This window comes from Mytilus californianus, unplaced genomic scaffold (genome assembly GCF_021869535.1).
Source record: "Mytilus californianus isolate M0D057914Y unplaced genomic scaffold, xbMytCali1.0.p SCAF_1, whole genome shotgun sequence".
Lineage (NCBI taxonomy): Eukaryota > Metazoa > Mollusca > Bivalvia > Mytilida > Mytilidae > Mytilus > Mytilus californianus.
In genome coordinates this window covers 92,193,981-92,307,896 of record NW_026262581.1, presented here as the reverse complement: position 1 = coordinate 92,307,896, position 113,916 = coordinate 92,193,981, and the positions used below count along the sequence as shown (strand labels likewise).

The 113,916-nt window shown below is 32.6% G+C and overlaps 3 protein-coding genes and 4 long non-coding RNA genes across 9 annotated transcripts; 6 read left to right on the top strand and 1 right to left on the bottom strand.

Moving 5' to 3' along the window:
• The first annotated feature begins 217 nt into the window (after window positions 1-217).
• On the top strand, window positions 218-6,848 carry LOC127726168 (uncharacterized). The gene is made up of 2 exons (XR_007993352.1): window positions 218-396; window positions 6,024-6,848. It is a non-coding gene; the product is annotated as an uncharacterized LOC127726168 (long non-coding RNA).
• A 15,959-nt stretch (window positions 6,849-22,807) lies between these two features.
• Window positions 22,808-24,220, top strand: LOC127738366 (uncharacterized protein K02A2.6-like). Its single transcript, XM_052249576.1, has one exon. The coding sequence runs from the start codon at window positions 22,808-22,810 to the stop codon at window positions 24,218-24,220; it is 1,413 nt and encodes a 470-aa protein (XP_052105536.1).
• A 25,397-nt stretch (window positions 24,221-49,617) lies between these two features.
• Window positions 49,618-51,183, bottom strand: LOC127714348 (uncharacterized). The gene is made up of 2 exons (XR_007987695.1): window positions 50,796-51,183; window positions 49,618-49,883 (listed from the first exon to the last, which is right to left on the bottom strand). It is a non-coding gene; the product is annotated as an uncharacterized LOC127714348 (long non-coding RNA).
• A 3,210-nt stretch (window positions 51,184-54,393) lies between these two features.
• On the top strand, window positions 54,394-56,846 carry LOC127726152 (E3 ubiquitin-protein ligase TRIM56-like). Its single transcript, XM_052233446.1, has one exon. It carries the CDS (start codon window positions 54,411-54,413, stop codon window positions 56,364-56,366), a length of 1,956 nt encoding a protein of 651 aa, XP_052089406.1. The 5' UTR covers window positions 54,394-54,410; the 3' UTR covers window positions 56,367-56,846.
• A 6,107-nt stretch (window positions 56,847-62,953) lies between these two features.
• LOC127714344 (uncharacterized) lies at window positions 62,954-64,811 on the top strand. Its single transcript, XR_007987694.1, has 3 exons — window positions 62,954-63,028; window positions 63,742-63,939; window positions 64,684-64,811. It is a non-coding gene; the product is annotated as an uncharacterized LOC127714344 (long non-coding RNA).
• A 1,812-nt stretch (window positions 64,812-66,623) lies between these two features.
• Window positions 66,624-69,470, top strand: LOC127714335 (uncharacterized). Its single transcript, XR_007987692.1, has 3 exons — window positions 66,624-66,746; window positions 68,130-68,252; window positions 69,370-69,470. It is a non-coding gene; the product is annotated as an uncharacterized LOC127714335 (long non-coding RNA).
• A 4,644-nt stretch (window positions 69,471-74,114) lies between these two features.
• LOC127726119 (uncharacterized) lies at window positions 74,115-108,681 on the top strand. Of its 3 annotated transcripts, none has more exons than XM_052233445.1 (19): window positions 74,115-74,233; window positions 75,517-75,681; window positions 76,487-76,753; window positions 80,203-80,318; window positions 82,332-82,371; window positions 82,783-82,880; window positions 83,654-83,759; window positions 84,582-84,733; window positions 85,109-85,222; window positions 86,445-86,525; window positions 86,952-87,075; window positions 88,420-88,599; window positions 92,081-92,184; window positions 93,374-93,440; window positions 95,356-95,589; window positions 96,033-96,266; window positions 97,442-97,678; window positions 107,355-107,429; window positions 108,315-108,681. In XM_052233445.1, exons 1-19 carry the CDS (start codon window positions 74,200-74,202, stop codon window positions 108,461-108,463), a joined length of 2,577 nt encoding a protein of 858 aa, XP_052089405.1. In that variant the 5' UTR covers window positions 74,115-74,199; the 3' UTR covers window positions 108,464-108,681. The 3 variants fall into 3 exon arrangements, with proteins under 3 accessions (XP_052089405.1, XP_052089404.1, XP_052089403.1); XM_052233444.1 differs by lacking the exon at window positions 107,355-107,429 and adding an exon at window positions 99,069-99,143; XM_052233443.1 differs by lacking the exons at window positions 107,355-107,429; window positions 108,315-108,681 and adding exons at window positions 99,069-99,143; window positions 100,029-100,395.
• Window positions 108,682-113,916: the final 5,235 nt, after the last annotated feature.

Below are 113,916 nucleotides of genomic sequence, written 5' to 3'. Positions count from 1 at the left end.
AGTCTATTAAAAATTTATTATGAATGTAAATAAACATTGCACATTTACTACATTTCATTTTTATAAACTACATGACATTTTACGTATGATTGCAAATAGAATTTTCCATCAAATTTTATAAATACTTTTTTTTTTGCACCAATACAAGAATTTAAATGTATGTTTTTTAAACAAGCTAATTCAAAAATATAAATTACTTTCGGTAACCATTCATAAATGGAATGACGAAGAGCATTCAACCGTTCATATTGAATTTAAAATACGCATAAAGCATAACACCTATAAGTTAGATCATCGGACGGATATAAAGTTATCTCATCATAAATTCAATTGTTACGGGCTGAAGTCAACAATTACATGTATGGTACAATAGCTGCAAGTTTCAATAATTTAGAGGTAGGATTTTTCATACTATTGAAACACCCTTAGAAAAACGTAAACATTGAACGGGTGTAGCCCATTCACAGAACTCCGAAAATTAAAGCACTCAATAACTGGGAGTTTTGTGTCTAGTTGACACAACACTGACTCTATGACTAAGTAGAATTTTCTTACTTTTCTTTGCAATGAAACTTTCACTGTCATATATTGTGCTGTTAACGTAAGATTTTCATTCATCGCTATACTATCTAAAAAGGTCGTTAGACTTAAAAATTTTAATTTATTATAAAGCTGTTCACATCGTTAATACCGATTTTCACTAGAAAGGTAGACATTTCATACTAGTACATTGTATCTGTTAAGAGCAATCCATCTTAAAAATTGTCTTTTAATTTTCTTATTTAACGACCTTCTCTGGACTCTTGGTGGTTATTTACATTAAATGCTGCATGTCATGAACAAAAGGCACAAGGTTTTCATGATTTTTACATTATATGCTGTATTGTAATTGTCAGAAGGCCTCAAGTTTTCATGATTTTTTTACATTAAATGATGTACATTAACAGAAGGCCTCAAGTTTTCATGATTTTCAAATTAAATGCTGTACTGTCATTAACATAGGGCACCAAGTTTTCATGATTTTCACATTAAATGCTGTACTGTCATTAACAGAAGGCACCAAGTTTATATAATTTTTACATTATATGCTGTACTGTCTTTAACATAGGACACCAAGTTTTAGTTAAAAACAAGGAAGTATAATCTAGTCAAGAAATAACTGACGCGTTTTTGTATCAAATTACGGGAAGATTTTATTAATATTTTTATTTCGAAACATGAACTTTGATTTAAATCTTTGTCTTTTAACCATTGTTACGTGTGTACTTGAATAAAGTAAGGTTATGTATAAAGAAACCTAGATGTGTATTAATTATTGATCATCCAAGTATTCTAAAAGGAAATGTAAAATTGCGATCAATATAAGAATTGAATACAAAGAATTTATACATATAGGAATAAACATTGAATGAAACAGAGAGAGGGATGGCTTGGAATTTTATTAATATCCGTCTTTCAAATGCATGACCGTAAATATATATTAAACCGTAATTCGAAACTTGTTTTGTAAATGAAACATAGTGTCACGACATGCTATAATTTCATTGAACATAGCTACAATTCTATCATTAAAATACAATTCAGCTTAAAAACTGTGAAATTGTATAGGTTAAATTTGCTAATAAAACCTAGTCACGCTCATGACTACATAGAAATAAGTGATAACTATTAAATGATATTAGACTGGATCATCTGCGGGAATCTACATAGTCATTTTCTGTATCACTTTATAAAGGTATGTGCTTTGATTTTTTTCAATAAAATTCAGAAGCCCATTTTTATTACTAAATCAATAATTTGTTGTTAACAATATTTCATGCAAAACAGGATTTGATAGAAATGAATTGGCGGTGTGTGAACAATGGTGAGCGCAGTTGTATTGTTGCCTGATAGCGTACAAAACTGAAATTTCGATTACACTTAGTAGTATATATTTATGGTGTTTTTTTCATTGTCATGGTGTTCTGTCTTTCTTCGATTTTGATTTCTTTCATTGTCCCCCTCCCTTGATATCTTTTTTGTCTGTCCGTCGGTTTCTGATATTTGATTGCCTCCTTGGTATATCCTATTTTAAAATTATATGTCATTGTTAAAAAAAGATATATAATAACCCATGTTTGTCTGTTGATAATTAGTTGGCATTCACTAGGTTCCTGATCACAATTATATTGATTTTGAAATTATAAATTCCCCCACCTAACCAGCAATATATCAACTTCACCTGCATACGGGATGTATGCATTTCCCAACTCATTCGGTATTCATGAGCTTGCAGCTGCTACTCTTATAAAACGTCACCAAATGTCTGAGCAGTAAGTTGATTCACCAGGGTTATGTCAAAGAACGTCCTTTCCTTTTTTCTAAAAAATGTTCATTGGAATATAATAAGACCTTGTTGATGAATATTCCGTATCAACTTTACAAATAATACATGATGGTCTTGAAGTATAGATTTACAGTACTAACATTGTTTATCATCTTAGTAACGTGTTAATGTTTTTATTTGTCTTTGTATATTTTTTTGACGTTTACTGTTTAGTCCATTTTTGGTTATATCCTTTTGGCGTGGCTCGGTATTTATACATCCCGCCATTGTGTTATTGTGCTATGGTCATTTTTTGTATTCTTGTCTTTCATTTTTGCTTTTATGCTTTTGTTTTTCCTTGTTGACAAAGTTGTTTGTTTTATATATATAGTGATTAAGATTATAACACAATGTTGGCTGCTGTACCCCAATTTTTGATATTTTTACCTATTATGTCTGTTTGAGACAAAAGAGGACAGCGCCCAAAATATGAACAGTATTTTCTCTCCGCGTAATTTGGTAGCGATGGATAAAGGAAATTCCCAGACAGGAAAACGTTAATATAATCTAATTTAATGCATTCAAACATATGCTATCGATTTCTGACAATAGTTTGTATTATAATTTATTTGTCAAAATTACGGAATGTTAGCCACATAACATTCTCGTATATTATTGTCGCACAATCTTTTTTTAGGCCAGGCCTCGGTTCACATCAAAATATTTATGAAAAGATCTCAAAATGTGAAAGATTTTTGCAGTTTTGAATTATATTCAATAAAAGTCTGCAAATCAGCAAAATGTTTCATTCATGTCCAGTGTACAAAGAAGTACCGATATTGTCGACATCGCAAAGTAGGCAATGTCGACACAATATTGTACAACGTTGTCGACATCGTTTCATACTCTAATCTACATCGTTGACATTGACGATATCGCGAAGTAGACAATGTCGACACGATATTGTACAACGTTGTCGATATCGTTTCATACTCTTGTCTACATCGTTGACTTTGACGATATCGCGAAGTAGACAATGTCGACACGATGTTGTACAACGTTGTCGATATCGTTTCATACTCTTGTCAACATCGTTGACATTGCCGATATCGCTAACACATTACTCGTGTTTACATTGTTAATTTTGAATACAACGATGTCGACATTGTGCTGTACTACTTTGTTGATATCCTTAAGTCATCTTGTCTCTGCATGGTTGGCATTGCCGACATCGCGAAAAAGACTATGTCAAAACACTGTATTACAACGTAATCTATTATGTCAACATCGCAAAGATGTTGAGGAGGAGGAGGAGGAGGAGGACGAGGAGGATAGAGATTTGCAAACATTAAAAAACTGTCCAAATAAGTTCTACTATTAAGAACATCGACACAGGCGTAATATTAATACATTATTTGAAATTGAAATTGATAAACTAAACACTTCTTTATTTTAAAAAAAACGATGAAGGCGATGTCAACGATGTAGACAGAAAATGGGGACGATGTAGACGATGTCGTCACAATGTTGTTAACATCGCGATATTGGCGATGTCAACGATGTAGACAGCAAGAAAAACGATGTAGACGATGTCGTCACGATGTTGTCAACATCACGATGTCGGCGATGTCAACGATGTAGACAGGAAAGGGGGACGATGTAAAGGATGTCGTCACGATGTTGTCAACATCACGATGTCGGCGATATCAACGATGTAGACAGGAAAGGGGGACGATGTAGACGATGTCGTCACGATGTTGTCAACATCACGATGTCGACAATGTCAACGATGTAGACAGGAAAGGGGACGATGTAGACAGCAAGAAGAACGATGTCGGCGATATCAACGATGTAGACAACAAGTAAGACAACAAGTAAGACAATGTTGCGAGCAGGTATAAATCATGATCGAAGTTGACAATATCGGCGATATCGTCACTACATGTGCACTGGACATACCTCAAATGTTTAGGAATAATTCAAAAATATAAAAAGTGCTATCTTACAGATTAATTAATGTCTATTGAACATCTGAATAATGCTGTTTGGTAGATTAATTGTATTTTTTTACTTTAAAATTTAAGGGCCGAAAGTACCTTCTCCGTTATTCACAACTTAACTAGACCCAAGTCTAATAAGGATAGATAACAAGGAGCTTGACAAATTGTATACAATCATGTGTCATGCTGAAAAGGGGTATTTGCCAAAAATACCGGGTTCGACTTTGTCATTGGTTACGTCATTTCATTTGTCACACAAAAAATCATTATGTCATACAATAGAAATTTGCTACTAGCTTATTTACAGTTAAGTTTAGAAACAGAATTATTGGACAGTGAGTAACAGCTGAATGCCATTACATATACAAAAATTTTACAATCAAGCAGAAACTCCATAGGATACCTGATTACAATACAAATTCTGACGTCAAGATGGATACAAATAGCATTCGGTGGAATTAAAACAATTATATCATGCTTACAAGGGGTATATGCCAAAAATACCGGTTTCGAGGTAAACAACGGCTCTGAAAATTTGTTAACCTCTCAACCGGTATTTTTGGCAAATAACAGTGACTTCAGGATGAAGAACAACAATAAAAGTTGTATTCCTTTGGTATGTGTTACTAGATATCCTGTATATCAGTAGATTGCGTTATAACATATCGTATTGTCTCTTGTACATTTATTCCATAACATTTTGTTTTTTCATACATGTATAAGTCAATCATAATTTTCTTTCCATGTTTTTTGAGTAAATTCATGATGAAAAAAGACAAAAAGTCTAGAGGTCTTCGGAAGTCGAGTTAGTTTTAGACAAGATATTTCCCATCTGCCGTGGTATTTACTAGCAAATACCCCGGCACATGGAATTCCCTAATGACAAATACACCGGCAGAGAAAAGAAAATCTCAATATATAGAAAATTGGTGAAAAATACCATTTCTCGCATCCAATCAAAATACAGCATTATTACATTAGATGGAATTATAAATATAATACCATGATTAAGACCGTGTATTTGTCCGGCTATCTTGACCATGCATGTATTTTTGTTATCCTTTTATGTATTAAGGACTTTTAAAATATCTACACAAAAGGGGGTCCAGGTTAAGCCACTGTTTAATACTGTTTTACATTTGGCCGTATTTATCTCGTCTGAAATACCGATATAATTCAATAAAGGAAATTGACTTTAAAAAACTCTATCATTCGTAATGGTACGATTTGGTTTGACATTATCGAACTTGTTTATCATGTGAATGATATATTACGTTCCTGATGAAGGTAAAACCAGAAAAGCGCTTCGAACGCATGAAATTTATAACGTGTTGTTTTCAATGTTTACAGCACTGGGTCGATACCTCTGCTAGTGGACTATCTGTCCCCGAGGGTATCATCAGCCAAGAAGTCAGTACTTCGGTACTGACATGATTTATAACAAACCTTGCTTAAATTGTCCGTTAATAAACTTTGAAATTATTAGAAACTAAGGTTTCAACTCCCCCAGGCAAAGTTGACCTTAGATGGATTTGACTATTTTTTTATGTCCTTTTTGGTAAAATAGCTCTTCAACTGTTTCGGTTCTTATATATCCTTGGCTTTCAAATATTCGGCTTTGAGCGTTCCTGATGAAGGTAAATCCAGGAAAGTGCTTCGGACGCACGAAATTTATAACGTGTTCTTCAAATTTTTTTTAATATGCTTTTCTATTACAGGTAAATTCATCACCATGTCAAATCAGCGCGCTGATCATCACCATGACTCACGACAAATGGTTCCACAATCGGCTCGAAGTAAATCATCGTCAAATAGTTCAACACATAAAGGTTTCACCTTTGACCCAATGAAAAACATGCATTTGTGGACAATGTGGAGAATAGGAAACACAGAAAAAATTGTGAATTTCACAAAACACAGAGAATCTGAAGTTTATTTACAAAACGAATTTCAACACGGAATCTTTTCTGGAGTACCGTATGGAAGTCCTACTTTACTTGTACCACCTCTTGCCAGCAATATATCCGTTACCGAAGCAACAAAACGGAAAGCAACTGAGATGATGCATTCAAATACAAATGAAGGAGGGAGTGAATTGAAAGCAGGACAATTTATTTATTTTGGACTACCACGAGTTGCTCTGAAAAATGGTAAATCTCAAATGTCACCGTAATTCGATTTTGAACGAAACAGATTAATATGTTACCTTCAAATTGTTATTTTAAATGATGCAAATTGTTACTTAAAATGACGCATATTGTTACTTTTTAATGATGAAAATTGTAATTACTATATTTTGTGTTACTCACAGATTAAACTGTAATTATTATCATTTGTTGCATGAAATCGTCATTCTTAATCCTTATACATAATACATGGTATATTAACTTCTTTCTACATAGATATAAAAATGTATTAGAAATATATAATAACTTATATCATATCTTTTATCTTGGTAAAAATGCTGAAATGGATAAGTGTTTTTGTTTCATTTCTTTTGATCTCATTTCATCGAGTTTGTAATAAAGACATTGCTCATACGACACTCATTTTTAGGCCAGAAGGCAATTAAAAACAAAAAATTAAAAACAAAAAATATAGTTTCCATGTTATACGATTTGTGTTGTATTATTAGCTTAAACATTTGCCACATGTTCACTTTACAAAATCGAATTAAATTGGAAACCATGTTGAAGCGCGTGTCATTATCGATTCAAAGTAAACAGCACGGGTAAATCTGCTGTTAGTTATTGTAGTTAAATCAATTCCGTTGGTTCATTATTATCACTATTCTGTAATGTTTATTGGTTACTGCATTAATTTAATGTTGTTGTCAATAAAGAATTAGATGCATAAGTTGTAAATTTAAGAGATGAAAAATCAAGTGACTTGGACCACTTTTGATAAACCTTTCAAGGAGCAGACATATACCTCATCATATACCTTTTACTTCATGATTTTTACATCGCGATGACCTTGAGGTCATCCCGATGTATTGCTATCGCCTAGATTTCCATTATGTAAATTAGTTTTGGGTTTGTAACCGATCTATAAACATGAAAAATACGCGCACATAAACGAGTGCAAAATAACATTCCTTATCGTTTGATATAAATACATCTCTTCAATGAATACTGATAAAAATATTTTTGTTTACAACATAAATTAATAATATGAAAATGTTTTGTAGTTAGATATATATATATATAAGTAAAAAATCATTGATAATATCAATGCACACGTACCGAAAAATTGTGTTTAAGCATGCGGAAGAATATCTCAAAGAACGTTTTGTGAAAATACCGTCAAGGACCGGTAACTCTGTAATTGATTTTGCGGGAAAATATGAATGCCTACTCGTATCCAATCTTAGAAAAATCGAATTTTTACAGAAAAGTGTCCACCATGCACTTGCATTGCACTATTTTTAGAATAGTAGAATAGAATGATATACAAATGGACTCAAATCATATATATATGTAACTGTTATTTTAATATAATATAAACAACAACTCAGTGTATACTGATTTGTATCACTACAATATAATAGTTATTACGGTGAAGTTGAATTTCCTGTCATTTATTCATCATCCACGCACGAACTTGTCTCAGAAAAAAATATATCTCTGTACATTAACCTCAGTTTTAGGTAAAGAGATAGTTGTTTTATTTCTGAGACAAGTGCTTTTGACCATCCTCAAGAACTTGTGGTCATCCGATGTTCAGTACTTCAGTACTTTGATTTAATGACAGCACTATTTTGATAGACATTTTAATCCTCGGTCATCCTAGATTAATAATATTTGATTCGTGAGATGTTTTGTACTTTTGTGTATGCAAAATTCATTCATGTAACATTATAGATATTGAGAAACATGTTTCGTCTAATAAACGACTTCAATTTTTGTTCCCAGCCATACATGTTTTTCATGTAATGTGAAAGCAACACTATGTGATTAACTCAAGCAGAGAGTTTTGATTTGAGACTATCCAAAACTGCTCGAAAGCCTTAAAATACCGTATTTATATACTTATTATATTTTGTTTTGAAGAATGTTTTAATATTTTGGAAAAAAAAGATTTTCGACGACTTTTTCTTAAATTCATAATATGTAACCATAAACTTCCAGTTGAACTTGGACGAAGATTTAATATTGAAAAAAGTAAAATAACAAAAATAGAACGGGAAAAGAAAGCGTAATTTATGTAATCTAGACATTGGGGAAGAATTTCATTACATTAAATACTGTTCACATTTAACAAAAGAAAGAATTACATATATGAAATAAAGTTTCATTAGAAGGTCAAATATTATAGTCTTTAATGAAATTACGTCTTCAATAAACAGTACAGATCTCATAAATGTATGCACGTAAATATATAAAAAAAGCGACTGTGCCCTCCTGAATAAATTGAAATTTGTGTTGTTGTTGTAAATATATTGTATTTATATTTATGTATAAAGACTTATTTTATTAAATTAAGTTGTATATTTATATCTTATTATACTGTAGCTGTTAAAGCTTTACATCATGTATTCTGGTGATATTATAAGGAAACACTTATTTCAAACATGTTAAAATAAAAAATTAAAATTAAAAAAAACATGACTAAATAAATAATACATGTTCTTTCTATATATTTGGCCTTTTTGCACAAAGAAAAATTGAGTAACACGACCAAAGAAAATGAAAATTGAGCAACACTTTAACTAAGGTGCTAAAGATGGTTTTAAGCAGCTACTGATCCATTGGTGGAATCCGTCTTGATATTCATAAGTCTCATTCGGTAATGTTATAAACGAGTCATGGGTGCGATATTATTGCTATACAAATGAATCCGTGGTCAGCTGTGATATTATTATTCAATAACGGCCAACCGACATTGCGCCCGTATAACTTTCGAAGAGATAACTTCAACTTTAAAATAAAAAAAGTATTGGTTTATTAGCCTCCGTACATATAAGCAGTAACCGACCTTTATGTCAAACAAAATCATGAAATGAAACATAAGGAGTGGAATATCGTATCTATAAACTCATCATAGGTACAAGGAATTGAGAGACAGTTGCTGAAAGTTTACTGTTAAAAATTGAAGTAATCTCTGACATTTTATTTAGGTAAACCAGAGCCAATCTTAAACGAAAATTTGGAGTGCGAACTTAAGGTATACCATATTTCATGAGATATCAGATGAAATCATTATTTTGAGTAAAAATAGTTATTTACATGTTAACCATTAATTTTTTTTGGCAATTTTTAGGGGAATGTTTACAATCAAAGTGTCCTTTGCGGGAACGTTTAACAAACAAAAACAAAAAACAAAGTCTTTATACGAATAAAGGGAGATGTGGTGTATGCGACAATGAGACAGCAATCCAACACAAAGAACCAAAAGACTAACAGAGGTCAACATACAGTCATCAATACTAGACCCGTGTCTTCATGGCAAGCTGTATATCGGCCCAACTGTAAAAAGTTAACATTAGATTATACAGGAACTATTGAAATATCAAAAATCTTACCATTAAGGATGACTAGGCTATAGAAATATGGTCATCTTGGTCTTCATTACGACATTAATACCATTGCTAAAGTTTGGTGTCCTTTTGGATGTGCGGGATGTATAATTTCGTAGCCATTTTGGGTCAGAATAGGGACGTTAAATCCAATTCCTTGTGTTGAGGGAATGCCAAACTCTTTGTTCCCTAAATAACTCTTGCAAAAACTCTCCGAGGGGTTCGTAGGTGGCATTGTTGTCCCTATCCAACATATCATTATATCAGTAACAGCCCAAATTTCCAGCCCTGCATCCCTGTTGTCATATCTTGCAGAACCAATCTATTGTAATAATCATTAATAGTTTATCGTAATGAATATACATGAAATAGTTGCCGCTGGACGTTAAGCAAACAATAATGAACCAATCAATCACAAATCTGCCATCAACACTATATTCTCCTTATAATCATATTAAAGTATGAAATGACAAGCATTAAATATTCTTCAGTATAGAATGATTAAAGAGATAAGAAATTTATCAATTGCTGCAGTTTGTAGATCCACAAGTGGATTGTCTCTTTATAACGAAATTTTCGATTGTGTATGCCACTTCAAAACGGAAAGTCCCTTAACAAAATAAGAACATGTTTTCTTGAATTTAAGGCTATTTTTAGGCGTTGCCAATTTTCCATGGGTATTGTTTACTGATAATGAGAATGGTAAATACATACATGTTGTCTCTTTGACACATTCCCCATTTCCATACTCAATTTTATGTAGATATAAGAAGATGTGGTATGAGTGCCCATGAGACAACTCTCCATCCAAGTCAAAATTTATAAAATTAAACCATTATAGGTCAAAGTACGGTCTTCAACACGGAGCCTGTGTATTTATTTTTCAAAAGAAAAAGAATTTCATTTATATAAAGTTGATGTTTTCCATAGCTGTAACTGGGCGTAACTATATATTTCTTTCTCATATTTATAAAACATTCATGTCTTGGTTAGTTTTGAAATATTTCAAACTCTACAGTCTATAGTTTAATTTTAGTATCTAACATACAGAAATTTTCAGTTTGATTTATATATTTATACAATTCTGTTAGTAGATTTTAATTTGTGTTAAGTAAAATTAATACCTCTTTTTATAATTTAATATTTAAATTTATCAAATTCTATATAAACAAATAAAGAAAGAAATCGAAGCAAATACAATTCAAGTAAATTTTAAAATGAAATATGAAATACACATATTTATAAACGTAGGGTGAATTTCATTATTCTTTCTGTAATTTTAATATATGTATGGTTAGCAGTGTGTATACAAAGTTTAACAGAAACTGGTTTCTGTACCTTGTACCTATTTAGTTTAATATAGCCTACTACGACATGTCAAGACATATATGCTCCAGAAAGCCACCAAAACTGATGCATAAACGGATGATACACCAAACATGTTTAACCCCGCCACATTCTGTATGTGCCTGTCCCAAGTCAGGAGCCTGTAATTCAGTGGTTGTCGTTTGTTGCTGTGTAACATATTTGTTTTTCGTTCATTTTTTTTGTACATAAATTAGGTCGTTAGTTATCACGTTAGAATTGTTTTACATTTGTCATTTCGGGGCCTTTTATAGCTGATTATGCGGTATGGGGTTTGCTCATTGTTGAAGGCCGTACAGTGACCTATAGTTGTTAATTTCTGTGTTATTTGGTCTCTTGTGGAGAGTTGTCTCATTAGCAATCATACCACATCTTCTTTTTTATATCCATACTTGTAAGCCAATGCCAGAGTATTCAGTCAGGAGTAGAACATCAAACCACCCTGATTGGAGCCTTTAAGATTTTCTAATTTACTGGTAAGCCAAAGAAAACATTCCACGTACTACCTATTTTGGATTACTTCTTGATCTTGCAAAGTCCCTTGGTTTGATTATCTTTACTCACTGCAGAAAGATGAACGTTTTAATTATACCAGCCAGCGTATCATGCAGGAGATGTTGCAGAGATTCAATCAACAGATAGTCACAGTCAATGCAGCAGAGCACCTCATGTTAATAGAGAAAATAACAAGAATATAGAATGATAGCTTAACTGTGTAAACAAGAGACAGAAGATACCAAATTAACATTAAAAACTCATGTCGAGATAAACTGACAACGCTTTGGCAAAAAACGACAGACGACAAAAAGACAAACCTGTCTACACTAATATATATGTACATTTATAAATGTATATATATATTCCAATTGTCGTAACCACATTGCCGTTCTCGTTTCCTTGATTGTAACCATTCTGAATCTGTGCTTACCAAGAATAAAGACAACAGTAGCTACCGCTGTTCAACAGTCATAATTCGATTAAGCAAAAACAAATCCGGGTAACAAACTAAAATCGAGCGAAACACATTAACTATAAGAGGAAAACAACGGAACAACAGAAATACTGAACTACAACAAAAGCAAACGCCAACATACATAGAAACGGACTGTCTGATAACAACTGCCATATTCCTGACTTGGTACAGGAAATTTTAAGAAAACAAACGGTGGATTGAACCTGGTTTTATGGCTAGCCAATCATCCCGCTGATATGGCAACATGATGTGGTCTTCTCTGACATAGATATCCCATAAAGGTCTACCAACTCGTGGAGACGTCTGTAAAACTTCCATAGGGTATATTTCAAATTAATCACTTTGAACCTTCGGCTCAATAGCTTTTTGGTATGCAACAACCTTGTAGGACATCTCAAAACATGTGAAGTTGTCTCATAATACAAATACGTAAGTGTAAATTTTCGGACAGGCCATATATATGATTTATCTAAATTTTTACATTTTCTTTGCAAGTTTTTGGAATTCTGGTTGGTAGACCGTTTATTGTTTTTTGTTGGGTTGACTAGCGGACGGTAAAGTGTCATCTGTGTGGAGGATTTACCACGATGAAGTCAACTGAAGTCTTTTGGAAGATCTTTGCGAGTGTAGTCTGTTGAGATGTGGCAGGACACCACCAAGCATGACGAGAGTACAAAAAGGAAGGACTCTTGATTAAAGTTTTAAGACCTGCTGCATTGACGTCATTACGTTTTGATGCTTCACTTTCAAGACTGACAATGAATAAACTTATCATCGATACCCGGATTAAAAAGAATCATAAGGGTCGCTCGTATAAAAAAAAGGCCAAATAAAGTACGAAGAACATTGAGGACTAAAAATTCCAAAAAGTTTTCGCCAAATACAGCGAAGGTAATCTATTCCTGGGGTAGAAAATCCTTAGTATTTTGAAAAATTCAAAGTTAATTTAAAATTATGATCATATCAAAGATAATTTATGTCAACACAGAAGTGCTGACTACTTGGCTAGTGGTACACTCGGGGAGAAAACCTCCACAAGTAGTGGCATCGACCCAGTGGTTGTAAATAAACTCATCATAGATACCAGGATTAAGGTTAAAACTATATGATGGTAGGCATTGGTTAACAGCTCGGAATGCGGTTTCATGCATGTGACAACCAACAAGTTCTAGTATCACCAACCTCTTTCAGTTTGGACGACAGGGTCACACAGAAATATATACAACAAGTTGCTTTCTTTAAAAAAAGAAATGCAATCGTAAACCCAAATGCTTGTTTGGCATTAGATATGTAAAGATAATTGTTTAAAAAAAAAAGATTTATTGTTTTATATCATTTTTGTTATATAAGAATTAGAAACTGACAGTGACTGTTTTCTTAAAGTAAATACTGTTCAATGTGGGGTGAAATATTCTTGTTAAAGGAATATTTTTTTCTCTCCTCTCACCCGAAAGACATAATGTTAAGTCACCCACTTGATGTTCCATTCTAAGATGCTGGTTTTTGTTTTTAAATTAGAGTTAGTTTTTAGGCTAAAGTTCAAATGCAAATGTGAAGAAATTTAATCAATTAATGATTATATGTGTTGAAGAAATGCAATACGTGAACCTGTAAAATAGCCGTTTCTGTTGGAATTTGAGATATGTTCATGGTTATTTGAACAATGGCTTGATATTGATCATTATTAAGATCCTTACACCTGCTCTGCAAGGTTTTTTATGCTTAGGGTAGCAAGCATTGGCAATTTTAAGTTCTGTGCTTTGTGTATGCTCTTAAAAGTTTTAGACGACAAACCTCTTTTGTTAAAAACAAACACTTTTAAAACCTTTAACTCGCTTTGAAGATATTTTCCGGATGTCCCTTTTTATTTTGATGTTTTCTTATATTTTGAATTATGGGTCATGAAAAAAGGCCTGCAAGTTTAATTGTAAATATATACAATTTGAATCGCACTGTATCCTCTTCACCTTGATGACCGAAACCAATTCATTAAAAAGATATTTATAGCCTAGACAAAACAGCTTACACCTTGTACTTATAAACAAACAAACAAAATTGAAAACAACAAAAAAACTAACATGGTCAAACCTGAAATTACCATTGATCAGTATACCCATCACCTAAATATGAGTTTGTTTAAAGGTCACATTTATGAACTGTTGTAAGGTGTTCCTTTTTGTCGAGCCTTCGACTTTAGTTGAAAAAGCGAGACAAAGCGATTCTACATTCCGTCGGTGTCGTCGGCGGTGGCGTCCATAAATATTCACTCTGTGGTTAAAGTTTTTGAAATTTTAATAACTTTCTTAAACTATTCTGGATTTGTAACAAACTTGGACAGAAGCTTGTTTATGATCATAAGATAATATCCAGAAGTAAATTTTGAAAGAATTAAATTCCATTTTTCTGTATTTTACTTATAAATGGACTTAGTTTTTTTCTGCTGGGAAACAATACATTCACTCTGTGGTTAAAGTTTTTTTAAATTCTAATAACTTTCTTAAACTATCCTGGATTTGTACCAAACTTTGACAGAAGCTTGTTTATGATCATAAGATAGTATCAAGAAGTAAATTTTGTAAAAATGAAATTCCATTTTTTCCGTATTTTACTTATAAATGGACTTAGTTTTCTGCTGGGATACAAACATTCACTCCGAGGTTAAAGTTTTTTTTAAATTTTAATAACTTTCTTATACTATCCTGGATTTGTACCAAACTTGGACAGAAGCTTGTTTATGATTAAAAGCTAGTATCTAGAAGGAAATTTTTGACAAAATTTTGTACCTGTTTATCTGTATTTTTCTTATAAATGGACATAGTTTTTCTTCCAGTTAACATTATATACAGTCTGAAGTTAAATTTTTTAGATTTATAAACTATCCTGGATTTTTACAAAACTTGGACAGAAGCTTCTTAAAATAAAAAAAAAAATAGTATTGAGAGGAATATTTTTATTGATGTTTTTCCTCATTTTTGTTGAGCCTGCGATTTACAGCAAAAGTAGGCGAGACACTGGGTTCCGCGGAACCCTCACGATTTTTTTTATCTGAACACGATTTTTTCATTAAATATTAAAGGGTGTCTTTTACATGGTAAAATTACACTACTGTCTTATGGTATGTATGTAAATTCTTTTAAACTAGGTATATTCATAAGCACATATCCTAAGTCCGAAGCATGTTGTTTAGTGGTTGTCTTTTTTTGGTGCAGTTCATTCCTTCTTTTTGTTTCTGGTTTGAAGTTAAATTAGATCTGTTTGTTTTTTTCCTGTTTAAATTGTTTTATAACAGTGTTTTGGGGTCCTCGGTAGGATGCTGTCCAATGTGAGCCAAGCTTTTGTGTTGAAGGCTGAATTATAACCTATAATTGCTAATTTTGACTACACTGTGTTTTGATGGAGAGTTGTCTTCCTACCACATTTAAAAAGATATTCCCTGACATTTGACAAATCCATTAGAATAATCGAAATATTGAAATTGAACTGAAGTTGCATAGTAGGTTTCTTACATTGACCCGGCTATCCTTTTTCTCTCTTGCTGGATAGTTTTATACTGGTCATTTGGGGGCACTGTGTAGCCTACTGATCAGTCATGAGATGGCTCAAAATCTTCTTACACTATTTTACATTTTCGTACTTAATATATTAAAACTGAAAATTCATCATCTGATCGTCTTTATGAAATAATAATTATTCATTTTTATTTTGACGAACATTTTGAAGAGCATTAATTACTACAGGCCGAACATAAAGTTAGATAATCTGTTCCCTGACCAAGATAACTATAAATAGAAATTATTTTTTCTTATCTCTGCCTGCATCTGTCATCACTCGGTGTCTATTAATTAATAGACATTTGATAAGGAAATAACGTTGCAATATTTAAACACAGAAAATTGCAATTTTAAAGAAAATAAAAACTATTCAAGGACGTATATCAATTTAGATTATATACGTCCTTGGTCTATCCTAGACGTAAAATTTCAATAAAGTGCAAGAAAGACTTCATTTTAATTTCAGTATTGTCCTTTAGTTAGTCCCACAAGGACGTTGAGGTATGAAAATTATGAAATAGCCTGCTTCGTACATTATGTACATTTTCCCTAGACTCGGAATCTTAAGTGAAATGCTAGAAATACTTCTTTTATAGATTTTAGTTTTAACAAATCTCGTTTCGAATATAAATCTCATTGTTTACGTGAAATCTTATCTCATATCTAAACACAGCTGGTTTCAACGTTTGACTCTAATTAGAATAACTACGCGTATATGTAAGGTAAATATTAGCAGCTTGTAATTGCGTGCAAGGAAGTATTCAAATGCTTATAAAAGTAGCTTGCGTCATAATAAATTTCGCATCATATGTAACATATCTCTATAGCAACTTTAAGATGCTAATGATTCAACAGGTCAAATAATAAGCTATTGCGCATGTATATGAAAGGTGGCCATAGAAAGAAACAGATGTATTCCGAATAACATCCGATGTTCCGAAAGACTACGGACATCGTCCAATATATACTGCGTAAACACTCAGGGGTTTACGCAAAAAGAAAAATGAATACGTTAGATGTCATTTATTGATAACGATGTAAGATATAGGTTTGAAAAATATTAATTATAATGTTTGTGGCATTGTATTGTAAGGCTTTTTAATTATTTTTTTTATAACAGGTTGACTCACTCTATAAAAAGTGCATCTATGTAATTCTATCAAAAATCTATGTCACACCATTTCCAAGTACTGAAAATACACAATAATATAACAGCACTACACATTTTACGATTAATGGGATGTAATAACATAAATATTGTGGTGTTACAAAATGAGTCAATTTTTCACAATATATAGATTTTAAACAAGCTCTATTTTATTATATTTTGGGAAATAACAGAATATGATGTCGGTTAAGTATCAAAACACTTTGTCATTTTTATACCCCTACTACCCTACCTTTTAAAAATTTCAGTGAATAGTTATTATTTCCAAAATACATTAATGATGCTGGGATTCATTGCATGAAATCTTGTGAAATAATAAAAATATATTCGTTTGAGGAGGAAGACACATGGGAGATAAATCAAGGTGCAATTTAAACCTGAGAAGAAAAGATTAAGATAATACTAATATAAGTAATAATGATCCATCATACCAAGTCTGGACTATGACAGTTGTTTTCCATTCGTTTGATGTGTTTGACCTTTTGTTTTGCCATTTTATAAAGGACTTTCCGTTTTGAATTTTTATTTTGAGTTCGGTATTTTTGTTATTTTACTTTTCACTGGCAACAAAATATAGGTTGACAACATTAAACTGTTTTACATTTTTTTTATAGGCCTGCAATCAACTACAAAGTATGTGATGACGAAAATCACTGTACCATCAAAGAAGATTTCTCAAAAGTGTTGACGAACTTGTTTCCAACCTCAATAGAATGGTAAAATATAAAAGAAATTCAAAGTACATTGTTTATAACTTGATGCAAAAATATTGAGTTTGATCATGAGGAACAAATGTAAAATCTGATAATTCCTGATCACTGTAGAATAACCAATCACATGCGTAACGGAAGCAACATGCAAACTAACTTCTCAACAATTAAATGGTGAAGGTGTGTCATATACTATATCCACAACATCAGATGGAACCTGCCCCTTAAATATATTGAAACGTGAAATAGAATTGTAATTGCCTGTAACATGTCGCCATTATTACGATTTGTCGTATGGACGAAAAAGGAAGTTAGATAATGAAAAAATACAAAATTCAAAACCATTAAAACTAAATGAAAATATACTTAAAATTGACAAGACAGAAACAAAATCTGAATCAAAAGAAAAGAGGTAAACTGAGACGACGAGAAAGAACAATGCAATGACAATACACGTGATAAATGTGTAAACTCAATGAGGAAGAACATGTTGATATGCAAATTAATTTTTTGATTTAATATCTAAGTAAAGGTGCTCCTGAGGATTTCAAGGTCCTTAGAATCTCAGCTATCAAATTCAAAGACTGAGCTTGAAAAGAGACATATAAGGTGGGATTCTAAAGTCACCAGCATATGTTTATCGTTGTACTGTAGATCTCTCCAAGTCTAACAGGATTCAAACAAATCTAGCATGCTTATCTTGCCTTCAAAGTGACTCCTACAATACCAGAAAAACTTAGCGCAACAGGCACCTGGACTTGTAGAGATGAATTTGCAATAAATAACACAGAGACAGAAAAGAAATATGCCCAGGGACATAGCAGGCATGGAGGCATATGAAATGCCAAGATGACCTTCAGATCCTTAAGACTCGAGATACTTGGTCTATTGTTGGAAATGTTGATATGGGCAAATTAACCAAACTAGCCAAATTGATACCATTATCAATAATGCACATAAGGTTTCAATGGTCACACACTGTTTACAGTATGCGTTTTATGGTTTCACGGGATTTCGGTGGCCAGTCGCATATTATCGGTCTGAAACTGAATGACCTTTTCAAATATGCAATACATGTCCTGAAAAAAGTACGAAATAACATGTCTAGTCGTGATGAAAACATATATGAACCGGGCCGCTTTCTAATAACAAATTCCATCCAAGTAATATGAAAACACTGGGAAGAGGCATTTAAATGCAAAATACATGACGGGTTTCCTATTCATAAGAGTCTGATAGAGGAGCATTTTTGTGTAACTCCAGTTTCAAAAATGAAAAATAAATCAGCTTTAGAAATACTCACCAGTGGAAAGCGGTACTTGATGAAATGTTTCCAAAGTACTTTGGAAAATCCTGCTAGATGGGCATCCATTATTGAACTCTTTGAGAACTCTCTAATACTTGTTGACAAAAGACCAATGACAAACCTCCAAGACAACCGATTTAAAAAATTGATGGATGTGCTCACCTTCTTTAACCAGTGGGAAATCGAAATAACTGAATGTCAAATTTACAATTCTGTCAAAAACATTATGAAATCCGAAACCAGAGAAGATTTAGTATTCAGAATTTATATTACTGTGTGAATTATCAATTATTCATAATAGCTGCATAAACCCTGGTTATCGGAACTCTGACTTGATAGAGAACAATGTCTGTCAATAAAGAGGGATTAAAAAGTAAGCCCACACTAGCCCATCCAGTTCAGATAGCCAAATGTCTTGGAAAAAATCTCTGTCATCGAAATGTAACTCTGTTTGTTGATTTTGACTGTTTATCATTAACTGTGTACATGCATTTCGGGTGAAACACAATAACGGGGACTTTTACAATTGGTTTTTGTTATGTAAGCTCTACAGCTGACTTACACTTAGAAGGAAGCCAGTTTCCTGTTTTTAATATTTGAAATTGAATTCTTTAGTTTAACCCAAAACTTTGAGATTCTATCTTGGTAATTTTCAGACGTTATATGGTTGCATTTAGAAATTTACATTATTTTTACCTTTAGAAGCTTTTAAACAATACTCGCAAGGAAAATAATCTGCAAGATATTTTAAGGAACAGTTATCTTTTTTCTTCAACGCAAAAAAGTAAAAAAAAAAAGAAGCCAAAATACCGCCAATATTCAAATGTTTTAACAGATAGTTTGAAAACAGTTGTCTGTTTAGAGAAAGGAATGGTTGAAGGCCGTACTTTGACATATAATTGTTAACTTTTTATGTGACTAGGATGGAGAGTTGTCTCATTGGCAATCATGCCACATCTTATTTATATTTATAATTGAACACAAATCCGAAAACATAGATAGTTTTATGAAAACGCTTACTGAAATAGAAAGGATCGTAAATGAAATAAGCTTACGGAATACAAAAACAGAGAACAGTGTGTAAGGTTTGAGTTCTGTATATATTTTCCGACCTAGACTATCAAAGTGAAGAAAAAATTGAGGAAAAAGCTAGAAGTTTTTTGTATTATGAACTTAAAATTGATAAAAAAAAAAAAGAATTCGGAAATAGTCACAGATTTAAAAAACCAGAACTAAATGGCACACGACCGATCGTAGTAAACTTTGTTTATTGGAAAGATCTCGGAACAGTCCTTAATAGAGCATACATCTAAAAGGGAAACCATTCGGTATCAAGGAGCAATTCCCAGGCAAAGTCGAGGCAAGACGCACGAAATTACGGGGTATATCCAGTTATGAAGAAGGCAGGACAAGACAGGAAACAAGCGAACCTTGTTATAGATAAATTAGCCATCGACGGAAAGGAGTTCATTGCCGAACCGGAAAAAAAGCTGTATTAAGCGTCAGTGACATTATTAACAAACACATTCAAAGTCCACCTACACCACCAATATTAGAAAAAAGCGCAAGAAGAGACTCAAATGACCATAACTCTCTTAAAAACTATCATGTCATTTAACAATCTTTCTATCAAAATTGGAAACATTCCCAGAAGCACTGGGGGAAGGAAGTAGGACAGGTCAACAAAAGTAGTCAACTATCGGGTTGTAAATATTCATTATATAAAATTGTGTTGTCTAAATGTTTGTGGGATCAAGCCAAAATTACTATTTCAAGATTTTGAAGTTTTAATAACATCACATGATATCTTAATTTTATTTAGAAACAAAACTAGATGTATTTAGATATATTAAACTTTGCAAGTGGCTATAATTATATTTTTAAATGTAGAAATAAGTTTCGTAAAATGTCTGTGGTATAACTGAAGTTGATGAACCAAGTTTATGGCAAAGAATGTCTCGTCCTTTTTCTAAAAAAAGTTCATCGGAAGATACCAATACCTTATTGATAAATATTCTGCATCAACTTCACAAATAGTACATGATGGTCTTGAAGTATAGATTCTAGATACTGACTTTGTTTATAATCTTAATTACGTGTTATAGTGGTCTTTTTATTTGTAACCTTTACTGTTTAGGCAATTTTTGTTTATATCCTTTTGGCGTGGCTCGGTATTTATACATACCGCCATTGTGTTATTGTGCTATGGTCATTTTTTTGTATTCTTGTCTTTCATTTTTGTCTATGTGCTTTGTCATAAGAGTGTCTACATGTCATTTTGTATTTTCTTTGTTGACATAGTTGTTTGTTTTATAGTGATTAAGATTATATTACACTGTTGACTGCTGTACCCCAATTTTTGACATTTTTACCTATTATGTCTGTTTGTTTTATTCACAAATTGTTATCAATATAATGGAATTTGATGAGACTGTCATACAAGTGAGAAGTTTAGCTAGCTATAAAACCAGGTTTAATCAACACTTTCTACATAAGGAAACGCCTTTATCAAGTCGGGAATATGACAGTTGTTTTCCTTCGTTTGATGTGTTTGAGCTTTTGATTTTGCCATTTGTTAATGGACTTTCCGTTTTGAATTTTCCTTGGAGTTAGGTATTTTTGTTATTTTACTTTTTAAAAGAGTTTGAAAACTGTTTAAATTTCCTAAAACAGATTCTGAAAATGTACAATGGGTTAAATTTTTTTGAGATCTTTTAGAAGATGAGTTTTGTTATGGTGTGTATATATATCTTCAGATAATTCAAAGTATTCATCCGTAGATGACTTTTCTGATGTAAAAAATGGATTTATTTCTTTGTTGGATAGTGATAACAGATAAGCACTGGTTGGTGATTTTCATGCTAGACTTTTGTAGTCCTAATGATAACTTTTTACAGATTATGCACATTAATAGTGACGAAAAAAATTGGAAATTTTTTCATGACCATAATAATCATGTTAAAACCGGAATATCAGTGCACAGTGTAGATTTAGACATTACACTTTCGGACATAGACTTTTGGAACTTTATAAGAAAAATAATTGATAAATTGAAAACTCTGGAGTAGATAGTGACAACTATATAGAAAATGTTACTTTTAATGATACAAGTGTGTAGTATATTAAGTATTGTCTGATATTCTATAATGATACGTTCTGAGTAGTGCTGTGGCTGTTCTGTACGATCTGTGACTGTATGAAAAGTACCCGTTGGGTACCAGGGATTCTGATTGTAAACGATGCTGAATAAACATGTCTTCTCTAATGTATTTCGTTAAATCGGCCTGATACATATAAAACATGAGCCATCAACACTACAATTGGCGACGAGGATAAAGAAGAAACATTGAACTTTAATGTGGTAAGCTGATTTTTGTGAAATGGCAGCTAAAATCGATTTAAATCCAGTTGGAAATTTCGATGTCAGTGGAGATAGACTCGGACAATCATGGACTCGGTGGCTGAGAAGTTTTGAACTTTATGCAACAGGAAAAGGTGTATCCGACAAGAAACAAAAGAAAGCATTATTATTACACTGTGCAGGACTCGATGTACAAGATATATACTTCACATTAACGGAGGAAGATGGTGACGACGATTTTGATAAAACGATCAAAACATTGAAGAAACATTTTGATGCCAAGGTAAATTTTTCAGTAGAACGTTATAATTTTAGAAGTATCAAACAAAATGAAACAGAAACAATAGATCAATACATCACAAGATTGAAACAACAAGTAGTATTGTGTGATCATGCAGACCCCGACGCACAAGTAAGGGACCAGGTCATAGAAAAATGTCGTTCTAATAAATTACGTACTCGACTTCTTGAAAAGGGACCAGGTTTGACTTTAGATGATGTAAGAACAATTGCAAGAACTTTAGAAATGGCTGAAAAGCATTCTCGCGAAATGGAGGGTGCAAATGGTTATGGCAACAACCCATCAAGTAGTCACGGAAGTGTCAATAGAGTCAATCAAAGAAAACCAACACAATATGGACAGAACAAAACGAAAACAAAATCAGGATTAAAATGTTATCGGTGTGGGAGAGAGGGACACTTCGGTAAAGATCTATCTTGCCCAGCACAAGGTAAAACATGCAATAAATGTGGGAAAAGTGGTCATTTTGGAATCGTGTGTAAAACGAAACAAGGAGGGCAACAAAATCAAAGAAGATATGGTAAATATGGTCATAAAAGTGCAAAAGGTATTGTCAACTATGTGGAATCAGATGATGATGAATATGCATTTATTGTGAAACATCAAAGTGATAAAAATGATGAAATTGAAATTAATGCTGGTGGCATAAATATGAAATGTGTAATTGATAGCGGTGCATCAGTAAATATAATTTCAAGTGCATTGTGGGAAAAATTGAAAATTCAGAAAATTGTGTGTAAATCTGAAAAATCAGAAAAGAAATTATATGCTTATGGTAGTGAAACACCACTAGAGGTGTTAGGAAAATTCACATGTAAATTAAATGTCAAAGGTCAATCTGAAAGTGTAGAAGCTGAATTTTATGTTGTTAAAGGAAAAAGTGTATCATTGCTAGGTAAAGCAACAGCTATACAATTAGGTGTTTTGAAATTAGGAATATATTCAATAAATGAAGATATTAGAGGAAAATATAGTGATTGCTTTAAAGGAGTAGGCAAATTGGAAAATTTCAAATTAAAGTTGCACATAAATTCAAAAGTTGAGCCAGTTGCGCAAAGAATGTACAGGATACCGTTCACATTGAGGGAAAAAGTGGATAAAAAACTTGATGAATTAGAATCACAAGACATCATTGAGAGAGTAAATGACCAGACACCGTGGGTCAGTCCAGTTATTGTAGTTCCTAAACCTAATGGCGATATAAGGTTATGTGTTGACATGAGGGCAGCAAACAAGGCGATAGTACGCGAACGGCACCCGATACCAACTGTGGACGAAATATTGTACAAAATGAATGGCGGAGAATGGTTTAGTAAAATGGATTTGCGATATGGATTTCATCAATTGGAGCTTGAAGAAGGTTCACGTGAGATAACGACTTTTGTCACACACAGGGGACTTTACCGTTATAAACGTTTAATGTTCGGGATAAATGCCGCACCTGAGAAATACCAACAAGTTATATCTCAAGTATTTCATGATATTGAAGGTGTCCAGAACATATCAGATGACATTGTTGTATTTGGTCGCACAAAAGAAGAACATGACGAAAGACTTAATCTAGTTTTAGACAGAATCCGTCAGAAAAAGTTGACTCTAAATGGTGACAAATGTGAATTTGCTATGGACAAAAATAACATTTATGGGTCATATCTTATCTAAAAATGGAATAGGACCGACACAAGAAAGGGTAAAGGATATGCTAAACGCAACAGAGCCGACAAATGGATCGGAAGTTAAGAGCTTTTTAGGTTTAGTTAACTATAGTGCAAGGTACATACCTAATCTTGCAACCATATCCGAACCACTTAGAAAATTGACAAAGAAGAATGAGGCCTTCCGATGGGGCAAAGAGCAACAAGAAAGTTTTGAAAAACTAAAATATTCACTCAGTGAAGGAGAAACTCTAGGATACTATAGACTAGATGCAGATAAAACTCAACTAATAACAGACGCAAGTAATGTAGGACTTGGTGCTGTGTTAGTGCAAGAGAATAAAGGAATGTCTCGAGTTATAAGTTATGCTAGTAGGGCGCTGTCTGAAACAGAAAAGAGATATTCAACAACAGAAAAAGAAGGATTAGCCGTTGTTTGGGCTTTTGAAAAGTATCACTTGTATTTGTACGGAATAGATTTTGAAATTATTACAGACCACAAAGCGCTAGAAAGTTTATATAACACAAAATGTATGAAAACTACTCAAAATGCAAGAATCCAACGATGGATGCTGAAACTTATGTCGTATAATTATCAAATAAAATATTTACCCGGAAAACAAAATATTGCAGATGCGCTGTCACGGATGGTGGCAATTAACAAAACTGAATTCAAAGAAAGGAATGTCGCTGAAGAATTTGTAAGATTTTGCGCACAGGAAGGGACACCTAAAGCGTTAACAACCCAAGAGATCGAAAAGGAAGCAAAAGTGGACACAGAATTATCAGAAGTTAGAAATTGTCTTCAACAAGCTAAATGGAACCAGTCTGTTATGAGTGCTTATTACCCCGTAAAGAACGAACTGAGTGTAATAGGATATTTAGTAATGCGTGGAAGAAGAATTGTAATTCCAAAAACACTACAAGCTAAATGCTTGCAATTAGCTCATGAAGGACACTTAGGAATTGTAGGAACTAAACAGATGCTAAGAAGTAAGGTCTGGTGGCCGAACATGGATAAGGATGTAGAGAAATATGTTAAATCATGTCATGGATGTCAGATAACATCTCAATTTTCACATCCAGAACCGCTGGAACCGACAAAGTTGCCTACAGGACCGTGGCAATACTTGGCTATTGATTTGCTAGGGCCGCTACCATCTGGACATTTTGTGTTTGTTGTAATAGACTATTACAGTCGCTATTATGAGATTGACATTACAAAAGACACTTCAAGCGAGAAAATGATAGATTCGCTTGAAAACATGTTTTTGCGTCATGGTTTACCACTGTCTATCCGTTCTGACAATGGACCGCAATTTACGTCAAAACTATTTAAGCAATACTTGGAGGATATTGATGTGAAACATGTTAGAAACACACCATTATACCCAGCCGCGAACGGTGAAGTGGAACGTCAGAATAGATCTTTAATGAAAAGGATAAGGATCGCTCAGGCAGATGCAATGGACTGGAAACGAGAACTAAGAAAGTATATAATGGCGTACAGGACAAAACCGCATAGTGTGACTGGAGTTTCACCGTCTGAACTCTTATTCAAACGTAAGATAAGGACAAAGTTACCCGAACATTATTGCGAAGAAGATGTCACGACACTTGACGAAGAAATGAGAGACAGAGACATGTACGCGAAACACAAGAACAAAATGTACATTGACGAGAAAAGAAACGCACATGAAAGTGACTTGAAAACTGGAGACAGTGTTTTAGTTAAACAACAATATACGAACAAAATGACAACTCCGTTTATTTCAACACCTTACAAACTTGTTGAGAAAATTGGTAATCAATGTGTTGTACAATCACCCGAAGGTGTACAATACCGTCGAAACACGACTCATGTAAAGAAATACAATGATCGAACTGTGTCAAATGAAAAGGACAATGACTGTGTTATGTTAGATGATCCGATCGAAACACCCAAACCGATTTCAGACGAAGCTGGTGATGTAACAAGACGTCCAGTGAGAGAGAGAAAAATGCCATCAAAATTTAATGACTATATTGTTTCATAATTTAGTTACATGTAGGATAGTATGATTTGATATAGACAGTTAAAGTTTTAGATTAGTAGGATTTGATATAGACAGTAAAAGTTTTAGATTAGTGATTGTAAGTTTTGAAAAGATAATAATTCTAATAAGAATTTTCATTTTTGTTTTTTGATATTTTTTAAAGTAGTTATTCTAGTCAGAGATAAAGAATATTCAGTCAGTTTTATTTTCTAGTCAGTTAATAGTTATTTTCATTCTAAAGAAAGAGAAGAGTGTAGTATATTAAGTATTGTCTGATATTCTATAATGATACGTTCTGAGTAGTGCTGTGGCTGTTCTGTACGATCTGTGACTGTATGAAAAGTACCCGTTGGGTACCAGGGATTCTGATTGTAAACGATGCTGAATAAACATGTCTTCTCTAATGTATTTCGTTAAATCGGCCTGATACATATAAAACATGAGCCATCAACACTACAAAGTGCTGTGAATTACTTGCTTTTATCCTCTAATATGTTAAAAGTAGAGGATTGTAATCCCCTGTATTCAGACGTTCGTGGTCATTAAACATTCTTAATATAGGAAATTTAATAACAAACCTTGGTATAATACATTATATGCATGTAAAAGACTAACCATAAAGGCTTCTTGAAATATTAAACAATATTAACAAATCTATTCATAATGACAAGGTTACGTTGGATACTTTTTATGAATATATTTAAAATTAAAATAAGAAGTTGATGGGGATAAAGAACTTAATATTCATTTTGATAAAATTCTTCCAGAGAATATTGAAAATATTCAAAATTCGTCAATTACCAAGGACAAAATTCTGGGTGTTGTGGAAAATATCAAAATCAATAAAGCCTCTTGGTACGATGATATTGTAGACGAACATATTAAAGATTCTGTTCATTTTATGATGCCAATATACTGTAAACTGTTTAATATAATTAAATTTCGTGAAAATACCAAACTCGTGGTCAGAATGTATTAATTATCCTACAAATTTTTAAAAATAAAGGTAACATTATATATGAACTACATCAATGTCTTGTGTGGTAAGATTTTAACTGCTATCTTGAATGAAAGACTTAGCAAATCGTCAGATGAGATAGGATTAATAACAGAATCTCAAAGAGGTTTTAGAAAAGGCTATATCACAACTGATAATATTTTCTCATTGTATTCTTTAATTTCTATCTTCCTGTCACTTGGCAGAACATTACACTAAAATTGAGAATGGAAATGGGGAATGTGTCAAAGAGACAACAACCCGACCACAGAACAGACAACAGCAGAAGGCCACCAACAGGTCTTCAATGCAGCGAGAAATTCCCGCACCCGGAGGCGTCCTTCAGCTGGCCCCTAAACAAATATATATACTAGTTCAGTGATAATGAACGCCATACTAAACTCCAAATTGTACACAAGAAACTAAAATTAAAAATAATACAAGACTAACAAAGGCTAGAGGCTCCTGACTTGGGACAGGCGCAAAAATGCGGCGGGGTTAAACATGTTTATGAGATCTCAACCCTCCCCCTATACCTCTAGCCAATGTAGAAAAGTAAACGCATAACAATACGCACATTAAAATTCAGTTCAAGAGAAGTCCGAGTCTGATGTCAGAAGATGTAACCAAAGAAAATAAACAAAATGACAATAATACATAAATAACAACAGACTACTAGCAGTTAACTGACATGCCAGCTCCAGACTTCAATTAAACTGATTGAAAGATTATGTCTTCATCATATGAATATCAGGCACAATCCTTCCCGTTAGGGGTTTAGTATCATACCATCATAACATATATGAGAAGAACATAACCCGTGTCATGCCAACAACTGGTTTTTAAATAAATGTGTTTAGTGCAGATGCAAAGACCCTATAAGTGAATCAATATCAACGCCAAAATATGCAATCTTTAATGACCTGACAACAGTATCGTAACTATATCCCTTCTTAATAAGTCTATTTAAAGGTTTTGTTAGTTTCAGAGGTGAATACTGACATTTTTGTGCTTTATAAAGAATATTTCCATAAAAAATTGGATGTGAAATACCTGAACGTATAAGAAGTCTGCATGTTGAGCTATATTTACGAATGATGTCCTTATACCGATGATAAAATTTAGTAAATGTTTTGACTAGTTTGTGATATCGAAAACCCTGGTGTAATAATTTTTCAGTAATACATACATTTCTCTCGTTAAAATCTAAAACATTGTTACATACACGAGCGAATCGTACAAGTTGAGATACATAAACACCGTAAGATGGTGACAAGGGAACGTCACCATCTAAAAATGGATAATTAACGATAGGAAATGAAAAATCATCTCTTTTATCATATATTTTAGTATTAAGCTTTCCGTTAATGATATAGATATCAAGATCGAGGAAAGGGCAGTGGTCATTGTTAGTATTAGCTTTATTTAAAGTAAGTTCAACAGGATAAATTTCTTTAGTATACATACTGAAGTCGTCATTATTGAGAGCCAAAATATCATCCAAATATCTAAAAGTATTATTAAATTTGTGTATCAGATGTTGTTTCGATGGGTCTTTACTGATTTTTGTCATAAATTGTAACTCATAGCAATACAAAAAAAGGTCCGCAATAAGTGGTGCACAGTTAGTCCCCATTGGAATTCCGATAACCTGACGATATACTGCATTCTTTAGGTGTGACATAGGAGTAAGACAAAGAGAGAACTTTATTTAAATGACATAGAAGATTTCTTTATTCAAACGATAATTATAGTTTAGAAAAAGTTGAAAGTCTATGTTTTGATAATCTTCGTGTTTATGCCAAAATATTTGCATTGCTTTATGCTGATGAAAACCATAATTCTGGCAGAATCTCCGGAGGTATTTACAAAACGCTTTGGATAGTTTTGAAGCCTAATGTACGAAATTGAATTTGAAAGTGAACTTAAATAAAACGAAAATTCTTATTTTTTGTAAGAGAAAATCCAAACATCACCCAATCTTTTAACTTTTTGACCATGATTTAGACATAGAAGATTATCACTCTTATTTAGGAGGAACTTTAAGCTACAATGGTTCTTTTGTTGAAACCAAGAAAAGAATAGTCGAACAAGTGCAAAAAACACTATTAAGTCTCTATTGGAAGATACGTAATACAACACCTGTTGACTTGCAAATTAGTTTAGTCGGTAACCTTATACTTTCCGTCCTGACGTATTGTTGTGAGGTGTGGGAGGTTAGAAAACGTTCAGATGGTAAAAAAACACAAAAATATTATCACGGTTTATTAGTAAACTCACCGTTATCTTGATATTATTTTCTTTAAATAAATTAAATATTAACAGCAATAACTGTCCTTTTCTATATTTAGATATTTCAGTTTTACACGAGAAAATTTACGACAAAAGGGACGATTTTTCTTTCCTTATTGTTAATTTTCCTTTTGTGGACGGTGATGTTCCTTTGGCACCGTCTTACGGTGTTTATATATCCCAACTCATTCGCTATCCCCGTGTCTGTAGTGACGTTTTGGATTTCAATGAGCGTAATCTATGTATTACTGGTGAACAATTTAGTCAGGGATTTCGTTACCACAAATTACTTAAACCATTACCAAATTTTTCCATAAATACAAAAGTTTGGTTATACCTGTAGAAAAATCATTTCAACTGAAATAGCACATCCTAATTTTTTTACGAATGTTGTTTACCGAGCACGGAAATTTAGATACGATTAAAGTAAACATATCAAACCTTAAAAATAAACTTATTCTTGACCGTTACCAATTCAGCACTTTAATTAGATCTTTGAATATTGTTTTAATTGGTATTAATTTTGATATTGTTAACAGTAAATTAAAACCATACTAAATATTGTTGTTATGCACATATGCATATTCACGGTACTACAATCTGTCGATACCTATGGTTTTGCATTGCACAAGGTCATGTTTTTCTGTGTCTGTTTATAACGTCTTTACATTAAATCCATTTGATGTTTGATGTGGACTTATTGATATTTGAGTCTTAGATACACATGTTTTTTTATTAGTTGTTATTGGCTTTGAATTAGCTGTCAGGAACTGCGAGTACTCTCAGATCTTTACTTAGTGTAGTGCCTTTGTTTTTGTGGGATATATAGATACGCTGACCCGTCCGGTCTGTGTTTCCGTTAGATGTTTTCTGTGTTGTATCGATCTGATTAGTTAAGCCATTTTCAACTGATATTTTTAGTTTGTTCTTATGTTGTACTGTTACACCACTGTCCATGGTTAGGGAGAGGGTTTAACCCCACCACATTCTGTATGTGGTATGTGCCTGATATGTGTAAAAATCATCTGAAAAGGGCTTAACTCATTAGATCGATACAAAGCAGAAAAAAACAAGAGACAAAAACACACAGAACGGATGTGGCAGGGTGTTGATCTATGATGTTTGCTTTGCTGTATCTTCACTACTATAAAACAGTTTGATTATAATTTAGAAAAAAAAGGATGAAAAAAGTTAACTGCTAAAAAATTATGAGCCGAAAGTAATCGTTAATGTGCTTATCAGAAACCGGAAAATCTTTTTTTTAGTTGACATCAGTTTGTTATTTTAGACCCCAAGTGTTCCCTTTATTGTGCTTTACCCGATTTGTATGCGTGCACTATATTCAAATATACACACAAATATTACTGACCATAGGTCGAAATTGATGATTTAACAAGTGTATGAATATGTAAGCAAAATGGGTCAAAGTCTCAAATGACCGGGTTGCTTTACTTTATATGATATTTTTTTCTAATTATTTATGGAAAACAATTTAAGTGACTGTGGTAGTTTCTACTTAATTGATCGACCCAGATGAAGGAAGAGGAATTTAGTTGACACTAAAAAAAAAAAGTGTTTCGGATAGGAGCAGAATAATTGCATTGAACTAGTTCATTTACACATTTAACATCTAGAAAGCGTTAATCTCTCCCACACGAAACATAGGCTTTGACGTCCACATTCTGACCGAACGAGGCTGCGTATTTATAGATCCCGCATAACAAAACGGACGTTCGATATGGCCTTTTCTGTCGGGCGGGAGGAGTGCAGGTGTTCATATTGGCTATCATAGTGTCTAAATCTGTTTTATTGGTGCCAAGGAGCAGGTGTCCCCATGTTTATCCAAATGACTAAATGTAATGACCTCTTGCTAAGAAGTATCCATGATATCCTCCTTATCAGTCAACTCTCGCATAACAAATGTAGGCTTTGGTAGTTCCTACTTCGTCAATTTTCTTTATTGTTATTTTTTAGAAAGATATAGTACTAAATTAGTCAAATTGAAAATAATTTAATACAAATGCATTGAATGTTAATGACCGAGAGGAATTTGACTATAATTACATAGCATGTAAATAGCATTGATGTATAAAACATTTTTGGGGTATAGAACTAGTCTCAGGTTTTCCATGAAAGGACTAAGATACATCCGAAAGCGCCTACGTCTGGCTAAGCGGGATGTAAAAATGCGAAGCCACGTGTGGTCGGATTTAGGACCTTGAATCCAAAGACGCACAAATCCGATAAAAAAACCCTCTTTTTTCAAACGGTACACTGTAGCATTTGATTTGTGTGTTCCATGGAACATCATACGGGATACCCCTGATTTGACTCATGTACAGCCAGTAGTTTATTATTACTTTGACAATTCTGATACTTTTCAAAAATTAAAACCATTTACTTTTAATATTTTCGACTGTTTGAATACACCCGCTACTAGTGAATCAACTATCATTTCTTCTTGTAAACATAAAAAGGAAAGAAGAGCACATATAAGACATATTAGATGTTAATCACTTCTCCAGATTTCACTAATAACTTAACAGTAAACACTTATTATTTAAAATCTTTTGAGCCTCTGGACTGTTCCACGGACAATGTCGTTTACGGAATTGAATGTACTATGTGTAGGCTACTTTATTTTGATGAAATTCGACACAATTTGCGTAAAAGGATTAATCAACACCGGTCTGATAATAAAGATCCGCAATTCAGGTTTCTTTAAAACTATTGTAATCAACCGGACCATGATCCTTCTTTATCATTGAAAGTATGCATCATCAAAAAAAGTTATCACCACACCAATAGGCTTATACTAAGTACTCCTTCCCGAAAATATAGAACATTTCTGGGAAAGGAAACTAGGTACTCCAATGTCATACGGTTGCAATTATTACATCAAAGGAGTAGAAAATTTGTCACGTCCAGCATGTAGTAGCGTATATGTAATAAGCTTATTTGATACTAACTTAAGACCCATTGTAGTCATGGGCAAAAACATTACCATCGGCCCAATGTAAAAAATTCTTCCAAATCTAGATCGCCCTCTGAGAGCTTTGATGACCTTCTTTCGTATCTTCATCATCCGCTATGATTACATTACGTTAGAACTATTCTTAAACCAGTAAGATCGCAACCATTACATGATGAAAATAGAAAATTCCTTCCAGTTATGTTTTCTAGTAAAGGAATCGATGCTATCAACGTCAGCAACGTTCTTTATCTCAAAGAGGTAACATCTATAATTCCACTTTATTTTCAAAATCTGTCTGTTCCTATTGTATCCTTCAGTTACACCAAAACCGAAGAATGCACCAAAACCGAAGGATGCACCAAAACCATTGCAACTAAAGTATTTAACTATAAGCAAGCATTGCAGGGCCTTGATTTAGAAGAATACAACAACAAACATGTGACTATTCCCACTCGCCTTATATTTACAGCCCCTATGGCCATGTTATTACTGGGGATCTAAATATAATTCAACATGAATATTTCCGAAAGGTGATATCACATGGTCCTAAGTTCATAGAAGCCCCAGCACATCAATTAGAACCATAACATAACTTCAAAATAATTAATGATTCCATTGAGGACAATGCTAGACCATGGGCTAAACGAGAAGAAGTTGAACTGGACACTTTGTCAGAATGGGTCAAAGCTATCAGGTCTCCGATAAAACGTCGAATCAAAAAGTTGAAAAAACTGTGTGAATGATCGACCGAAGTCCGTATTCAAACGCAGCATACTAGAATTCAACATCCACATTCTGACCGAACGTGGCTTTGTTTTTATGCATCCCGTATAACTAAACGGGTTTTAGAATTGGTCTTTACTGGCTTGCGGGAGAAGTGCAGATGTACATATTTCAATTGTCTACCCCTGTGTCTGAATCAGTCTTATTAGCGCCATGGAGGTTTCCCCCGTGTTTATTCAAATGACTAAATGGAATGAACACTTCAACTGAAATGTATCCATGCTAATGCTTGAGTCACTGTCATTTATACTTTTCATCAGTCAATTCTGAATATTATTTTGTCGGTCTCTTATATACATTTTCTCTATAGGCTTCGGCAGTTCCTACTTTGCCAATTTTCCTTAGACAGTATTATGTATCAAACATCTTGGGGTATAGAAGTCAGTCTCAGTTTCACCATGAAATTACTATGACACATCCGAGGAGAATACGTTTTACTGTGTGGGATGCATAAATACGAAGCCACGTCTGATAAGCATTAAGACCTTAAATCCGAAGACTTTTATGCGTTAAAAAACCCACCTTGTAACAACTCTGTGAGGGGTCCGTAAGTGGACGTTTCTAAGTAAATCATTTTGGTATCCGAAAATCCGTCATATTCCAGTGCATAATTCCTATGCTTCAACCTACTTTACAGAACATACCCATTGACTGTATTGTTAATCAATTCTCGTCCTGAATGGGCATGATGTATTTACCATTGGAGATTAATCAAACTGTGAAACACCATTCAATTAATCACTCTATCTATAATTGCATTGGCAACTTGTACCAGAGCAAATCCATGGGAAGTCCTTCTCCGTTCTCCTTTCGTACAATGATGCCAGCGATAGTTTATATAGTTGAAGTTTTAGGTATGGACGTAACTAGGGTATAAGTATTTCATTATAACAATTACGTCAAATAACGACAACATTGTTGGCTCCTTTCTCAACGGGTACAAACACAACGTTTTTCGATATTATTTAATTTGTGTCAAGTCTAATTTTACAGTTAGTTTTTTTTTGCTTTTGAGAGCTGTCTACATATTCCATAATATTAATTGGTAACTTGTGGAGAGTTGTCTCATTGGCAATCATACCACATCTTCTTATTTTTCTAAGTATCGTTTTAGTGGATTGATTTTGTAAAAAATAAAAAAAAATCTACTTTCTAAATGTTTATTCTACACCCAACATCATGACAGTGGTTACAAAGCTGATTGTCAATTTCAACTTTAATTTTAATTAGGATTAAACAATCTGATTATGTAGTAGCCCCTTTTGTTGTCTATACAACATTGTCATTTATTCATGACAATGTCATTCGATGTGTTTAAGCATCACCGCTATTTAACACTTTGTACATTGGATACCAATGACAATTTGTCCCGCCTTCTTAAATTGATTGACAACTGTATTTTTAACGTCATATCGGAACACTTTACATGGATTCAAAATAAATCTATAAATTAGGAATAATTTTCAGTAGAAAATCCAAATAAACTACTTTTTCCATTCTATTTCAAAACAAGCAATGCATTTTTCAAGACATTTAGTCAAACATTTTATTTTTTTAAAAATGCATCCTCTTCTAAAAAAGGAAAAAAAAATCGTTGCATAAGAAAGAAAATTTCAGCATGATATATTTAGTACCGATGTTTCAAATACTAATCAACTGTAAAAGATATTTCGGAGTAGTAAATTTTACGTGATCCATTGATTTCATTTAAATATGAAAACAGGAGTGATCAGGAGTTGAATAAATATAAGATTACATTGTACTTGCTTGAAAATAGTGCGTATAAAGGGAAAGTTCTCTTTTGCAATAAAGGTCTGGAAAAAGGTGCCTCTCTTTGTCAATTGAAATTTATACATTTTCGCTACGTGCGTGAATATACATTTTGTACTTTTGTAAAAGAGGCAATGCATTTCACACACTAGTCTTAAATGTTAATTTTTACTAAAAACTCACGATGTCTTTTATGAACTAAAATGTGATAGATAAAAAAAATACCGCTTTCGTCGGATATTCTTCGGTGCAAAAAGATACGGACAATTTCCCCTGTATTTTTTTTAACTTGCAAGCTAAAATTTTGCATCGCTAACCAAATTTAATTAGTTTGAACCCGAAAGATATTATACTATAAACCGTCTTTATCATGGTGAATTGGTAATAATTATGTATTTTCGAAGTTATTCTTTGGATAAAGAGAGTCTGTGGTGTAATTTACAATGCACAAAAATATGTTTGACTCGCATTATTTATGTGCCTGTCCCAAATCAGAAGATTGCAATTTAGTGGTTGTCGTTCGTTGCTGTGTATCATATACTGACGGACTTTAGAAACGCAACACACATTTTTGTGTTTTTTTTTCTTTCAAATTCATGATTGATCATCATAGAACTACTATTCTTGCTTACCATACTTCTTTATGTTAAGAAAAGTTCAACACCTGACTTATCTGAGATGATTGAAAACACCGGATTATTGAAGTCGCACGAATTTCTTTGAGCGAAATTTGAAACCCATAATTGATTGTTTTAAGGTTTTTTTCCGTGAAACAATTCTTTCGATACATTCCCACACTTGAATCATCAAAAAAATGTTGCATCTCTATATTGTCGAAACTGAGCAATGAATATCTTAATCAAACTATAAGAATATTGAAGGTTGCAATACGTGAACGTGATGTTTCCAAACAATTTCACATCAGAAACTCGCCTTACTGTCCTTACAACAATGGTACAGGCAGACGAGATTTGTTGACGACCATCCATGACCAGATCAACATGTAGTGACAACGCCACGTCAATAAAATTATATTATGCAACGTCATTTGCGAGACATGTTTACGGCCACAACGGCAACTGCTAATCTTGTCGCCGAATGCCATGGCAGACAGATTCATGCCAAAAATATTTCCTATATACAGAACTGTCTGCATAAAAAAATTTAAAGCCCAAAAGTTTAAACCGTTTTATTGCCAAAACACACTGTAATACATGGGACAGAGGAAAATCAGAAGGTACAAAAAAGAACTCAAAATATGCCCAACAGACTTGTTTGACCTTTCTGACAATCATTTTGGCGTTGGTTACAGGCAGTCATTGCCCTCGACGGTGACATATCTATTGATAAGGGGAAAACCAGCGTTTCTGTGCATACCACATGATTTGAACATTAAAAATGACGGCATCAGTTTAACTTTCGAACTGCAAACACTTTTTAGACAATTAAGAAGTGAATGAAATTCATGTTTATATCTTCCTTTTTTTTTATACAAAAATTGCATATTTGAAAATGATAATAAAAAAGAATAATCTAGTGTTGCGTTGTTAAAGTCCGTCAGTATATTTGTTACTCGTTGTTGTTTTGTGCATAAATCAGACTTTTGTTTTCTCGTTTGGAATGCTTTACATTTTGTTATGTCTGGGCCTTTTATTACTTGCTTATTGCGGTATTGGTTTGGTTATTGACGAAGGCCGTAAGATGACCTATAGTTGCTATAACATCTTTACGTGTTTTTATCGGATATTTTTACGTTGAATGCAAACGATATGAACCTACGAAGTTTTATATAATAGGACTAGGGGTGGAGTGATTTTTTTTATAAAACAATAAAATATACATAATTGAGTTTGAATCAAGTTGAAATGACAGCAAATAACTGCATAGATAATATTTTTATTCAAATGATACATGCATTGTACCTCGAACCCTTGAATCGTCATTTCTCAATTGAGAATGAATTTGTTGAATATTTGCAATTCTTATAAAATCACAAAACCTGCAGATTTTTTGTATTTCTTTATGTGGAATGATTACAAAAAGGGGATGTATACGACTTCCCAAACTTAATCTACAATTCATGTTCGTTACACTTTCAATACTGAAACAATCAGAGATATGAATATATTTGTTTTTCAAATATCGAATTCTGGTTCCCAACTAAATGTCTGAATATATCTGGAAAATTTCCCCTCATATTGACAGCTATCTGAGGTCAGTTCATATAGTAGCCTAGGATCCTGGCCCATTGGGTCAGTACGTCAGGTTAAGTTCATAGGACTTCAGTTTAATATAGGCGTGACAATCCATCACTTTTATCCAATCAACTGTCCTTTATGATAAAGATTGGGGTGCGATTGTAGTCAAACAATGTAATTTGTATGATGACATTGTTACATTTTAGGACACAGTTACATCAACATCAAAAAATAATGTACTTTATTGTGGAAGGTGAGGACTACTGGTTCAAAATAAAATTGATTTCGACAAGTTCCTTTGTAACCACTGTCATGGTGTTGGGTGTATTACGATTTTCAGCTTTCTCCCAACGGCACCAAGATTTGCATTAAGAAGGAGTAATTATTAAGTTGGTTATATATTTAGAAAAGTAATGTGTGGGATGCAAAAGGCAATGTCTAATAGAATTCCTAAAGTTCGGTATTGAATTTTTCATCTTGCTCTTGGAAATAAAATCTAATTGAAATTTTATTGAAAATGGCCAAGTAAATGAAATATTATACAAAATCAACAAAATGTACTAGCAAAATGACTTATTAAAAACTAGTTCAGATACAAATGTAGCTTAATCATTTGTGATAAAAAAATGAATCAACTAGTAAAGCAAAAGGGGCATTAGTCATTGACGAATTTCTTTATTCCCTAAGATAGACAATATATATGATATATGTAGGATATATCGAGATAAAACCCTCTATGATGCTTTGTAATTCAACTACTGTTATAGATATTGTAAGTAAACCTTGCATTTTGTAATATACGTGTTAATTTATTTAATTTGTAAATGATTCCGTCTTTTTAGATAAAAAGGTAAATGTTAATGTTCTTATCAGAGCCTATAAAGTAAACAGATTTTTTATTTCACCTATCACTGACTAGATTATCAAAATAATCACTGAACAACTGCTAGATGTTTTCACTGTGTGATCGTATTGTAACTGTTTTGACAAGTGAAGATCTGATAGATCATATAATTACTCGTATCCGTCAGTCAGGAACTCATGCTATTTCAATTAACTTTCACTCAGATATTAATCAACATTTCATTCCAGTTTTATCTGATCAAAATGTTGCAAATTTTGTTTAAATATCAAGTTTATTTACATGTTTATCTCCATGTGTGTCCTCTAAGCTGCACGCGAGTACTGTGTTTCATGGATAATGAATGTCTTCTGATAGCATTAATAATTGTTTATTATGAAGTGAGTTTAAAGAAAACGTATGCATCAGGACAGATAGGAAACATTACTAAGCTTTATTTCAAGATCTGTAACGTCAACAGAAAGTCAAAATGAGACTTCGGATTCCAAAAAGAAAGTAATTTTTTTTTAAATATCGGAATTTAATTTAGGTGTTCGAAAAAAAACTTACATGATTTTGTTAATACAATGAATCTGTAAGTTTTTTTTGTTTGTCTATACTTACACAATGTAATAAAATCAAGAGTTTAATTTTAGCATAAACATTTACTTTTTATAAAATAAATTGGCTACATATCCATATAACTAAAATGCTATTATTCCAGACTTGGCCATTTGGAGTTTTTGCTTATGATTTTTCCAGCCGTTATCAACCAACACAGTTTTAAAAGAATTGTGCCGTTGTAATTTTCAGTGTAATGTTACAGAATGCTACTTTTGGAAACTGTTTAAATGTTCACTCCGTCAGTCTGCTTTCTGATTGTATCCATAAGACATTTTGTTCAAACTTGTATTATTGTTTGATAGTAAGAAGACACCCACATAGGCCGGAAAAGACATGAATAAGATTCTACAATATAACTCGTAGAACTAAAGATTGAGCAACCTTTAGTGACTTATAAAAACCTAGGAGGGGGACGCAAACTCATGTTCTCTGGAATGGTAAGCAGTGCCTACTCCAGTAGCTCTATGGTTTTTGATCAGTTTCAGATGTCAAGTAGCAGTAACGCTGTGAGCCACCAACTTGTTTGAGATTGTAAATCACGAGATGACATTATTTGCATTATGCATTATCTACTAGTACTAGAAGTGATAACGAAGTATACATTTAGGCAAACAATAAATCCATGTTGAAATATTAATAAACAATAAAAGTATTTAAAATAATAATAATAAAATTGAGAATGGAAATGGGGAATGTGTCAAAGAGACAACAACCCGACCAAAGAGCAGAAAACAGCACAAGGCAACCAATGGGTCTTCAACACAGCTAGAAAATCCCGCACCCGGAGGCGGGCTTCAGCTGGCCCCTATACAAAAATGTTACTAGTTCAGTGAAAATTGTCGTCACACTAAACTCCGAAACATATAAATGAACTAAAATTTAAGAAAAAAACATACAAGACTAACAAAGGCCAGAGGCTCCTGACTTGGGACAGGTGCAAAAATGCGACGGGGTTGAACATGTTTTGTGAGATCTCAACCCTACCCCTATACCTCTAGCCAATGTAGAATAAATAATGTGTCATTTGGTCTCTTGTGAAGAGTTGTCTCATTTGCAATCATACCACAGCATAGGTAACAAGAAACTAAGCAAACTGACAATGATAACAAATATAGTAAATATACAAAAACCTTTTTTTGTTTGTTCATAAAACTGCACTCCATATAAGAACTACATATATAAATATAAATCAGAAACAAAAAATGTGCTCATCACATTTGTCTTTTTTCGTCTACATTATCAAACGAAAGAAAATCTATTTGAGATGAAAAGGAATGAAATTTACAAGTAAGTCTAATTATTATAAGACGTGTTATTAATGAGGAAGACCTACGATAAAGACAAAAACATAATCTTAATTTACTTTGAAAGATCTATTCTAAATGGCAACACAAATGGAATAATTTGACATTTTTATCATTTGATTTCTAGTGAGTATAGCTTATCTTAATTTTATGTAGATAAATTGAAGAAATATATCCCGAAACATATGCTTTGGGTATCATATAATTTGATGATTTTCCAAAAGGGCGTGACAAGATCAATAGATCATCCAATCAGATATTAAACATCACTATAATCTGATTCTGAACATTATATTGAAATATAGTATATAATTACAGTCTTTATGAATCACACTTAAGGATTCAACTGGTTAAAAATTGAAGGTAAGTAAAATTGCATGTATCAATTGCAAAAATATATTTTAAGTAACTTTTTGTCAAGCTTGTGGCACACTATGTCGTTTGATTATACTAAGATTAAACACTGTTTTTAGAAGGTATCATTAAAAAATTATCAAAAACATATCTTATATTCAAATATATATTACCGTTTGTGTAACAGAACTTGTTTCAACTGCATAATATCAAAAGCGAAAGGGTAGCGCCAGGAGCAACAATTATTGTTTGAATACGTTTATTCAATGACACAGACAATGATACCACTGGATTACCTAAACGTTCAGTGGATAAAATTACATCTGCTTCTTATTTCAACCATTCATAATTAAAGTCCGTAACACCAATAATTAATAATTAATTTTCAGTTAGTTTTATCATTCCGGTCATTTAAAATGAATACAGCATATAGGTTATATATAGTTGGGTGTTGCCATAACAGAAGAAAAATTATATGCTCATTTTTCATTTTGTGAAATACGGGTATCAGTTGTACTATATTTTATTGACCGTATTTTATTTATGGTCAGTTTCAGAACGAGAGCATTGTTCAATGAATTACCAACACAAGTTTTACGATTTAACTAGTGTTTGTACTATTTGTATAATTAACCTCTCTGGTATACAAAAATCTGAACGTACCCATCTTAGACAAACGGAAAACGTTCATTTTATTCCATCATTAGTAATACAAGGCGTTTAACTTTTACAACACATATTTCAAAATTTCTAGCAAATATAGTAAATATACAAATCTATCATTTTTATACGTTTTTAAAAAAAAGTAAGGTAAAGGTAGAAAAAAAGTCTTTGACCGTACGTCTGTGCGATTCGGTCAATGAAAAAAAATTGAAAGTTTTCAAAATCGGAAAATAAGAAGAAAAAGTCTCCTGCTGAATTTTATTTCCAACACAAAATCTAAAAATCAAAAGTTTGACATTTGCAGCTTAATATGCTTCATACATATAAAAAGTTGACATTTTCAGATTGTCTCTATTGTCTTATGACTGTTTCTATTATTGCCTTATGATTGTTTCTCCTGTTGTCTAATGTTTGTCTCTCCCATTGTCATATGTTTGCCTCTACTATAGACTTATGTTTGTCTGTACTATTGTCATATGTTGTTTTTCTCTTTGTCTTATGATTGTCTCTACTATTTTCTGATGATTGTCTTTAAATAAAAAAATCCTATTGTCTTTTGTTTGTCTCTTCTTATGTATTATGGTTATCTGTCCTGTTGTCTCATGTTGGTCTCTCATATTGTCTTATGTTGGTCTCTTCTTTTGTCTTATCTTGGTCTTTTTTCCTATTGTCTTATGATTGTCTCTCCTATTCTTTTATGACTGTCTCCCATATTGTCTTGTGACTGTCTTTCCTATTGTCTTATGACTGTCTCTCCTATTGTCTTATGACTGTCTCTCCTATTGCCTTATGACTCACTCCTATTGTCTTTTGTTCGTCTCTCCTATTGTATTGTGATTATCTATCCTGTTGTCTTATTTTTGCCTCTCCTATTGTCTTATGATGGTCTCTTCTACTGTCCTTACCTCCTCGGTGGTTTCGTGGTAGCGTGTTCGCGTCGAGTGCGGGAGGTCGTGGGTTCGATTCCCGGCAGAATCGAACCAAAAGACTTGAAAATTGATGTTTTCTGCCTCTCCGCGGCATTTAGGAGTAAGAGCAAAGACTGGTCGGCTCGGAGTCAGAATATTGTCTGGTAGGATGACATGTCTTCCTGTGGATTGATACTTTGTGAACTAGCACGTTAGAAATTCAGCTCAGCGTGTCGGTCTAGTACAAACAAGGGCTTATATTCATATCACATTATCATGTTCTCGTCCTGAATATGCATTTAGTTTGACACTGGATTTTAAACAGTCATCCATCTATCATATTGTGCTATGTTGGTCTCTCCTATTGTCTTACGATTGTTTCTCCTATTGTCTTATGTTTGTATCTCCTATTGTCATATTTTGTACACTCATAAAAAAGTCTTATGTTTGTCTTATGTCTGTCTTATAGTGTCCAGAGAAATGTCCGTCTAACCTATTATTATCTATGTACATTTAGCCGAATGTCTTAATCCATCTGAAGTTTACTCTCAGATTTAAAATAACATCTATTGAATGCAACTTTGGTATCTTTCGCCCCTCTTTTACTGCAGATTTCATTTTGTATGCAGCACTTAAGATCACTTTTAAAAGTTCAATGACGGAAATAAACATTTGCCAAATTTAAAATAGTAGTATATTTCAAAATATATAACTCTAATTTGATTTTTTAAAATACATGTATTTTATTTTGATGATATCTGGAATTTTATCATGCAATTGAACAAAATAGTGCATTCCGATTTTTACGTCTTTTGCTAGGTAAATGATTCAATAACTATCAATTTATTGATTTTCTTTACGAGTACAATGTATACTTTTGATAACATATTTGGTGTATATGCAATTTATAAACCAAACAATGTGTGTTTTTTTTTATGGAAGCTACAGAATTAAATGTTAAAAAAAGAAAATATAAAACTTATGCACAGTGGAGGAGACGTACAAGTTAGATGGTTTGAAATGACTGAAATAAAAAATGACATTAAATAAATACATGTAGCTTCTGTTTTAAGAAAATTTTACGCTTATAATGTGTTCAACACAATATGATAGATTGTTCTTTTTATTTTTGTATGCCTACGGAACAAGATACTTCATAAAATTTGGTAACACAATGAGAAATATACGTTAGATTTTAGTTGTAGCCATTACACCTAAGATGGAAGACAATCAGATAACCTCTAAACTTGGAGCCAAATCACTCAGAACACCAAAGTGCGCTAGGTGTAGGAATCATGGCGTCGTCTCCTGCCTAAAAGGACACAAAAGATTTTGTCGTTGGAAAGATTGTCAATGTCCAAACTGTCTGTTAGTGGTTGAACGACAAAAAGTCATGGCAGCACAAGTAGCCCTCCGAAGGTAAGTGGTTCATCAGAAATAAAATGTAATTATAACAGGTATAACAGTGGATTAATCGACTGATCATTTGTCTCGGACGATTTTGATAAAAAGGTATGTTCATAATAATGCGAGTGATTTTTTTATTCAAAAACCAAAGTCTTATAGTTATACAATGTGATGAAAAATTAGGAAAGTTCTTTTAAATAAAAGAAGAATGTGTCTTGAGGACACGAATGCCCCCGCTCAACTTTTGCAATTTTCCAAATTAAAAAAGGACATCACTCTAGAACGGTAAATGACTCACAACCCAAATTCGAACTCTGTCTGCGAGCTTTGGTTCTTAGCATTGTGTATGAGTTTCATTAAATTTTGATGAGAAAAACTTAAATTAGAGTCCGGAAACGAAAAAATTCGCAATTTTCCAAGTTTTAAAGGGGAATAACTCTGGAACAGTAAGTGACCCACTGTCCAAATTCGAACCCTGTCTGCCAGTTTTGGTTCTTAGCATTGTGTATGAGTTTCATAAAATTTGGATTAGGAAAACTTAAATCAGAGTGCGGAAACGAAAATGGGACGGACGGTCAAGGGTAACACTTAATGCCCCGTTGCCTACGGCTGGGGCATACAAAGCCCAAACAATTATATTTTATCGGTCAGTAAGCACTTGTAATATTATAAATCAGAGGCAATATAATGGCCCTTATCATATCTCCTCCTTTGAAATGTTTAAGTTGTTTTTTGTAAGTTGATTGCTCTATTATTCTCCACTTCAAATAAAACATTGAAGTCTGGACGTCAAAATGTATTAAAATTGTATTAATTTTATTACACAATTACAGACATAGATATAGATACCTTTGATTTATTCGGCTTTGATGCTTTATTGATATTTATACAAGCACTGTATACCACATCGAGTATATAAATATTTCAAAGATCAACGAAACATGTTTCTTATCAATAGTTAATCAAATCTTATTTATTTGTGTTATGGAATTTAACATGTTATATCTAATTATTTTGTAAGATCTAGGACCAAACCTTATATTTAATTTCTGTGAAATAATAACTTCGAGCACGTCCTTGTGCGATATGTTGGTATCTCTTTCACTAATGTTTATATCGATATATTGCGTTACATATCGCAATCCTGTTGTGTGTTTTTCTTCTTTTTATAAGGATCATACATTTTTCTCTCTGTTTTTTTTTTCTCTCCTTCATATGTTGGGTCCCATTAGATGAGAATTTGTTGTACATGGACGTATTCTTATATATAGGTGTACTTTGAAAACTACAATTTGGTAATTTCAAATGAAGATATATTATTGTTCTAAAATAGTATGAAATATTTCATGTATAATTTACTGCCGGTCGGTAGAAGACAAAAGGTGACCATATTTTCTATTCCGCAGTCAGAGAGGCCCATTTAAAAGCTCATAATGATGTTGATATAATATAAAACATTGAATTATTGCTTTTTTCTCTTCCGTTTCTTTCATCATTACATTTATCCAAGAGCATGTAGTGACTATTCTAAATTCTTATTGTTGATATATTTCTCGCGATCTATAAATCGCGTGATACATGTATTCACATGTGTACCAAGGTACTTGAGTACATTGTAACTAAATGATTAATTGCCTACATGTTAGAATATTACATAATTAGTACTTGTTTTTGTTTGCTGCTTATCAATGTAAGTCATTTATAAAGGAGAAGGTTCACGAAAGACAGCATTCGCCCTAATATTTTAATGTTTTTTTACTTTTTTTTCCAGAAATAGTTGTGATATTACAATTAATACAAAATAAATTATTGTTGGTACCTAACATTAACAATAACGAGTCCACAAGTTATGACCTCTTGATTGTGCATTACGTTTGTTGTAGTTTTGTCCATTTATTTTATAACAATTTTTAGAATATTTTTTTTGTCGTCATTCCTGATCCATAAACATTATGTGTCTAGTGCAGGGATTTAATATCAACCTTGGTTACAGACCATTTAGCATCGTAGGTTGTTTTAAATGTGTATAGCCCGTCCCAAGCCAGCAACTGACCGATATCCGTGGTTGTTAACGTCTCTTCTTAATTGTTCATTTGTGAAAATTCAGCAGTAGCGCTGACTTTCTGATCTTTGATCGCTCCTTCTGAATTCCTTCTTTGAATATTTGGATAGGAGCAGGGATATTGATTAAAAGTCATTGAGAGAGTTCCCAAAGAACTTACAGCAAACAAAAATAAATGTCTAAAGGCCAATGTATTATCTGTATCGATCAGCAAACGCTTACGTAAAAAGTTATGATATAATCAAGTTTGTTTTATGGTGCGACAACCTGCTCACTAAAAGTCTCGGTTATTGTTGTAGGATTTTGTTTTTGGATTCATAATTTTGGATTTTATAGTGTATAATGAATACCTAATTAAAATTAATAAGGAACGTTCTTTAAAATACATTGCTTATTATTTACTGACATTGCAATAAATAGATAGCTGTATGTCTCACCAAACGGAATATTTTTTTAGACCAGACTTATCCTTTTAAAACTAAAATGAATACATGTGTCTACATTCTAGATCAATTTCTGTACCAATCATCTAGACGTAAACAATATAAAACCATTAATCAAATCAATGTTAAATCGCACAACTTATGAAAGAAATTATATTTATTGTAGGCACCAGTCGTCTGAGTCTCCAACTAGAGTAACACAGAAAGTTGTGAATGCAACACGTGTGCTTCAAGAAAGGAGGATGATGCACAGAAGCCTAAGACATCTGCAACAACGTGTTGTATCACGTGACATAATTTCAAGTATGTTGGTGAAATTATAGATGTATCCATAATGTAACAATAAATAAAGAATTGAATTTAAAAGGGAACCCTAAGAGTCCAAAAATACTAGGAACATATATTATAGACTGGAGATACGTTAATTTTTAGTATACATTTTGTTGGGAAATCTTTGAAAATGAAATAGTATACCCTTTATCATATATAAAAAAGGGGAAGGCGCAATTACTGTATTCTGTATGAACAAATGCATTTGTAGATCATCAGTGTACAAGGAAAAGTTACTATAATAAATATTGAATAAGCAAAGAAAAGTATTAGGAAAAAAGACGATAGATACGGAAAAGTACACACTTTATACTTTTATTATTTCAGATATTCATCAAAGAATTTTTCAAAATAATCCCACGAAAAACAACGACAAAATGCAATTAAATGAACGAATTAGGAGACGGCGATGCTTTGCTGATAAAGATTTGGATACAGCTTCTGTTGGAGTAATAACAAAATTCAGTATACCAATAGATACGAAAAGAGATGATTACAGTTTAAATTCCATTAAAGTAATTCCATCACAGATCAATATTCTTCGTCATTTGTTTCCTTGGAGTAATTCAAACATTTTAGAATTGGTATTACAGAGTTGTCATGGAGACTTGGACACGGCAATATATCACTTAAAACATAGAACTTTAAGACAACAAGAACATACAGACTGTCATGGTAGTATCAAGAATATCAACGCATATGTTTTACCTTTTGATAATAATCCATTTACAAGAAAAGATGGAGTCCCGGAAAAGTCTGACGGTGCTATTTACGGCTTAAAATATGGAGCTTTTACACGATTTACTAACCTGTCTCTTAAAAAAGAGGAATGTTTTGACAGTTCAAATTCAAATCACAAACTAAACTTGGATTTTTTAAAAACTGAAAAGCTGAAATCGACATCTGCTGATTTGAAATTTTCTATTGCTTCAATAATTGGCGAAAATTAATACAGTTACTTTACAAAGTGTCAAAGGGTTTTACTGCATATTCACATTTAGATACTCGATTTGTAAACACGGGAAATGTGCATCAAAATGATATTCCAACACGAAATAACAAATTCTTTTATTCTTGATTTAAAATTTACAAGTAGTTTTTGAACGGTTAGGGCATTTGACGTTTCATAGTATACATTGAGTTTTGCATCTTGAAAGACATGACAACATCTGAAGTATATCTTTTCCACCACAACCACTGATACAGGTACTGGAACTAAATATGCAATGTGTGATACATTGGTCAGTAGCGCATGCTGTGTCTCCAAATAAGTTCAAAATGACCAAACAAAAGATTGTAAAGGCGAGTTTCATAATAAGCTGAAAATATCAAATCAAAATATTTGTTAACATGTATGGTAATTATTACTGATAAAATAGATAAATAGACTTTAAATGGGATTACATGTATGAAACATATAAATTATATATCTGTGTAAAGTAAAAAAGAAACGTATAAACCAAATGCACAAGAAAGGAAACCCTGACTGACATCTGAAATACATAAACAGCTGAAAATTAAAAAAAAAACAAACAATAATTATTGCAAGCGTAATAAAATTAGGACAACAATGAACGAAACAGTTATATCTTGCTCCATAATTAGACGAAATGTTTTGTTACTCGGTCTTGAAATCTCTAGTTTATTCATATGTTACTAAAAAAGAAATTTGATACCGGTAGTCGAGTAGCTTTTTTCAACTTCTGTCTGAATGCAAAAATACGATCCGCAGTATCTTAGAAAACCAAATCTTTTATCATAAATTGTTAAATTCATTTAACACATCTCTTGTATACTTTTAGGTTATTAAATGTTTCTTATACACTAAATTAGATTTTCTTTGTAAGCCAAAATAATTACAAAGACTCAATTTCATGGTACACTCCGCGAGCCAATGTCCATTTTTACTGTTTTCTTATGGAAAAAAATGCCTCCAAATTATTCCCATAAAAACAAATTCTATTGACTAACATAATTCTGAATTGGTACAGGGACTTCCAAACGAAAGTCGAAGGCTGACAAGGCGCGCCAAACCTCCAACGTATACTTTTTTCATTTTCGATGTATTAAAAACATTCATCTTGCCGCAAACGTTCATAATCAGATCGTACCTGACTGTGTAAATGGCCACACCACACCACCAAGTGGGCTGCTTTCACCAAGAGCTGTAGTGCGAACTCCTTTACGAGCATACGAAACAATCAAACTTCTACACGTTTGGTTTTTCCCCCTTCCAACAGAAAAGTTTGACAGAAGATGTCCGCCTATTTTAAGGTAGCACGGTAGTATTTTCATTCCAGAATTTAGGTTGCTCTTTTGTGTACCCTACTTAAGTCAATGTATCTGAACATTATGATTGGACAAAAAATACAGTATCAACTGAACATACTTTCCCAAACTGAGGGATGAATCAGGTGTAGAAAAATATGAAATAATTTTACATACAGATGAAAATGAATTTTTGAGAATTTTTTTAAATTTTGTATTCACTGCACGATAAAAGACCTAAAAGCACTAGTGGCCTTAGGTTCCTAAAGATAGCAAAAAAAGTAAACGGTCATGATACATATTCAAATTCATTTCTGAATAGTAAAATGAAAGTACTTCAGTTAACTGTATATGTAGAATTTTTGGCAGTGTTAGAAAGTGGTGAAAATTCTAAAAAGGCTATCATTATCCCTTATGGGCCAGGAAATACTACCGTGCCACCTATATATTCGTACAGCCAAATGAATTCCTAACACGAAGAGTCAATGTAAGGTTTTTTTTCATACATGATTTGATTTTACCTCAGATGTTTTACATGCTATACGTATTTTGTGCTACGGGGATGAACACTGTATAATTGTTTTCTCAAGCGTCTGCTTTTAATGTAAGATTCAGAAAGGATTAAAGGGTTACACATTTTAAGCACAATTCAATAGCCTTTAAAACAAAATAAAACTCAAAAAGCTTACTATTCACTACTGTATAGAAAAATAGAGATGAGGTGTATATTTTTTTTATTTTAGTTCATTGATATGTTTTTTGCGCCTGTCCCAAGCCAGGAGCCTCTGGCCTTTGTTAGTCTTGTATGTTTTTTTTTAATTCTAGTTCATTTATATGTTTTGGAATTTAGTGTGACGTCCATTTTCACTGAACTAGTACACATTTTTATTTAGGGGCCGGCTGAGGCCCGCCTCCGGGTGCGGGATTTTCTAGCTGTGTTGAAGACCCATTGGTGGCCTTCGGCTGTTTTCTGCTCTTGTTGTTGTCTCTTTGGCAAATTCCCCATTTCCATTCTCAATTTTACTGTCGCCTAAATCTATGAAAATAGTGCAAAAGCATATTACTACACATTCACAATTAAATACTCGATTATTTATTAAACTGACATGCACATACTTTAATGAACTGGAAATATGTCTTTCAACATTTGTAATAAATAGTTCTTTTATTTATGATTTAAAATTGACAAGCTGTTCCTGCACGATTAGGGCAGTTGATGGTACATAGTAAGCATTGAGTTTTGCAGTTTGAATGACATGACAACATCTGAAATATGTCTTTTCCACCACAAACACCGATACAGGTACTGGTACGAATTATGCAATCCGTGGCACATTGGTCAGTTGCGCATGTTGTGTCTCCAAATATGTTCAAAATAACCAAACAGACGATTATTACGGCGAGTTTCATAACAAGCTGAAAAAGTCATCACATTCATAAAGAATACACACTTCATAACATATATAATATATAAGTACGACTTTGAAGAGGTTATGCAACAGATATATTGTACAGAAATGATGGATTGATTGTTGTTGTTAAACGCGTCTCGGTGGCCGAGTGGTTTAAGTAGTCGATTATTGCTCAAATTACCAAGCTGAAAGCGGATGGAAATCATTATACCTTATTGCAGAAGTAATTTTTTCACATATACAGACAAAAACTTTTGACTATTGTATGCGTTTAATTTTGTTTTAACTGTTGCGTGTCAAAAGAGGTTCCCGAAAGTTAGTTTATCGATCCCTGTTAGTTTCATATGATTTATTTAGAATGGAGAGATTACCACCTTTACTTATAAGTACAATACAAAATGCATGCGAACAATTTAGAAACATATCGTTTACAGTTCATGTAGAGAAAGTGACAGAGCAAGAATTTCTGTAGTGTTTACAAACAAAGACGGTACAACATCAAAACGGAAATCAAACTCTACAGTTAGACGAGACACTAAAAGAACGAAACAGGCTACTGCATTTCAGTACACTGATGTTTTGAATTCATGTTCATTTATGCCAGAGGTATTTCATACTAAAGCGACGCAATTTTTGTTCTTGTTTTTTTAACGTATAGACAGACCTAGTATCAGACTGGACATTTGTTTTGTTTTGTTATTTTATGTTTGTAAAACATAATCATACACTGTAGAAGTTAACAAAAGGCTATTCATTCATAAAAAAAAGTCGTTCTACATATTTTAAAATATAAGTAGAATCTTCGTTTTGCTTATTCAAGCTATCGCTTTGGTGTGGTTGTTTAACTGTTAAAGATTAACACATTTTCAGTGCAATGCAATATCATTTAAAGAAAAATAACACTTAAAAAACCTACCTCTTAAGAATGATATTCTTTACCACATAGAACATATAATTATTTATATGCAAGAAACCAAATTTGTTCATTATATAGAAAACTTCACCAATAACCTTCACAAATTCGTTTAAATCTGTTTAATAATTGCGCAGAAACGAATTACGCCTTATCATTGTGATTACTAGGAAGTAAACATGGTCTTAGGGCCAAAACATGACATGAGAGCATGCACACTACAACGCTATCTCTTACATCGTCTGTGGTTGTTTTTCTGCAGAGAAGCACTCAATAACTTAAACAAGTCGTATGCATGTATTTCTTATTTGAAAAGGGACACATGCAAAATATAACTAACACGGAACCTTTCGTATTTTTGGGTTATGTCTCATTGTTATTTATCGCAATTTTCCATTTATTTACACGTGATCTTTTACTTCTTTAATCTATTAATTTTAATAATAGTGGAAGTTACTACAGTTGTATCATTTACTTCGGCACCGTGATATGATTTAAATTGTACCCGTAATTTCAGCAAAAATCAATGAAACAAAACCAAACGTAAACTCGATCTTAACTCGTCATAGTAGACTCACATACTAAAAATCAGCTCAATATGTGAAGGCGTTTAGAAAAAAAGTCCGTATGACTGTTCGTTGCGGAATGACAGAATGACGAAATGACGGATAAGGGTAAAACTATATGGCCCCTATAACTTTGTTGCGGGGCTATAAATACAAAAACAACTAACGTTTAGACAATCAATTAATAGATTAAAGAAGGAGTTAGAACGTTTGGACTTACACTGAACAATTTAGAAATATAAACTGTGTATCAAATAAAGTTAGTAGATGAGTATGATTATGAGATTTTAATTATGATCAGACTGTTCATTGTATACTCTAATATGAATAAGGAGCATACAACACAGACGCTGGGATAGGCCTTACATTTTATAGCTCTTGTTTTTCAAATGAAATTTCAATTAATGATGCATCGGCACTCGAATCAAGACCATCGGAAGGACGTTAAACACCATTGAAAAGCAATAATTCCAAATAGCTGTGTCAGATAAGACTAATGCCATCTATGCCAACATTTATGCAGCAATCCAACAAATATAGATTTATATTAACTTATTTTCGTTGTAATCGTGACCAAAAGCGTTATTTATTTGAAAAAAAAAGTAAATATTTTTCTCTAACCGTTCATAGTTGAAATGGAATTTTGCTTTTTCTAAATTATCTCTTTAATAAATTATCTTTTAAATAAATTTATATTCTCTTGACGACTTTTTCATTGGCGTTGATTAAATAAGGTGTATAAAGTTAATAGATACGAAAATCTAATCATTTTCTATACTGCTATTGGGTATACTCAGTTGTAAGCAGATAACCTGTCCATAATCTGTAGTATAGAATATTGATTCATTGATTAAAAGTCTTTACAAATCAATTGAAAAGTTGTAAAGAAATAACACACTTTGAATAATATACACCTTTTGCTTTATCATTACTTGAATTTAACTGATAGGATTACAAATATGTTAGGCTAGACACTAAAAATATCAATGCATAACCGTCTTATTTAAGATTTATTAAAAATACACACAGCACTTCAAGATGCATATCATCACATTAAATCAATAATAACAAAACTGCCGTAACTTTATAATTTTCAGATTTGTTTATTGTATCGTTAAGTTGGAAATGACAAATGTTCTAAACTCTAAGCAATTTAAAAATCGTCTTTTTAAAAAATCAATTACAAAAACGAGAACCCCCTAATCATACAAATTTATGAAAATAGAAAATATCTGTTATTTGCTGGAATTGGTACAAGTTCTTTTCAATAGAATATGCTCATCGATAGTCTAAATAAAGATCTGGTAACTGGAAAATCCCACATTTTTTATGAATAAAATCACATAACACGGAAACGTAAAATCTTAAATTTATAAAAATGGAATGGGAGCCTGCATCAATAGATATAAACAATGCACCAAAGTTTCATGAAAATTGGTTAAAGTATTTTTAAGTTATTGTCCGACATGTTGACGACGGACGGACAGACGGACAACGGTATACCATAATAGGTCTCGTAAACGGGCGGAATCAGAAAAAAACATTTTTGTGCGTACGAAAGTAACGAAATCCGAAACTATCAATCATTCGAGAGATTTAAAAACCACAAGGACTTAAGTAGACCAGCAAAAATCGTACACTTCAACTTTGCTGTACGGAGTTGCACATTACTTTGAACACGGTTACATAATTTTATTGACAGAAGATTAACAAACAAAAGTTTATCATTTATATTAATCAGTACCGAGGAACTGGAAGGATAGTATAATCAGGACTGATAGTTCACGATCAGCGTAACCGACCTAGTGGTTGTAACATCTCCCCTCCCAAAAAAGATTTCCGTTCGCACTACATGTGTTTTGTGAATAGCTCTCAACTGGCAAGCTCGTGATAACATGTTTGTAAAGCCAATCATAAAGAACATTTGAGAGCATAAAAACCAAATATAGTACAGCCAAGATCTAATATTGAATCCAAATTAATAAACCACAACCACTCAGGACATTTCAATAACATATATATAATAATTATATTTGTAATACATGACCAGTAATTCGGTGCCAAAATGTCCTAATTACAGGTTGCATGCAGACCATTGAAAAGGTTTTTAAACACGTAGAGATTGTGTTATTTTTCCGTTCTTTTCGACCTAACTGGCCTGCATATTCATAATCCCATACAGACAAACGGACAACCCATCAGCATTAATGTTACTGTAGGATGGGAGAAATCAAGATGACCACATTTCAATACCCCAGCCGAACCTTTTGGCGAAAGAAATAAAAGATAGATTTATAGAAAACAACAGTTCCATAAAATAAAACGTCAAAGTACATGGTTTACACATACAAGAAAAAGAACACTTTGGGGATCACCAATGAAGATCATCAAGAAACAATATTCATCACTAGCACATTCCATTTTAAGCCTCAGTTTCTTTTGATTTGTAAAAATTCAAACTGTATTTAAACCTAACATCAAACTTCAGTAGCCTAAAGTGACTTTTAAAAATTGATCAAAGATTTGATTTATAACATCGTGTTTGTTTAGGTAAATAGTCAAAATGTTAAAATTCACTGATAAGTTTATGCTGAGTACTACTGTATGATATCGTTTTTCATTTCAAACTTAAAGCATTAGAAGGTAAGAATAATATTTTCGAGATTTTTTTTATCATGAAATAGAAAATGTATACTCACATATGGTTAGAATGATACAAGTTTTTTTTATATTTTGTATTGTAGTTATTTACACTGTTTTCGCCTAAAACTTAATTGAAATAATAAGAAAACATTTAACAACACTGGTTAACTAAAAACGATTTATATTATCAAGTACTGGAATAGTGGATTATAATTTTTTTTCTTATTTGGGATTTTACCATTCTTTTATTTTTCTTTAGCGAACTGACAATATTGAAAGACTTAGAGTGAAATTTTACTTCGTGTCGTCTTTAGCGAACATCATTCATTTATGTTTAAAACTTTATTTGTTTTAAACAGTAAACATTTTTCATTAATTTAACCTTTTCTGAATTCTATAGGGGCTTGGAATGTCTGGGGCAGTAGAAAATCCTGACTCTCCACCCGGAGACATTGTCTGTGGTGTATGCAACAAAGTTTTCCAGAAACCGCGGTTGCTACCATGTCTTCACTCTATGTGTTCTGAGTGTCTACAGAGAATACTAGACACGAATAAAACTGCCGATACTATCGAATGTCCCACTTGTGAAGAGACAATCGAGATATCCGCCCATGATGCTAGAGAGTTTCCATCCAACGAATATCTTATTACAATTATTGATGTATATTTTTCGAGACATGGTGGGGATAAACAATGTGCCATATGCGATTTACGAAGCAAGAAGATACAAGCCAAATTTAAATGCGTTGACTGTGAAGATTTTCTTTGCGAGTCATGTGGTGGGGCTCATTCGTCGACAAGAATGACTATTGAACATAAAGTATTGTCGTTAGATGAGTTGGCGCGTGGTTCCCATGACGATATTATACGCGATAAAAGAACGATGCACTGCGAGCATCACGTGAAAGAAGTTCTTGATCATTACTGCAAAAGCTGTAACGTTCTTGTTTGTCGGGAATGTCGACTGGGTGACCACTTTGATCACTCGGCTGTTCCAGTTACGGAGGTGGACGAATCCAAGCGGGGGAAAATTTCGGATATAATTTCAAGATTAGATATAAAAATTAAAGATCTGTTTGATGTTGATGTTGAATCGGAGACTGTTGTTCGGGAACTCGATAAATCAGAACAAACAGCGATCAATGAAGTAGAACATACATCTAAACAGTTACAAGAGAGAATAGAAAAAGAGAAGACTGAACTGATAGATACTGTAAAGAAACATGTATCCAACGAGAAAGAACGTTTAAATGGCCAAAAGGATGATATCAATAAGCGACATGCTCTTTTAACATATGGCAGCGAGTTTTGTTCTAGAGTTACTGAAAATGGAAAGGAAGCAGAAATCATATATATGGAACCTGAGCTGTCAGGAAGGCTGCGATACTTGGACAGATTACCACAGCCAAATACAATTATACGATGTCAATTTCCAGAGGTCAAGTTACGAAATTTATATGGCAACGTTAATAATATAAAGTTCTTTGAATTTACTCCCGGTACTACGAGTACAGTAGCATCAATTCTTCCGCCAGGTGTTGAGGAATCCGACATTCCTAAAGTTCTGTCCCTGAATCTTAAACGACGGATAAATGTCTTTTTATCAGATGATGAAACATCTCCAAAAATAACAGGACTTTGCGTGATCAAAAATGAAATTTATGTAAGTGACTATGCAAATAGGAAAATAAAGATATTTTCATTGAAAGGAGAGCACATCGATACATTGCATAACATTGCAGCTTTTAGTATTACTGGTTTTGATGATGTTATTGCCGTAAGCGATCATTTTGCTGTTACCATACTTTCGAAAGATGAATCGATAAAGTATAGAGTTGATCTTCAAAGCACTAGTGCATCTTATCCTCTGACCACAATGCATGGTAACACCTTTGTTGTCGCAAACAGCAAAAATCATATTTACATGGTTTATGACAAGCATGGAACTAACGTAGAAAATCATAAAATGGCACGATCTACTAGAAAATCTTTCAGCCGCGCGGTTACGTATCTGACTACTACTAGTACCGGTGACTTTGTTGCTTCTGATTGGGGTACCAATGCCGTTGTTGTCATGGGAACGAATGGTAAAATCAAGTTTGAATATACCGCCAAACCCTTAAGTTATACTAAAGATTGGTCGCCCGGTGGTGTTTGCGTCGACATTCACGACAACGTATTTTTAGTTGACCAAAGGCAAGGTAATGTTACAGTTTTAAACCCAACCGGTAAAGTGGTACACCGACACAACACGAAGAAAGATGGACTTGAGCGACCAGTGAATATCACAACAGATCACAATAGTTACATATATGTTTCTGGTAAAGGAGGTCTGATTCATGCATATCTCACAGAATATATTTAAAAACTTACCTTGCGAATTTAAAATAGCATACTATACCCTCAATATATTCACTAGTGACAAAAAATTAACTTAAAGTTGTTGAAAAAAGTAAATAAAAGTTCACATATTCAAATATATCAACAATGGTGCTGTACATAGTTTATTTAATTCCTTTAAATGCATTAGGTAATATTTATTGAACAAGTATACGTTCATGTACGTTTTACAAGAAGAACTGACATTAAAGAGAAGATTATTTATGCATGCGTTTTAAATCAATTTTACTGCTCACCTTGAAGTAGGTAGAAATTCTGTATAACTAAATCTTAGACCACTTGAAATAACATGAAACTTGCTTATATAATTAAACATATTGATGCTATTTGGTTTAAGTATGTGATCTTGATTCAAAATGGACTTCAAATTAAGGCGATCAAAATTTCGCTTAGCAAAAATTGTGATATTCGCTTGTTAGACAATTGTATTTGTTATTTGATTAAAACGATATCCAAGATACAGCCACGTTTGATTCCTGTCGTATTCACGCCTAGAAATAGATGGTGAATATCGATTGAGAACTTAACTACAACAAAAGAGATGACTTCAAGTTTCCCATTGTGAACTATACACTTATATAGAAATAATATTGATATAGCTTCCAACTGATACGATACTTTAGAACTTTTATTTAAAATTAGGATTGCTGTTTACTATGAAACTACTGAACCAACGGTTCATAAAACTCTCCATTGCAGAAGGTGGGAAGGTCAAAATTACACTTAGTCTATTTGAATTTGGATTCGGTTCACATCTGACTACATGTATGTTTATTCAAATTTTATTGCAGTCATATAATTTGAGATTTTTTCATGTAGCTGTTTCGTAATTATTTATGCAAAATTTGACTTCTTTAGTATAGAGTTATTAGATACAATAAAAGCGGCATGTAGTCATATAACAACTTCTTTGGGTATGTGAAAATATATTTGGATTTTGAAGAGTAAGACGCACCATGAAGTCCCCGCAATAAAATTTTAAGAGTAAAAAATCCCGAACATTAGTATTGAGCTGATCAGTGAGCCTATTTCAACTGATTTTTATAGTTTGTTCTTATGTTGTACTGTTACATACACCACTGTCCAAGGTTAGAGGGTGCGGTTTGGCGCCAGCAAACATGAATAACCGCGCCACATTATGTATGTACTTTTTCAAAGTCAGATGCATGTAATTCAGTGGTTGTCGTTTGTTGCTATATATCTTGTGTGTTTTTCGTTTATTGTTTTGTACATAAATCAGACCGTTAGTTTTCTCGTTTGAACTGTTTATAACTTTTTTTACAGACACGATAGCTCAACGACACAGAGATATTTAGAGGTCAACATATGATCTTCATCAGTTGTTTACACAATATTCATGCTCTAAATTGCCCTCATCTCCATTCAATAAAAGTTGTAAATGATTTTAAAGGGTCCCACAATGAAATACAATCAAACCCTAAACATTATGATACAAGACCAATACAGGGTCTGGACCTGCGTATCTGTATGCAGTTGATTGAGGTAAAACGTATACTGGAGCATAACTGATCATTCCCGAACGGACAGACGGACGGACGGACGGACAAAGTCGAGTGGTTACTATACCCGCTTTAGCCTTAGGCGACGCAGGTTACAACAAATAAAGTACAAAAACCACCACTGAGAAGGTTTCTGACTCCAGACAGTCCCTTTATGATTGCTTGTTTGTCCTTGCGACTTAAAGTGGATGTATTTTATCTGGCTTCTGATTTCATTATTTCTATATTTTCATGGTAAACGTTATACATTTAGTTAATTTCCATATTTACATTATAAGGAAGAAAAAAAAAGCAACATGTATAGATCAAGATTAGATTTTTAAAAATAAATTAAAATAAAATTCCATATTATTATTTTTTTATATAAAGGGAACCTTTTTTTTTACATTATAAGAATGAAACCAAGATACATGTTTATTATTATTTTTTTGGTGAAAAATGCATTTCAAACAAATTCTCTCGCCATTCACCGATATTTTCCTTATATATTTGTCAAAAACCCTTGTCGACTAACTTATACTTTTTAACTTGAAAAAGCATCTGTTCGGATAATTCTAAAATCTTTGTCTTAAATTTCTGAAAATTTTTAGTCTGTCCTTTTTGCAAAATATTTATTTTGGTTCTACCGCAGACGTCCAACGAAGCCACCTATACTCAAGGTAGAGTCATACGTATAACACATTTTGTAATGAACGATTGAACAATTTGGTAATTTCCCGTTCATCAGAAGACATTTAGCACAGGACAAAGCAATTGCGATTGCGTGTTACATAATAATACATTAATACAAATTGAAAATTTGCTATCACATATATACAAACTCCACTTCCTAGGGTACACACCGAATACATGTACAATATTAGTGTAGCTGATAATGATTAGATAAATAAACAATATTAATAAAAATTGATTGAAGTCCACCCAGTAATGTAGTATAATAGGTACGGAGATAACGAAAAATGAAGGTATGTTCAGAGAAAAATATCTAGTTTGTTGGATATATGTATTTTTATCATTTGTTCAACTACAACAAAATCTTTGGTTATTTTGGCACAAGTTCATATTGTTAATTCCCAAATTTACATTTTTGCCCCTGCCTTACAGAAACTTATTGCACCATATATGTAAGACCTTGTGTGTCAAAAAGCAGACCCAAACACAATTAAGAATATTAAAGAAAATTGTAAACAAGAGGCCCATGAGAGCCTGATATCGCTCACCTGTAATTTCAATTTCAGGCATTTGACTTATTTGCAGATCTTACTTTGCTGAACAATTTTGTCATTTACACTTTCTCTCTTTCTATAATAATATTAGAGATAATACATAATCCAAATTTCCTAAAATTAACTTTCTGGACAGTAACCCAACAATAAGTTGTCCTATTGGTCTGAAGATTACTTGACAGGTAGATCTAAACCTGTTTAACACTTTCACCTATGTCAGTTTTGCTCTTACTGCTTTAGTTTTTGAAATGAATGCCAAAAACTTCATTTGACCCCTATGTTCTATTTTTAGAAACTGCCGCCATGTTTTTGAATGGACCAAATCCCCGAATATCATCTATAAACTAGATACCCTAAGGAACATTCAATTAAAGTAAAAAAAAAGTAATTAAACTTTCCCAAAAAAATGTAAAAAAAAAAAACGTTTTAAGGGCAATAACTCCTCAAGGGGTCAATTGACTATTTTGATCATGTTGACTGATTTGTAGATCTTACTTAGCTAAACATTTATTGCCATTTATACTTTCTCTCTATCTATTATAGTATTTAAGAAAATAACCAAAAACAGTAAAATTTAATAAAAATAAACTAATTCCAACAGTAACCCAACAATGGGTTGTCGAACTTGTCTGAAAACATAACATATAGATCATGACCCATTTATCACTATAAATCCTTTCACTTTTGCTCTAACTGCTATAGTTTTTGAGACGTAAGCCAAAAGCTGCTTTTGTCCCCTATGTTCTATTTTTAGCCATGGCGGCCATGTTTGTTGATGAATCAAAACTTCGGATACATGTTATAAACTAGATACCCTAAGAAACATTCAGTTATAGTTTGGAAGTATTTGGCCCAGTAGTTTCAGAGAAGAATATTTTTGAAAAAGTAATGGACAAACGAAAAAATGTAAAACAAAAAACAAAAAAACGTTTTAAGGGCAATAACTCCTCAAGGGGTCAATTGACTATTTTGATCATTTGACTTATTTGTAGATCCTACTTAGCTTAACATTTTTGCCGTCTACACTTTCTCTATATCTATTATAACATTAAAGATAATAACCAAAAACAGTAAAATTTCATAAAAATAAACTATTTCGGACAGTAACCCTACAATGGGTGGTCCAATTGGTCTGACAATTTCATAGCAGATAGATCTTGACTTTTTCATCACTTTTACTTCTGTCACTTTTGCTGTTACTGCTATAGTTTTTGAGATAAAAGCCAAAAACTGCATTTGGCCCCTATGTTCTATTTTTAGCCATGGCGGACATGTTTGTCAATGGATCAAAACTTCTTTAATATTCAAGATAATAACCAAAAACTGCAAAATTTCCTTAAAATTACCAATTTAGTGGCAGCAACCCAACAATGGGTTGTTCGGTTCGTCTGAAAATTTCAGTGCTGATAGATCTTGACCTATTGAACATTTTTACCCCTTGTCTATGTTATATTTTTAGCCATGGCGGCCATGTTTGTTGATGGATAAAAACTTCGGATACAATTTATAAACTAGATACCCTAGGGAACATTCAGTTAAAGTTTGAAGGTTTTAGGCCCAGTAGTTTCAGAGTAGAAGATTCTTGAAATAGTTTACGACGACGACAGACGACGGACGACGACGGACGCCAAGTGATAGCATAAGCTCACACGGGGACCTTCGGGCCCGGTGAGCTAAAAAGAAAATCTGAATTCTGAAATGATAGAAAGGGATAAAACAATATTGCTAAAGTAACAGAACACAAAATAATCATAAATAAGAGTGTTTTAAGATTTCGTTGATGACTGACAGAACTGCATTGTCGAGCTTAAACAGAGTAGTATTTTCTTTCCCAACATAAATTACTTTTCCCATGCAAACTTAAACAGATGGGTTCTTATTGGAAAAGTTTATTGACTAAGAATAGCTTTTATATACAGTTTACAGAAATGGCAAGGAGTTATAATTTCGGTAGCTTAAGAACATTTTCACGGAAAGTAAAGTTAAAATTTGTTTAGAGCATATATATGAAAAAATATATAAGCGATATACTTCACTTTGAGAGTGTCTGATACTGGGAATAAAATATGTAAAAAGCGCCTCAAATCAAGCCATGACTGGATAACGATTGGAAACTATAATTAGAAACACATAGACTTTGTGCCCGACTTTTCATGTTTCGAATTTCGAACAAAAATTTTCCAATTTAAACATAATTTGGTACATCAAAATACAAGTAGCAGCATTATTCTTATTTTGATTTTTTTTTCAACAAACTAACATCTTTGAAAAAGACATTATGTAGCAAAACAACTTTTTAGATTAGGCTGTGGCTCATATCTTAGTATTATTAATAAGATATAAAAACGGGAGGATTACAACGGTTGACTTGGAGTATGTAAATTGTTCATCCCTGATTTTCTCCGATGCGACAGTAAAACCCATTTTCATGTCTCGAATTTTTGCTTCATCACCTTTTTAATGTGTTTTGGTTCTGCTTCTTATTTAACTTTAGAACGTATAGAGGGTGCATAATGGAAAAAAAGGTACAGTTTTTAGAATAATGGTAATGACACTCAATGTTGTTCAATATCACGTGATACATGTTACATCGTACACTGTGTTTATGTAGAAAAGTTTAATAGAAAGATGAGTATTAAAACTAAACACAAAACACAATGTAATACTGGTACCAATGTTATTTGAATTATTGTGTAAAATTTAAAAAAAAAAAACCTTTATGATGTGATATTGCTTGGAAATGTGATACCTAAATATGCATTTCGTAAAACGGAAAAGCATGTAAAATGGCTGTATGTTATAGACAGTAGTAGTTGTCGATGTTCAATCACGTAAATCCAAGATAATGAACAAAATATAATGGAATCGCATGAACTCCAAACGGATTGAGTCAGGGTGTATCGACAGGGTTAAGCGACTATGTATGCATCACCATGTATATAACATTTTAAATGCATCAATCGATCGAACAATTGAAAGTTGCAGTATCAAATATAGTTAAGCAATGGTATTTTATACAGATTCCGTTTGTCGCATTTCAGTTTGTTAAGTACCGATTCCGTCCGCACATTCAAATTCGGCAACAGAGTATTGAAATACTTTGAATAATTTTGTCGAGGGCTTTAAGCGTGTTAGTTTCCATGTGCATGGGGTATGAATACACATTAAAAATACAACTCAAGTGCGAGCGTTAAATCTGATACTTCGTGTAGGGAATTTGTCGTACTCTCTGCATGTAAACAGATCCATTTAACACTTCTCTGAGGGGTATGCAAGTGGACTGTGGCACGGATTATTTCTGTCCCTTTCAAACGTACTCTCATTTTCCAATTGCCGTCGAAATTGCCGTCCTCATCCATTATCCTGGTCAACCCACGTTTTTTAATGAATTTCTTGTTTGTGTTGTACTGGGCATGTATAAAATAGTTGCACCTAGACATTAGGCAACTATAAATAAACAATTAAAATGAAGGACGGCATAGGCAAATATGTGATATAAAATTCAAAAAATTGAATATCTGACAGAAAATTGTCTTGTGGACATTTGAACGATTCAAATTCGATTGATTTATGATCCATTTTGCATTGCGAAATCAAATGGCAAAATATTTGGTCATATCATACCTTTTCCTTTATAAACCAAAAACTTATCAGAATATAAAACTCATATGGATAAATAACAGTTAAGTTATACTCTTTTGGCTTAGTTCCTTTACGTTTTTCTTTAATTGTAGTGTTTCATTTTATGTACATTGTAACATTTACGACATGTTGTTTCTTTCAGACGTCGGTATCAGCATTGCTAATGATCATAGTTTATTTTGGTGTAAGCATTAAAGGGCAATGCATACCAAATCCAAATGTTACCCCAGGACCAAATGGTAAGAAAACACTTAACCCATCGAGGTCTCAAGACTAGTTAAAATGCATGTGTAGAAAAATGCTATATTTGGCACCGCCAATTCCTTATTTTTTTCTAACCATGTCATAAGAGACGATTTACATTTTATATTTTACCATGTGTTTAAAAGTTGATTTCGTTTCCGATAATTTTGCTTCTGAACTTCTTAGTAGGAAATTTCTTTGACGGCCAATATGCATTGTGTAACATTATAGCGCGATATTCATTGGTATAAACCAAATGCTACATTAAACCATGCTGTTCTTTTATTGGTACGTTTTTAGTTCGCACTTCGTAACGGCTGTGAAGTAAACAGATTCTGCACAATCTGCGTCCTCTTTTTTAGTTAAAATGTACAGTGGCGTTGGAGTAGACTTAAAAGTGTGTATAGTGGTGGGGGTAAACTTATTTTCTTTTTATGTCCAGTAATGTTTTTTGCCAAAAAGTAAGGGGGACATTAACATAGTTTCAACTTGACATTTCTCAATTCCAAGACGACATTTCTTAGTCCCAACATGGAGTTGCTTGTCTATTCGTCGTTTTTCGTTTTTTTTTGTCATGACTTTGACACTTTCTCTTCGACTTAAGTGTGTTTACGTCCCACCGATATCTTCCGTCTATTTTTGTTTAAAGAAAAAAATCGTTTCTACTTCAAAACTTTAGGATTGGAATTCTGAACATGTTTCATTTCAGATCCAGCATTTCCAACATTACCCGACGCTTTTTCAACACGATTAGAAGCAAACTTGAAGGACTTGGGTGAAACCATTACTGCGGAGATATACTATGATTATGGTAAAAATTTTGCAACAGTTAGAAAGACATCAAATGGAGGACAGACTACGACATTGCTTGATTATAACAATAATCAGATGTTCCTAGTAGATACGTGTGAGTAAATATTGTTTTCATTGTTTGGAAAATGAAGGAGAGAATTTTACAATGCACTAACTCTGAGGTACTACAATATACATTTATCAAAAGCTGTGTTCGACAAACTCAAAATGAGTTACATTTTGTGGAGAATGTATAATAGTATGGAAGTACAAGTAAAAATATAAAGCTGAGTTTTGAATATTAAAAAAGACGTGTCAACCCAACATTTACCTACCAGTATTACTTTCCGGATAATGATTCGAAATGATTGCTCTGAACATTAAACAGCAATATTAAATCAATTGAATGGTTAATTAATTGTTGTTTGCTCAACCTCCAATGCCAAATATAGCATGTATATTCAGGACAAGACAGAGATAACAATTAATCTATACTGAATGTTCTGGAAAGTGGGTCGACTGGGATGAAGGGTGGGAAATTTGGACTTCCAACTTGGAAAAAGAAGGTATTAGCATAAGAACTTGAAGTGGGCATTGTACTCTTTTAACAGGATGAACCGGGTTTAAAGTCCCCATTCTGTATGAAGACGGCTACATATTTATACAGCCCGTCAGCATGGGTTTTTATACCGGACTCGTAAAGTTCATATAACTATGTGTTTATAACCATGTCTACTTTGAGGTTTAGGAAATGCGTTAACTGTTGGCAGTAGCAATTACATGTATTTATGTCAAAACGAGTTACACTTTGATAAGCACAAAAAGACCAGTAAATTAAATTTTTCTCAATCTTATACAGCTCAGCATTGTGAAGTCCAGAACTTAAGCTCAAATCTGGACACGGTTATATTTGGTACTGCAGCGAAAAGCGGCGGTGTTTCTCATATCCTTACAACGAATGGAGTGTTGCACTTTATGAAACAGAGCGGACAGGTATTTGCAATCAAAGTACTAATTGTGGTTATTTGATAAAATTCACCTGTAAATTAAAATTGAACACGATTTGGCTAAATGTATTTTGATGAAATAGAAGATATCTTCGAACAAAAGTAACAGATGAATGTATGAAAAATTCTTACACAAAACAACTCGATATAATAAATTTAAAAAATAATATCTGTACATGGCTTATGCGGTACAAATCAATCCAAATATCAAAGGATTCATGAATACAGAAACTGAGTATATAACAAATTTACGGACGGACAGACGGACGAGGTCAGTGTAGTATATCACTAATATCCATTTTAGGTTTACAAACAGCAGCAGTTTGTTCGAGGTATCAATACTGATCGTTGGTCAACTTGCTTGGTGTGGAAAGAATTAAACTCAACATTTACTTTAGATTACTTTTTTGCTGGTAAGAAATTATTTTAGAATGTAGGCAAAGTTACAATGCACCCGGTGACAGTATGTAAGAACACGTATATACCATATATGAACATAAGGAAGGAGATGTTGTATGATTGCCAATGAGACAACAGTTTTCTATCCACCAAAGTTCAAATAAAGTGGATGTAAGCAAGTATAGGCAACCGTACAGCCTTCAGCAATGAGAAAAACCCATACCGTATAGTCGAATATAAAGATGCCCCGACATGAAAAATATGAAACAATTCAATTGAGAAAACTAACGGCTAAAACTATAACAAAACAATTTACGAAAAACAATATGACAGACGTGAGTCAACGACAACCACTGAACTACAGGCTTCTGACTTGAAACAGGCACATACAGAATGTGGAGGGGTTAAACATGTTTGTGAGCGCTTTCTTCCCAAGGAGGAAATTCATATATTTGAAATTTGGCGATATACCAGTTATAAAACGTTTGCATCCCAGCAATGACTCAAACGATTTTCTGTACAATGAGTGGAGCAATTTGCAAAGAAAATGGAATAACTTCATGTTATGTCAATGTCCATACATGTAAATACTGGTAGAAATATTATCACTAGAACGATTAGTGATTGACTTGTCATTTACAATTAAGATTAAGTATGATCTAAGATGTCATTTATTGTTCATGAGAAGAATGTTCAAATGAAATTTGATATTTCTAAGAATCCACATTTCTATGTCGTTTTAAGCAGGACATAGACTTGTATGAACATTAAGATATATTTTGACATTGTCGTGATTGGTAATTATAAATTCAAAGTAATGCATCTTTGGAAGGCGATTTGCTATCCTTCTCCGTGCGACCTCGCTCGCTAAAAATACAACTCAGCGTACCAGTTTAGTATTAAATATATGTGCGAAAGTGACCAATAAATTAGTAAGTAAAAAATCTAAAACGTGGAGAGCTCACGGATAATTATAGGACATCTCTTCATATAACGTGAACGTTGCGCGAGGGAGTTGCAGCCATTAGCTTTTGCATAAAAATACTTTCATGAATTGGAAAATGTATTTTTAAAATATCCAATGACAGTAAAGAAGTTACCGAAAGGATGATATCCTGGGGATAACTGTGTGATCCGATAGAAGCTATTCCGACCCAATTGTAATAAAAACTCAAATAATAGAATTTTCCTGCACATAACACTTGGTTTCTGAAATTACCTTTAGATCAGGTACAAAACAGGATACATTCAAATCTAGTTAACATTTTATCTTTCTGAATATTCATATAATTCTTGATGTTGATCATTAAGCATCCATCAATCAATACATTAATTATATATTCATTTTTAATTTCAAGCTGTTAATTGGAAAACACCAATCGCTTTTCCGCAAATACCCGTTAGGGCGATCGCCACTGGACAACGAATCTTACCAAACGGAACTAGCCACCAGTTTCAACATTACTATGACTATATAGACTTCAGAGTAGATATTAGCGACTATTCTGTCTTTGAGGTAAATTGATTTGTTTTCAATTCAAGTAAAGTCTGTTTATGCAATCTACCGAAGGAAAAAAAACAGATTATTTATTTCGTTGTTTATTAAATACATTGGATAAGTCCCCGACTTTATCATCAGCTCAGTAGTCAGTACTTCGGTACTTACATGATTTATAACAGACCTTTCTAAAAATGTATACATCCAATGGGGTTTGGGGAACAGAAATGTGGTCACTTAGGTCCACTTCCGATCGGCAGTAAAACCCTTGCCAAAGTGGAGCGTCCGTTTGGCTGTGTGGGATGTTTAAGTAAACAGCCACGTCCCGTCAGAATGGGACTTGTAGAGGGAGAATGCCACGCTCACTGTACGGTAAGAACCTTTGCAACAGCTCTTTTAGGGGTCCGTAGGTGTTCTATTGCAAGGCAAAGTTTCTGTCCATATCCACTACACCCATATAGCTCTTTTATCAGAAATTTTGAGTTTATATTGAATTTTTCTGATTTTTTACTCCTTTCCTTTAGTTTTTTTTGCACCTATTTTTTTCGTTACTGTAATATACATCAATTGTAAAATAGTATTGGCAGTAAAAAAAAAGGTAGCATGAAATGAAATTGAAAAGATTAGTAGTCCCTGTACTCAGTTCTAAAGACCGTTTCAAAAAGGACCCATATATTAATTACATCAATACACCAACGATAACAGGTAACAAAGTGGTATGAATTACAGTCTAAATAGCGAATAAAATTATTTTTCACATATTTGTTACGAATACGTTGGGTTTTGCATATGTAATAACCTCAAAATTGCCCGGGGCAAAAAAGAGGTTATTGGTTATTGTGCCCTGATTCCAAATGACGTGACGTCATTGCGTCCTTAACAACAATGGCGAACAATGACGGTGCTCGTTTCATCGCAGTGGAGGAAAGCGATACGGCAGACTTTGTAGAGCAAATAAAAAACGCTAACACAAGGAAAAAACTGAAAGTGACATTTAAATTCTAATGGAGTGGTTAAAAAGTGCCGGAGAATTACGCAATTGTGTATTGCCATATTCCAAAATAAGTGGAAATGTGACAATAAATTTCTATGGAGTAAATGATAAAAACTAAATTTGAAAATGTAATAAAACTTTTGTGATAAAATTTTTAAGATTTTACCTGTTATGTTTCATTAAATAGTTATAATTGAACTTGTTTCTCTTTTCTGCAGAACTTAAATATGTGATAAATAGATTATAACATGTCTTTTCCATATTGGCCCTGGTATCAACCCTCGACCCATATCGGCCCTCGGCTAAAGCCTCGATGACGATATGGGAGTCTCGGGATGATACCAGGGCCAATATGGAAAAGGGCATGTTATAGTCTATACTTATAGTTATAATCTATTCTATTACAGACTCCAAAAGGTGTATATTGTCCTGGGCGTAATAATACAAGACCCGTACCAAAGCCAAGTTCTTCCTTTCACTACAAGGCAGAGATTATTTACCAACAGTCACTGGCTATCACCTCATTAGATGTGAGTTATTTTATCATTTGTAGGGTGCTACCGTATCTAGTAGACTGTTTATATTCAAATGGGAACCACTCAAACAGTTGTTTCGATATAAGTAAGATTTAAATGATACATTTTAATTATTTAATATTCAGTTTAAAATTATGTATCTAGAGATATGAAATTTTGCAATAATGGCCAATGTCTACAATCGATCACCTTAAATCAATGCCAGTGTTGTCATATTGCCTAAAACTTGTTTCTTGATATGACTGAAATTGGTCCATGTATTAAGGGAGATGGTAATATGTCGACTCAAAGTCTCTTTTAAAATTCCACTCCAATGTTTATCTGTTTTATGAGGATTTGTAATATTTGAACAGAAATTGTTGACTTTGTTTATATTTAAGCAGCAGTTTCGATTTCGATTTTTGTTTTGTATTGGAGAACACATTTTATACTAATAGTTATACTAATAACTAGCAGTTATATTATCTTACTTGACTGTGAGGGTCATTTTAGTATCATTTTGGTAAGACATCGTTCCTATAGCTAGAACAAGTACAGGTCAATGGTATATAAACAAGGAGTTTTCCAAATTAAAAAAGTTAACGGCGATAAAGTTGGTTGACTTATTACAGGAAGTAATTTTTCAAAATTAACATCTTCTATGGGTCCATGTAGAACATAAAATAGCAATTGTGGACAATGACAAAATATTTAAAAAAAAAAAACGCACTAGGGACCGGCATCGTTGGCATTCCGAAGTCATACATCATTCACCAATCAATCGTTTCTTGCAGAAAAAGTTTGTACCATAAAATATGGTTATAGTCACCACTGTCTACCTCTCTTTGCTTGACTATACAAAGTCAATACTGTGGCAGTCATTTTACATTTGTACCATTAGTTGCTTGTTAACATTTTTTTTACTTTCATTGAAAATCAAAGGTGTGATTACTATTCTGTTTATAGTAATAACGTCTGTGTTACATTTAGTTAGTTGGCAGCATCCCCGGATAAACCGTATAACTCAATTTAAATAAAGTATTGTACAAATTGGCAATGGTTCAGAGGAAGGTAACACAAAAATAGCATATAGTGACGTCAATACTATTTAACGCATTTTAATATGATATAGATATGGTACGATAGTGAGCTTAACCTTATGAGAATGGACTACAGACCAACAACACCAACGAGAACATCGTACAATACAGATTCATTAAGTGAAGTGCATGACTTCACAACAGGTAGTATATATTATCCTACTAACTCGGTCGCTTTGGTAAACTTTATTTTCTCTGTATAAAGAAAGTTTCATTTTTTTATGATTTGCTCGTTACTACAGATTAAAGCAATTTAATTCCACAAAATAATCATATATTTGTCTTTACTTAAAATGAAAAATTCAAATAATGACTTTTTATGTGTGCTTATTATACAGCAAATTAACATCGGCGTCATGTGATTTTGTGGAACAACCATTGATGGTGCCATTGCAGTTGAATTGAAAAAAATAGTTCCTGATGGTTCTGCAATTGTATTTACATGATAGCTTAATATTGATACTTCCTATTTACTCATTTATGAAATTTGAAAACATTTTAAGTGTATCTTTCAGTTGCCCATATGTTCCTTAGCTGATTGTTTTGTCCTTCATATGCTATTTTTGATATGATTCTCAATAACATTATACTTATACGGATTGCTAATATTTTTTCAAACAACAAAGCTGTATCTACATACCAGTTTTCAAAATATGATAATTTAAAAGTTGCACTCACCTTTTCAGGAATAAAGTATACAACTGACAAGACCAGAGGCAATTGTACGATATCACAGATTACAAGCACTTCTATAGATGGTAAAAGTGGGCCATTTGGCGAACAACTAAAGAATGCAAGCCAGTTTTTGTTTTTAGATGCTAATTATCAATTTACAGGAAAGGTGAGCTTCATAAAAAAAAATCCACTTGTTTGCTAGAGGTACTCAATAGTTTTGCCGCCTAATCGGTATAATTTCACGAATTAAAATTTTTCTAATTATGAAATTATGAAAAAATTTCGTCATCACAGCTGATCATTCCAAGTATATTTACAATTAATATAAACCACAAATATATAAAAGTTCCATTCTGAATTATCCAAATTTCATTAATAAAAGGATAAGGAATATCAAAATTGAGTTAGTTATTAGCTCTTTGGATTTAAAATACAGTACGACTATTTTAGTCGTATTATTATCTTCCTTTTCGAGTCATTCATATTTTTCCTTTTTGTAGTCTTCTATCTAAATCTGTTAACTAAGTTTAAATGGTGTAACCTGTTTTACGTTATTTTTAAAACATGTCACGTCCATTATTTTTTGTTTTGTTTTAGAGAACATCTAGGGGTGTTCCCTGTGATGTTTTTACAGCACGACGATTGTTTCCATATAATGGCGTCTGGTACAATGGTACACTCAACTATTACTTTTTATCAGTGAGTAACTTTCATGATACACTACATATGAAATATGTTACTGCTTTTATCAAAACCTATCAAACATTATTACATCATAACAATTTGCAACAAGGACCCAACCATATAGCAAAGGAAACATAACATATTGATAAAACTGCTGTCAATCTATGATCGGTTGTATTTTAAGTTGTCCTGGTTTGGAAATACTTTTGACCCTTTCTGGTAATATTAGCTCTCTGATGTTTGTATAAGGTTTGAGGTTTTTAAATAGTATGGCCATGAGCATTATGTAATAGACATTTTTCGAAATGCACATCTGATACAGTAAAATTTTTACCTTTTAATGTATGTGTATATTTAAAAGGTTATTAGTTCAAAACCTTTTTTATTGATGGTTATTTATTGTTAAGGGGGATTTGTGAACAACAACTGGGTTTTTGCTCCCATTTAAGTTATTATTGTAGTTATGAAGCCGAATCAAAAGGCATGGTTGAAAACCAAAACGCAGACAAATGTCTTTCGTCTCGAATGTTATGTTATTTGTGCCACCAACTGAATTATTTATGCATTTGACATTTCTATTGTGCGTGCTTTTTGTTCTTCATTTTTTTTAAATATTGGTTTGAATTGTCAAAAAACATTTCAAGAACTATGCAAAATAAAATCAGCCTTTTAGGGGAATCAGATCGAGTCAGACCGTTGTGTAAACCAAAAATCAGTTTTCATGATCTTGAAAAAAAGCAGTTCTTAATCTTTACTATTTCAACACACAGATCTTTCAAAATGTCTGATTTAATTATGTTTCGAGTAATTTGACAAATAGAGATTGTGTAAATCTATTCTTGGAGGCGATACATGTTTTATGAAGAGATAAAGTTGTTTATAAAAATGAAAATTTTTGTATCAATTATGTTCTGTATAAGTACAATAACAGAGTGTCATTATGCATGTTTCAATGTAAAGTTTCATTTAGTCCGGTAAGTCCGTTCACTTCATTTACATAACGTTAAAAAAACTGACTTACTGGACGAACGCAATTACCGGCCAGTAATAAACTGGAATCAAACTAAATATTCTGTTAGGAGACCTATTTAAATGCTTAAGATATTTATTAATAGGACGGGTTTAAAGAGTATCCATCAGATGGTTCAACATCACCAACAGATATACCATTTTCATTAGAGGTTACTCTAGATGTGGTAAGCTATTTCTATCAATGCGCTGAATTTTACATACTAGCAGTTAATATTACAACTACACAGTGTAAGTAATGAGCATATGCATGCAAAACAACATAATTGTTCAATAACAAAGACATATTATATTTTTATTCTTTCTGGATTTTGACATCATGTTGTTACCACGATTAAGCACAACTTTGATTAATCTGACTGTAAATTAAGTCGACAGTAGTTTCCGATGTTCAAATATAAATTGATGTAGCATTTTAAAATTCAAAGTTTATAGTTTACCTATTATAATAGAATTTAGAACGGAAACGGGGAATGTGTCAAAGAGACAACAACCCAACCAAAGGGCAGAAAACAGCACACGCCACCATTCGACGCATCGATAAAATCCCGGCCTCCGGAGACGGCCTTTAGCCGGCCCCTAAACAATAATGTATACCTCTTCAGCAAAATGGACGCCATACTATACTTCAAAACATATGAATTAACCAAAATTTAAAAATAACCACACAAGATTAACAAAGGTTTTAGGTTCCTGAATTGGGATAGGCGCAAAATTGCGGTGGGGTTAACAATGTGTTGTGAGATCTCAACCCTCCCCCTATATCTCTATCCAATGTGGATTAAATAAACATATAGAAATACGCACAGTTCAACTCAGGATAAAAGTCCTAGTCCGATTATATAATAGGTAACAGAAGAAACTAAGCAATATGACAATGATCAACGTAAATAAACAATGGACTTTTTTACTATATGTTTTGCGTCTCTAAGATTGAAGGATAATAAGATCTACAGTTAATATGATTTTTATCGGTTATCCTTTTTTTATATCAACAAGGAAAAGTTGATTGATATATGCGAACAAACAACAAAATAGCTGATTGGTGTTCCTGCAAATTAATTAAACGCTTAATTGGTGTTTTTGAAAGACCAGATATTTTTTTTCGTGTCAACAATGACCACCAATGAACCATTTTGAATTCACTTCAACTGCATAGACAGTGAATATTGAATTATCTTCGGTGTCCACATGCTTGTACACAACCATGTCTCAGGAACTTAGTGGCAAACAGCAGTATCACTTAGTGTGTATATTTATTTTAGAAACATGCCATGTACCATAAGATGAAAGTGACATGACCCGTATGTCATGCTTTTACAAAGTTTTTAAACTCCATAAAGTTCTGCCCCTAATTACACACCTGAGATACTATGTGTCTTATTTGTATAAAGATGAATCTAGGGAAACATGACAGTTTCCTAAACTAAGATACAATGCGACATTCTATTCTATAACTTTGTGTCAGGAAGCAACTTGGAAGGCCTCATACAAAAAAAGTTATAGATACTTACTTATGTTTTGTTGTTATCGACTTCGCTTAAGGATTTTGTATATTCGTGATTAAAGCAGTAAACCACAAAAGTAGGTTACTCAGAACTTTAATTCACGCTTCGTTGACATATATGCAGATTACTAGTGGCCTACAAATATATGAGATACGTTGATGTACGGATATAAAAATCTACAATAATGTAAGATAATTTAATGTACGGAAATGAAAGAGGAGGTTTGGTATGATTGTCAATGAGGACAACCATCCACCAGAGACCACGTAAATGTAGGCAATTATAGGTCACCGTACGGCATCCAATAATGAGCAAAACCCATACCGCATAGCATGCTTTTAAAGTTATGCATCTTTGGGAACTGGAGACAAAATCCAAAGAAAATTCCCTCTGAACAATATTTTACGCTTTTTTAATTCGTAATGATTTCAATGTGCAAGTCTATTTCTTTACCTAGAGGACACAAGATCTGTCTTTTCCCACTAAAGTTCAATTAATTTTTCCTATTATCAATTAAAAGGTTTTTTTTCAAGGTAATGTGGTGACTTGGAGAATTTGTAATTGTAGACTGGTTCGTATAAACGTCTCATAGATATAAGATGATGTGGTATGAGTGCCAATGAGATAACTCTCCATCCAAGTCACAATTTGTAAAAGTAAATCATTATAGGTCACAAAACGGCCTTCAACACGGAATCTTGGCTCACACCGAACAGCAAGCTATAAAGGGCCCCAAAAATGACTAGTGTAAAACCGTTCAAACAGGAAAACCAACGGTCTAATCTATATACAAAACAACGAGAAACGAGAAACACGTATGACTCATATTTACTTGTACTTATATAATTTGTGTTTTCTTTTCTTTAGCCGGATATGGATCCTCTGGTTATTGTATATAATTTTTTGAACTTCGATACTGGAAAGAGGTCAGTTTCAGAGTTTGACATTTCTGCTTGCTACAGGAACATGACAAGCCTTACATTTCAACTGCGTTTACCAGGTATATGTGTGTAAATTGTATTTGTAAAATAGAATATAACAATTGCGAGTTTTGTGTAGAAACAAAGCAAAGGTTCCTTAACAAGAGTGTGGTACTCACCCATACTGCGCGCATTCAAAACAAACTTGGCTGCGTATGTATGCTCCCAGCACATCTAACGGATGATCCACATTACCGAGGGTTATACTGCAAGACTGGAGAAGCCCAAGGTTTACCATATTTCTATACCACAGTTGTGCCTGTTAATATATCCATTGAAGTAACGAGTTTATTAATGTTTTGCGTTCACGTTCCCTTTTCTCAAATTAAAATGTAATCAAGTGAAACACCAGCGCAGAAAAAAATTAATTCCCCCTCTACCACAGGCGTAAACCTCTCTGGTATGCCTTCCTGAGAAAATTGCTTAAATCAGTCAAGAGTGTAGCGCTGCACAAACATGACAAATTCTTTGAATGGCGGGCCTGTAGCCCAGTGGTTCTCGTTAGTATTGTTTGATTGATGTATTAGGTAAAATCTTACCTCTTCTGAATCGTTACACAGTTTGTTTACCGGGGTCAATTTATAGTTCGCTAGATGGTATGGATTTTGCTCATTATTGTATACCTGTGGTCTGTAGTTGTTTACACCCATGTCATGTTTTCATTGGTAGATATATTTCTTATTTTTATGACGAAGAAAAAGTTACGTCTGAAGAAAATCTTAGTGGTTTCTAATAACATTGATCACCATGCAAAAATATAATTGATACATATATGAAGTAAATTGTGAAATATGATAATTTATCCTTTTAGGTTGGACTTCTGTAAATATAGACAATGCAATTTTCCGTAGGAACTCCCTTCTCGGCTAAAACTGTGCCACTTTTGCTATGAAGTTTCGTAAAAAAAAACTATATCCTAGAATGGAAAGTTGATATGCACTACTATTTTATTCAAAGGTCAAAACATAGGGCTGTGCGGAATATTTTCAACATTTATATGCCCCGAGCTCCTAATAGTTTAAACTTATACTAAAATTATGTACTACCCCTACCTTTACTTTGGGTGTTCCTCAGAATTCAATATTCGCCGATACCATTTGTTTTTATATTGGTAACATTCCTAAGTTATGTCTCTATGAGATGAAACATAGATATCATATTTGGGAACTAGTACGTAAACAAAAACAAAATATCTTTGAATATTATATTTCTCCCCAAAAAAGACGTGGTTTGTGAAACAGCTGTATTTACAAAGTGCAACCTATAGGCTAAGGTAAAAGTAAGCTCTGTTCTTATTATTCAGGGCCTTTTAGAGAGCAAGATACAGACCTGCTACTACTGCAAGCACAGAGAATACTGCCAGCTATTATGAATATAACCAGCATAAGACTTCAGAATGTTAGGGTTACCTATGATCCTACATCGGTCTATCTTACCTGTACAATTACTAATATTGCTCCTGATTATGGTAGGTACAAAAACATGCACTGTGTTGTTTTCGATGATGATTAAAATATGAGTTGCATAAAAAGGAGGCGAAGGATACCAAGTGGACATTAAAACTCGTAAGTCGAAAATAACTAACAACTCATGGCAAAAAAAGAAAAAGACCAAAAGAAAAACATCATTACATAAAACACAACATAGAAAACTTAAAACTGAGCGACACGAACCCCACCAAAAAACCCTTGGGTGATATCAGGTGGACCGGAAGTGTAAGCATATCCTGCTCTCTACAAAACATTTCCATTAGTGATGATTCAAATTTTATAGATTAACACAAAACTTGTGTTAATGGGTTTGCATATGTGCATCACATATTTCGCTTCTCAACAGTCTGAGTTCTTCACATAGACTTATTGATAGAGAGCAGCACTTAAACAAAGACTGATGTCAGGGTTTTATTCAGCCTAAGCTGACGTCAATAGTTCTAGTTAATTACGTTCCTCGTCACAAATTATTCGATCATTATCAATAAAAGGTGTTAAAATTACAGGAAACAAAATTATTACGTTCTTTTACCGACTTTAACCCTAGACTATTCGACTCTTTAGCATATAATAAATAAAATGTTTGTTCTTCCAGAGCACCTGAGAATATTTGGAGTACAAAATTTGTGCTCGACATCCGATCAAAAGTTGCATTTGATATTACATTGTATTAAGAATACCAATTAGATTATTTCAATAATATGACCTTATTCAATAAAAGTTAGCATTTTATTCATCTTTCGTATGTGTTATTGCTAATCGTCTAATTTTCTTCTTGTTTAGTAAAATTTTCTCAAGTTACTACAGTAACCAGGCCGTCCTCTTACGTGATATCATCAAAGGACGTCAAACAAAGCTATGACTTTACTGATACATGGCAAGATTGTGCAACATACTGTTCACAGAGTTATGATTTCATCTGTAATAGTTTTGATTTCTGCAAAGAACCATTCATGTCCGGTTGTAAGCTTTATGCAGACAGACGCTCAGACATACAAACATATTTGAAGACTCGTACATCACCTTGTTTCAACTATACAGTATACCAGAGTAAGTAAGCAAAAACTAATTATACGATATGGGTTTTGTTCTTTTTTTATGGGCCGCACGGATAGTTGTCTCATTGACAATCAAACCACACCTCCTTTTTTATATTCTAACGAACTTTATGAACAGCTGGTACGTTTAAAAGAGGGCAATAAAACACAGCAATAACATTTGAACCAAACTATTCATCCCTTGGTCCTATTTGAAAATACTAAGCTTTGAATATCTTCGTTTTTAAGGTTGATCATTTGTATATATTTCCTCAGATAGAATTTTTTTATACTTTGCCAGAATGTAAATTTTTCCATGCTTTTTCCAAAAATATGATAAAAAGTATGAATCACCGTGCTATTTTTCAAGCTACAAGTCGTGCAAAATTGCCCAAATTTGCATAGATTGTTCATGAAAAAAACACCCTTTTGTGTGAGTGAAAGGAAATTAATGAGATAGAATTTTGAAATAAAATATGAGAAGATTGGTTTGAAAATATGCTTTAAGAAAATAAAAATAAAAAATAGTGACACCGACCTTGTTTTCTTGCTACAAGTTAAACTTTAAAATTTCTCTACCATTCCTTTATAAAAAAATTTACCATTTGAGTTTTCTCCTCTTAAATGGCTAAGGTGACAGAAACCAGTTATTTTTTCAATAAATCTTTAGAACTTCAATGATTTATAATTTAATTTTCATGAAAAAATATGCTTTAAGAAAATAGAAATAAAAAACAGTGTCTCCGACCTTGTTTTCTTACTACAAGTAAAACTTGAAAATTTCTCTACCATTCCTTTACAAAAATTTTACCATTAGAGTTATCTCCCCTTAAATGGCTAAGGTGGCAGAAACCAGTTATTTTTTCAATAAATCTTTAGAATTTCATCGATTTATGATTTAATTTTTCTGAAAAATCATTCAAGCTTATATGCAAATAAAATTTATGGTTTCAAGTAAATAAGATGTGTGCGTGCTTATGTGAATATATTGAAAACCTGAAATTTGGGTGTTTGTCCAGCATGGAGATTTTAACATTTATAAACACATTGCAAATAAAGCAAATTTAATCCTCACCTTCAGAATTCGACTAATGTCAGACAAGAATTTTAGGCAAATTTCAAGAAATAAATGATATTGAATGAATTAGAGCCTTGTCCGCACATATCCAAACTATCAAAATCTCAAGATATTTTTGTTTACATAAAACTGAAGTTTTTCCCCACTTTGATTGGATGAAAAATCAATTAAGGAGACCCCAATTTTGACTTCTGATTCGTCCCATATGTGAAAGAAATCCCCAAACTGTGTATGCAACTGCTTACTAATGTAGTACAATAGCCTAGAATTTACATTCATTTGTTTTTTTCAGTCCACATGATATGATTATATATTTCATTACTTAACTATAGCAAAATTTCTGCGTGGGACACATGTTCTAGTACACCAAAACTGGTACCTGTCACCTAAGTTGACAATTTGATTCGAACAAACACAAGTATTTGGTATGTGATAAATCAGTCTGAATAAAGCAACAAATCACTTATTTTTCTTTATTCCAATAAACAGTCTTACCCATTAATTGCCAATTTGTCTCAAAATGAGAAGATTCAAGCAAAGGACTAGACCTATTGTGAACTACTATTTTACAATCCAAATGGCGATATATAGTTAATCTACCATAATCGCATGTTAACTTATGAATCAGGGTTAAATATTGAACATATTTCACTTGCATTCGGACAAAGTTCATTTGAAAAGAGTAATAAACGTCTTGTTCGTTAAAAGTGCCAGTAGCTTACAAAGACCATAAGGCATTTTAATATAATATAATCATTTTACGATGGCATAACATTTTAAATGTCTTCAGTTTCTATATTTAAGAAAAAAAAAACTAAAAATGCGTTCAAAATCTTATTAGTTTTAATTAAATCTGGTATTTATAGAATAAATTATTCAACGAGTGACCGAAAAACATATTGATACAGGAATGCGGATAACGCATGATTTATTCATTGGTTTTGTTCGGTCACTACCTGAATATTTTCAGACATTTGAATTTTTTTATTAGTTATTCTTATAATTACATTGACCAATGGACATCTTTATGGAAATAAAATAGAACTGCAAGGAACTATATTAACTTTTACACATTTTAGATTTCTTTTGATGCAAGAATTCCCTGTTTTTATATGACTTCAGAGGAGTAAATTATTTTAAATGTGAAATTATCGGTTTTTATTCTACTTAGAAATCACCGTACTTTAGTGCAACAAATGTAATAAATGTATGTATCCTTGAAGTAATACTTAAACAACCCTTAACGTTTGTGTTTAACACTGTCAACCTGATCCATATGTTATTTGGTAGCAGTCATATTAGTGAACGCTCCTTGTTTTGTTTTCTGTCGATTCTTTTTCGAACTTACCCTGAATAGTATTTTTTACGTCAAATATAGATTTTGTAAATTTTCCCCAGAGTATGAAGAGAGTTCTTAATTTAACATTTTATAAAAATTTTAAATTTGCAAGATGCAACTACGAGTAAGATAAAAAGCAGTAAATTGTTGATACAACGATCTGTTGACCATTTGGATAAGTAACAATAGGTAGTACAATTTTAAACCAGGGTTATCTACAAAAAGGGGTTAATTCTAACTCTGCCGTCGCAATAGCTTGATTAACTTGACAAAGTACATCGTACTAATATTTAAACGGTCACTAATATCATTTGTTGTTAATATCTTTCATTTGTGTTACATTAAACATGTAAAATACTCTATGTTCGATAACATTCCTACGATTTCTGTATTTGAACAAACTTTGAAAACATACACATACAATGTATTTAACAGATTTGTATTACAATTGATCAAAAGTATTTTAATAGAAAGATTGGTATAATTATATTAACGATACCAATTTTTCTGTACAAGATGCACGTTTCCACAATAACTTTCTCTTTAGTGATCCTCAAGGTCAATATGTTTGATAATCCAAAACTTATTAAAAATAAAGGGCTTATATACCCTAAAGGACAAAAAGTATAGCCGAAGCTGGGCAAGGAATCAGAGCTTTGCATGAGGAGATATATTCCTTAATTTAAAATAATTTACCAACTTTTGTAACGAAAAGTTTGATAACACAATATTCGTATTATCTTGCCGGTACCGAAAAACTGGCTACAGGGCTGGTGATACCCTCGGAGACTAACAGTCCACCAGCAGAGGTATGGACCCAGTGGAAGTAACAACGTTAACGGTACCAATCTTTCTGCACCATTTGCGCATTTCGACACTAAATTTTTTTCAGTGATGATGAGGCCAATCTACTTAAAATTCCAAGACTTATCAAAACAACGAAAAGCTTTATAGACCAAAAAGGAATCATATGTTTGCATGAGGAAGTGGTAGTAATGATATTAAAGGTACCAATATAACTGTCTGGTAACTTTCGTTATTTTAGGAACAGTAAATGGCATATCAAACCAGGAAACTGCTGTTGCTGATGCATATGGATATTTACAAGATGCCATCAATCAGAAAAGCGTGCATCTACAGACATATGGACAATTGGGGTTTGTAAGTCTTACTTTCAAATACCTAGTTTACCAAAAACAAATAGCCAAGCCTTCCACATTTTGGATCTACGTGTTTCTTTCATATTGTCAGCAAAAGTTAAAATTTTAAACTAATGTAACTAGAATAAAAACAATAACAGTAATGCGGAACACTTTGCATATGAAGGCATATTAGCAATTCCCATAAGGTTATTTGGTAATAACTGTATTATATTGGTGATATTTCAATCGAGTCAAGCTGTCAAGCCTCATCAAAGATACAAGGCTTTGCTCATTGTTGAAGGCCGTACGGTGACCTATAGTTGTTAATTTCTGTCTCATTTGGTCTCTTGTGGAGAGTTGTCTTATTGGCAATCATAACACATCTTCTTTTTATATTTACAATGTTTTGTGCCAGACGTTTCGTCGTTTCGTCCTCAAAAGTCTCCGTCATTGACGCTCGAATAAAAAACGTTTTAAGGCCAAATGAGATACGAAGTAGAAGAGTATTGGAGATAAAAAAATCCAACGGGTCTCAAATTACAGCTAAGGTAAGCTATTCCTTGGGTAAAAAATCCTTAGTTTTTCGAATAAATCAAAGTTTTGTAAACAGTCAATTTATTCATATTACCATATCAACAATAGTTCATATCAACATAGAAGTGCTGACTACTGGCCTAGGCTGGTAACACCATCGGGGAGTAAGTCTCCACCAGCATTGGCACAAACCCTGTGGTTTAAAAAACTCATCAAAGATACCAAGCTTATTATTGTGTACACCAGGCTACGTTTCGAATACAAAAGACTCATCAGTGACGCTTGAATAAAAAAATAAAAAGGCCAAAATAAAGAACGAAGATAAAAGCGCAAATGAAGATAAAAAATTCCGAAAGGGTTTTCCAAACACAGCTAAGGTAATATATTCCTAGGGTAGAAAATCCTTAGTTTTCCGAAAACAATTCAAAGTATAATTTATAATGATTGGAACGTATGGGATCCAATTGTGCTGTTTTTCTTATCGGCATGTTCCTTTATTCGGTTGAGAAGGACTTAATAAAGGAGTTTTTTAAGAAGAATGATATGTATCTGACATCATCCTGTTATCTCAAGTATCGCCAAATAAATTATGTCCTCTCGCTGAAGAATTGAAAAATTGATTGATTGTTGATTGTTGGTGTTTTAACGCCACTTTTAAGCGCCACATTTGGGCTATTTCGTGGCGGTCAGTTTTTATTGGTGGAGGAAGCCGGAGTGCCCGGAGAAAACCACCGACCTTCGATAGGAAAACTGACAATCCTAGTCAATTAAGATTGTACCCGCACGAGCGGGGTTCGAACTCACAACCTCAGTGTTGACTGGCTTATGATTACAGTAGTAGAACTACTTAGACCACTTGGCCACCGAGGCCCTTGAAAAATTGAAAACAAATGGTAACTATGTTGTTCGCATCTATCCCATTGAACTGAAAATAAAGGTTACATCAGAAATAATTAAGTGTACTTCATATCTTGACTAATACCTAAAAATCGATACTAGAGGTCGACTGAGAACTAAAATTTACGTAAAAAAAGAGATGATTTTGCTTTTTCCATTTTGAACTTTTTATTTTCGTATAGCTACAATCTAGCAGTGCCTGTATATGGTGTATATTTCCTAGTTGATAAGATATTTTAGGGATTGCGGTCCCGGTAAAGATTTTGTTGAAAGAGAGAGAGAGATCTAATGCTTACTAGAAATTTGAACTCCAAGGGAGTCGAAATCATCAATTTGAAAGTTTATACGAATGCAATCATAATTTAATTGACCGTTATCAATCATAGATGGCCACGGATATGTTCCACCTATATTCAGTTATGTCTGCTATATTCGCCATTGTGAGATCACAGAAACTTACATGCCAGACCGAGTAGGACGATTGTTACTAATTGAGTTTTTTTGTACGTACACTGAAATGTTGTTTTCCATACGAAACGGTAATGCTTTACTACTTCCGATATGCAATCATTTATGTTGTTTATTGTATTCTTGTTTGCAGATTACAGACTATTACGGCGTTTCAACAAGTATAGTTTCAGGTATATTATTGTTTCAAAATGTGCTCAATATGTGAAAGAAACAGTTCATTTGCTTTTTATCTAACGTTAATTAAGTAAAAAAAGTATTTACATTCCTGCTTTAAATGCACTGGTTCATCAGTCATTTCAGCCTTCGGTTTTTTCTGGTCACTTGAGGAAATAGAATCTAATAGTAAAAAAAAACTTCATAAAGAAAAACAGATAACTTTTCTTTAAGTTGACATACTAGAATTATTGCGTTTCGGCTGTTTTCTCTCCCAGTCTTTGTTTTTGTTGTTTTAGCTTATCAAATGTGAACTGACTTTGGTCTTCTTATTCTTATTTTGACATTAATTACCGAAATGTGCATATGGTGCAGTAAAAATTATTGTTATGAGTTTTGTCGTTGAATATGATCAACTTCTTTTAAAGGATTGCTTGAATATGACGATATGCCATCAATGAGTGGTCACTTTTCTTTCCGAGAGGAAGTAACCTTTCCAGGATCCAAACATGCATATGAAAGTGATGTAAGTATCAAGAAAGTGTCCTAATACAAAGAATAAACGAATTAAAAATTCTGAAATGTTTTTTAACTATTTCATTGATTTGTTAGACATCAAATTTTAAAGAAAGCTCCTACAAGAATGTTTTTTCACTTGTAAGCTGATGACTACTTAACTTAAAATCACGTCTGGCTAGAAGTGCTTTTTTGTTGTGCTTAACAATTCTATTGCATTTTAACATAACCCGTAAATATTGCTACAATGAGTTCATGGTAAAAGTCCGCATGTATCTAATGGTTATCATCGATACCTTGCCAAACGTCGGAACCTTTGAAATGTTAGTGTCAAAATAATACAAAAGGAACAGTATATACATAAAAAGAGTAACTGATGTACAGGCTAGGACAGAAATGTTCGGGAACACAATGGAACGCATATATATGCAACCGTCCTAATATAATTAAATGTTGTACGTTGTATTTCTTTTAAAAACAACAAGACCATATAAAGTGACAATCAAAATCGTAAGACAAAATATCGTCAGTAAAGAAAACTCACAAGACACCATGACCAAAAGACACAAGACTGAAAGACAAATCAAACTCTACAACACAGACAAATAAAATTTTGAGCTACACGAAACCCGGTCACAAGCGAGATAAGTAAACAGACATTGATCCACAAGTAAATGTGTAATGACAATTTTACTTATGGATCAATGGAGAAATGTATTGGGATAGTTATCTCATTGGTTATTATACCACATCTCTATATTTTTATATTGTAATATTATTCAGGTATGGTATGACACTAACTTCAATCTTGTCCGATATGACATTGTAAACACAGGGGCACCGTATTACAGCAATAACCCTTTGACACACATCCATGATTATAATGCAGGTAGGTGAACAAATAACATATAATCCTTTTAGCTCAAATAAGGTAAGTAACATGTAATATGCTTAAAATCAACGAAAGTTAATATATTGTTACACATTCCCGTGTCAAACTTACAGCACCAGAGATTGTTTTTCTCAAAGCAGTAGCAGGTAATTCACTTTTATCTTAATATTGTTTTTCGGTGTAAGATTGACTTCATACATATACAGTTTTTTAACGTAAAACAGAAAAAAACTGCTTCTTCAGACGGCTGCATTTTGGGTAATTATATGAGTTGTTATGATTGGCTGTTAAATTAGCATTAAGTGTGTTTGTAGTAAATTCATAATGTCAAAAACTTCCTCAACACTAAAAAAAGGATTTTATTTGGTTTTAGCTTATAAACAGTTGTATCAAAAAGAAATATTTTAGTTTTCACTTATTTTTATCATTTTCATTGGAAAAATGATCTGTTAATAAAAAAATAACTGTCAGAAATATTCCAAAGTGCGTTTGATAAACGACTTTTAATATAAGTTCTTAAAGTTTTACTTGTTTTTATACAATTTTTTTATTATCCAGAAGACATAATATGTAATAATGCTGATTTGTTTGAAAGTAAGAAATTGCCTGTCCTTGATCTTGATGTAGATTTGACGAAAACTGCACCGTACGAATGTTTTACGACCGGGCAAAAAAATAGTAAAGATGAAATTATTTTCAAATGATATTTGATTTTGCCGTGAATAAGTTGCGTGCATAAAAAATAAAACTTTTTGGGTAATGCCACTCCAATATAAAGCAATGGTTTTGCATCTTGTTTTTTTTATTTTTTAATTACAGGTGTAGCTTATGTAATTGATACAGGGATGCAAAATTGTACTATCCAACCTATAGCAAAGAATTTCTTTGACAAAAAGAATAATGGATCTTACCACATACTCAATCCACTGGATGTCTTTCATATGAACAAGAATTATAAGTTTATTGGGCAGGTATTAGTATTTTCTGCTTTGGCGATTCGAAAATAGAAAATAGAAATGATCAGTAATGCTCATTTTTATTTGTTTTTCTTCAACATTCTAAAAATCATAGGTATAACTAAGATAGTTCTGAATGATTAACTTGTTAGTCGTTTCAATGTTATATCCCTAAAAAACAAACGATAAAGCAGGAATCCCGGATTTTGACATTTTAAAAACAATGAGAAAGCAAGATATCTGGATTTTAACATGACACTCTTTACTTGATTATTTGTTTTTAGTCATATGTACTAGAGTTTATAATTTTACATTGGATCATCGTTTAAGACAATGAGTGTGCTTTTCAACTTTAAGTATGTTCCTTATTGATATTTGTTTGTGTTACAGAAAACTGTGCGTGGAATGACTTGTAATATATTTGAAGCAACTGTTAGTGATTTTAAGTTAGATTTGTCAGACCCACAACAGTTCGACAGTACATTTCAATATTACTTCCTGAAAGTAAGTATTTTTTTGATCGAGGGCGGTGAAAATGAATAGCAAAATAGTCGATAAATGCATAACATATGTCTGAAAATGGTTAATGCTTGACTGAAAATCAAAAATCTGTTTACATAAAAGAGTCTGCTGGTTAAATTATTAAGTAACTGATTAGCATACGTCTTTAAAAATAAAAAAGAATGAATATAAAAAAGATAACAAAATAAATTGAAGCTTCCAAAGAGACGCAATTTGAAATCACATGACCACGCAAAATATATGCTTAACAATGCCATAAACAAAACGGAAAAAAATCGACATTTAGAAATTATTGTACTAATAGTACGAACTCATCAAGATGGTGGAAATACATTTGGCTTCTGTGACATTGTAAACATTGCTACTCCGTGTGTTGCAATTTTCAATAAGATCGAATGAAAATATTCATGGAACGATAGAATGAAAATATTCATGGAACGATAGAATGAAAATATTTATGGAACGATAGAATGAAAATATTCATGGAACGACAGAATGAAAATATTCATGGAATGATAGAATGAAAATATTCATGAAACGAATGAATGAAAATATTCATTAAACATCTTAGTAAAGCATAGTCTAGGCACACACCCCATGTGCATGAAAAAGAAATAAAAAAAATCAATGAATTAAAAGAAGCATCACTAGTCAAAGAATTCCATACTATAGCACTGCAAAAAGAAATCAAGAATTAGTGAGAACAATGAGATTGTATGCTCGAAAATCGATAAACAAACGTGTTTATGCTACACAGAACACCAAGAATAGAGCGATACAAATCCCATAAAAGAGAGGACGATAGTTATTCAATGATAATCCGGAGGTGAACTTAAGTGCTCAATAAAGCCCAGCGTTACCTGTTTTCCTGCTTTCATGATATGAATACACTCGTGACAAAATCCGATGATTATAAGTAATGCAATATGTGGTTGATGGTTTTATTTTTAACTATAAAATATTACAAATTTTATAAACCACTGATACATAAGTTTTATCTTATTTAAAATCAAAACTGAAATTTGAATAATAAAGAACCTCGCCGAATTACTTTTGATATAATAATTTTGACGATTGGAAAATGAAGGGAATAAACTCAACATTAATAAATTTAAAAAAGGACATCTTTGTATGTTTTGTTGTTTGTGTTGTTCGAAAAGAAACAGAGTTTATTAGCCTTTAATATGTTGCAATAACATTTCAGGATGATTGGTTTTCAAATTCTGATTCAGGATCGGAACTGACTAGTGCTCAGCCAATAAGACTGGATATTTTTTCTGTCACCGTAAGATAATTTTAACTAGAAAACAGTGCTTAAATGAACAAATGTATTTCACTATGAATGCTTGGTAATACACTCCGGACGCAAGCATTAGCAACGGCAAACATTAGAAGATAACAATGACCAAAACAGAAAGACAACACCAAAAATTTCTTAACAATGAAAGCCGCATTAAACGTCAAACCAAATATCAAATATATACAATTCAAGTAAATGCAAGTTCAAAATTGAAGTACTAGTAAATGGTTTTCAAAGGTAACAAACTGTAACTGTCAAATTGTTTCCATAAAGCTTTCGACAGAAGAATGGGTTTTTTCACTATAAAATTAAAGTGATTACTGACACCACAAAATCAAAATGGGTTGACATGTTAGTCCTTTCATAAATGTACTGAAAATAGTGTAATGCCTGCAAATTGACTTTTTTCAGAAAGGGTTATACCTAACATACAACTATTTTGATTGGAATGACAATGATCCTGATCTGAACAACTTCAATGTTGTACCATGTTATACTGGCGATCAGCAAAAACATGTTGTCATCATTTTTTCAGGTTTGTAGACATGAAATAGACAATCACACAAAAAATATCCAATTTACCAGTAAATGAAAATTTGCGCAACAATAGGATTATGTTTATGTCAACTCTATACTAGATTGATTTTGTTGTGACTTTATATTACTTTCTGCATTTCAAATGCTTAGTACCGCTAAAACCTTGTGGAAACCTTATATTCACTAAAACAATATAAGTACTTGTATATTTTGCATATTTCATAGCTGGTAATCAAATTTTTCTACTACCTATTATGTCTGTTTGTTTTGCTCACACATTGTTGTCAATATGATTGAATTCTATGCGACTGTCATACAAGTGATAGGATTAGCTAGCTATGAAACCAGGTTTAATCCACCATTTTCTACATAAGGAAATGCCTGTACCAAGTCAGGAATATGACAGTTGTTTTCTATTCGTTTGATGTGTTTGAGCTTTTGATTTTGCCATTTGATAAGTCAAAATAAAAAAAAATAAAAACACATTAAACGAATGAAAAACAACTGTCATATTCCTGACTTTGTACAGGCATTTCCCTATGTAAAAACATTTATAACTAGCTTACCTCTCGCTTGTATGACAGTCGCATAGAATTCCATTATATTGACAACAATGTGTGAGTAAAACAAACAGACATTATAGGAAAAAAGTCAAAAATTGGGATACAGCAGTCAACATTGTGTTATAATATTAATCACTATAAAACAGACAACTATGTCAACAAAGAAAAACAAAATGGCATATAGACACTCTCTATAGACAAAGAACATAAGCAAAATTGAAAGACAAAATAAAAAAAATGACCATAGCACACTATCACAATGGCGGATGTATAAATACCGAGCCACGCCCAAAAGATATCAAAAATGGACTTACCAGTAAAGGTTAAACATATACAAAGACAAATAAAAAAATTAAAAAAACATCCTTAAAAGGATCCGTAAAAACATCATTTAAAGTTAGTTATATGTCTTTTTTCTTTACGATGGTCTTTAGACCCAGCTACTACGGGCGATTCAACCTCCCCTGGCATTTTATGACGGAATTTCATTTAACATTAGCGTTCTTACTAATTTTACGAGTAATAATGCTGCAATAAGTATAATGAATGAGGGATAAATAAATGCCGGAGGAACATTCATACTTATGTTTCCTTGGTGTTCAAAATGCCATTTAACACCGGTATTGGGAAAATGTCATGGTATTCTCAAGAGTGGTGATCCATTCAACAACTGTTGGTCCTTTATGAATAATGTGTATAGCATCTTTGAAGTATAGTCTGTCAATGGAAGTTGGAAATATTATAACGAAGTTTAATCAAGCTATAACATTTATTTGTAGGACAATATTATCCATATCTTGTCTCCAACAGTAAAATGTTCAAGTTAAAGGTTCTCAATCAGTTAGGACAGATGACCAATGCATCACTCATCCGCTTCCAGCAACTTGAGATTGATTTCGGTCTCACTCGTGTTTATGTGATAATGACAGTAGTAGATGCAGCTCAACAATTTGACGGAGGTAAAATTACGCGTTATTATGTATATTTGAGAACATTATATATTTGATCAGGTAAATGATAATAGAACATGGGTAGCACAATATTGTTTCGAGGACAAGATAAAATGAAAACGCTGTGTAAACAAATCAATCGATTTGTTCGTAGGATAACAATTTTGTTTATTTCATGGGTATAAATGAACCAAGAATTTAAATGTTCACAGCAGAATAATTCTGTATTGGCGTGTATGCAGCCTTTTTCAAAACCACGAAATTAAATAATCCGGGAACATTGGTATACACGAAAATAATTAAATACACAGTAGTTGACTAACTCTTGTTCTATACCATAGAATACATCGATTTTGCAATGTTTTAATTAACAATTATATCGCCTAGAAACATTAAACTTAAAATTCTAAAAGCCAAACATGTAGAACAAAAACAATGAAGAACAACAATCAAAAGGGTTTACCAGGTAGCAAATTCTGTGTTGGTTTATTTTTTCACCTCAGGGAGTAGAAACCCTTGTTGTTGTTAAAATAAAACATAAGCAGAGAATTTATCTGCATTGTATAATACAAAACAAATGCATTAGCACTAATTGTCAAGGATTATATCTTAAAGACTACCACTTGCTTGTTAAAGTCAAAATTAGCAAAAGGAAAGTAATCATTTAACTATTAAATTTTTCTGTGTTAGTCTACTCTGTGAATTTGGTCCTAGTTCTCTGTGATTTGAAAGAAAGAAAGAAATGATAATCAGGAATGACCTTGTCTGTTTTTTTGTTTATTACTTGCTATTAATAGTTGTGTTTTTTCCAATATTTGGTTTCCAATATTACTTCAGAAAATTAATTCTCAAAAAATGTCCATATGAACATGAATATTAGGTAATATTACTTGAATGTTGTTGATGGACACCGAAATCCCCGATATATAACCTAACCGATGTTACTTTTGTATATTGCATGATACCTATGATTTGTTTCATATCGTTATCATGACCCATGAGCATGATTAGCCAAACAGTTAGTAAAGAGCAAAGAGTCAAATCTATATTTTGTTCCACACTATAATGTTCAGCCTTTTTCTTTCTTGTCACACTTTTGTCAAGGGCAAAACCAATCCGCTGTATCTTCGAATGCCGATAGCTTGGACGGTTAGTATCCATCGTGCTGTTAGATGCGAACTCTAATACCATTAGAAAGATATTAGGAAAACTTTATAGATGTATCACAACCAAAAACAGCCAGCTACTCTTTTGATAGATTGTTTTACCCAAAGTATTCCATTTGTTTTGTCAACCAATATCATGTCCTGTTTCACTAATAACTAGAGTTTGTCTTTTTTTTTTGGCTGTGTAGGTGCAAAACAAAACAGGTCCACAAGTTTGTATAACACAGGTCTATGTCTATCTTATTTATAATCCATAGTTGTATGTGAATTTCTGATCCTCTTACGTGACCAGAAGTGAAAGATTGAAATGAAAAAAGGCTGTTTTCTGCTCTTTGGTCGGGTTGTTGTCTCTTTGAAACATTCCCCGATATCATTCTCTATTCTATTCCCTTCATGATGATGTCCTATAACTATCTATTTGTTTGTAGTTATCGTGGTTATATAATAAAGTCGGGTATAAACAATGATCGAATTTGAAGGACGACTTCACAAGTTTGTGTATTACTTGCTTATATACTCATCATAGATACCAGGCTTAAATTTTGTACGCCAGGTGCGCATTTCGTCTACAAAAGACTCATCAGTGACGTTCAAATAAAAAAAGTTCAAATGTTCTATGTGTCTCCTTTGTCATACACTAAAGCAGTGAATATCAAAGGAAATCCCTCTTAATTGGACACTTGGGCCGTTTTTATTAGCCAGATAGGCTTCAAATTAAGTTTTAAGATATTGAAAAAAAAAACCACTGTCCCTTTGATTGTTTGCCGTTTTTGTCTCGCCTTGACGGAGTCAAAAAGCAAGACATAGGTATGCTGTGTCCGGCGTCGGCGGCGTCAACAAATTATTAGTTTGTGATTAGGTCTAGTTCATGGTGAACCACTAGTGGCAGGTCAATGACATTTGGTATGCAGTTGTATAAGCATTGGCACATCTTATTACCATGGAGATTGTTTGGCCTCGCCCCCTCAGTCAAGGTCTATTGACTTTGAAACTTTGCTTAGTTTACATGTATTAGTTTGTGATTATGTCAGTTTATGGGGAACCACTAGTGGTAGGTCAATGATATTTAATATGTAGTTGTATAATCATTGGCATATCTCATTTCCATGGAGATTATTTGGCCCCGCCCCCTCATTCATGGTCTATTGACTTTGAAACTTTTGCATAGTTTTCATGTATTAGTTTGTGATTAGGTCAGTTTAATGGGGACCGTTAGTGGTTGGTCAATAATAATTGGTATGCAGTTGTATAAGCATTAACACATCTCATTTCCATGGAGAATATTTGGTCCTTACCCCTCAGTCATGGTCTATTGACTTTGAAACTTTTGCTTAGCTTACATGTATTAGTTTGTGATTAGGTCAGTTTAAGATGCCACTAATGTTAAGTCAATGATATTCGGTATGCAAATGTATTGGCATTTGCAAGTTTCATTTCCATGGAGATTATATAACCCCATCCCTTAATTATGACTTTGACACTTTTACATAGTTTACAAGTTAATGTTTGTGTTTAGGTTTGTTTAAAGGGAACGACTTATGAAAAGTCAATGGTATTTGGTTTGCAGTTGTATTACAATTCGCATATCTCATTTCCATGGAGATTGTTTAGCCCTGTACCTTCAGTCATGGTACATTGACTTTGAATATTTGCATAACGTATATGTTAAAGTATTGCTATTTTAATTTCAACATTTGCATTATCAAAATAACAAATAGGCGAGACATATCTCTGTGTTAACAGTTTATTATAGTATTTCATATAACGCTAAAGGTATCTTTTGTAGGGCTTCGGTGGTATAAGTAGTCGAAGTACTGTATCACTAGCCTTTCAACACTGAGGTTGTGATTTCGAATCCAGCACGTGGCAGGTGCTCTCGACTCCAATCTTGACTAGGATTTTCAGTTTTCCTACCGAAGGTCGGTGGCTCTCTCCGGGCACTCCGGCTTCCTCCACCAATAAGAACTGTCTGACCGCCACACAATATCAGAATAGTGCTGAAAGTGGCGATAAAAATTAACAAATCCATCAATCAATCTTTCTGTTGTTTGTTTAGCTCATTTGCAAAACAAAAGCCTGTACATACTGATACTTCGGGATATATGCATACAGATGACCGTATAATCTATAGATATTGTAAGCTAAATATATTGAATAACATATAACAATACATATTTACATTAGGAACATGACGGTCTGTGGGACATGATTGCTTCTCTGTTTATATAATCTTTGTTATTCAACTCGTATTCAAAAGAATATAAAGCATTCAGGGAAATTTTCTTATGTTTTTGCTATGCAATCATTTACGTTATTTTGAACAGTTCCTTATCGCCAAGAACCCGACATAGATACCATTATGGAGACAATCAATGATAACGTTTACGGAGGATTATTGAAAATAACAGTTCCACAGAATGACGGATCAGTAAGTAAACTTTCTCAAACTTTTTCTCTGATAAGCAAGCTGTCTTCCTAGTGCATGAAGCTTTGAAATTATGCAGTTTATGCGAAAGAGAAAATGTCCTCCCTATTTATTTTTAATCTTAACTTCATATGTCTCAGAAAATATTGTGAAAAACAACTATTTGCATAATTTGTATTGCTTACACATATTGACAGTCTATATTTGTAATAGTTCTCGAAAAAATAATTCCATACTGGTTGGTTCCCATTTGCTTGCAATATGCCAAAATAACTTCATTGGAACTAACAAATATTCCGAGCTCAAGTTGTGGACATTGGTGATTTGACAAGAACAAATAGCCACAAAAAAGATAGCAACTTCATTGGAACTAACAAATATTCTGAGCTCAAGTTGTGGACATTGGTGATTTGACAGGCTTCATATGAAAACAATAACTGTTGTCTTTCTTAAGATTTGAACATTCATAGTAATAGTTGCCGAAAACAAAATTAAACGCAATCCTGTGGCTAAAAATTTAGAAATTCAAATATTTAAGAGCATAAAATCAAAAAGGGCATTCATTAGTTCTAATGCTATCGGTGAACATTAAAATATTATGTTCTTTGCTAGATGATGAAAGGTTAGATAAATTGTAGGTGCACAACTCATCAAGATTATTGGTTCATAACAAATATTAAATCGATTTTTGGCGGTTTGCTTACTCAACTCATCATTTTGTGCAGCTGCTTACCGCACTTTGATTTCTACGTCTGAAAATGTAAAGTAATAATCCCATATCAATTTTACTGCACCAGATGCGCATTTCGGCAATAAATGTCTCTTCAGTGACGCTTGTGCCGAAATATTTGAAAAGAAAAAAATAATACAAACGTTGGAGCGATCATAAACCAAAAAGGACCAAAAAGAAACCAAAATCGGCCAAGGAATCAGAGATATGCATGAGGGAAATACATTCTTTAATTTAAAATGACTCAAAATCTTACAACAGCAAATTAAAAAAACCATGTTGTGATTATTTTCATAGTAAGTGATTATCTAATATTTCAAAGTTAAACATATTTTGCATGTCAAATAATAAATTTTTCATCAGTTTTGCTGTTGATATTGGATAATGATTGTTTTGTATAAACTACTTTAATTGGTAAACGTTCCAAACTGTAGATATAGATGTATATACTTTCTTTTTCAGATATATGTGTTTAATGCTACAGCAATCGATGACAATATATTAAGAAACGATGGAAAACCGTTGTCAAGTAAGTTTCCTTATGTCATATAGTTTAAGTAAATGACTATAATAATTGAAATTGTATCAGAACAGGGATATAAGTGAACAGGAATTGTTGGTAATTGTATATCCCGCTTGTTTGTAAAAAGATACACACTGTCAATCTAAATAAACTCACCATAGATATCTAAACCATTATAAGATGTTTATGATTTTACGCGGGCGCTTTTATAAGTTAGTTATGCGAAAAATACCGAAGAGACATGGATTGTCGAAATACGTATCTGTTGCAGTACAGTTGTGACAGTAAAATATTACCAATACAACTGTGTCGATATCTCTTGATTTTATGAAATTTTCAGTGACAAAAAAATTGATAATCTTTTGAAAGTAATGAATGTTTTCTCCCCCATGAATAGCACTGATTCAATGTTCGGATTTGGCTATGTTTTTCGGGTCATTTTTTTTTTTATCATATCAGCTCTTTAACGTTTGTATTAAGTTTTGAATTTACAAATACTTTGGTCCCGAGCATCATTGAAGAGACTTTATTTGTCGAAATGCAAATTTAGTAAAATTGGTACCGTTTAATATTATCATTTGCTTCTAATGATCAATCAAACCATTACGCAGTAAAAAAAAATCACATGCAGTAAGATTTACTAATGGTATATTACACATTGTACTTCCAATTGACAAAAATTTGAAACTTTATCCGTGATTAACCTAGTAAGAGATGAAAGAAGAACCAATGAGCTAGTTCCTAAACACATTGTCACTCATATTACAAATAAGGAAATATAATATAGATGCCATATTTAGAGGAGATTGTTGTTTATTTGTTGTAACTTCTTATGTTCTAAATTAGCACGTTCAGTTTTACAGTAACAAAGTACATTTTTTTAGTTTAATATTGCATTAATAAGCACTGGATACAAGCTGCAAAACCATGTCTCAAATTTCTTATGTCATATCTTATATACATATATATTACATAAAACATAGTTGGGTCTATTTTCCTCCAAAATGACATTTTAAATCGCAAACATTCCATTTGCTTTTAACCGGACCTTACACAAAACAATGTTGTAGTATTTTTATGCTTTTGAATGATAAAAAAAAATTAACATCTAGTATCTCTTAAGCAGACAAAGCTAATCTTTTTATGAGAATAGTGTATTTTTCCTATTCTTCACCCAAACATGGTCATATATAAACATGCATTGTTGAAGACAGTACTATAATTGCTTACATCCACTTCATTTGAGCTTTGGTGGATAGTTGTCTCACTGGCAATCATACCACATCTCCTTATTTTTAAAGTACTGTTTCTACCAACTCTTTTGAAAAATCGTCTTCACTATCTGTTAGCTTTTAGCAAACAACACTCAATCAATCTTAATATTTTTTGAAATGACAACGGGATAGTTATTAAGTTTAGACCACAACAAATTTGCCCGAATAAGACTGTTGTGCTACAAATATAGGAACTATAGCAGCTCGTATACTGCTGGTGACTACGAAACCTTAGTGTTTAAACTCCTGTTTTATTCTCCAAAGTGGTATATTGTACTGACAAATTTTAATTCATATTCATATCATACTAATTATTTATTTATTTTGTAATAATTCAAAACGGTGTAAGAACGTTTCAATATGAAAATATGAAAAAAATATTTAAATAAATAAAAACTGCAATATTTAAAATACAAATAGCTTAAAGTAAAACAAATAAAAAAATAAAGACATCTGTAAGTTTTTAGATATGTTATATTTTGTAAAAAGATCTATAATTTCAAGATGGTGATTAAGATTTTCAAGTTCAAAGGATTTCGTTATTTTGGTATAAAAACACCAAATTCCTTTACATTATGATTTACAACTGTATACATATTTAGAAAGGTTTCTTGCATAAATGCTAGCAATATTTTCTTCTGTTTCAGGCAAAACATTAAGTCACTTCAAGGCAATGAAAAATAAATCCCAGAAAGGTTTGACTGGGTTTCTTACTGGAATATCAGTAGATGATTGTGCGGATGCCTGTTTAACTGAATTAGATTTTGATTGCTACTCATTTGTGTACTGTTATAAAGCGGGTGTTTGTTTGTTGGCTAGCACATATGCACAAAACAGGACAGATTTAATATATGATAGACCCACGTGTGATCTATACTATAGTAAGACTTAAATACATAATCAAAGGAATTGGATTTTTTTCAACAGAAGAGCTATTAGAATTGATTTATGTTAATGTATTTTGTTTTACCACTCATGATATAACAATTTCACTAGAAAAGAACAAAATATGTTTACCGGCGTCATGTTTTCATTTCACATTGAATGTAAATTGTACCATAATGATAGAATAGTTACAGTTAATTGAAAGTTTTATGTGGAATTCACTGTTGCTAGATCTACAACATTGCTTATACATTTCGAATGTTTTATTGATCCTGATTCATTTATAATGGGAAAAAAATTCTCCTTTGAGGGACACTAGCTTTTAAGAATAATAAAACAATAAAAATCATATATATGAACATACTAATTATAAATGTCTGCTTTCCTTTTTCGTCTTAGTAAATTCGTTGCTGCGCAAACTCTACATTTCTTTTTACAGGGTCTTATATAGACAAATTCACCGCCATACCCGGACAGACATCTGCTATATCCTCTACACAAACAACAATAACAGCTACAGCAGAGGCCTGTGCTCAGAAATGCATTTTCTCATCAAGCTGTAAATCATTTATTTACTGTCTGGTTTCTCAGTCTTGTTCTTTACTGCAGTCACATCACCTTGATATTCCAAAGAATGGCAGCAATATTGACTCAATGTGCTCATTTTATAGTCGTGAGTATTTTAAATATTTACGTTTAAATACTCAAAGATACCTTATCTCCATATTCTAAAAGTAATAAGTTATGATACCTTGGGTATAGTTATTGTTATTTACTTTCATTTTAATTAAATTCTACCAAGAGTATTATTCGCGTGAATATATTGCATATGATTTTCGTTGCTATGAATTAAGGTAAGAAAATTTACTTGCGTTCTCCGTAATACCATTCCATTGTTTGTTAATTGTGCACAGTTAATTTCAGGGTAATACCAGTCGTATCGGTAAACAATTTATTCGAAAGAAAACTACAGATTCACCTTTCAGTTAACATGAAGTAATTGAGAGATAAACATATGTAAAAAATGTTTCATGACAAAATGATTCATAAATTGAGCCAATTTTAAAAGAACTTATTTTTTGTGTTCAACCTTATAAATAACCGATCGTTGCTTGGTTCGTCGGCATTGATGTACCTATTAAATTTTTAAACAAATAAACGAAAAATTTGGGGTCACCATAGGTAAGATCAACTTTTAATGTCTAATGTTGTAAAGTAGTAGAGATGTCAGATTTGAGTCTAAATTGGCCCTTTAATCAAATCCATTTCAAACTATCTCTAATTTGCAGAATCAAATCTTTAATATGTATCAAATTAAATCAAACACTGCAGTTTGGGTTTAAAATATATCATTATAATGTGTGTTGCAGCCATATATTTACAGAAAATTACTAGGCAAAATGACGAAACTAAACAAAATCGTAATTATTTGACCAGCAAAAGCTTATAATAACATAAAACAAACTGACGCTGAAAAATATTTACACATTAGTTGAATTTTGTGTTTATCTATTCGCTGGCAAAAAAATATTTGGGGACTATGCTTCTGTTCTAAGTTGATTTAACAAAAATGTTTTTAAAATAGGCTTATTTTTTTTATAAAATTGGAAAATATTCACAAACAAATTTGGTCATCCAGATTGAATGTTAATGATCAATTTTTATAATCAATTCTAAATGTTATCTTTGCGTTTTTCCTGTTCTTGTCTTGTTTTAGTTTTTCTTTTTATGAAGAGTATTCTGTTTTTATCTATTTCTTTTTAAACTGGCTCATCCAATGTAGTATATCATTGATGTGACACATTTATTGATATGTTTTTTCAAATATTTCTTTTGATTTTGTTTTAGGAAGCTATGTAAATGACTTTAAGCGTAAAGCTAGGTCAACGGTTAAAATTACTCCACAAATGCTCAACATAGAAGCAGTTTCTGTTGACCAGTGTGCTCAACTATGTATCCAGACTGAGTCATTTACTTGTAACTCATTTTCCTTCTGTGGCAATGATACAACATGTAGATTAACCCCTGCTCATCCTGTCTCAGGACTGAGAGTCATAGCAACAGATTATTGTGATTTATATACAAGTAGGTATATGCTAGCAAATAAATGATATTCAAAGATAACCCGTTCAGCCTGCACTACCATAATACACCATTGCAATGATTCTACCAAAAAATACTGATAAACTTTTACAGTCATAGGTTGAAGTTATCTGTACATATTCGCATATATAATAGTAACATATTTTATTAACGAAATTTGTAATACACAAGTAAAAATAATTTACAAAATATTTAACTGTCAAAATGGTATTTAGAAATAAGAGAAGAGATCTTGGTTTATCTTTTTAACTAGGGTCAAATGATAAAAATGTAAGATGCGTATTGTACAAGACATAGTAAATGATTTGAATGGTAGTATTAAATGGTAATATTTCATGGGAACGCAAGGAAATTCTGAACGGAAGACAACGCTATCATAGAAAGGAAAAAAACATTCACAAAACAAAAGATGTAGAGGTGGAGGATTGCAGTTGAAAATCGATTACTTCCCATAATAAAGTTTCGCACATATTTGAAGGAACTTTTTTTGTAATGCAGATAATCTATCTGAGCCGGACAGTAAACATCCTTCAAATCCTATTAAATTGTAGAAAGATGCCGAATATTTGAAAGTTTTTTTTTCTATTTTATACACTTGTTAACAATTTTTGATCTGAAACGTTCATTATGATCAGAACAGCTCTTACATGACTGAACAGAAAATTATTTAGTAATTTTCAGTCTTTCAGTCAATTTTTAATATATCCACTGTGTTCAAACAATTCGCTGACAGTGAATTAAGATCTGTTCATACTATGTTCAGACTGTTGTTATTTATCTGTACTCATCAACACAATACTGCATTGTCTGAAAGGTACTGCACAGTACTGAATTGACTGCAAACGAATATTCTGAACAGTACATAATTTACCGCATTGGAGTCTAGTAATTGACCGAAAGACTGAACATGACTGAATACTAGTACTAGTAATTCTTTTTTCAGACTTTTCCGATGATGATAAGATCAAAATTACCGTTTCAGACAAATATTCATTTACTTATGATAGCAATTTGTGGACTGTTGTTTCGCTGTGAAAAGCTTTGATAATAATTTGATCTTAAATCCTCGCAATCAATAATAAAAGTCTGTTGAAATAATGTTGTACTAGCCAATTTTCAAAATAATATGAATATGAATATGAAAGTTGTACATGTATCGATATAAACATATCAACCTAATAAGGCTAAGTCAAACATCTACCCCTCTAAATAAACTCATTATAAATACCAGGATTTAAATTTTGTATTTGCGCCAACTTGTAAATGAAGTGTTCACCTCAATCGTACATTGAACTCACCTAATATGGATCTTTGAATTTAACATCCATTTCCTTTTTAAAATATAATCAAAACGGTTTCTTATCATTTTCAGGAACTTATTACTCAAACACTCCTGCTAAACAAAAGCAGTCACCGCAACCGTCAAGCAACAAAGGAGTTTCCTCAGGTTCGTATCATTGATGTTGTATTTGATATCTGAAAAATAATTTTGGTCTGAATGCATCACATTTTATCTGAATATTATGTTGGATTCATTGTTATCTTTCTTTTCGTATTCCACAACTGTTATAACATTACAGTTAGGAATGCTAATTCCTCAAGCAAAGTTGACCGTAGATAGTTTTTGTCTGTTTTATTTGGATTTTTTTGGGTTTTATTTAATTCTCCAACGTCCTATTTATATTTGACTTTCCAAACTTTTAATCTCGAGCGTAACTCATAGGAAGCTTATTCCAGAAACATGTGATTTGCTCACGTTAATACTGAATGTAAAATCGGTCAGTATTTATATTTGTTGATAATAAGAGAAATCTGAAAAGTTCGTCCAAAATATGAAGAACAAATGCCGTATAAAAAAACAACGACAACTTATTTATTTTAAAACTAAGGCGCAAGATAAGTACATAGTTTTACGGACATACCATAACATTATGAATTTAACATTTTTAGTAATGTTTGCTTTTATATTAACATGAATATATACTACAAATGCAGAATAATAAAGTTGTTATCCTTATATGATTACAGTATATGTATATTTAGTTAGAATCCGTAATTTGGATTGGCAGACAAAAATATCGAGGCATCATATACTATAAAAACAGAATAAAAAGTCTCCATCTTCTTTATGTTCTACAAATTCAGAATAACAAAGTCTTCCACGCTTCATACAAAATGTGCTTCGGTAAACGCTTTTACACCCCAATAGAAATACAAAAAGAAGCATTTAGTTCTTTAATAAATCTAATTAGGATATAGAATTTAGATTTTTTTAAATAATGACAAAACAAAAATAAACAAATTGATAATATCGAGTTATTTATTTAATTAGGTGCTGCTGCTGGAATAGGATTAGGATTATTATTGGTAGGCGTGATACTTGGTGGAGGACTTATTATAATCTTGTCAAAGAAAAGAAAGTTACCTCCAATGGAAATTTTTAATATGAACTATACAGAATCTAAAGATGATATACAATGATGCAGACTGCATAAAAATTGTACTCAACTTCGTTTGTCAAAATATTGGAACAATTATCTGTTCAATAATTTGACAAATATTTTTGTCAAATTTTCACATATTGTATATCCCGATAACCATGTTTCATGTCACAAACTTTATTTACTGAAATATCATCGTATAGACATAAATTGTATGTATTATTTTGTTTGAAATCATTATAATCACACTCATATGGATTCCTTTGTTTTGACTAATGTAACTAAAGAGGAGACATAGTTTAATACATTCTCCTTATCTTACTGTATACGATACTATCAATGATGATATTTATAACACCTAGATAATAAATCAAATTAAGCACACAGAAAAATGTATATGATATGCAACGAGAAATTGAATCAGCACGACTTATATTATGTTAACTGTGTAAACAATATTCTAACTAATTTGTTCATATGTTCCAGTTTAATCAGGAATATAATATCATGTTTTAACTTTCTTAGAGAAAAAAGAAAGACAGCTACACCACAAATAACGATATTTCAACTATGCTACCGAAGAGAAAAAAAAGAGCATAACAATATAAAAAATATGCTTTACCATGACTTTTTTTTAAATTTCTACGCGTTAAATATTTTAAGTGTTGATTAAGAATTATAGAAAGAAAGTAAATATATTTGCCAAAGTATAATCACTATATTTATTAAAGTACCTTGAATAACAGAGAATCACTTCGAATATCTACCCTCATGGTCAATAACCCACTATTGATATTAACATTAACGGTGGAACCAATTTTTCAAGGCCAGATGCCCATTTCAACAATTCTTGAAACTACCTACTCGAGTGGCGGTGTGAATGAGATGTGGATACTTAAAAATTCCGAAGATCTGTTAGATTACATACAATCTAAGTCTCTTTCACTTTGCAAAAGTATTAAAAATTTGACTTTTCTACCCTTTACACAAATGTTCCTTCCCCATTCCAAACTAAAAGACAAATTAAAAGAACTCGTTCTGCTTTGTTTCAGAAAAAAGAATGGCCAATGTAGATAAAAGTATCTCGTCCTCGGAATGGATAAATCGTAGCTTCGAACGAAAAATTCTCTGAAACTGACATTATCAAGATGCTTGATTTCTTGATTGACAACATATTTGTTACGTTTGGAGGACGTGTTTTTCAACAAACAATCGGCATTCCCATGGGAGCCAACTGTGCTCTTTTACCCACTTGTTCCTTTATCCATATGACTCATGGGTCTGACTTCAGACATGAGCTTCCTAGGAAGAATGAAAGAAGCTAGGATTATCATTTGACTTCACGTTCTGCTATATAAATGATGTCCTCACTAAATAATTCAAAGTTTGGTGAATACTAGAATTTTGAACACATCTATCCCATCGAATTTGAAATAAAGGATACAACTGGTACATTTAAGTCTGCCTTATATCTTGACTTGCATCTTGAAATTGACACTGAGGGCCAGTTGAGAACAAAACTTTACGACAAAAAAAGATGATTTCAGCTTCCCACTTGTTAACTTTCCATTTCTATGTAGCAACATTCCGGCAGCGCTTTGCATATGGAGTATATACTCGCAGTTGATACGATATTCCAGAGCTTGCATTTCCTGTCTTGATTTTCTTGATAGAGGTTTGCTGCTTACAAGGAAGCTATTAAACCAAGAGTTCCAAGTGGTGATGTTGATATCATCCATTAGAAAATATAACGGACGCCATGCATCACGAGTTGGTCTATCGTTATGGAACATCTTTTTCGCAGATGACGACGGATATGTTCCAATTGTCGTAATCACAATCCCGTGTTCTTTTCTCAAATGTGACCTACCGAATTAGACTTATCGCTAGATTTGAACTTGCATGAGCAACACGACGGGTGCCGCATGTGGAGCAGGTTCGTGTTGCTCAGTCTTTAGTTTTCTATGTTGTGTTTTGTGTACTGTTTATAAACAGTTGTTTGTCTTTTCGTCGTTTTTTGTTTTTTGCCATGGCATTGTCAGTTTGTTTTCGACTTATGAGTTTGAATATCCCTTTGGTATCTTTAGTCTCTCAATTAATGTCTCTTCAGTGATGTTTGGGGTCAAGTTTTATAAAAGCAAATGGCACGGTATGACAAAATATAAAACAATTCAAACGAGAAAACCAATGGCCTAATTAATGTTAAAAACAATAAATATAAAAACAAATACTGCAGACACCAACATATGACAACTACTGAATAGGCACTTAAAGAATTCGGCGGGGCTAACATGTTTGTAAGCGCTTAATCCGTCCTTATATGAGAGATTTTGAAAACAGCACATCATAAGCACAAACTGTAAGGTCAATTGGAAAAGGCTGGACTCATCACATCATGATAAAAAGACAAAGTACCGAGAACTCGCAGTTACCGGAAGCTAATTCAAAGCCAATTTCAATTTGTATATAAACCATCTCTTCATGTTCTAGAATATCTTTCAGTACACATACCACGGATTAAGTGCAAAGAAGGCTTAAACAGTCTGAGAAAAAGCATGGACCCGATATAACCGATAATGACCGATAACATTCATGCTACGTAGGAAAGGGAATGCGGCGTGATGAACTATATATAACAGACAACATACCCAAAATGGCCATTGATATTTTTTTCACATGCATGAAATCGTCTTTCTTAATTTAATGTATAATGTATCAGTTGCATGTTTATTCTTATACTCATAAACAGGAAGTTGTATTGTTCATAATTATGTAATTAAAGTTTAATTGTGTTATATTTCAACATCTGAAAATGATCACTGCTTAGTGCTACTGGTCTATGCAAAGCTGTTATCGAACTGTTATATTGCGTAACCATTTTTTTTAGAGCCAAGGGAGCATGAAGTAGACGTTTCTATGTCTATAACTTTTTTAAAGATATCTTTTGAAGAGTAATATAGAAAAAGATTTTGCCCAAAATTTCGTATTTCATTATTAATTACCTATTTTTTCTGTGTTTGTGTCTCTTTCGGATGCTACCACATTGACATATATCACACATATCCATTTATAAATATTTCCAATGAACTTTGATAAAATCAAACAGAATCATTGAAAAAAAACACTAAGAAACACACAGCAATTGGCACTATAAAAATAATATAAACGCATAGATTAACTTAAAACATGATCCTGCAAAAAACTCGTAGCCTGCTCCAGACATGCCAGATGAAACATTTGTTCTATCATTTTTTAAGTCAGAAATCAATTACAAACAGGATGATTAAAGGAACTTGATATGTGGTCGTGGATCTTTGTCCGATATTTCTTAAGGGTCAACCTTAGAATAGCGATCTACAATTTGGTAATAATGGAGATAATTACACCTTATATAAGAATGCCGGATTTTAATTGGTTGTTAGCCAGTGTATTTTTCGCATATTCTAACATTTTTCCTCATTTCAAACGAATTTGCCTGTTTTTTCACCACTGCCGGTGAATTTGCCTCAAATTCCCCTCTCTGCCGTGGTATTTGCCATTTTAGATATTCCTTTTTTACCCTCGTGAGCCTGTTCCCGCCAAAATTATTCGGAACCTTTCTCACTTTATCCCGACAACATGGTTAAGCACTATTAATTGAGTTAAACCGAAAACTGTCAGAAATATACATATAAAGAGGGGAAAAAATGTCTATACAAATGAACGATTTAATGATGGAATAACAATGACGTTTACACATATAGATAACATGACGTTACAAAAAGGCAGCACTAACGCATATAAGTACATGTATAATTCCCGCGGTACTACGATTTCCCTTCACATGACATTGTACAGACAGTTTCAATCAAAATCTATTCGGTGTAATTAAACAGATATATCATGTTATGGAGGGGTATTTGCGAAAAATACCAGTCTTGCGACCAAATTTCCCTCGCCTAGCGGCTTGGGAAATTTCACCGTCCCTTGACTGGTATTTTTCGCAAATACCCCTCCATAACATGATATATCTGTTCAAAATTGCATACCTTTTTGTCGAAGGGTTTTGATGTTAAACTTTCTCCAATTATAATTAAGAGAAAGGTCGAGGTAAGATAATCTGTTTCTCCTCTACTATTTTTTTGCGGAATATTCATAAAAAATTAATATAAGAGAGGCGGCATGCAGATACCAAAGGTATAGTAAAACTCATAGTCGAAAACGAACTGACAATGACATGGCAAAAAAAAGAGAAGAAAAACGACCAAAAGACAAACAACAGTCTACAAAACACAACTTGAAAACTAAAGACTGAGCAACACGAAACCTACCAAAAAAAAAAAAAAAAAACCCGGGGTGATCGCATAAACGAGATAAAATTAATAAAATAAAAATAGATAGCGAATCCTCCATTCAAAATCTGTTTTTTTTTCTTATAAACAAATTGATAAATAAAAAATATGTATATCAAAAGATGATTGCAATTTAAGTAAGCAGGAATTATAATAATATTAGTTACACAGTTTGCTAGTGACCTAATACGATATATATGGGGTCAGTAAATTCCATATCAGGTGAGAGCGAAGCTCGAACCCCATATGAAATTTACTGAACCCATATATATCGTATTAGGTCACTAGCACACTGTGTAACGAATTTATCTCACCGACTATGTTGACATGTGGAATTTCGATTAATGGCTTAAATTATCAATGTGATCAAGTTTTCAATATAAAGAACGTACTTCCATTGGTATATACCAAAACAAATGCCAACTGTAAAAACTTGTGTGTTTTCTGCACTTTAAGTGACTTATTTCAATCGTTCATCATCAATTTCTTCATCTGTTGTCCGGGTAAAACGTTTCAGATTTTTCCTCGACACCGTGTTGTTTTTATAAAGGGACGTAACACCACTACTAACCGTGTATTGAAATAAACCACGCCTACTATTCCCATATGAAATATACAGGATCTCCACGCGGTCGCTTTTAACCAATGATATTGCTAGAAATGTATAGGACGTAAGATAAAAGCAGATATGGGATACACGTGAACGAGATGGCAGCTAAACAATCAGATTGAGAAGAAAAAATGCAATATTCAATCAACAAGGTAATTGGATTTGGTGTCTGATGGAAAGTTGTCTTATTGGGAATCATACCGCATATTCTTTTTTGACTCGCGCAGTCAGTAATAATTTTGGTTTGTGACCTAAGGACGCTTAACTATGGTAACACCATGCATGACTTCACCAATCTAAGCTGGTTCTCAACTGTGTAGTAGCAGAGACATATAATACAATTGTATTATATGTCTCTGGTAGTAGTCAGTCGAGGACCAGCTAATTACCAACCTTTACTCTGATTGGACGAAATTACGGAATTAAACAAAAACCAACAAATAGATATGCTACAATAATAGGAAAACATTACGGACATAAAATCAAACTTAAAAATGAAATTATCGAGATAAATAAAATAAATTCAGATAAAGAAGGTGTCATTATCACCACTGTCAAATTGTTTGGATTTTGTAGCCTACGCTTTTAATACATCAGCAGGTAAATATCACCGACAGGTTCATTAGATCTATTGCTGGTAAGTCAATTATGCTATTAATAGCTCGAGTGTTATAAATATATCTTATCGACTTTGTGTACTTGCAAGTGCAGTCTAAAAATTCCAAGGCGTAAAAATAATCTCAAAGAGTACAAAAAATTGTACTTGAAATATAAATAATGTCAAAATACTAGTACATATATCGCAAATTTAATTACTTGACGTATAAAGCTGTATTATATCATAGATATAATAGCTATTATATCTATGATTATATAGATCATCTCCATTTGGCGTCCGTCCGGCCACGATATACACACCGAAATAGGTTAATTGTGTCTCTAATTGTTAGAGTTGTGCTTGACATAGATATAATTGACATTTCTTCCTGGGACTATTATACTATGCCGGTTAGTATAATAGTCCCAGATTTCTTCATAGTTCTAAACTGGTTAATTGTTATTTGTAATACACAAGTAAAAATAATTTACAAAATATTTAACTGTCAAAATGGTATTTAGAAATAAGAGAAGAGATCTTGGTTTATCTTTTTAACTAGGGTCAAATGATAAAAATGTAAGATGCGTATTGTACAAGACATAGTAAATGATTTGAATGGTAGTATTAAATGGTAATATTTCATGGGAACGCAAGGAAATTCTGAACGGAAGACAACGCTATCATAGAAAGGAAAAAAAAATTCACAAAACAAAAGATGTAGAGGTGGAGGATTGCAGTTGAAAATCGATTACTTCCCATAATAAAGTTTCGCACATATTTGAAGGAACTTTTTTTGTAATGCAGATAATCTATCTGAGCCGGACAGTAAACATCCTTCAAATCCTATTAAATTGTAGAAAGATGCCGAATATTTGAAAGTTTTTTTTTCTATTTTATACACTTGTTAACAATTTTTGATCTGAAACGTTCATTATGATCAGAACAGCTCTTACATGACTGAACAGAAAATTATTTAGTAATTTTCAGTCTTTCAGTCAATTTTTAATATATCCACTGTGTTCAAACAATTCGCTGACAGTGAATTAAGATCTGTTCATACTATGTTCAGACTGTTGTTATTTATCTGTACTCATCAACACAATACTGCATTGTCTGAAAGGTACTGCACAGTACTGAATTGACTGCAAACGAATATTCTGAACAGTACATAATTTACCGCATTGGAGTCTAGTAATTGACCGAAAGACTGAACATGACTGAATACTAGTACTAGTAATTCTTTTTTCAGACTTTTCCGATGATGATAAGATCAAAATTACCGTTTCAGACAAATATTCATTTACTTATGATAGCAATTTGTGGACTGTTGTTTCGCTGTGAAAAGCTTTGATAATAATTTGATCTTAAATCCTCGCAATCAATAATAAAAGTCTGTTGAAATAATGTTGTACTAGCCAATTTTCAAAATAATATGAATATGAATATGAAAGTTGTACATGTATCGATATAAACATATCAACCTAATAAGGCTAAGTCAAACATCTACCCCTCTAAATAAACTCATTATAAATACCAGGATTGAAATTTTGTATTTACGCCAACTTGTAAATGATGTGTTTACCTCAATCGTACATTGAACTCACCTAATATGGATCTTTGAATTTAACATCCATTTCCTTTTTAAAATATAATCAAAACGGTTTCTTATCATTTTCAGGAACTTATTACTCAAACACTCCTGCTAAACAAAAGCAGTCACCGCAACCGTCAAGCAACAAAGGAGTTTCCTCAGGTTCGTATCATTGATGTTGTATTTGATATCTGAAAAATAATTTTGATCTGAATGCATCACATTTTATCTGAATATTATGTTGGATTCATTGTTATCTTTCTTTTCGTATTCCACAACTGTTATAACATTACAGTTAGGAATGCTAATTCCTCAAGCAAAGTTGACCGTAGATAGTTTTTGTCTGTTTTATTTGGATTTTTTTGGGTTTTATTTAATTCTCCAACGTCCTATTTATATTTGACTTTCCAAACTTTTAATCTCGAGCGTAACTCATAGGAAGCTTATTCCAGAAACATGTGATTTGCTCACGTTAATACTGAAGGTAAAATCGGTCAGTATTTATATTTGTTGATAATAAGAGAAATCTGAAAAGTTCGTCCAAAATATGAAGAACAAATGCCGTATAAAAAAACAACGACAACTTATTTATTTTAAAACTAAGGCGCAAGATAAGTACATAGTTTTACGGACATACCATAACATTATGAATTTAACATTTTTAGTAATGTTTGCTTTTATATTAACATGAATATATACTACAAATGCAGAATAATAAAGTTGTTATCCTTATATGATTACAGTATATGTATATTTAGTTAGAATCCGTAATTTGGATTGGCAGACAAAAATATCGAGGCATCATATACTATAAAAACAGAATAAAAAGTCTCCATCTTCTTTATGTTCTACAAATTCAGAATAACAAAGTCTTCCACGCTTCATACAAAATGTGCTTCGGTAAACGCTTTTACACCCCAATAGAAATACAAAAAGAAGCATTTAGTTCTTTAATAAATCTAATTAGGATATAGAATTTAGATTTTTTTAAATAATGACAAAACAAAAATAAACAAATTGATAATATCGAGTTATTTATTTAATTAGGTGCTGCTGCTGGAATAGGATTAGGATTATTATTGGTAGGCGTGATACTTGGTGGAGGACTTATTATAATCTTGTCAAAGAAAAGAAAGTTACCTCCAATGGAAATTTTTAATATGAACTATACAGAATCTAAAGATGATATACAATGATGCAGACTGCATAAAAATTGTACTCAACTTCGTTTGTCAAAATATTGGAACAATTATCTGTTCAATAATTTGACAAATATTTTTGTCAAATTTTCACATATTGTATATCCCGATAACCATGTTTCATGTCACAAACTTTATTTACTGAAATATCATCGTATAGACATAAATTGTATGTATTATTTTGTTTGAAATCATTATAATCACACTCATATGGATTCCTTTGTTTTGACTAATGTAACTAAAGAGGAGACATAGTTTAATACATTCTCCTTATCTTACTGTATACGATACTATCAATGATGATATTTATAACACCTAGATAATAAATCAAATTAAGCACACAGAAAAATGTATATGATATGCAACGAGAAATTGAATCAGCACGACTTATATTATGTTAACTGTGTAAACAATATTCTAACTAATTTGTTCATATGTTCCAGTTTAATCAGGAATATAATATCATGTTTTAACTTTCTTAGAGAAAAAAGAAAGACAGCTACACCACAAATAACGATATTTCAACTATGCTACCGAAGAGAAAAAAAAGAGCATAACAATATAAAAAATATGCTTTACCATGACTTTTTTTTAAATTTCTACGCGTTAAATATTTTAAGTGTTGATTAAGAATTATCGAAAGAAAGTAAATATATTTGCCAAAGTATAATCACTATATTTATTAAAGTACCTTGAATAACAGAGAATCACTTCGAATATCTACCCTCATGGTCAATAACCCACTATTGATATTAACATTAACGGTGGAACCAATTTTTCAAGGCCAGATGCCCATTTCAACAATTCTTGAAACTACCTACTCGAGTGGCGGTGTGAATGAGATGTGGATACTTAAAAATTCCGAAGATCTGTTAGATTACATACAATCTAAGTCTCTTTCACTTTGCAAGTATTAAAAATTTGACTTTTCTACCCTTTACACAAGTGTTCCTTCCCCATTCCAAACTAAAAGACAAATTAAAAGAACTCGTTCTGCTTTGTTTCAGAAAAAAGAATGGCCAATGTAGATAAAAGTATCTCGTCCTCGGAATGGATAAATCGTAGCTTCGAACGAAAAATTCTCTGAAACTGACATTATCAAGATGCTTGATTTCTTGATTGACAACATATTTGTTACGTTTGGAGGACGTGTTTTTCAACAAACAATCGGCATTCCCATGGGAGCCAACTGTGCTCTTTTACCCACTTGTTCCTTTATCCATATGACTCATGGGTCTGACTTCAGACATGAGCTTCCTAGGAAGAATGAAAGAAGCTAGGATTATCATTTGACTTCACGTTCTGCTATATAAATGATGTCCTCACTAAATAATTCAAAGTTTGGTGAATACTAGAATTTTGAACACATCTATCCCATCGAATTTGAAATAAAGGATACAACTGGTACATTTAAGTCTGCCTTATATCTTGACTTGCATCTTGAAATTGACACTGAGGGCCAGTTGAGAACAAAACTTTACGACAAAAAAAGATGATTTCAGCTTCCCACTTGTGAACTTTCCATTTCTATGTAGCAACATTCCGGCAGCGCTTTGCATATGGAGTATATACTCGCAGTTGATACGATATTCCAGAGCTTGCATTTCCTGTCTTGATTTTCTTGATAGAGGTTTGCTGCTTACAAGGAAGCTATTAAACCAAGAGTTCCAAGTGGTGATGTTGATATCATCCATTAGAAAATATAACGGACGCCATGCATCACGAGTTGGTCTATCGTTATGGAACATCTTTTTCGCAGATGACGACGGATATGTTCCAATTGTCGTAATCACAATCCCGTGTTCTTTTCTCAAATGTGACCTACCGAATTAGACTTATCGCTAGATTTGAACTTGCATGAGCAACACGACGGGTGCCGCATGTGGAGCAGGTTCGTGTTGCTCAGTCTTTAGTTTTCTATGTTGTGTTTTGTGTACTGTTTATAAACAGTTGTTTGTCTTTTCGTCGTTTTTTGTTTTTTGCCATGGCATTGTCAGTTTGTTTTCGACTTATGAGTTTGAATATCCCTTTGGTATCTTTAGTCTCTCAATTAATGTCTCTTCAGTGATGCTTGGGGTCAAGTTTTATAAAAGCAAATGGCACGGTATGACAAAATATAAAACAATTCAAACGAGAAAACCAATGGCCTAATTAATGTTAAAAACAATAAATAAATACTGCAGACACCAACATATGACAACTACTGAATAGGCACTTAAAGAATTCGGCGGGGCTAACATGTTTGTAAGCGCTTAATCCGTCCTTATATGAGAGATTTTGAAAACAGCACATCATAAGCACAAACTGTAAGGTCAATTGGAAAAGGCTGGACTCATCACATCATGATAAAAAGACAAAGTACCGAGAACTCGCAGTTACCGGAAGCTAATTCAAAGCCAATTTCAATTTGTATATAAACCATCTCTTCATGTTCTAGAATATCTTTCAGTACACATACCACGGATTAAGTGCAAAGAAGGCTTAAACAGTCTGAGAAAAAGCATGGACCCGATATAACCGATAATGACCGATAACATTCATGCTACGTAGGAAAGGGAATGCGGCGTGATGAACTATATATAACAGACAACATACCCAAAATGGCCATTGATATTTTTTTCACATGCATGAAATCGTCTTTCTTAATTTAATGTATAATTTATCAGTTGCATGTTTATTCTTATACTCATAAACAGGAAGTTGTATTGTTCATAATTATGTAATTAAAGTTTAATTGTGTTATATTTCAACATCTGAAAATGATCACTGCTTAGTGCTACTGGTCTATGCAAAGCTGTTATCGAACTGTTATATTGCGTAACCATTTTTTTTTAGAGCCAAGGGAGCATGAAGTAGACGTTTCTATGTCTATAACTTTTTTAAAGATATCTTTTGAAGAGTAATATAGAAAAAGATTTTGCCCAAAATTTCGTATTTCATTATTAATTACCTATTTTTTCTGTGTTTGTGTCTCTTTCGGATGCTACCACATTGACATATATCACACATATCCATTTATAAATATTTCCAATGAACTTTGATAAAATCAAACAGAATCATTGAAAAAAAACACTAAGAAACACACAGCAATTGGCACTATAAAAATAATATAAACGCATAGATTAACTTAAAACATGATCCTGCAAAAAACTCGTAGCCTGCTCCAGACATGCCAGATGAAACATTTGTTCTATCATTTTTTAAGTCAGAAATCAATTACAAACAGGATGATTAAAGGAACTTGATATGTGGTCGTGGATCTTTGTCCGATATTTCTTAAGGGTCAACCTTAGAATAGCGATCTACAATTTGGTAATAATGGAGATAATTACACCTTATATAAGAATGCCGGATTTTAATTGGTTGTTAGCCAGTGTATTTTTCGCATATTCTAACATTTTTCCTCATTTCAAACGAATTTGCCTGTTTTTTCACCACTGCCGGTGAATTTGCCTCAAATTCCCCTCTCTGCCGTGGTATTTGCCATTTTAGATATTCCTTTTTTACCCTCGTGAGCCTGTTCCCGCCAAAATTATTCGGAACCTTTCTCACTTTATCCCGACAACATGGTTAAGCACTATTAATTGAGTTAAACCGAAAATTGTCAGAAATATACATATAAAGAGGGGAAAAAATGTCTATACAAATGAACGATTTAATGATGGAATAACAATGACGTTTACACATATAGATAACATGACGTTACAAAAAGGCAGCACTAACGCATATAAGTACATGTATAATTCCCGCGGTACTACGATTTCCCTTCACATGACATTGTACAGACAGTTTCAATCAAAATCTATTCGGTGTAATTAAACAGATATATCATGTTATGGAGGGGTATTTGCGAAAAATACCAGTCTTGCGACCAAATTTCCCTCGCCTAGCGGCTTGGGAAATTTCACCGTCCCTTGACTGGTATTTTTCGCAAATACCCCTCCATAACATGATATATCTGTTCAAAATTGCATACCTTTTTGTCGAAGGGTTTTGATGTTAAACTTTCTCCAATTATAATTAAGAGAAAGGTCGAGGTAAGATAATCTGTTTCTCCTCTACTATTTTTTTGCGGAATATTCATAAAAAATTAATATAAGAGAGGCGGCATGCAGATACCAAAGGTATAGTAAAACTCATAGTCGAAAACGAACTGACAATGACATGGCAAAAAAAAGAGAAGAAAAACGACCAAAAGACAAACAACAGTCTACAAAACACAACTTGAAAACTAAAGACTGAGCAACACGAAACCTACCAAAAAAAAAAAAAAACCCGGGGTGATCGCATAAACGAGATAAAATTAATAAAATAAAAATAGATAGCGAATCCTCCATTCAAAATCTGTTTTTTTTTTCTTATAAACAAATTGATAAATAAAAAATATGTATATCAAAAGATGATTGCAATTTAAGTAAGCAGGAATTATAATAATATTAGTTACACAGTTTGCTAGTGACCTAATACGATATATATGGGGTCAGTAAATTCCATATCAGGTGAGAGCGAAGCTCGAACCCCATATGAAATTTACTGAACCCATATATATCGTATTAGGTCACTAGCACACTGTGTAACGAATTTATCTCACCGACTATGTTGACATGTGGAATTTCGATTAATGGCTTAAATTATCAATGTGATCAAGTTTTCAATATAAAGAACGTACTTCCATTGGTATATACCAAAACAAATGCCAACTGTAAAAACTTGTGTGTTTTCTGCACTTTAAGTGACTTATTTCAATCGTTCATCATCAATTTCTTCATCTGTTGTCCGGGTAAAACGTTTCAGATTTTTCCTCGACACCGTGTTGTTTTTATAAAGGGACGTAACACCACTACTAACCGTGTATTGAAATAAACCACGCCTACTATTCCCATATGAAATATACAGGATCTCCACGCGGTCGCTTTTAACCAATGATATTGCTAGAAATGTATAGGACGTAAGATAAAAGCAGATATGGGATACACGTGAACGAGATGGCAGCTAAACAATCAGATTGAGAAGAAAAAATGCAATATTCAATCAACAAGGTAATTGGATTTGGTGTCTGATGGAAAGTTGTCTTATTGGGAATCATACCGCATATTCTTTTTTGACTCGCGCAGTCAGTAATAATTTTGGTTTGTGACCTAAGGACGCTTAACTATGGTAACACCATGCATGACTTCACCAATCTAAGCTGGTTCTCAACTGTGTAGTAGCAGAGACATATAATACAATTGTATTATATGTCTCTGGTAGTAGTCAGTCGAGGACCAGCTAATTACCAACCTTTACTCTGATTGGACGAAATTACGGAATTAAACAAAAACCAACAAATAGATATGCTACAATAATAGGAAAACATTACGGACATAAAATCAAACTTAAAAATGAAATTATCGAGATAAATAAAATAAATTCAGATAAAGAAGGTGTCATTATCACCACTGTCAAATTGT

What these genes read in the sequence shown, in the direction of transcription:
- LOC127726119 (XM_052233445.1), top strand. Translation starts at nt 74,200, where the DNA reads ATGACAAGCCTTACATTTCAACTGCGTTTACCAG. An exon ending in AACATGCATATGAAAGTGAT is followed by an intron (nt 82,881 to 83,653) that starts GTAAGTATCAAG and finishes AATATTATTCAG; the next exon opens with GTATGGTATGACACTAACTT. An exon ending in TTATTGTGATTTATATACAA is followed by an intron (nt 97,679 to 107,354) that starts GTAGGTATATGC and finishes TATCATTTTCAG; the next exon opens with GAACTTATTACTCAAACACT.
- LOC127738366 (XM_052249576.1), top strand. Translation starts at nt 22,808, where the DNA reads ATGGAGGGTGCAAATGGTTATGGCAACAACCCATCAAGTAGTCACGGA.
- LOC127726152 (XM_052233446.1), top strand. Translation starts at nt 54,411, where the DNA reads ATGTCTGGGGCAGTAGAAAATCCTGACTCTCCACCCGGAGACATTGTC.